Source organism: Argiope bruennichi, chromosome 5, assembly GCF_947563725.1.
Source record: "Argiope bruennichi chromosome 5, qqArgBrue1.1, whole genome shotgun sequence".
Lineage (NCBI taxonomy): Eukaryota > Metazoa > Arthropoda > Arachnida > Araneae > Araneidae > Argiope > Argiope bruennichi.
Genome location: NC_079155.1, coordinates 60,467,832 through 60,573,347, shown reverse-complemented (window position 1 = coordinate 60,573,347; position 105,516 = coordinate 60,467,832). Strand labels below are relative to the sequence as shown.

The 105,516-nt window shown below is 27.4% G+C and overlaps 1 protein-coding gene across 3 annotated transcripts; it reads left to right on the top strand.

Moving 5' to 3' along the window:
- The first annotated feature begins 21,399 nt into the window (after positions 1-21,399).
- LOC129969284 (adhesion G-protein coupled receptor D1-like) lies at positions 21,400-69,328 on the top strand. 3 transcript variants are annotated; one of them, XM_056083782.1, is made up of 13 exons: positions 21,400-21,456; positions 34,980-35,102; positions 36,462-36,638; positions 42,908-43,099; positions 48,832-48,993; positions 50,061-50,110; positions 53,806-53,900; positions 57,732-57,834; positions 62,561-62,717; positions 63,611-63,677; positions 64,354-64,506; positions 66,576-66,744; positions 69,144-69,328. In XM_056083782.1, exons 2-13 carry the CDS (start codon positions 35,012-35,014, stop codon positions 69,201-69,203), a joined length of 1,476 nt encoding a protein of 491 aa, XP_055939757.1. In that variant the 5' UTR covers positions 21,400-21,456; positions 34,980-35,011; the 3' UTR covers positions 69,204-69,328. The 3 variants fall into 3 exon arrangements, with proteins under 3 accessions (XP_055939757.1, XP_055939755.1, XP_055939758.1); XM_056083780.1 differs by lacking the exon at positions 21,400-21,456 and adding an exon at positions 31,861-31,945; XM_056083783.1 differs by lacking the exons at positions 21,400-21,456; positions 34,980-35,102 and adding an exon at positions 31,875-31,945.
- Positions 69,329-105,516: the final 36,188 nt, after the last annotated feature.

The following is a 105,516-nucleotide window of genomic DNA, read 5'->3' as shown; positions in this document are numbered from 1 at the left end:
TATATAACTTCTCACATTTTGAAGAAAAGTAGCCTCAGTAATTTTTTTTTCTTTCAATCTAGAAGAATGACGATCAGCTGATCTGTATTTGAGTGTGGAGGAATTGTAAAAATGATATATAAGTTTCTTTAAACATCTGGGAAAAGGGAGAATGGAGGTGGGCACACTATCATGAATGGCATATTTAGAACTCATAAGTTCTAATATAAAAAAAAATGGCGAAATCGGACCAAAGTTTGGTATTGGGAGACAGACTCATTTGTTTTTCTTTCTATTTTTAACATATGAACAGCTCTGACCACAGTAGAGGAGCTCTTATTTTGTTTAAATATTAATGTCTGAAGAATAATTTAAGATGACTAACAAAATTAGAAAGGGAGGTGGACTGAATAAAAATTTAGGCAATTTTTTTCAATAGTCTATTTACTGACTTAAACAACATCAAATGTAATTCATTGCATCATTTAAAACATTTTTACAACTTTTATGTTGTTATAATTAGAACCCGCCACCTAGTCCTAAATTCTGGCCCGATTTTGCCAATTTTTTGAAGAAGTATATGCCTTTCTGTAGTAATTTGGAAACTGCCTATTGGGACATTATTAATGTGGTTAATTTTTTGCTGCAACAATATAAAAATGGAAGTATTTAAAATAAAATGTTTGCGTCATTTCAGCTTGAATCAAAACTATAGAAAAATCCCTTGATATTAAAGATTATTTTATGCTTTATAACTTATACATAGTATTAAGAAACACAATAGTATTAAGTATCTTTACAAAAAAATTTCCTTTCACTAGAGAAAAGTTGTTGGATAAGAAAAAGAAGATACTTAAATCAAGGAAGTTGCGAAAAAAATGGGATAAGCATTAAATTCTATTTTTTTTTTGAAGTTTTAGATCCATCTCAGAGAAAAGAAACTTAAATCCTGTGGCAGAAGAGACGAGATAAAAACTAACAATGGATTGAGTGGGAGAAATTTTTACCGAAGAAGACAACAAAAGAATGCTGGAAGATTTTAACATAAATCAAGTTATTACAGGCCAAGGAGCTTACAAAACTAGTGCCCAAATAAATTCTTTAGAAAGATGAAACTTTTCATTTTCGAAAATTCTAAAGAACAGCAAATCACTTTGTGTGAATAGCAACTGGTGGATGGAACGAGAAAAGAATTTTTATAAGAATATAGCTAAACTTTAGAGCAGAGTATTCATTAAAAACTATACAAATGAATCAATAATCTAAGCGGCGAATTGTTGAAAATAGAGAAAGACGTAACATTTTATTTTTAAAGCATATGATTTTTTTTATCTTAATAGTTATTCATCAGTTTCAATACATTTGATTAATGAATCAAATATCGCTTTTAAAAATACGTTGTAATGGAATACTCGCTTGATATGTGAACAATTTTTTTACTATGTTAACAAATATTGTGCTAACATTAGATTAGTTAAATGAATTCTTTGATGGTTTTCGATGAATGAAAATCAAGACATTATGGTAAGACAAAAGCGTACACTTTAAACGGTCTAATTTTTTTAAAAACTTTATGTTGGTTTTGATTCTAAAGATACTGTTCTATTGGACAGTACATCATTTAGATTCAGTGTTATTAGGTCATGTTAAATAAACATGACTGGTTGGCTTTTAAGTTAGAAGCCACTTTTCACAATATTAATTTCGTTTGATTTCAATTAAATATGATGTGTACAATTTTATACATACTCAAATTTTAGAGCAGATAATCCTTTAAAAAACATAAAAATACATCATATAAGCAGCAGTTTTAGGCACGAAATTACATTAAATATAAAAGTGATATTATTTTAATTGTCTTAAACTTTTTCTATTTATTGTATAAATAAATCTTCCTAATGGAATTGACCTCATGACATCACAGGCCATTCAAAATTTAATTATACGCGTAATCTATTTTTTAAATACTCTTAGTCTTTAGTGAAACTTTAATTTCTTCAATGAATGTCCCTCTGTATTTTATTACAGCGATGAAAGTATTGTTCAAAATTGTTGTAAATTTTTTTTCAAAAAATGCTTTTGAAATTCAGGAAAGAAATTGCTGGAGGGCAAATTTAAAATTGTCAAAAATATATATTTTTTTAAATCTCAAAATGATATAAACATTGTTTATGTGCAATAATATCTTCTAAAATTATTGCAAGGAAAAAAAATTATTTAATATCTAATTTATTAAAATAAAAAAAAGCACTTCTAGGGACACATTCCCAACATCCGGAAGATTATTTGTGACAAATTTGGTTACTTTAATCCAAACTATATATACAAGGACCAAATTAGAAATAAATATTAAGTTAATAATCAAAGAATCAAAAAGAAAGATTAACTGAATCCGGCCCGAAGACTTTTTCAAGGGTCACCCTCAGGCAAGGATTCAAACCAGGGATTTTTTCTGTGAGAAGTCTGACTTTCGTCCAACAAACTGACCCCTCGTGACCCGAAAATCCCAGAAAATTGAGGTTTTAGAGATAAATTAGTATCACAAGATTAAAACAAGTAAAAACACTAGCAAAAAAACAAACCAAATAAGACCACAGCAAATCAAACCACAAAATACATGAAAAAAGAACCAAAAAAGTAATATAAACACAAGGCAAAATACTTACAAAAAGAAAGTACAAATCTGAAGAAAACTACTTGATGTTAAAACGTGCTATTGTAGATGTATTTCGTTGAACTAAACTAAGATTTAATTTTTCCACGTTTACAGCTATATCCGCCTCCCACGTTTCGTCATAATGTATCGTCATCAAACTTGAAGCGCCATCTATTGAATTAGAACTCAAAGCTAACAAACCGGAGGAAGTCAGAAATTAAACAGACCCTCTCTTATCAAAACTTCTAAATTGCAAAAGTTTTTGGGAAATTCGTTAATAGTAAAATTTTTAATGAGATTGTTTGTTGCTAAGATATAAGAGCTTTTATTATTGCAAATTTTTTTAATTCTGTTAAATTGTGAAAATATCAAATTTTTGAAAATTTTAGAGTTTAAATTAGAATGGTAGTTACTAAGTTTAATTATTTTAAAGTTAAATTCATCCCTTTTATCATAAATACCTATCAAAGTTTTTCCATTAACAATTTCTATATTTAAATCTAAATAATTAGCTTTAAGTTGATTTTCGTTTGTTTGAGTTAAAACTAATTCTTTTGGGTAACAATTAATAATATCATTAGGATTATCCACATTTAACAAAATTAAGTCATCAATATATCTCCATCCTATTATTAAGTTAAGTTTAATTATTTCTTTTTCATAATAATGTAGGAAAATATTGGCTAACGCACTTGAAAAAGCTGTTCCCATTGGAATTCCTTTTTCTTGTTTATAAAAATTTATTCCGTTAAAAACATAGTTTTCTTTAATATTAAATTTACATAACTCTAACCAATTAGTTTTTGTAATAATATCTCTATTTAAATATTCTTCAAATATATTAGTACAGACATCTATTAACTTTTCATGAGGTAGATTAGTGTATAAATTTTCAAAATCATAAGTATTAAGCTTATTAATATTGTTATCTTTTAGAAAGTCCAAAATATCTTTGTTACTATTGATAATAAAATTATCTTCCTCTTTAATTTTGTTTAGGACAATTTTTAAGTATTTAAAGAAATGTTTTCCCGTATAGTAATTGTAACTGCCTGTGCTACAAGTTACGAATCTAAAATTTATTGGTTTTTTATGAAATTTTATTGTAGGGAAGAGGTAAGGGTAGTTTAAAGAGCAAGTTTTTATTTTAATTTTTTTTAGCGAAAGCTAGCATCCTTTTATCCAATTCTTTTTTCCCGGTGTTAATTAATTTGTAAGTTGAATTAGAGTTATATTCATTAGTTAGAAGTTTTTTATAATAATATTTACAAATTAAACCGAAATTATTTGCCGATTTATCTATTACTGTAATAACAAACCTCTCTTTTAAATTTTTTATTTCTTTTTTCAAAGCTTTGTTGAAATAAATTATATATATTATTGAAATATATATAATTGAAATATATTATTATATAGATTCAGAAAAATTATATAGGTGTTTTTGCACATTGTTTATTTATGGATTGATAGTTTCTTATTCTTGCATCCAGTTGGAATTAAGCTGCATTTGCGCTTTTCCACTAAATGCATCCTTTAATAATAAAATTCTCCCTTTTTGGATTTGATTCGAAATTTCCGGATTGTTGAGGCAAGGAGAGTTTTTTTTTTTTTTCTTTCAGGTACCATTAAAATAAATTATGCAAAGGTCAATAAAAGAATTTCTCATAGCGCATGGCCCGTCGCGCGCTTTACCAAGGGGCACTGTGGATAGCTTTGTGCTTGGAGCATCCATGGACAAAAAGTTACTTGCACAAATGTTTCGTTTAAAAAAATAATGAAAATAATGAAAAAGATAATGAAAATAAAAGTAAAAGATTTAAGAGAGGAAAAGGTAGAGGCGGTAATTATGATATAGTAACTGAGGAATTTCAAAATTTGTGTAATTTGGAACATAATAATGAAAATATTCTTAAAATTAAGAAATATCTATTTGGCTTTAGGAAAAATAAAATTAGATGGTTTATTAATAACAAATTTGAAGATTTAAAGTTTGAAAATTCATTCACTAAATTCATAATTCTAGATCTTATCAAATTCAAACTTAATATAGGAAAAAACGATTTACTATTTAAAACTAAAAGTAATTTAAATAAAGAATACTGTGTAGTGAGATTTTTGGATATTTGCTTCGAAAACCTAAAGTTGCCTAAAGTTATGCACAACAATAAAGAATTTTTTCCTTTAAAGGATAATGCAATAGCTTCAATAGCATTTAGTTATTCAGCAACTTTAAGAAAAAGAATCTGTAACTATAATTACTATAGCAAAAATTTAAATAAGATAGACAAGACAGACTGTAATTGCAATAAAGATTTTTATAAAGATTATATAGATGCTGACAAAGGACATATTATAACAGGGAATTTAAAAATTATAGATTCTAACTCTTTAAGAGATTTAATGGAAAGGGGCACGAAATTTAGATTAAGAGAAAAAGTTAACATTAAAAAAATTTTAATTTCTATCGGACAAGATATGGATATTTTTATTTCCAAATTATCTAGGAAATACCATTGGCCTCCAGAAGGTTTCAGAGAATGGAAAGTAAGGATTTTAGAAGACATTAAAACCAAATTTAATGCAGACAACGTTAGAACTAAAGAACGAGGAATTTATTTCAACAAAGCTTTGAAAAAAGAAATAAAAAATTTAAAAGAGAGGTTTGTTATTACAGTAATAGATAAATCGGCAAATAATTTCGGTTTAATTTGTAAATATTATTATAAAAAACTTCTAACTAATGAATATAACTCTAATTCAACTTACAAATTAATTAACACCGGGAAAAAAGAATTGGATAAAAGGATGCTAGCTTTCGCTAAAAAAAATTAAAATAAAAACTTGCTCTTTAAACTACCCTTACCTCTTCCCTACAATAAAATTTCATAAAAAACCAATAAATTTTAGATTCGTAACTTGTAGCACAGGCAGTTACAATTACTATACGGGAAAACATTTCTTTAAATACTTAAAAATTGTCCTAAACAAAATTAAAGAGGAAGATAATTTTATTATCAATAGTAACAAAGATATTTTGGACTTTCTAAAAGATAACAATATTAATAAGCTTAATACTTATGATTTTGAAAATTTATACACTAATCTACCTCATGAAAAGTTAATAGATGTCTGTACTAATATATTTGAAGAATATTTAAATAGAGATATTATTACAAAAACTAATTGGTTAGAGTTATGTAAATTTAATATTAAAGAAAACTATGTTTTTAACGGAATAAATTTTTATAAACAAGAAAAAGGAATTCCAATGGGAACAGCTTTTTCAAGTGCGTTAGCCAATATTTTCCTACATTATTATGAAAAAGAAATAATTAAACTTAACTTAATAATAGGATGGAGATATATTGATGACTTAATTTTGTTAAATGTGGATAATCCTAATGATATTATTAATTGTTACCCAAAAGAATTAGTTTTAACTCAAACAAACGAAAATCAACTTAAAGCTAATTATTTAGATTTAAATATAGAAATTGTTAATGGAAAAACTTTGATAGGTATTTATGATAAAAGGGATGAATTTAACTTTAAAATAATTAAACTTAGTAACTACCATTCTAATTTAAACTCTAAAGTTTTCAAAAATTTGATATTTTCACAATTTAACAGAATTAAAAAAATTTGCAATAATAAAAGCTCTTATATCTTAGCAACAAACAATCTCATTAAAAATTTAACTATTAACGAATTTCCCAAAAACTTTTGCAATTTAGAAGTTTTGATAAGAGAGGGTCTGTTTAATTTCTGACTTCCTCCGGTTTGTTAGCTTTGAGTTCTAATTCAATAGATGGCGCTTCAAGTTTGATGACGATACATTATGACGAAACGTGGGAGGCGGATATAGCTGTAAACGTGGAAAAATTAAATCTTAGTTTAGTTCAACGAAATACATCTACAATAGCACGTTTTAACATCAAGTAGTTTTCTTCAGATTTGTACTTTCTTTTTGTAAGTATTTTGCCTTGTGTTTATATTACTTTTTTGGTTCTTTTTTCATGTATTTTGTGGTTTGATTTGCTGTGGTCTTATTTGGTTTGTTTTTTTGCTAGTGTTTTTACTTGTTTTAATCTTGTGATACTAATTTATCTCTAAAACCTCAATTTTCTGGGATTTTCGGGTCACGAGGGGTCAGTTTGTTGGACGAAAGTCAGACCTCTCACAGAAAAAATCCCTGGTTTGAATCCTTGCCTGAGGGTGACCCTTGAAAAAGTCTTCGGGCCGGATTCAGTTAATCTTTCTTTTTGATTCTTTGATTATTAACTTAATATTTATTTCTAATTTGGTTAAGTTCATTTGTGTTTTAGTTGTAGCAGCATTAGCGCTCTCTAAATACAATGTATATTTTATTATTATATAGATTCAGAAAAATTATATAGGTGTTTTTGCACATTGTTTATTTATGGATTGATAGTTTCTTATTCTTGCATCCAGTTGGAATTAAGCTGCATTTGCGCTTTTCCACTAAATGCATCCTTTAATAATAAAATTCTCCCTTTTTGGATTTGATTCGAAATTTCCGGATTGTTGAGGCAAGGAGAGTTTTTTTTTTTTTCTTTCAGGTACCATTAAAATAAATTATGCAAAGGTCAATAAAAGAATTTCTCATAGCGCATGGCCCGTCGCGCGCTTTACCAAGGGGCACTGTGGATAGCTTTGTGCTTGGAGCATCCATGGACAAAAAGTTACTTGCACAAATGTTTCGTTTAAAAAAATTTAAAAATACTAAAAAATATCGAATTTGTAATAACAAAAAATGTAAGACTTGTCCACTTGCTAATAAAGAACAAATTAATAACGAAATTTCAAATCTAGAATTGTTCTGTAAAAATAAAAATCTTATTTATTTATTAAATTGCAAAGAATGTAATTTGAATTACATAGGACAAACCAGTACTGAACTAAATAAACGAGTAAATGGCCATAGATCTGCCATTAAAAACTTTAGTAAAAATGAGTCTTTTGATTATGAGCTACTACACTTCCAATGTCATAATTTTGATAACATTAATATTTACATTCTGGAAGATAATATTATTGATTTAAATAAAAGATTAGACTTGGAAAATATTTATATATGTAATTTGAAAACTTTGTTTCCTTATGGACTCAATAGTAAATTAAATGGAGAAGGTTATGGGGATTTGGATAACATTTGTATTTATAACAAACTTAACATCTTTAAAGATTTTCTAGATAATGAAAATAAAAGTAAAAGATTTAAGAGAGGAAAAGGTAGAGGCGGTAATTATGATATAGTAACTGAGGAATTTCAAAATTTGTGTAATTTGGAACATAATAATGAAAATATTCTTAAAATTAAGAAATATCTATTTGGCTTTAGGAAAAATAAAATTAGATGGTTTATTAATAAAAAATTTGAAGATTTAAAGTTTGAAAATTCATTCACTAAATTCATAATTCTAGATCTTATCAAATTCAAACTTAATATAGGAAAAAACGATTTACTATTTAAAACTAAAAGTAATTTAAATAAAGAATACTGTGTAGTGAGATTTTTGGATATTTGCTTCGAAAACCTAAAGTTGCCTAAAGTTATGCACAACAATAAAGAATTTTTTCCTTTAAAGGATAATGCAATAGCTTCAATAGCATTTAGTTATTCAGCAACTTTAAGAAAAAGAATCTGTAACTATAATTACTATAGCAAAAATTTAAATAAGATAGACAAGACAGACTGTAATTGCAATAAAGATTTTTATAAAGATTATATAGATGCTGACAAAGGACATATTATAACAGGGAATTTAAAAATTATAGATTCTAACTCTTTAAGAGATTTAATGGAAAGGGGCACGAAATTTAGATTAAGAGAAAAAGTTAACATTAAAAAAATTTTAATTTCTATCGGACAAGATATGGATATTTTTATTTCCAAATTATCTAGGAAATACCATTGGCCTCCAGAAGGTTTCAGAGAATGGAAAGTAAGGATTTTAGAAGACATTAAAACCAAATTTAATGCAGACAACGTTAGAACTAAAGAACGAGGAATTTATTTCAACAAAGCTTTGAAAAAAGAAATAAAAAATTTAAAAGAGAGGTTTGTTATTACAGTAATAGATAAATCGGCAAATAATTTCGGTTTAATTTGTAAATATTATTATAAAAAACTTCTAACTAATGAATATAACTCTAATTCAACTTACAAATTAATTAACACCGGGAAAAAAGAATTGGATAAAAGGATGCTAGCTTTCGCTAAAAAAAATTAAAATAAAAACTTGCTCTTTAAACTACCCTTACCTCTTCCCTACAATAAAATTTCATAAAAAACCAATAAATTTTAGATTCGTAACTTGTAGCACAGGCAGTTACAATTACTATACGGGAAAACATTTCTTTAAATACTTAAAAATTGTCCTAAACAAAATTAAAGAGGAAGATAATTTTATTATCAATAGTAACAAAGATATTTTGGACTTTCTAAAAGATAACAATATTAATAAGCTTAATACTTATGATTTTGAAAATTTATACACTAATCTACCTCATGAAAAGTTAATAGATGTCTGTACTAATATATTTGAAGAATATTTAAATAGAGATATTATTACAAAAACTAATTGGTTAGAGTTATGTAAATTTAATATTAAAGAAAACTATGTTTTTAACGGAATAAATTTTTATAAACAAGAAAAAGGAATTCCAATGGGAACAGCTTTTTCAAGTGCGTTAGCCAATATTTTCCTACATTATTATGAAAAAGAAATAATTAAACTTAACTTAATAATAGGCTGGAGATATATTGATGACTTAATTTTGTTAAATGTGGATAATCCTAATGATATTATTAATTGTTACCCAAAAGAATTAGTTTTAACTCAAACAAACGAAAATCAACTTAAAGCTAATTATTTAGATTTAAATATAGAAATTGTTAATGGAAAAACTTTGATAGGTATTTATGATAAAAGGGATGAATTTAACTTTAAAATAATTAAACTTAGTAACTACCATTCTAATTTAAACTCTAAAGTTTTCAAAAATTTGATATTTTCACAATTTAACAGAATTAAAAAAATTTGCAATAATAAAAGCTCTTATATCTTAGCAACAAACAATCTCATTAAAAATTTAACTATTAATGAATTTCCCAAAAACTTTTGCAATTTAGAAGTTTTGATAAGAGAGGGTCTGTTTAATTTCTGACTTCCTCCGGTTTGTTAGCTTTGAGTTCTAATTCAATAGATGGCGCTTCAAGTTTGATGACGATACATTATGACGAAACGTGGGAGGCGGATATAGCTGTAAACGTGGAAAAATTAAATCTTAGTTTAGTTCAACGAAATACATCTACAATAGCACGTTTTAACATCAAGTAGTTTTTTTCAGATTTGTACTTTCTTTTTGTAAGTATTTTGCCTTGTGTTTATATTACTTTTTTGGTTCTTTTTTCATGTATTTTGTGGTTTGATTTGCTGTGGTCTTATTTGGTTTGTTTTTTTGCTAGTGTTTTTACTTGTTTTAATCTTGTGATACTAATTTATCTCTAAAACCTCAATTTTCTGGGATTTTCGGGTCACGAGGGGTCAGTTTGTTGGACGAAAGTCAGACCTCTCACAGAAAAAATCCCTGGTTTGAATCCTTGCCTGAGGGTGACCCTTGAAAAAGTCTTCGGGCCGGATTCAGTTAATCTTTCTTTTTGATTCTTTGATTATTAACTTAATATTTATTTCTAATTTGGTTAAGTTCATTTGTGTTTTAGTTGTAGCAGCATTAGCGCTCTCTAAATACAATGTATATTTTATTATTATATAGATTCAGAAAAATTATATAGGTGTTTTTGCACATTGTTTATTTATGGATTGATAGTTTCTTATTCTTGCATCCAGTTGGAATTAAGCTGCATTTGCGCTTTTCCACTAAATGCATCCTTTAATAATAAAATTCTCCCTTTTTGGATTTGATTCGAAATTTCCGGATTGTTGAGGCAAGGAGAGTTTTTTTTTTCTTTCAGGTACCATTAAAATAAATTATGCAAAGGTCAATAAAAGAATTTCTCATAGCGCATGGCCCGTCGCGCGCTTTACCAAGGGGCACTGTGGATAGCTTTGTGCTTGGAGCATCCATGGACAAAAAGTTACTTGCACAAATGTTTCGTTTAAAAAAATTTAAAAATACTAAAAAATATCGAATTTGTAATAACAAAAAATGTAAGACTTGTCCACTTGCTAATAAAGAACAAATTAATAACGAAATTTCAAATCTAGAATTGTTCTGTAAAAATAAAAATCTTATTTATTTATTAAATTGCAAAGAATGTAATTTGAATTACATAGGACAAACCAGTACTGAACTAAATAAACGAGTAAATGGCCATAGATCTGCCATTAAAAACTTTAGTAAAAATGAGTCTTTTGATTATGAGCTACTACACTTCCAATGTCATAATTTTGATAACATTAATATTTACATTCTGGAAGATAATATTATTGATTTAAATAAAAGATTAGACTTGGAAAATATTTATATATGTAATTTGAAAACTTTGTTTCCTTATGGACTCAATAGTAAATTAAATGGAGAAGGTTATGGGGATTTGGATAACATTTGTATTTATAACAAACTTAACATCTTTAAAGATTTTCTAGATAATGAAAATAAAAGTAAAAGATTTAAGAGAGGAAAAGGTAGAGGCGGTAATTATGATATAGTAACTGAGGAATTTCAAAATTTGTGTAATTTGGAACATAATAATGAAAATATTCTTAAAATTAAGAAATATCTATTTGGCTTTAGGAAAAATAAAATTAGATGGTTTATTAATAACAAATTTGAAGATTTAAAGTTTGAAAATTCATTCACTAAATTCATAATTCTAGATCTTATCAAATTCAAACTTAATATAGGAAAAAACGATTTACTATTTAAAACTAAAAGTAATTTAAATAAAGAATACTGTGTAGTGAGATTTTTGGATATTTGCTTCGAAAACCTAAAGTTGCCTAAAGTTATGCACAACAATAAAGAATTTTTTCCTTTAAAGGATAATGCAATAGCTTCAATAGCATTTAGTTATTCAGCAACTTTAAGAAAAAGAATCTGTAACTATAATTACTATAGCAAAAATTTAAATAAGATAGACAAGACAGACTGTAATTGCAATAAAGATTTTTATAAAGATTATATAGATGCTGACAAAGGACATATTATAACAGGGAATTTAAAAATTATAGATTCTAACTCTTTAAGAGATTTAATGGAAAGGGGCACGAAATTTAGATTAAGAGAAAAAGTTAACATTAAAAAAATTTTAATTTCTATCGGACAAGATATGGATATTTTTATTTCCAAATTATCTAGGAAATACCATTGGCCTCCAGAAGGTTTCAGAGAATGGAAAGTAAGGATTTTAGAAGACATTAAAACCAAATTTAATGCAGACAACGTTAGAACTAAAGAACGAGGAATTTATTTCAACAAAGCTTTGAAAAAAGAAATAAAAAATTTAAAAGAGAGGTTTGTTATTACAGTAATAGATAAATCGGCAAATAATTTCGGTTTAATTTGTAAATATTATTATAAAAAACTTCTAACTAATGAATATAACTCTAATTCAACTTACAAATTAATTAACACCGGGAAAAAAGAATTGGATAAAAGGATGCTAGCTTTCGCTAAAAAAAATTAAAATAAAAACTTGCTCTTTAAACTACCCTTACCTCTTCCCTACAATAAAATTTCATAAAAAACCAATAAATTTTAGATTCGTAACTTGTAGCACAGGCAGTTACAATTACTATACGGGAAAACATTTCTTTAAATACTTAAAAATTGTCCTAAACAAAATTAAAGAGGAAGATAATTTTATTATCAATAGTAACAAAGATATTTTGGACTTTCTAAAAGATAACAATATTAATAAGCTTAATACTTATGATTTTGAAAATTTATACACTAATCTACCTCATGAAAAGTTAATAGATGTCTGTACTAATATATTTGAAGAATATTTAAATAGAGATATTATTACAAAAACTAATTGGTTAGAGTTATGTAAATTTAATATTAAAGAAAACTATGTTTTTAACGGAATAAATTTTTATAAACAAGAAAAAGGAATTCCAATGGGAACAGCTTTTTCAAGTGCGTTAGCCAATATTTTCCTACATTATTATGAAAAAGAAATAATTAAACTTAACTTAATAATAGGCTGGAGATATATTGATGACTTAATTTTGTTAAATGTGGATAATCCTAATGATATTATTAATTGTTACCCAAAAGAATTAGTTTTAACTCAAACAAACGAAAATCAACTTAAAGCTAATTATTTAGATTTAAATATAGAAATTGTTAATGGAAAAACTTTGATAGGTATTTATGATAAAAGGGATGAATTTAACTTTAAAATAATTAAACTTAGTAACTACCATTCTAATTTAAACTCTAAAGTTTTCAAAAATTTGATATTTTCACAATTTAACAGAATTAAAAAAATTTGCAATAATAAAAGCTCTTATATCTTAGCAACAAACAATCTCATTAAAAATTTAACTATTAACGAATTTCCCAAAAACTTTTGCAATTTAGAAGTTTTGATAAGAGAGGGTCTGTTTAATTTCTGACTTCCTCCGGTTTGTTAGCTTTGAGTTCTAATTCAATAGATGGCGCTTCAAGTTTGATGACGATACATTATGACGAAACGTGGGAGGCGGATATAGCTGTAAACGTGGAAAAATTAAATCTTAGTTTAGTTCAACGAAATACATCTACAATAGCACGTTTTAACATCAAGTAGTTTTCTTCAGATTTGTACTTTCTTTTTGTAAGTATTTTGCCTTGTGTTTATATTACTTTTTTGGTTCTTTTTTCATGTATTTTGTGGTTTGATTTGCTGTGGTCTTATTTGGTTTGTTTTTTTGCTAGTGTTTTTACTTGTTTTAATCTTGTGATACTAATTTATCTCTAAAACCTCAATTTTCTGGGATTTTCGGGTCACGAGGGGTCAGTTTGTTGGACGAAAGTCAGACCTCTCACAGAAAAAATCCCTGGTTTGAATCCTTGCCTGAGGGTGACCCTTGAAAAAGTCTTCGGGCCGGATTCAGTTAATCTTTCTTTTTGATTCTTTGATTATTAACTTAATATTTATTTCTAATTTGGTTAAGTTCATTTGTGTTTTAGTTGTAGCAGCATTAGCGCTCTCTAAATACACTGTATATTTTATTATTATATAGATTCAGAAAAATTATATAGGTGTTTTTGCACATTGTTTATTTATGGATTGATAGTTTCCTATATATACAAGGGGTGTTCAAATGAAAAGGTACGAAACGATACTGTGAGTATAAATGAAGACTTTATTCAAAGTATACACCATAAGTCTGAGCACAACGATTCCATTGATTAACGAGAATTCCTTGTTCCCATAATTCCTGTAGCCGTGACAAGACCCAGTCCTTCACAGCGCCCTTGAGTTCGCCTTCCGTGTTGAAGCGCGTCCCTTTCAGATGTTTTTTCAGGGGACCAAACACATGAAAATCGCCGGGCGACATGTCCGAGTTGTAGGGAGGTTGGTCGAGCTGCTCTCACTTGAATTGGTCAGTTCCGCGTGTGTGACCCTGGAGACGTGTGGACGCTCTTTATCATGGAGCAGAACCCCACCTTCCTTGAGCAGCCTCTGTCTTTTGTTCTTGATGTACCTGCGTAGTGTTCGGAGTGTCTCCTCAATCGTCGAATTTTTCAATGTGAACGCCACCCTTCTTCACATGCACTGCCACGTCAATTGGACGGCGCTTTTTATAATAGCCTCTACTGTCTCCTGCGTATGCGGGCGCCCGATCTCTAGATGTCTCGCTACGTTCTCCCATAACGGTATAGGCAAATATGTTAAAGGTTGTGTTGTTACGACGTTTCGTACCTTTTCATTTGAACACCCACCCCTTGTGTGTATATATATATATATATATATATATATATATATATATATATATATATATATATATAATATGTGAGGGCGCTGCGGATGTTTAGAACCAGAAAACGAACTGAAGGGAAGAGGGTGGTGAAGAAGGACGGCGGGAGAGACGCGGCCGAGAGAGGAAGGAGAGAGATGGATGTTGGAAAGTTCTATGATGTTAACGTACTAAATTTTGTAATAGTGTTCTTATATGTTATGTTTCGTCCTACGTCAATTAAATGTTATCAAAAAATTTAAATATGGTGTCAGGCCAATTATTTTCGTTTACATTTACTTACTAAAAGGGCAGTCTTTGCCCTATTAATTTTTCTGATGAGAAATAAGAATTAATAAAAAAGCTCGGCAGCGCCGACAATATATATATATATATATATATATATATATATATATATATATATATATATATATATATATATATATATATATATATATATATATATATAGTTAAATTAAGAGATATCATGACACGCACCATTATTATAATTATAGATAATCGGTCGTTCCGAATATTTCAAGCAACAATATGTTTAAAATGATTTATTGTATTTAGATATTCCTTTTTAAGTTTTCAATTAATGCAATTAAAAGAATGCTACTTGTGTGTTAAACAAGTAAACATTAAAACATAAACATAGAAATGGTTTTTTTTCTTTTTGGGGGGTTTCTGGTCTGTTTTTAGATTTGGAAAAATATCGAAGGATGATATTTATCACTGCCTGTTTGCTCTAAAATCTCACCAAATCTTTTAAAATGATGGTTAATTTCTGGATATGAAAAGCTTTTCTTTCTCCACCTAATTAAAACTTCTCAGAACAAAAGATATATTTTTCTTGAAAATGCTCCGTAAAACGTGAACAAACATATTAAAAGAGTTTCTAAATAGGGATGTAAAAATACAAATCAAAACTTGTCACACACTTCGCAGGGTTGTGAGAATGCCTAGTTTTAAAAATGCTTTAGCAACATGTGGGATTATTTTAAAAGCTAGAACACCGTAGAAAGTCAAATCAGATTGGAAGATGTCATGTTCTTTAAACTGCTTATTTCTCAGGTACTTTTAGAATAAAAATGCCAATTACAATCAATAGCTTAAAAGAAGCATTTTATTTATATTTATGTTGCCGATTCAAGAAAGCCTTTTAACTTCATTTACAGAAGTAGAAACAAAAAATAGTGTTATCCTTTGTCATGGAAAAGTCATTAACATAAAAGAACTCTGCACAAAAGGTACAGAATTTTGAAAACTTCTAATTCATATCTTTTAGACAGCAATATGTATAATTAGTTAATTACGACATTTTTCGTAAGTTTAACTTCGAATTTTTTTAAAAAAAATCTTTTATAAAGTAGTGACAAGCGTTATAAGAAAAAATTCATAGAAATTTCATAAAATTGATATTAATTTACGAATTCTATGCATGGAAATTAAATATTTTCTATTTTCATTCCATTTACCAAACTTGTTTGCTTTTCGTATACCTAATCATTTTTTAAATGCTTAAATAAAATATAAAGTTTAAAATAAGATAAGCTAAAAATACTTTTTAGTCGCCTCATCCCCAAACTTTATTAACCAAACAAAGCAGTTACAATTTTTAATTCAATATTTCTTTACAAGTCTTAAAATTTGAAAATTATTGTAATGCAACAATCTGAGATCTAATGAAAAAATAATGTACTATAGAGATATTGCAATGTTATTTGCTACTTACGCTTTAATTGCAATTCAATGAATTCATAAAACTCACTTTAGTAAGCATTTGTGTTTAAATAAAGAAATATTTCAACTAAGTAACGGCATCGAGAGATATCTAAATAGCACAAATTACAGAAATGTAATGCAATTATTTAATTAAGCAATTATGTAATTTATGTAATGCAATTATTACTCTTCTTTGGGTTATTTATTGCATGAACCAAGGTCAAGATACAAATGAAACCTTAATATGATCTCTTTTTTATCAGGTCCAATTAACTTGTATATTTGCTTACCACCACCACCACCACAACAACAACAATAAACAAATGCTTTTTAGCAAATTTATTACTGCATATTAACAGATATGAATATTCAATGGTTTATGCTATGAAAATAATTTTTTTTCACCTAAACCTTTTGGCTTTTTTTTTTGCAGCTCTCTATTAAAAGCATGTTAAATTTCAACAGTGTGAAAATTAAGAGATAAAAAAGCATTCAAACGTGTTTCACAATTTCAATTAGTAAGATAATAGCTCATTGTAATGCAAAGTTGTTTTTCTTTGCAATAAAAGTACTTTCTCTTTCTTAAACAGTACAATTTTTTTAAAGTTACAACTCTAAAGAGAAGCAATATTAGATTGATATCATAAAATAAAACAAAATTCTGTTTTATAAAAACTTTAGCCATGAATTTTACAAAAGTAGTTGATTACAAATTTATACACCTGCACGTAACTTCAATTTCCCAATTAAAGTCAATTTTTTCAGTTTTCAGTTTTTAGTTATTTTTATCTTTTACAATCAAATTCTCTTTCGTTTCGTAAGTTTTTTCTGAAAAACATGGGGAAAAGAAATATCCCTTACTATTTTACGAAATTAAGCAATCAGGTGTAAGAATCATTCCTCATCAGTCCTAAAGAGCTCAGTCCAAATAAATCTCCAACATTTAATAGACATTTCTTTCTTCTATTCTATTAATAGGTATTCTTTCCTTATTTTCTTCATTTTCATTCTTTCTACTTCTCATAGTCAGAGGAATGTTTATTTTGAACCGTGAAGTTCTTTCCTCTTTTTTCCCCTCATTCTTGTTATTGGATTGGAACAAGTAATGTTACTGGATACAATCAGCGAACCGGAATAGGCTTTTTTGGAGAGTTATCGAACTTTAATGCTTGTTATTAATATCCAAGGAAAATATTTCGATATACTTTTCAGAAAATCCAGTATTTGCTAACTATTATCAAAACAAAATAATCATGAAGCTCTCTTAAGTAAATTCTTGATTTTTGACAACAGATTCTTATGCTATTCTTATTCCCTAGCTCAATTTATGTAATAAATATGTTTAATCAGATGAATAGTTTTCGATTTTTATTTATTTATTTACTTTTTACCAGCAATCACTAAAAATCCCTTCAGCTCCAAACGTTCATGGAAAAATGCCCCTTCTAATTTAATGAAATCAAGCAATCAGGCGTAAGAATCATTGCTATGCAAAACAATCTAAAACAACCATTCGTGGTTTGTATGATGAAAAAATACAACAGGCTCACTAACAAATAATGTCGCTTTATTCTAAAAGAGAATATGAATACAGAGCAGCGAAATATAGCAGAAGTGTACAGAAGAACAGTGCTTGCATTAAACAGTCGTACAAAGCAGAAAATCTGTAATAAATAACCATAATAATACAAAGCTCTCAGAGAGAGACTTCGCTCAACTACTCACGTCTCTCGAATTGTCTTCTACTCTCCCTGATTCAATATTGACTGATTCAGCTTAAGATAACGAATGTTCTAGAAAATAATCGAATCGTTGCTCCTAATTGAAGGATCAACAAAATTCCAGGAGTTTCACGTGCTTAGAATTTTGTCGCCGATGTCATCCAATTCGTCACCAAGTTGCCAAATAGTCGCCAAATTTGGCGCTGAGGTCAGTAGTTACTGACTCGGCATTCAAAACAATTCCATCAAAACTATCTGTAAAACGATCTTCCTTACCAGGAGACTCATTGCGCGTGGAAGTAATGTTACAAATTCGTAACATTCATCTTCAGATATATGGAGCACTATCGGCCAAGAAGCCCTTTTCAGGTAAGTATTTAATATTCAATTGCATTCTAAAATTTGTTTACTTAAATCATTTTATCTCAGTCCAAGTACCTTTTCATTTTTTCAAATATTTTCTGGATGCTTCTTTCTTCTATTCTATTAATAGACGTTCTTTGTTTATTTTCTATAATTTCACTCTTCTTGTTTCTTGTATTCCTCATAATCCTTATTTTGAACAGCGAAATTCTTACTCCTCTATATTTTCCCCATTCTCTTAATTGGATTGGAACAAATAATGTTACTGGATACAATCAGAGGATAGAATGAAACGTCTTTGGAGAACCATCAAACTTTAATATATGTTATTAATAACTAAAGGAAAAGCTCTCTTTGAAGATTTTGCGGAAGGTTCACTATTTGCTCACTATTATCAAAAGCAAAACTTTCTTAAACAGATTCTTGATTTTTGACTACTCAGTCTTATGCAATCACGAGTCCAAAGCTGAAGTTGCGATGAAGTCAGAGGAATTGTTGAAAATATTTCTTAAATGAATGGAATTTCTAACATTAGAAAATAAACAAACAAAAAAAATGAAATATTTTTAAATAGATATTTTATTTTAAAGACTTTAAAGTATGCATTAAAAATGTGACTAATTATTAAAATTCTTAAATTATTCTAGTAAGTTGGCTGCGTTCAAAAACTGGAACTGAAACTGTGTGCAGTAAATTTCTAAAAACAGTTAGTTATGCAAACTATTAAATTACCACCTCCTTTAAAAAAAACACACCTTCCTTTAATTTGATTTATTTAATAACTTTGGAGATAGAATTTTGTAATCGATTTTTCATTCTTTCACTAATATGCTAAAATTTTCAAATTTTGGTGACTTCTGTATTTTAATTTCATTATTTTAACATTTTCTGGAAGTAATTGTCATTTAATTCATTAATTTAATCTAGTTTTAAATTCAAATAAATGTCCTTTTCTAGGAGTTAATTTGTCAATAAATGATTACTGGTGTATAATTTTATACAAATGAATTATAAAATAAAAGCTAAAAGTTCCTAATAATTAACATAAGACTTTTACTTTTTATCAAAGTAATAAACACGTATTTTGGGAAATTATTTTTATAAAATTTTTCCACCATCTATTATTTATTAATGTATATCCATTCAAGATATGTATGCATAAAAGGATGATTTCTAATAAAATTTATTTTTTAAAATTGACAAAAAAGTTTCTTTAAAAATTGAATTTTTCTTGATAAAATCTAATTTAATTTTAATCATTCATGCTTCAAGTTTAATAAAAATATTTTTTACTGCTAAAGCTTAAGAGAAAGTCTAGCGATCCGTTTATTTTGGACTAGATGCCTCTGGCGAACAGCTGGTTCGTCGGGAATATTGATTGTATTTAATTTTGCATAAATCACTTAGGTATAAAGTAATGTCCATGATTTCCGTCAAATTAGTAGACATTAAAGCCGGTTAATATCTGTGAAGAATACAATACTGAAGAATAATTTTTGTATAGTTTACATTATAAATAAAAATGTGCAGCTGAAATATTGAGAAATTTAGAAGACAATAGAATATTTACCTTTTTCATAATTCTATGATGTTATGAAACTGTGCCGAATTGGGATGAGCGAGGATAGAACCTGGGACCTTGTGGTTCGTAGCCTAGTAACATGACCACAATACAAAAGCAATTGCTCATGTAGCGTAGCTGGCTTATAAGCTTTCACTACAGACTCTCGCTCCAGTGAGACGAATTATATGGCTGTTGAGTGGTTCTAATGCGCCTGTACCATTTGAGTAGCGCCAAACGTTATGGCGAGCTTGTGTGGGTGAGTGGTTGCTGATGCTGTTGCTTAGTCACGTGAATCTAACGACTTTGGTTTTGCTGTGGGTAGATGGCGCCACAATAACTGTACGAAGGTTGAAGGTTCATCGTCCGAGGTCACCAATGCGATGAGTGAGAATAGAACCTGGGACCTTGTGATTCGCAGTCGAGTAACATGACCACAATACAAAAGCAATTGCTCGTGCATCGTGGCTGTTAACTGGCTTATAAGCTTTCACTATAAAAGTGTCTCCATTAAATAGGTTTATATTCACAATAAGCAGAACAGATAATTAAAATAACAATGGCTTTAAAGTTTGACAATCTGACGGAATCGTGATTATGATATTATATATAAGCGATTTAACTGAAATTAAATATAACCAATATTCATGGCGAATCAACTGTTCACCAAAAGTTGATAATTATTAATATATCTTCAATATATTTTGTCGAAATACAAAAAAATATTAATATATGATATCCTGTTGCACATTGAAATGTTTCTCCATTCATTTTATAGAATGAGTTAAAGTTAAAAGATGAAAAAGGCAATTCATTTGGAAGTACAAATCGGTACTAATTTTTTTAAAGTCGAAAACTGCAATCACATAATTATTTATGTCAGTAACATTTCGTGTATCCAATAACTATGGTTTTGTATATCCAGATGGCTGAATAATCCATTAGCCTTTCGTAATATGTAAATGTTTCTTTTTTTATTCCGGAACATTTAAGAACTTTCTGTTTTGATTTCCATTTAACCATAAGTTATACGTGGATACCGTGGAAACTGAGAGATAAAAAACTTGCGGCAATTTCCGAAATAAGCTGTAACATTTTGTATCTATCTAACAGTTACAGTTGCATTAAAATTTTCCTTCTGCTTAATATAACGTTACTTCTTTTATTACGCTGCCCTAAGAATGAGTTGTTCTGTTTGAGGGGCATATAAAAACACGAAATACAATCCGCCCTTACCGAAATTTCTGCCATCGTTTTTATAGTTCGAATATAAAATAAAACAACCGTCTGTATGCGATATCACTTTCCGCCCAGAATGTATTTAATTTTTGTTTATTTTTGTAACGAATCCATGAAAGTCGTTACCCGAATGTGTCAGAGGAAGTTACAAAAGAAAAGAAAAGAAAAAGAAATCTTTCAGGATTTCGCAAAGTGAAGCAATCAACTGTGAAATTTATTTCTCTTTAGTCTTAAGAGACACAATCGTTAGGGAAATCATTAATAAATGAAACAGTAAGTATCATTATTTTTTTCCTTTTTGATTTATCAAAGCTTTTTTTTATTTTTCACATTCAATGATATATTTATTTTTAGAAAAAGGAATTCTATTTTTAACTTCCTATATTCCAGTATGGAATTATAGTAATAATGTTGCTGGATTAGGAGATCAAATTATTAATCGATATCGAATTTACAGGGTTACATAATTAAATAGAAATGCTCTCTTGGCAGATTTCTTTCAGGTCTAATATTTTGTCTATTAAAGATAAAACCTGAAAAAGCATATTACTTTCTCTTAAAATAATCCCATATTTTGGTTGAGTTTAATATGCTATATGTTCAGTTTTAAAGCAACATGAGAATTATTTCGGGACGAATTTTTGCCGTAATACGATTCTGTAATTCTATATATGCTTAACAGGTTAAATAGCAAATATAGTTGCTACCTGTAAAAATTTGAGTATTTTAAAAATAGAATATTAAAAGTTATTTTTAGTTACAGATAAGTATTATTGCCTTTAAAAAATTTCTATTCCAAGATTTCTTGGAATTTCTGGATTTTTTTAATCGCGTATCTTTTATATTTACCGTTCTAATTGTCGATATGAAAGCTTTAAAAAAGTTCTTTCACATTCAACGACTGACAATATGCAGACTTTATCACTGAGGACTTTTGAGAATATTTTGTTCTTCGATTTCTTACTTGTATATTTGTAATCTATGAAGTCTAAATGAGAACAACTTGAGTTTAATAAAAACTAATGAGAACAACTTAAGTTTAGGCGAAAAGGATTGGCAACAGCGATAATTTTCTTGTTACAACTCTTAATGTTGCCTCCTATATTTTTTCTTTTACAAGAGCCACTTGAAATTTATTTGTCTTAAGAAAAATGAGTCTTATGAATTTATGAAGGACAATTTTCTTGTTACAACTCTTAATGTTGCCTCCTATATTTTTTCTTTTACAAGAGCCACTTGAAATTTATTTGTCTTAAGAAAAATGAGTCTTATGAATTTATGAAGGACAATTTTCTTGTTACAACTCTTAATGTTGCCTCCTATATTTTTTCTTTTACAAGAGCCACTTGAAATTTATTTGTCTTAAGAAAAATGAGTCTTATGAATTTATGAATGACAATTTTCTTGTTACAACTCTTAATGTTGCCTCCTATATTTTTTCTTTTACAAGAGCCACTTGAAATTTATTTGTCTTAAGAAAAATGAGTCTTATGAATTTATGAATGACAATTTTCTTGTTACAACTCTTAATGTTGCCTCCTATATTTTTTCTTTCACAAGAGCCACTTGAAATTTATTTGTCTTAAGAAAAATGAGTCTTATGAATAATCGTCGATATCTCCGAAACTATTACATATTTGTCAAAATTTTTTTCACTCATTTAATTATTCATAAAATTATCATATTTCATAAAATCAAGAAATAAATGCCTAAATAATACAAATTTAATATTTTTTTAATGAATTTTTAAACATGAACGAGGAAAAAATTAATTGTACTTCTTGAAAGTAGTATTGATAGTAGCTTAATAAAAATTTTGCGTGAGAGCTAAACTGCTTTCCTAAATAGATTTCGAAATATTCAAAAAAATTGTAAATCTCCTACAGTTGATTAGCAACCCTCACTTTTTGATGGATCTTATATTAAATTTATTTTTATTTATAGATCTGCTCTTCATGAAGCACGAGATTTTACGGCAATTATAATATCGCAGCTAGTTAAATAGTAAATTTATTTTCAGATCAAACGATTTTAATTTAACACAAACTTGCTTTCTTTTAAAAAATATTTTTTTTTCACTCAGATGATATAAAATTTAATTTCAGAACAGATTGACTGTAGGAATGTTTAATTAATTTTTACTCTTTACGATCAAAAATCATTTTCAAGTAAAAATAGAAATCCAAGAAAACCCGTACCATTTCTTACAATTCAGTAAGTTAAATAACGCTAAAATAAGAAAATTGATTAGCCCCTATTATTTATACATTCAATGGCATAATTCATATAAGGGCAAGTAAAAAAATGTTTATTTCAGATATTGTTTCATCATCATAAATATTACCCTCATGCAAATCTTTAACCAGTTAAACCGAATTTCATCCAGATAATTAGCTTTTAGTTCCGTAGTAATTTCATAATTTAAAATTTTATTATTTTAGTATTAACAGATAAAAGGTTTAAATATTAACATTTGGATATAAAATTGAAGCAATTAAAATATTTTTAACCTCGGTGAAAAAATCGTAATGCTTTTATAATAATAAAATAACCTGGTAAAATTTAATAAATCTCCTATCTGACTAACAATAATTCCAACTGAAAATAAAATTCTCCCTTTTAATAAACATTGACAATTTTATTGGTTTAAAATATCTTTACGGTATTTGCATTTCATCAATCAGCATTTTTTTTTGTAAAACCAGCGGAAATGGTCTCTCCAAAATTTTCTCGCATACTATCTAATAAAGATGTTTAAACTATAGATGTTAAATGTATGTGCTGAATTTTATCCATCTAGATTTCTTCGTTATGCTATTATCACGTTCACTTATATTCGAACAACCAGACAGACAGATTGCTTCTGCTTATCATTTGCTCAAAATTTGTTAGAAATATATAAATTTAGTGTAAAAACCGTATACTAAATTTCATCAATCTGGCTCAGAATATTTTTGAGTTATCTTTGTCAGAGATAGATAGACGAACATTTCCAAAAATGTCTTTTTCGAACTCAGGGGGGTCTAAAATGTGAAGATTCGACCAAATCTCGAGTTCGAAGTTTTTGACATTTACTTTACTTTCTCTATATTACTTATACGAGACAGAAAAAAAATGCGATAAACAACTTATTTCATTCGCTATAAAAATTAAGATGTCTGCTAATTACTTAGGGTGGGATCAGCTTAGAAGGCTAAATGATAAAATGATTTAAAAAATAATAAAAAAGGCTTCAATATATAAAAAAAATACAAAAATTATAATTTGAAAAATTATATTCACATTAAGGATAAATGTGAAACGTATTGTTTATTCTTCAAAAAGCCATGTGAATATGAAGTCTATTAACAAACCGAGATTCACTTAATATATGATTCCCAGAGTGTTGGCTCTTTTTGGGCGGAGTTTCCATTATACACATTTAATTATATCTCAAGAGATATTGCGAATTTCGAAACGAAATTTGACACACATATATAAAAAGGCCCTCTGAAATAGAATTGTTTAAAATTCTCAATTTTTGTAATGGAAAAATTTCGGTATAGTAATTAGTCCACTATGTTAATCAACTCAATTTACCAATTTGTCTATTTTTCCAAATCTATTCCTTTCAGTTCTATCCCTTAATTTCCATAGATAGCAATTTTGTGAAGATGCGATAATAAATAACAAATTTACAGAGGTGTTTCATTTTTTATTGAAGATTTTACTTAAAACATTTACAAAAAATACATCAGAAAATTTAATATACATATTCATTGTATTAATATTCATCTACCCCTAAAGAATACTTTCAGTTATTTTACTTGAAAATCCTTTCTGCTAATTTTTTCGGACCTATTTCTGGAATTTAATCAATGAACTTATTATATGTATTAAATAAAAAATCATGTTTCATGTTTCCTGTATGTTTGTTCCCTTTTCGAATGTCTATCAGCTTTATTTTAGTGATTTCGGGGCAACCACAATGAAAAATTGATATTATAGGGACAAGCAAATAAAAAAAATCTTGGAGCATTCCACAAAGTTTTGTGAGTACGAGAGTAACACATTGTATTTCACGATTTTCTTTACAGTAAAATTCACTGTCAGCTTTAAATATTACATTCTTTTATATCTCTGCTCTAAAAATGCAATGCATTATATCGTTGGCATAAAAAAGGAAGAAATACAATACGTACCCTTAGAAATTCAGCTACGACTTTTATAGCTGGACTATAAAATTAGGCAGTAGTGCATAAAATGACCTTCCCCTAAACCACAATCTGATTTTGTTTTTATTTCTAGTTTCAGGGCTTTGTTTCTATCTTTATTAATTTTTTAGAACAAGCTGGTAAAGTTTACAATCCGAATGTGCTAATACAAATAACGATAGCAAAAATTAAAGATATCTCTTCCTATTTTAAAATCAAGACAGAAATGCTTAAGAATCTTTCTTTATCTGTTCCAGAGCCACAGATATTTGTAACATCGTTATTAAATTAATCTCTAATATTTAATAGATTGCTCTCTTTGCATCCTTTATCCTTTATCATTATCCTTTTATCCTTTTTTCATTTCAACTATCATTTTTGCTGAAATGCTTAATTTAGAAAACTGAATTCTATTTTTATGCCTTTATATTCAAGGAGAAAGGATATTAACATGTTTATGATATTACAGTTCTTTATTTATTTTTATTAAGATTATTAAAAATATTAAATTTCTACATGTACCCAGGACGTTTAGTCTACCTTTTTATTATTAAAAAAAAAAGAGAATTCTCATGCAAAAATTTGTATCAAATCCAAAAAATGTATATTTGGCAAAGGTAAATTTGATGCACATGTTTTGCAAATTACTAACAATTCCACATTGGCCAAAACGTTTGAATTAATTAAAAGTTATTACTAGAAAATTATAGAAGTTATTATAAAGAATTAATTAAAAGTACCAAAGAAATAAGCAGTTTGAAGTTAAATTCTCTTTGAGCATGATTTGATTTGATGCTTTTTCCATTTTGATATGATATGATGCTTTTTCCATTTTTGCAGAAGTATTTGTTTCTGTAATATCTCTAAACGAGAAATTCTCAAGGCACTGAAAGTGTATGACAAGATTTAAAGGATACTTTGAACCACTTTATTTAGGAGCTCTAAATTATCTTCAAATAAATATATTGCTTTAGAAGTTTTTTTGTGAGCAAAATTAAAGTTTTCTGTTTTGAAAATTTTAATTAAACAAAGGGAGAATAATTTTTCATGACACTCTACTAACATTTTAAGTCCAAAAACATATGATATATCTTTAGGGCAGAGTAACTTGAGATAAGTATTAGCTTACACATAAAACACAATCCAATAAATTTATTTTAATTTTTGATTCTGAAATTAATTTGATTTCTTAGATACTCAATAATGGTTCCTTGAGTCATTAAATATTACTTTTTGTTGCATTACATCTTTGAAACTTTCTGAGATTTTATGCAAAGTTAAATTTGATAAATCAGGATCTCGATTTAACATGATTAAGAAAAATTTAGTTAAAATATATAGAGTAAATTGATCAGAATGCTTTATCATTTTTGATTCATTACAAAAAACCAAATAAATAACTTGCAGTTACTTGTTTATTATTTTAGTAACTACAGCAAAAATAGTTTTTTTTATGACATGATGAATGAAATCACATGTTAATGATGAGTTAGGATCTGTGACTGAAAAAGGTAATATTTGGATAATATTTCTTTTAAATAGAATTTTTCTGAATTTTACTCTCTACGAAATTCTTAGATTATTTATGAAAGCATGGAATATTCGAGAAATTTTCCTATGACTTTTTAATCAATTACAATACAGAATTACAATATCTATGATATTTTACGAATGGTTGTTACCGGTTGCGTTAAAGATAAGCAATTCATAGTAAACATATTACAGTTCTATTAATGATTTCAAAAAATATCGATATTTTTATCCTCTTTATTTGCAAAAATAATGGAGAAAGAATTTATGGAATCTTATAATCAAACAGAACAGTTATTTCCAATAAAAAAGTATTGATTTGAATTCCGAATTTAACTTTGAAATTATTCTTTTGAATTGTGAATTATTTTCCAGTGATTAGATTTATTTTATCCATTTCTTGTAATTTTTAATTATTTTTGTAAGCATATAAGCATTTATTTTATATGCATAGCTCAATAATTGGCAATATTAAATAAATAAATTGGAAGATTTCCATTTAAAATATTTACAGAATTAAACAAATAACATCTATAATACTTTGCCTAAAATTCAGTTGAATAACTATTCTGAATAAGAACATCAAATGCGGAACGGTTTTCCTGGTTCAATATCTATACTTATAATAAAGCTCAATGTGTGTGTGTGTGTTGGCGCTCTACAGGCCAGACCATTCAACCTACAGCTACCAAATTTGGCACGTGTATACCTTGGAGGCCGAGAATGTGCACCTGGGGGTTATTTTTTCAAACTTTTAATTAGAATTTTATTTATTTAAAATTTAAGCGAAATTTTGGCATGTTTCTGCTATAACTTCCGAAAATATTACCGCACAAAAAGATTTTTACATGAAGTTAAAGATAAAAAATCTATCTTTTAAATGATACCAATGTTTTAACTTTAAAATTAAATTTTTATTTTTAATGAATTTTTAAATAAATATTTTAACTATATTTTTCAACAATTTTTTTCGTACCAAATAAAAATAAAATTTAAGCTGCACGAGCACGTTTCGCATTCATGGGAAAAAAATTAGCTTTTTTCAAAGTGTTGCCATCACATTGATTAAAGCTCCAACTAAAAATAAATTAAATCTTTTTGGAAATGAAATCTGCAAAAATATAATTTTCGGCACGTGTCTGTAGGAAATGAAACAAATATGAAATATTATTTTTTTCAAAAAATAAATTCAAGAAAAATTATTTTATGATCTTTTACACTTTCTATATTATTAATCCAATAAATCAGTTTTATTTTAAGCCAAGTTTTGTTTAATATGAACAGGATATCCATTCAAATCAGGGCCACACAGCTAATTTGTAAACCTTTAGTAAGACACAGATCTGCTAAAATGGTCTAAATGGAAAATGATTATATTTTATGTAACTTGATTCAATAAATGCTCTAATAAATAACGAACTTTTGATTTTACATAAAGCTTCTGCTATGGAAATCACGAATACAAAGTGTTCTTGAAACACTAATATTTTAAATAAAAAGAGTTAATTTCCAATCAACTAAATCAATCACTTAAACTGACTGATTTATGAAAATTTATATATCGCTATTCAATAAAAAAAAGGATAATTTTAGATTTTTCATCGATCGTTTCAAAGAAAATACGCCAATCAGCGCGCAGGTTTCTCAAGATTAATTGGCCTAATATTATGAAAATGTTGAGTTTTTCTAAATTTTTAACATTCAAAACTTCATAAATAAGTCTTAGTTGATCGTGGAAAATATAAACATTCACTCATTTATTTAAAATTTGGTGTGCCCAGAATATTTCTCAGAATATGATACCTTACTGCATTAAATTTAGACTTCATAATTTTTGAAATATATTTATAGGCCGGAACAAAATATTTTTATTGATTTCATTTCAACCCTTTTGAAAGCAAAACTAAAGACTGAATTTTATGCTGAATCTGATAAATTTTTGTTGAATTATTGTTTGAGATATTACATAAATTATGAAAAATATTTTGTAGTTCACATAAGATTTAAATACCCGCGATTCTGTTTGCAATACTCATATTCAATAATAATAATAATAAAAAAATAACAATAAAAATGATAAATAAAATAAAATGCTTGGTTTCATTAAAAAATATCTTTATACTAATTGCAATTTCAGCATTTCCACTTTAAATTAAAGTTGAAGTTTTATCGGAAATGACAACACATTAGGAAAATATATATAGTAAATTGAACGAAACGATCTAAACAACAGTATAAGTTTGGTATGACTATTAAAATTTGAAGATTAAAAATGTTTTGTTTGAGAATCTATTAAGAGACCAGTTACTTAAAATATTTAATTGAAAATTGTAGCGAGTGGTAATACTGGCGAACCGGCTGGTCGCCAAAGGCGGCTAGTATATATATATATATATATATATATATATATATATATATATATATATATATATATATATATATATATATATATATATATATATATACACTGAGGAATAACTGAAAAGATAAAATAATAATCATAATTTGTGAGCTTGATATTAATGAAAATGCTCTATGATTTGGTTAGTATGAAGCCAATTTTAACATTCTCATATAGAGTATTGGATATGTTAGAATGGAAATATATTATTTTGCAATTTGACCTTTAATTATTTATGGAAGTGCTATTAAGAGAATGAAGAATGATGAAATAAAATAATAAGTAATAATGAATTGATTAAATATTACTGATGTAAATATTATGAATTTAATTTTACAAATATTTTAAATTCGCCTGTATTTTACTAAGAAAAAAAAAGAATGCTGTAAAATAATTTTATTGCTGAAATTTAAGTTGTAATACTTATAGCTTGATGTTTATAAAAAAACAGTTTTATAAAAAAACATTCAAAATAAAGGATATAGGAAAAATTTTAGATAGATAAATTTTTCTCTCACATATGTTGTCAGAGAAAATATTCATGAAAAATGAAGAATGACACTTCATGAAAAATGAAGAATAAATTACCTGTTTCGACAGTACTTTGCTAAAATAAACCATTTTTACTCTTCTGCTAGTTTGACAAGAAAGATAACAAATTCTTTATTATATTTAAGTAAATGGATCATATCTAGAGTGTTAAGCATATATTTTGAAGGAAATTTAAAAGCTGTCACTTCTTTTCTCTTTGAAAATGTTCATTGTTAAAAAACAAAATTAATGCTTTAAAATGGGATAAATGTATCGTTTTGTAATTTACATGTGCCGTGTACTTTTGTATCAATCGCCTTAACAGGTGTCAACTGCTTTTACATAAATCATTTCTACATAAAAATGGTCTTAGTAGTTTTAGTAACCTTTTCAGGCAATCAAATATCAATTGAGAAAATACAAATATATCATAAACTGAAATTCAGAACTTTCGATAGAAAAAAATTGAAATTTTTTATTTCATTTTCGGTTGAAACGTTTTGTTTTAGTTTTTTTTCACTATGGGCATTTTATTTCTTTATAACAAGTATTAAGTGAAAGCTGTCACAGATTTGTACTTTAGAAAACAGTATAATTAAAAAAAAACCCTTTTCTTATGATTAAAACTTAATATGGAAATTAATTCCTTGCTCTGTAAATTTACATAATTCTTGTGAACACTGCATTGATGTCTTGTTGTAACACCAATGCATACTCACCTCGTACCATTCAAATTAATCCAAATGTACTCTCATACAATACTAAAGTATCTTTTCAAACGATTAAAATTTAACGTAGTAATTAAATTTGTTCACTTCAAATTTACATAATTCTAGTAATGCTACATCTTTGTCTTGTTGCAACAAGCCATTTAATCGTAACTTAAATCTGTACTATCCTGCACCATTCAAATTAACATCCTGTCAAAGGTAAACAAAAGTCTATTCATACGACGAAATGATATTTCATTAACTAGAGAAATTTTTTTCATTTTCTTGTATATAAAATATATAAAATAATCTTCAAAAATTTCAGACTTGAGATTTTAATGCATCTTCAAGTTTCAAATCTCCATGAATTTGGAAAACAGATTTTTTGGAGTTATGTCTCTCTTCTGTCTGTTTGTCCGTCCATCCATCTGTCTGTGAATACAACAAGAATAATTTGAGCTGATGGATGAAATTTGGTGAAGTTCTCTATTCTAAATTTGTAGATATCTATAAAATTTTGAACGAAAACCATCTGTCGAAGTTTCTCTATCTGACTGTCCAAATATAAATTAACACAACAATTACAAAACGAAGAATATTTAAGAAAAAAATTGGTACCTAGTTTTTTAACTTCTAAAGTGTAGATAAGTTGCAAATTTAAATTCAAGTCTATAAAGGGTTGACTACCTATCAGTCTGTGTTTGATAAACTTGTAAAAGCGATAACTTAGAAATCCAACAACTTAAATTTGACTGCAATTCTAGTTCTGTGTCAAATTTTGATTTTAATCGGTCGGACAAAAGAAGCCCACTATTCACTTTCGGTTTTCTCTTCTCCATATCTTAACGATTTATAGCCAAATATCGTAATCTATTAGATTCTTTCGTAACTATTATACGTCATTAACATACGATTAATAATACGAAACTGCATTTTTTAGAAAATATCTAAGAACGTTTCGGGGAGATCCTTCTCGCTAGTTTAATTCTAGCTTTAGAGAAAGCGTTTTTTTAAAAAAAGACATTTTAAATCTGCAAACATGCGTGCAAATTTTCTTTTTACGCTGATAACAAAAGAATGCCAAAAAAGATCTTGTTATGATACTTAACTGTAACTTGGCAACAACTGCAAAGGAATTTCGAAAAAACATTGTGCTTCTGAGTTGCTTTCTTTCACGTTTTTTCCTTCCTCACATCATCTGGAGGATTCGAATGTTTATGCGTTTGCGTGTGAAGCACCCTTTTATTCCCATGGAGATGTTTCTATGTATCTCTCGCTCCTGTAAACAGCTTGGGAGAGAGTCGATTATATGCTCACTGAATCACTGAAGAATATGGCGCTCTTTGACTCACTTAGTACAGAAAGGAATGAAACCTGATGTTTGCAGAGAGTAAAAGGTAGGAACACATATTCTGCAATCAATAGATAAGTGGATTAAGTCTTTTTACGATATTCTGCAAATAATACCATTTCACCTCTTAGTCCAATTTTCTAATAAGTTTTTCCATTCGTTGATTTTCAATTACAAAAAAGTAGAGTTTTTGTAAATAAGAAAATGGTTTGGTTAAATTTGGTTAAAATTTTAAAGATGTTTGTAATCACAACAAAGGATTTTCGTTAAAAAAAGTTAATGAGTTTTAAGTTTTAAGAAATATTGCATTAAGAAAGATATATTTAATGAATACTGTCAAAACGTATATTTACCATTATATATTTTTATATATTATTTTTAATTAATGTACTTGAGCATAATTAATTTAAACGTATACTCTAAACTGGAGGATTGCTGTATATATATATATTTTAAATGTGGAAGGCATTTTGATTTTTAGAATTTTTTTATGATTTAGAATTATTTTTAGAAATTTCTGCTATTGTTTACATTTTTTTAATTGCCATACTGTATAATATATAATTAATTCTTCATGTTTGAGATTTTTTTTAATAATTTCTAAAGTTTCTACTTATGAAACGAATAATTGTTTTGTTTATGAATATATCGGAAGGAAAAAGAATATTTTATCTTTTGTAGAGTCCTTATTATTATTATAAACAATAATTATTAAGTAAAATTAATTGTTTTGTTTAACCAGGAAATAAAATAATGAGGGAAATACTGTTATTTTAAAATATAGCAGCTACACTTTTACCCTGAAAGATAATTATTTTAGATTCTTAGAAAATAATAATTTTTTAAATCAAAATCTTTCATCAAATTTCTTGTAAGATAACACTTATCAGAATTAATTCGATCATTTATTTTGCACTGAACGTGTGTTTACTTGTTTTTATTTATTACAACTTTTTATTTACATATTTTGTTATAACTGATTCATTAATAAAAGGGAGTTCTCGTGGGAAAATGCTTATCAAAACTTTTCATAAATTCTTTACAAAAATATCGGAAATATTTTCCTTTCATCTTAATTATATATTTCGACATAAAAGAGTGTGTTTATTTACAAGAAATGATTGGTGATTTTGCTTCTGAGTTATACATTCAAACATTTGTTCTATCGGCACCCAATAAATTTCTTTAAAATCATCAAAAATATTTTTTGGATATATTTTACTCTACTTAAAAATTATGATGTTTTCTATCTATAATTCTTTTTAAAAACAAATGACAGAGCTTTCCAAAAATTCTTTTCAAAGAATTGAATAGATTTTATCTTCCGATTTTTCTTTGTTTCATTTATACGAGTATATTTACTTTAAACGTGCGGTGAAAGCTAGTTTATTTGTGTCATGCAATGTTATATATCCAACTGGCCAACTCCTCTAAATCTGTATAAAATTCTTGGTTTCGTAGAATCATTTACAGTATTATCTACTTGAAATTTTCTCAAATTTTTCTCTAAAATACTTCTTTAAGAAATGAAGATTTTAACCCTTAAATTTTTTTTTTATTTCTGTGTAAAACTATCAATTATTATCGTGCAGTGAAGGTTGTTTTATTTGCGTTATGCAATGTCCGACTGGCATTCAAAACAATTCTTTAGATCAGTTCAAAATTTTCTGTTTCAGAGACGCTTGAAACTATTTTGTAATTAAATAATTTTCTTGTTATAATTTCAAAATTTAATTAAGTAAATTTTATATCAACTTATAAAAGGAAATATTTATATCATATAAATTCGATTTCAATTCAATTTCTCTTAAACGATTTTCACATTTTTAAGAAATATATTCTTATTTTATAGCCTTTATAAATTGTACACGAAGAAATTTATTCAATATCATTATCGTTCAAAGAACATCATGAGTAATTAAATTCAATATTTAAAACATCGTAATGCATGTTTTCAGTTAAATTCAGAAGAGAACACATTTAAAGAAAGAATTAAAATCTTTTTCAGGTTATAATTTCTTGAAATGATTAATTTCGGCATCTTTTCAGTAAGCATTGGAATAAACATTTGAGAGAATTTGAATTCTCAAAATTATATCTGATATGAAAATGGAACAAAATCGGATTAGTATTACATCGGATTAAAATATATTTGTATGAAAAGACACATGTAATAATTTGTATTAGAAATACAGATATGGAACCCAACATCTTGTATCATAACTCTGAAAGTAGGACTATTTGAAAATTTAATTAATAAACGAAGATTATAAATTATTAAAATTGATAAACGGATTGAAAAGTAAACATACAGATTAATTCTTTCATTTTTATTGTTCACATTTATTAATTTTGCTATTAAGTTTATATTATTTTTAAAAGGAGAGAGAAATACTTCTAGAATTAAACAAATACGTTAAAATAACATATGAATTGACGATTTTAATTAATTTTATTGGATAACAAAGTAGCGATCAATTTAATTTATTTTTTAGCTTGAAATCTGAAAATAAAAATTGCAAACGATTCTAAAATAATAAGGAAATAAAAAAGAATCAAATGTCAGAATTACTAGTAAGTTAGATTCTTTTTTTTTTCTCAGGGAATTATTCAATTATTCTTTTCAAAGGGAATTATTTTTGTTCGGAAATTGTATTGCTAACTGTTTTTTTTTTCTGTATGGAATAACTAACGTATTTTTTTTCATTACAAGTATCAACTTCAAAGTTGATATCTCAGTAAACCGGATTATGGTTAAATTTCATTTTAATAAATAATAATTAAACACAGAAAAGGATTAAAAAACTCAGGCATAAATGAATTAATCTTTAAAGTTTGGGAAATTTAATTCTCTTTTCATTTGTTTTGAAATAAATGAATTTATAAAAATAAGCTTAAGTACAGCAAAAAACAACATGAAGATAATAACTCGAAAATATGTATTAAAACAAATAAAAAAATTAAAAGGCAATGATACAGTTTTGCTAAAAGCTCAATTTCTTTTAATAAATTTTTGAAATTGATTTGATTAAGTTACTTCTAATATTGAAAGTCGTATTTACCTCTATTGTATATTATAGGATTTTGTTGAGTGTATGGATTAATTACAATCATGATTACTATTAATATTCAAGTAGTCCTGTTAATGACGTTCTGTGTGATGATGTTAATGATTTCTTACACTAGAACAGAAGGGGATAAAGGTATGTTTCTACTCTAAAAAAAATCTCCTTAAGTATAGTTAAATGATAATGTCTTTATTATGTTTATTTATGAAAGAAATAAAAACCAGTTATTTTACTCATTTTGTATTTTAAAAATTAAAATGACTTTTTTTTTATTATGCATGGATTTTTATACTTGTAATGAAGAGTTTCTCGCAATTTTTTTTATGAACAGTTCTTGTTTTTCTAAATTTAACTAAAGAATTTTCTTTACTTGATTTTATTTGGGATCTAAAAAATAGACTCGATTTTTTAAAAAAATGTTCGATCATCAAAATTGAATTTCTTTTGCAAATTTCTTGCCAAATAGAATAATTTTGTCACTTTTTATTGCACCCAGGAAAGATGTTTTAATCACTGTCGTCCAAAATGGCAGACTCAGATGAGATTTCAGGCGGTTTGGAGAAATATCAAACATTAGTCTTAAGTTTTAATTAAAGTTTTTTTACTTGATTAATAAAAGATTGAACGATTTTGAATATATTAATAATTTTTATTATATGCTATTCATTAACTTTTCTTATGTTTGTCGAAATAGAATATTGCAATTGCTTTTTTCCTCACTTTCAGATGCTTTAGTATTTTGAAATGTTCTGCAATGGTACATTATTGACAAAAAATCAATATTATTTGAACTTAATTATTAGTGAGTCAATTAATTTTAATTCAATTTTGATTCTATACAAGAGGCTGTATATGGTAAGGAAATTTGGCAAAAATGATACTCATAGTAATGGGTTTTGGTACCTATTAAAAAGGCAGAGAGTAGAATGTAACAAAAAAAACGTAAACAAAATTCAAAATGTTCCTGAGTTTAAAAATATATTAAAGAGAAGTAAGTAGAGCAATTAAGAAATATAAAAATTTCACAATTTGTAATTTTGTAAATGATATATAAAGTAAAAAATAATTTTTTTATCATAAAACGAAATCATAAAAACACCACGTTAAATAGTCAAACCCCAATATTACAAGAAATTAAATTTTTAAATATTTTTAAGAATTGAAATATATTAGATATATTAAAACTTATTTGGAGTATTTCTATCCTATTTTTAGGGATTTTAGTATTGGACTCAAAATTTTTGATCAATATTTTTTAATACTTTTAAGAATACTAATGCAATGGATTTTTTTAACCTTTTATTTTCCCATAAACAATGTGTGCAATAAATTATTGCAATCAGAAAAAAAATTACCAATCAGTTACAAATACTTTACAAAAAAGTGCAAACATTTTCGTAATTACAAACTAGTAATTTTTTCAATATGAATAAGTTTTTCCAATTTATAACCTGCAAAATTACAGCAATATACAAATTAAATTATTTCACGCAGTTGATGGTGGATGGACAGAATGGAGCCTCTTGTCAGATTCCGATTGCTCAGAGCCTTGTGGGGGTGGTGAACAGACCCAAGTCCGCACTTGCACAAATCCGAAGCCTCAGAATGGAGGTAAAGATTGTGAAGGTGATGACCACAGAAGTATAAGATGCAATGAAGATTCGTGTGAAGGTAAAGTATTATAGAACATTACTTAAAATATTATTGTTAGAGAAATTGTACTTATAGAAGCCTAGGTATGATAACGGATAAACACATTTTTATTTAAAAAGAAAATATAACACAAAGTCAGTAAAACAAGTCGAAGCGTACAATATGGAGAGAATTATAGAAGTATATAACACTCATACAAACAGCAAACTACTCTTAAACAACAATAATGTTCAAAGTCAAGCTAGGGAGCTCGCTCTGTGATCAATACTCTAAAGAGAGAATTGTCGCTGGTGTAGATTACTTCGCTAATACAGTCTCGCTGCAGGATCTCGAAATTTATCCCTGCAAAAATTCAACTTGAGTATTTTTTATAATTCTTTGAACTTTCCTTTCTTTAACCAGTGTTGCAAAATATAACTGCATTAGTCATGAGCGTATTGTTTGTAGAGGAGGAATAGATGTAATATAAGTTAAATATTAACCTTATGTAACTCAACATGCAATTGCTTATATTTTTTAAGACATTATTATGCTCTTGATCTTTTTTCTATACTGTAGTCGGCAATTTCAAATGGATTATATTACGTTATTATCTTTTAGGGAAAAGTGCAGCGCACTAAAAGATGAAAATTGATCTACCACAAGATAAAAGCTATATTAAAAATCAAAGGTGGAAAATTCTTTCTTGGATGTTACTACTCTTGTTTCCTTGTCTTTGAAAGAGAATAAAATAAAGCTGTGGTGCTAAGGAACAAGTGAAACTATCATCTTTGTGTATTATATCCTAATCGTAAAGGAACACTGTTTCCTTACTTTAAACAATACGTTAAAAAAAAGCTGAAATATGCAAAAAAAAAGTGTTCAAATTTTACTATCCTTTTTTTTGGCTCTGTCAAGTTAAAAAAAAATTAAATTATTGAAAAAAAATTATGCATGAATTTAAGAAGATTATATTATTTTGTGAGTGTCTACATCCGGCTTTACAAGTTTCAATGAATTATGTTTTTTTCCATGATAATTAATTATTTAATCAACTTCACTAGCTCCGTTACTCCATTTACAATTAATTCAACAAATAACAACGAACAAATATTTTGGCTTTCGCCGATTTTATTTTATGAGAAGATGTTTGAAATGATGTGAAATGCTGTATAAAGCTTCAGGCTTCATTTTAATACTTTCTACCAATTATTCAAAACTACTGTTTATTTAGGTAATTTCAACAAGAATATGTTAGAATTCATGAAATATTCATTTAATTATCATATTTTTTAGTACACTCATTTTTGAGTACTTTATAATTATTCTGTTATCAATGTTATCTGGAAAAACTGGTAAATGTGCATTAATAAAAACGGAAATAACTGAACAATATGATGCATGAGAGCAAATAGTTAAGTTTTAGAAATTCACATTAAAATTATAAAATGATTAGTAACTGTATTTAATAGAGGAACATAAAGCTTCTACTTCAATTTCAAAATTCAACTATTCATCTCTTTTTCCTTAACATTTATTCAAAACGAAAACAACAAAGAAACATTTTGTTCTTACTATGTACTTTAATGACGCAATCTGGAGTTTTAGCTTTCATTTGACTCATGGATATCTTGAATTCGCAACATTCTCTGCTAAAACAAATTTTGATCTAGCGAAATTGGTGCTTCTTAAATTTATCACATTCAATTCACCATCAGTTTCTTAAATACTTGTCTTTAACCGGATTTAAATCACTATTAACAATCAACTTTCATTCGTGCACATTTCAGCAAATGTGCAAAAACAGAATGTTCATTTTGATACATTCGATATTATCAATAAAAAAACATATATGCACCGGGAATTCAACCATGTATGATTTAAGATAAACTACTTCCTCCATTTCCCCAGCCTCTATTTTTTGCTGAAAACTATAAAAACGTTGGATTTGTGTTTTATTCTTTTTCTGAATACATTTGTAATCGAAATAAACATGCTCAATCAGATAACTCTGCAAATTGGTAGCTTTTTGTAGTGTTTCAATCAAGTAAGATTCTTTCCAATTTGTTAAGGTTCACCAGTGCAAACTTCACGAGTTCACAATTACTCCATCTCAATAATTACCCTGTGTGACCATTCATCGATTTATGATTTCATAGATGTTTGCGTAGGATCTAGACGAAATCTGAATAAAAGATTATTCTAAAAATGTTTAGGCAACAGATTAAGAATGTATAATTGGATAAAAATGGTATAACTTAAAAATTATGAAGAAACATTTAATCTAACATGAATTTTAAAGTTAATGTAATGCTAATTTGTAAGTCATTATTTAAATAAAATCTGAAACCCATGTATTGTTATTTATAATTTTTAAAAAATGATATACAATTTCCTCCGAACGAATCTTTAAGAATTATAATAATGTATAACATTTAATAAGTAATAATTGCTCAGGCATTGACGATTTAATTATACTAGGTTTTTATGAATGATAAGAGCAGTCTTTTTCTCTTCACTAATTAGTTGACCCTTTATTCTGAGATGAAGCTAAACATAAAAGGTTTAATGCTTTCAAAAGCGGATTAGACTGAAAACCATCCAATGAGAAAAAAAATCAGAAAAAGTTTGCTTCAAAAGTGCATTGTTCTCTCTGATACTAGAGTATAGGATTAAAATCTGTATGTTAAAAAATATCTCTTTGAAAATGCTCTTGAAATACCGTTCATCTTTGGAAATATTTTGTAAAAATAATGGAAAGAAGATTGCATATAGATTTAATCTTTTTAAAAACTAAAGTGTTTATCCTTCTTTTCTTATTTAAATAATGAATATGCAATTGATTGTAGCTTCGAGAAAATTTAATTAATTAAATTAATATATCTGACAGCAAATTAATGAAACAAAAAAATAATTCCTCAATGTTAACAATAAATAAATTTCTCTCTTTCTTGGATTATGTTACGTACACGATTTAATTTAAACAACTCATCTTAACAATGTCTTGAAAAACACAAACGATATTTTAAAGAAATTCTTTCCGAACTATTTTTTTGTGAATATTACTTTCATTAAAATTCTTTTTTTACTACTGTGAGCGTTATTTTCTCACACAAGCAAATTTGTCAACTTCCATATCAATCTTACGAATTAAAAGAATCCGAAGTTCCTGAATTTTGGTAATTAGAGAAGTTTTATTTATAATATTTTGTCAATACTAACTACTGATGCAACAGATTAAAAAATGTTTTTGGCAATCTCAGTTTTTGTGTTATTCTTTGTAAAAGTATATCAAACTCATAGTTCAAAAAGGAAATCTATGCAGCATAGAAAACGTAATAGCAAGTAATAAATAAATTCAAGGACTCAATTTTTAAAATTTTGAATTATTAATAATAATGAAACCATACTATTTGTAAATGATCTAATATTATTCAATAATTTATTGAAGCCGGAATGCCTGCATTTAAGAAATTGGCTACCAGTTTATTTATCCAGATTATTGATTTCTTATGTTGTTAAATGTTTAATACGAAATGAATTTTTAAAAAAATTTGCATTTCTATTGGTATGATTGTAAAACATGAATTAATATGCTTCAAACTATTACCAAAACATATATGCTAATCATATGAAAAATATTATTGCACAAAATCAATTTGTATACCATTTTAAAATTAAAAAATTATCTTTTTAACAATATCAGTTGAATTATCGCGAAACTTTTTCCTGAATTTCGACAATTTTTAAAAATGTTTTATTAAATAATTCTCAAGAGAGTTTTTACAATTGCAATGAAATTCAAATCGTTTCTTTGTTTCATTAAATGTTTAACAGAGTAACTTTCTTCCATTGTTGAAAGAAAAAAAGATTCTTCTTATTATCTATGCAATTTGCATGAGAAATCAGAAAGTGAAACTACTTTCCATAATGGACAATGTGCAAGGAATTCTGAAACATTAATATTTTTAAAATCACTATGGTGTATAGAATTTAACTAAATTAGTGAGGTGCATGTAGACAGCAAACAGAACATGTAAGAGGCTATTAAAATAGAAAAATTTAATATTTGCTATAATTTGAAATAACTTTAAAAACATTTTTTTGATATAATCATAAATATCTATAACTGTTAACTAAATGGAGACTAAAACTAAGAGTAAAATCTTTCTTTTCTTCTATTATAATATAAATAATCTGTTAAAATATTAGTTTGAAGACCAAGATTTGGTGTAATATTCTATTTTGTACAGTAAGAAAATATATTTCTTCATGAGAGCGTGGCGATGTATTAGAAAAAAATTCCAGTACTAAGAAATTCCAGTTCTAAGGCTCCTTAAAGAATGGACTAGTTTCGCTGTTAAAATCAAACCAAAGAAAAAAAAGCAGTCTTATAATGAAATAAAATAAAATAGAATAGAATAAATTATCTGGGGTAATTGAGAATTGATGAAATTGTGATCATAATTTTATTTTGATTTATTAATCGAATGCTTAAGCTGATGTTTCAACGTCATTTATTTTTTTCTCTAACTAATATGGTACACAGATTCACCTATGAAACGTTAAGCTATTATATTGCTTGTACTTACTAACTCTAAATGGCCTTTAATGATCATGAATATTGATTTATAAATGGATTATTTTTAAAGTTTATACGTTTTAAGTTGAAAAATAAAATTTAAAAGGGAATATATGAAGGAAATAAAATAGTTATGCAAAAGCAGAGGATAAAGTATTCAATGCATAATTACATTATATATTTTCTAATGGTGAGTTAGTTGCTCCAAGATTATTAGGGTCATCATAGGATCAAATACGTTATGTACGATAGTAACAAATAAAGTTTTGAAATGGCATCATATCTGGAAAATACATTCAAGGTATATTTTTGAAATACTGATTTAATAAACAAATTTATTTATCATAGTTTGATTGAATCGCCAAATTTTATGTTTTTGAAACACACACACGCACACGCACACACACACACACACACACACACACACACATACACACACACACACACACACACACACACACACACACACACACATACACACTAAAACAATAATAACAAGCATTATCTAAATGTAACAATTTTAATGCATTAATGGTTATGAAAAAAAATTACATAATTTTTTGACTGGAACAAGACTAATTCAAGGGAGAAATGTTTTTCCCTTATAAAAATGCTATAAAAATTGCCACTGCCTTTCAAAAATATATTAGAAAAGGAAAAAATCATCAAATTAAATTTTAATATCAATAAACATGTGGAAATATTGATTGGATGAGTGAAAGTAAATTTTTCATTCGTAAAAAAATGTGAACTCTTAAAGAAATATTGTAAGGAATATTCTTAAAGAAATATTGTATTAAAATACGAATGTTGAATTTTTAAAGGACGAATAATTCATACATTAGAACAATAAAATACTTTAAATCACACTTAGCTTTTCATGGCTGTATAATATATGTGGAAACCTTAATGGCATAGTGTGAACTAATTAATTAAATAAAAAATACCCTGCATAGTTAAAATTTAAATGCTTACATTTTATTATCCTTCACACGTTCTAGAAGAATTCATTAAAGAATTAATTTTGTCTTTGTTTCGTATGAATTTTCATGTAGTCTTTGAATGAAGCATTGATTCCACTAAATCTAATTAAATGAACCCAGGGAATTTTCTATGAATTCAATTTCTTTCTTTCTTCAATGCCTAAAAATTAATTTTAATTGCAGATATGACATCAGAAAGAATTTCTTTCATTTAAAAACTTTAACTATCAAACAACTTATAAATTAAGCGGATTTTTACGAATTGATCTTTAATTACCCTCTACACATTTTAATGTAACTTGATTTTTTTTATGCTGGCAGAAATGGAATTTTAAAATCAATTTCTCATTCACTATTTTTCATGTGTTAGAATTCTGAAAAATCTGTATTCTTGTGATTCATCGATGAAAATAAACTATTTTAATTATTATTTCAAATGAATGATGGATCTTACAATCCAATTTAATTAATTGAATTTTGACCGTACAAACGTGGCTCTACCTGGTGGTGAATTTAAAAACTTTTAGATTCCATAATATTAATATTAATGAATTGTAAATTAAAGATAAAAAAATCAGCAAGATTAAATTCCTTTTCAGTTCGCTTATTAATATGTAAATTGTTTTTTTTTTGAAAAGACATTTCTATTAATCATATGTAAAAAATTTAGTTCTACATTTTGGTGCAATCTAAATAAAGTTAAAAGAGAAAGCTTCAAAATGTATTGCATTTATTTATTACAGACAGAATGAAAAATTCTGAGTGGCAGCCATGGTCTGAGTGCTCCACGACGTGTGGAGAAGGCACTAGAAGCCGAGAGAAGAAGTGTGTGAAAGGGGAAGACGATGGATATAAGTGTGACAAAGTGGAAGACAAATCTTACCAAGTGGAAAAGTGCCACGAATGGTCTCCATTTCAGAGAGATAAATGTCCAAGTAAGTGCTATTCTTTATTTTTTTAACAAAATAAAAAGATTTTATATGCCAAAAAATATAAAATTCTTCAGAAGTTAAAATTTTTATAAATGTAAAGAAAACCTGAGGCTAAAAATATATAAGTGCTTTTTGATTTTTAAAATGGCTACAATCTTTTACAACTCTCACGAGAATTATTTCAATACTCAAGGTTTATTCAAAACGTGTCCGATCATTATTCATAGAAAATGATAATATGATTCAGATATAATGACTTTATTCTGATTTCCTTCAGAATACTTCCGTTGGACTGCTACAGACATACTTCTCATAGCGGTTCTATTATGGGAAACGTGGAATCTCTTTTCAGATTGAAGAGAAAAGGATTCGTCGAAATCTGCACGGTGTTTTCTTTTGATTGATAACTGGTTCTTTTTAATGGCTTGAAAGAGAGCTATATATAAATTCAAATTGGAAACAGGGCGCTATACAAAACAATAGGTTGTGTTTGGCAGAAAATTCAGTACTAACTGTTTTGAATTGGTTAGTGCATTATTGATGGAACTGCCAAATGCCCACAGGTCCACCAGTCTTATCGAGTCCCTGTGGTATCATAGAACATCTTGGAAATACTTGGAGATGGTTGTGTGTGAATCATGCTGCAAAAAAGTCAAGCGAAACGGTCAGTATGAATATGACATCACTATAGACCTATGTTGTTCTGTTTGGATTCGGGGTTATTGGATGATTCCATTGTGGTTCAATTGAATTTCTCAGAATTCATTGCTTTTGATTACTGTGTATAGGAAGATCGCATTACTGATGACAAGTCTTATGCTTATTTTGTGCAATAGCCAAATATTTCATGTGATCAATCTTTAGCAATTTTAGTTTCACTGATTTCCTTGAAGTCTAAATTTTTATTCAAAATAAATTGAATGATGAAATGGGAATATTAGCCTCTTTTGCAAGTTTTCTGATTATGATTCCATAGAATTTCCTCTCTGTTGTTGTTTCTTATGGCACTTGTCATAGGCAAGCCCGCTGACGAAGCCAGCGATTTTAAGCCGAAAGAGAGCCTCTTGATTTTCAGTAGCGCCATCTAGGGCCAAGAGTACGTCTTAGTTACTCATGCGTCACAACCCTTTTCACGGGGTGAACTTCATTCATGCATTTCATCCACTCATCCACAGGAAGATGACACACACACATTCGCTTGCACAAGCCTGTTTTACAAGGGGGTTCTTTCACACACTTCACAGATAGAACACAGGGGAAGTACAACATACCCGAACCAGGACTCGAACCCGGGAAGCCCATATTATAGGGAAGACGCACTAACCCTAAGCCAGGATGCTCTTGAGCCCATTACGGTCCAGACTTGAGCAATGACGATTTCATTTCTAGATGATGATTGCCTGCCAGAATGTTATTCCTTCTTTTCTGATGCCATTTAAAATAATTGTGTTACTCCTGTATCTGCATGTTACCTCCATGCATCATTTACGGAAATATGTTTCAGTTTTCCTTCTGAAATCATCAAACTTTACACAAAATTCAATTCAATAGTGTTGTGTAACTTTTTATATTATTTTTGTAAAAAATAAAATCTGGCAGCTCTCACTTATACTTCTTCACTCACCGAATGTACTTTATTACATTATATCATTGAGAAAAGTAGATTTATAAATGACTCTCTGAGAGGGCGTTATTTATTAACTTTTTCTTTTACAAAAGCACAAATTCCGATTTCATAATTTTATAAAAATAATACAATACAAAATAAAAATTCCGAGAACATTTTATATGAATTAAGATTTGGTGAGATTTCTGTGAGAAGTTTAATTTTTTTAACCACCAGAGCTCTGATTAAAGACTTTTAAGAAATATTCTTATATTTCTTGACCTCTAAAATAGATCCTTTCAAAATAAGTAAATTCCTGAACCATATACTTTTGAATAAATATTTCTTTCTTTTTTATTGATGAATTTTTTTTCTTTTGTGTTGGAAGGAAATGGATTTCAAAATTAAATTTCTGTTGATTACTTGAAGTATATTATGTAAGCATGAATTGATTGTATTACAAAATCCAGTCCCATTAATTTTTATTAGCATCAAAAATGGAAAATTAATCAAAAAAATTAAATAAATCAATCAAAATACACCATTAGATCAGTTATCATTCCTTCTTTAAGATCCACCTGCAAATTTATACCCAAACATATTAGATATTATGGTAAAAAAGTGCTTTTAACCCATCATAAATGAATCGTAACAATGATTCCATTATACAATAAGCCACTGATGTCAAAATTAAGAGATGTTTATATCAATGCAATTCAATTCTTTATTTTGTATTAAATGAATATTCAAAGCTTTTTTACATAAAAAAAGAACAGTTTCATGAAAACATAGACATTAGAGCTCATTCATTATCTAATTAATCATATTTATCTAAGTAACGTCAAAAGATGTGAAATCTTCATGATTAACAAGAATAATTAATGGAAGGCAGAAAAAAAATTCGAGAAGTCGAAAGCTGATATTTCTTTTGCTTAATGGTAAGATTATGAACAAGATAAATTAATTATCACGTATTTGCATTTTATTAACTACAAAGGATTGGCTTCATTAAGCAAGATAATTTGATTTTATATTTATTTATTAATGGTACGATCTGAAAAATGTCGAGGGAGTTTTTTTTAAAAAAACCTTTATCATATTTGAGTTAGTAAAATTTCTTTATCTTTATTATATATTTTTTCATTTGAAAAAGAAGTCGCGTAATTTTTCTTTTGTTAATTCACATAAAGATGCATACCAAATATTTATTATGTAATTTAGGAAAGCAAGTAGCTTTAGTTTTTATAATTTCTATTTTTAATTAACTCCTGTACAAATCTTTGTTCTTTCAAATCTACCATCAACTAATTAAAAATGATAAGTAATTTCAATAAATAATGGACACAAAGTATTATTCTTATGTCGAAGCTATGAGATGGTCTTATCAATACAATTCAATCCTTTATTACATATATAACGAGTATAAAAGAAGAAGAAAGAAATTACAATGTAATAAAAATATTCATATTTAAGAAAACCGATACTATAGTAAGGTTTTACATAAGTCTAATATGTATTTAATAAAATTTGATGGAAATATCTTTAGATTATTAAGGAAAAGTCCAATAAATTCATTGAGATCTAACGACACTTTAATCTGCAAAAAAAAGTAGCAAAACAAGTTGAAACGTGCATAAGAACAGCATTTGCTGCAAACAGGATACACAAGTACCAAATCGCTATTTAGTAACCACAATAGCAGTAAACGCTCAAAAAGAACTCGCTGAAGGTCAGTATAACGAAGAATGACTTTTCACTTCACTACTCTTACTCACAAATGACTGACTCACGCCGTACATCCGCTTTTTATATGTCCCATGAAAGGGTAATGAATGCTTTAGAACAAACCTTGAAGTTAAATAATAATGGAACTACCACCAAGATTCTGGAATATTCGGGATACTTTATTTTGTCACCAGATTTATCGCCAAATTGCCACTTAATTTTTGGTTTGTCGCGATCATTGATTCAGCATACGTTCTGCAACCATTACTATGGGTATAAAAGTATCCTTTTTATCAATGGAATCAAGGAGACTCAATGCGCAGGAAAGGAATATTGCATATTTATAATAAGATTTTATTAATTAACTTATTTAGTTAAATCATATTGGCATCTGTATTTAAGCAATATGACGGCTTGTTTGAATGGATCTCGAGATTTTCAGCCATGTCTAAATGATGGAAATTGCCTGAATAGGCTTTCAGTTTTCTAAATGTCTGTGAGATGTCAGATTTTCTAAATGTCAGAGAGAGATGGTGAATATTTGAAACCAGAATATGTACGCACCAGGTCTATAAACTGCAAAACTTCGTCTAAATCAGATTTTGAATATGAAACCCTCCTATCTCAAAGCTGAGATTCATAAATAGACTATATTGACCACATTTCTCCAATTTAAATTTACCCTTTAGAATTATTTTTGAATTTCATTATTTAATATTTTTTGAGAGACTTATATAATATTTATGCACCTAATACAATTTTATTTTTAAACATATGAATTTATGATTTTCAATAAATTAGTAGTAGACTGACAATCAATTAATAACTATAAAAAATGACAGTTTAGTCGTGCAGAGGGCAAATTATGCGAATAAACAGAAACAAGAATGATCAATTTTATAATCCGAAATTTTATCATTTACTCAAATAATTATGCTGAGCTGTGATTGGAAAAGATGGAGTAATGGGTTAAGAAACCTGGAGCATTCCTCGTGAAATGCATGGGATGCATTCATTTTAATTGTTAATAACCTATGAATTTTACTCATACAATACAGAAAAAGCAAAAAAAGTGAAAAAAAATTTAGCTTTATTGCATTTATGATTCATTTCGAAGCTACACTAAAGTTGTTTTCTTATGAATATCTCATAATTCTGAACAGCAATTAGATGAGGACGATATATTCTCCTCCAAAATTTTGTGCCAAGTCATTGAGTACATGTTTGTTGTTGTTTCTTATGGCACTTGCCACGGAGAAGCCCACTGTTACGAAGACAGCGATTTAAGCCGGAGGGGGAGCGTCTCTAGTTTTTATAGTAACTAGGGCCAAGAGTACGACTTTGCTACTCACGCACCACTCATTTGCTTGCACAACCGCTTTTTACAGGAGGGCACATTCACACATCTCACAGATAGAAAAACGGAAGAATAACCATGCTCAAACCAGATCACGGGGAAGACGTGTTACCCCTATGCCAGGACGCCGGCGAGTACATGTTTGACCCAAACAAATGCAACATTTTCTTATTTACAATGCAAATCTTCAGTGGAATCAGTTTTCAAACCTGGAATCGTCATGTCTTATAAGATTTATAATAAGATTGGTTCTCTCTTATTCCCGACCAACGGGAATAAGAGAGAAGAGTTTAAAAAAGTTTCTTTACACTCTTGAGCAATATAGCAACTCACCTCCATTAGAAGTTCCATTTATAAGTAATTAAAGATTCTTTTGCCATTGTATTTGTTTATCTTAAGATTTATAAAAAGTTGAAAATAAGTGTTTTTATTTCATTCTTATTTTGCGCCTTTATATTTAAATTTCCATCCCTAATGGCTTCTTAAATTTGCCTGTTTGATATGTGCTAAACATGATATTTAATTTTTTTTGTGATATGTGGTTGCGCAAAAATGTTTACTTTTAATGAGAATTATTCAAAAATGTCAAACAAATAAATACCATATTATCTAGTACATAAGACACCAAACATTGCTTGTGTTCCTTATTATGAGTCTCCCTTATCCTTATTATAAACAAAATCCTATTTTTTTAATGTGACCGTAATCAGGTGATTTACGTGACATTCATTTTTTAAAATCTTTTTCTTTGTTATTTTGCGTTTATTATTTTAACCATATTTTTATAAATTTAAAATTGCATTTACTTTTGAATAAGAACTTTTTTCTTGAAGAATTTTAGTAACAACGATTTTTCTTAAAAATAATTAATTTTTATTTATTAGTTTTTATACTCCCAGTATTGCAATTATTTTTAGAAATTAAAATGCGTTATTATCTGAATAAGATGAATTATTTTTAATTTTTTCTCTGCTGTTTACAACTTTTTAAGCCATTATTATGTCGTTGCATTACATTATGAAGCATCACTTATGCTAATAATTTCAGATCCTTGCGACAGAAATTCAGACGAATATAGCAACATCGAAGAGCTGAAGCATTGTCCAGACAGAGCGAAATGTACTGATACGAGCGAAGATATTGGACCTAAGAGAAAATGCAAGTGCGTTATGGGATATCAACTGGATGAAAAGAATTGGAAGTGCAAAGGTGCAGACAGTTTCTAATATTATATGCTACTTATAATTGCTTCAACGATTTTTGAAGTGCAGTAATTAATAAATAAATTTTTTTCGTATTTTTTTGTATTAAAATCATAGTTGAACATTTAGGCCTTACAGCTGAATTTGAGGCCTTATAACTGAAGGTTATCATAATTATTTTTGATGCTTTTTACCAATTCATTTGTTTAAACTGTTTGGTTATTGCAATGAATGAAAGAAAACGCAGTAATTGTAAAAATGACTTTAAATATTAAAATCTTGAAAGGATTGTGAATTAGATAATTTCTAGTTATTCAAAAATATTTTATTAGAAGGATTATTGCAATGTTAGAATATTGCAAAATGAAGTGATTTTACTTCACTGCTATTGGTATTCTGCCGCCCACCCCTTAATTTTCTCTTATAAATGATGGAAACAAAAACAACTAGTTCCAGAATGAGGCCCATTTAGTCATTTACTGGAAAAAGAACATTTACTGCTACATGCCCCCCCCCCACTTACAATTAAAAATCAATCAATCTAAAAAAATCATTCTCCAAAGCATAGTAATTCATATAGAATGTTTCATTCAATGAACATAATTCAAATTTAGATTTTTACAGAGGGTAACTAGAATTCAGAAAATATTTTTCAGTTTCTCCTATTTACATTATTAGATTTACAAACAAATGTTTAAAAGTGCCATAGTGTTCTGAATAGCTATATATCTCATATGCAAATTTGAAAAAGGTGCAAACTAGGAATTTATAATATATATAAGCTTTGTAAAAAGATGTTTATATAGTTTTTTAATTTGGTCAGAAATGTCATTTTTATAACCTTCTAAACTAAAAGTGCATAAATTCTCATATTCTAGCTGTTCCAAAAAGTTGTAATTCCAATATTCAGAAAGGCGAAAGAAGTATAAATTTTCTTCTGTTTAGCTAATGAACTTTAACATAAAAAATGCAATGAAATGCATATGATTTTTTTACAGGCAATTTGTATTTTATGATGTAACGTAAATATTCTTACCAAATTTACAAATAATAATTATCGAATTTCATTTATAGAAAAACCTCCTGAAAAGCCAACTCCACGTCCAATTCCAGTTTTAAGTCCGGTGAGTATGCATGTTGATTTTCTTTTCAATAATTGAGCACATTTTTTAATTCTGTTTTTACTATCTTTCGAAGTAAATTTCTCTTTTGCTAAAATCTAAACATCTCTTACTAATTATTACAAAGCGTGTTCAAATGAAAAGGTACGAAACGTCGTAACAACATAACCTTTAATATATTTGCTTATGCCGTTATGGGAGAATGTAGCGAGACATATAGGGATGCTATTGGAGTCTCCGGTGTAGATCGGAGTATGCGCAGGCACCCGCATGCGCAGGAGAGAGTAGAGGCTCTTATAAAGAGCGTCGTCGGCAGTGCATGTGAAGACAGGATGGAGTTCACATTGCAAAATTCGACAACTGAGGAGACACTACGAACACTACGCAGGTTCATCAAGAACTAAAGACCAGGGCTACTCACGGAGAGTGTGGTTCTGCTCCATGATAACGCACGTCCACACGTTTCCAGGGTCACACACGCGGAACTGGCCAAATTCAAGTGGGAGAAGTTCGACCATCCGTCCTGCGAACCCAAGGACGCTGTGAAGGACTGGGTCCTTTCACGGCCACAGGAATTCTGGGAACAAGGAATCCTTCGACTCGTTAATCAATGGGTTGTGCTCAGGCCTATGGTGTATACTTTGAATAAAGTCTTCATTTATACCCACAGTGTTGTTTCGTAGCTTTCCATTTGAGCACAACTTGTATATATCATCTTACATTAGTTTGAAAATATTTTGTGATTCATCTTCATCCTAATGACTTATGTTTCTTAAACTTAAATGTATATTTAAATGTATGTTTCTTTTACTTAAAAATATCAAATAGAAACCTCAAAAAAAATCCAAGATAGACAATGTGGAGAAATAAGATTCGCCGACATTTCACAGAACAAATTAACTCAAAAGCGAATAGATCAAAAAACATTATGATATGCAGAATTTGATGTTATTAACTTTCTTATTGTAAATATATCTTGTAAGCAATCGCTTTTTTTTTTCTTTTTTCAGCTATTTTTTGTAGAATGTATTGAATGACAAGAACGCGTTTGATACTCAACAAACAGTTTGAACAAAGTTGTATGAAAAGAATAATTTGTATTATTTTTATTAATATTGCGATTAAAAATATGTCATTTTGCCATGTAAATTTAGTAGTTCTGACCATAATTTTGAATTAGAAAAGTTTGCTGCAGCTAACACTATTGAATTGATCGACAGTTATTTAGATTACTACGAAGTAAGATGGAAATTATTGTTGATTTAGAGTCATTACCTATAACGTTTAAGTCAGGATTCAGTATGATTGCTTAGCAATCCTCTTGGGAGTTGACAAATGTTAGAGAGTAAGTGGCAAAGATTTCTAGTTTATAATATTTTTCTTGAATAATCGTAATAAACATTTTAACTTTGGTGCATACTAACAAAATTTGAACCAAGTATTTGTTTAATCTTTTCGACCTGACTTTTTTCGATTAGAATTTTAACACCCGTATAAAAATTACTCTTTTTTTACAGTAAACCATGTAAATGGAAGATTTCTTCACCCAATAGTGAATGAAGTCTATTTTCGAGGATGTATATGTTCATTAGGGCTGAAACGGTTAAGAAAAACTTAATTATAAGCAATTGTTTCATACTTTATTCTTTGTGTTATATGGGAATCATTATGTTACTGGTTTTCCTAGATTGTAACATATTTTCATTAAATAACTGCCACTTGTGTATTGTTGACGGATTCAATTATTTTGAATTTATTGCCAAGAATATTGATATAAAAATGAAATGGAACAAAATACTCTCAGATATATCTTGTACTTCAAGCAAATTGAACTTCTAAATTTAATAATTTCCTAGAACTGTATTTCCCATTAACATTCATTTAACATTTGCAAAGAAAGAAAATATAACAGAATACATTCTACCCTTTTGAGAAATTTTTCGAAGCAATTTCTCATTTGCTGTTTACTTTTCTCTTTCATCTCAATCTTCTTTGATGAAAAACTTTTAGTTGCTCCTCAACAACATCAGTGTTATTAATTAGACAATACTCTATAAGGAATTCCTTTTTGAAAGCTTCATTTATCTTAACTGGTGTTTAAAGATTAAATAGGAATAAAAAGTAATTTCTCAAGAGAATTTCAAAACGCATCTTTTGAAAAGTTTCAAACTAAAGGTTGCAACTATTTCAAAGGCAAGATTAATAACATTTCCAATATTTGTATCAGTTCTAGAATTTATAGTCGGTATAAAGAGATGAAAAGTAGGAATTGACGTAGAATATAAAAATAAAAAAATAAGAAATGATGAAAGGAATTATTAAATGATGCATTTGTATTTTTCATTTTGATGCGACCTTACAATTTCAAATATTAATACTTGACCTTTAAGAATTCCATACATTGTATATAAAGCTAATTTTTATATTCATTTCAATATTTAGTATCAGTAATGGAAAATAATTCGTATTAAGATATTTTAACAAGAAAATTCTTCCTTTTTTAATTAATTTAATTTATCTTGAATTCCAAACTATTAGAGATATTTTTAATACATTAAATTTGAATATTTCAAAGACTAAAGGAATTTTTTTGTGCAGAAATTTTGTATATGGCGTTTTAAAGAAGGGTGTCCCAATATTTACGGAAGATTTGAATTCTGCGATATTTCTGTTTTATCATTTGTGTGATAAAGTATTACCTATGAAAAATGTGGTATGTTGCAATTTGTAGTTTAGTGTTATTTAAGATAGAGCGCTAGATGATAAAACAACATGCTTTCATAATTGAGCAATATTTAAAAAATAAAAAAGCTGCTAAAATTGGTAACTACAATTCGTCATTTTCTTACAACATATGGTCAATTCTACATGCCATACAGTTCGAGAAAAAAAAATATTGCATGAGTCATTTCCTGTTAGTGAAATTTCTCATTCTGCTGATCAGAATTGGCCATATTAATCATGCAATTCAATGCTACTGAACTTTTTTGCCTTTTTTCCAATTGACCATTTTGCATGAATGTGATTGATTCTGTTTTCTTTCTTCAAAGGCTTTAATAAGATAGTTGTCATAAATTTTAAAATTACAGACCCCCCCCCCCCAAAAAAAAAAGTAAAAAGTCCAATGACATTAAATTGCATGTTCTGGGTAATCACTTCTGATCACCAAAAGTGGAAAGATATTTTTCAATTACCAGGAGATAACTCACAGACTGAATACATATGTAGCACTGACCCTATTTTGTTCAAAATTTGAGAATTGTAGCAACCAAACTTTTATTATTTTTAAAATATTGAAACAATAAATATGTGTTGTTTTCCGTTGTACAGCGTTTCATTTTTAATAAACCTGAACTGTCACACTGTCTTTTTACGTTAGCAAAATTGACAAATTATAAAACTGAAAGTAATAATTTTATCTTTTACTTTCAATTAAGATTCGTAAGATCGTACATTCTTTTAACTTATTCAGTTCTCTGATACAATTTTCAATTGTGAAACTTTATACTTATGCGATTTTATACGATTAAATCGTTCCAGGAAGTATTTCATAATTGAGGCCGCGCAGCTTAACACATAATTAGGAAATTGTAAAAATTCTCTTTTCGCTTTGTATTCATTTATATCCAAATGGAACTTTTCGAAATGACAATTAAATCGTTCAAGTATTAAAGGAATTAATGGATATTGAATTTTAGGTAGAAAAAGTAGTAGCAGTAGTTGTGACCAAGACAGCCAGTACAGTTCTTCTCGTTATGGTGGGCATCACATTGACCCTTTTTATAATAATGAGGTGAGTTCTTTCAAATCTGTAGCAGAGACATATCCAATGGAAAAATATTGGGATTTTTATTTGAAATCGAATATTTTTATCGTGGAATAGAATAAGAAGTTCGTTCATTAATTTGTATTTCAGTGAAGCAATTGGAAAGTTTAATGATGGAATAAAGATGTTAAATTAAGGTTGTTTTTTTTACTTTTTTTTTTCTCGCTTTTCAAATTGAATAGAAAATACTGAATTAAGCCAATAGTTTCTTAGATTCTTCTAAACTTAACCGTATTTTATCAAACTTCTTTTCTATCAACTATCTTTTTTTTTCATCCAAAAATGTCGTTTTTTACACCTTTCAAATTCTGACCGACTGTCACTGAATTAATGGAATTTTATTCTATACAACTATTGATGTCTTTGAAAATGTATGAAGTCTTCATTATTTCAAAAATCTTATTATTCAGAAGGATTTTATCATTTTTCAGAAAATGTTTATATTTATAGATTTACAAACAGTTTTTCGTTGTCTATTTTTTGATAGATTTTGTTTGAAGAAATTCTCAAAATGGGAGAAATAAGAAAACTTTCTTATTAATGGGAAAGCTTTATTTTCTCTGTATATGAAATTAAAATTAATCCAAATAATAAGATTTTCATGGCAATGAAGAGTTGTTACATTTTATTGCAGATAATTTGATTTGTTCTTTTTCTAATATAAGTCTTCAGAATATTACAACTTGAATTAAGTATAAAACAACCCTTTTATTTTTAATTTCTTCGCTATAATTACAATATAAAGGGTGTCCCAAAATTTACGCAAGATTTGAATTTGCCACCATCCGTGCTGCAAAGTGTTGGTAAACCTATTAAAAATCATTCGAAGCTGATAATTTAGGGTTAGTAAAAACGGAGTGTTACACAACGTGTTTTCTTTATTGAACAGTATTTCAAAAATAATGAAAGGAGGTCACAGTTCACAAATTTAAGAATTGCCCCCGTAGATCGTGTGATTTCACACGATTGGATTTCTATTTATGGGGTTATTTGAATTCAGAGGTTTATGCCAATAAGCCCACAAGTATGCGTGCATTGAATTAGGAAACTCAATTCTGCATGAACGTAATTCAACCACATTTATGCAAAATGGAAATTTCGACAAAAGAGTATTTATGTACCAGCAAAGAAGTGGAGGCCATTTTTTCCCTTTGTGTTATTCCATAAAATACCCTAATCTGTGTACTTTATGATTCAATAAAAATATAATTTTTATTTAATTCAAATTTTGCGTTAAAAATTTTTCTATCGTGTAAAGTCCCATTTTTACTAACCCTAAACTATCAGCTGTCAAATAGATTTTTAATAGGGTTGCCAACATTTTAATGCACGAATGGGGGCAAATTGAAATCTTGCGTTAATTTTGGAACACCCTTTATCTATCCCGAACTCTATGCAATAAGTATGAACAAAAAGGAGTTACTTAATTAAGATGAAATTTTAAATTAAAATACTCTCCCGCTCTTTATTTAAACTGAGTAATACTAAATATTAATATCGAAACATACTTTAAATTTTTACTATAAAATATGTGAATTAGTTCAGTATTACAAGAATACATTTGTCCTTCGTAAAATTATGATCTGTAATCCCTAACAATGCATGTGTGGATGTATTCAATGCCTTCTATTGTAATAAAGATAATATACGAAAGAAAGAAATAACTTCCATTAATTTATTATAAGAAGTAAAATTATTTATAAGAATAATTTATTGCATATTTTCATCATATCCAAAAAATGTCAAAATTATACTTAAAATTCCTTTAAGACTTGATAATTTTGAATTATAATACTAGATGGGTAATACAAAACATTCAAGCTGCATAAATTACTTTTACTAATGAGATACATCTTCCTAGACTCATGTTTATTTAAATTAATAATAAAAAGATTTATTTATACATAGTATTTATATTAATTTCGATATACTTTAATTTTTGTAATATTAAGAAAAATATTAAGGCTTCTAATTCTTATAAAATATATTTTTACATATGAAACATTATTAAAAAATGATAACTGAAAGTTTTTGGGTCTGAATAATAAAACAGTAGAAGCCTTTTTTCAGAATTCAAAGGAAAGATAAATATATGGAAATATTCTATTTGGGCTTTTTTAATGCTAATAAGCTTGCACTTAAAAAATGAACTAGTTATAAGCAAATTACTCTAGAGAAGCGTTTGTCTATTTTTGTTGTTTACTAGATGTATTAAAATAACAGAGAGTTTACCTTAATTTAATTTATTCATTTATGAATGCAGTATGTTGCTGTTTAGAGATAAAAAGAGTCTTCTCTACAAAAAAAAAAAAAAAAAAAAAAACCGTTTCATTAAAAAAAGTTTACTTCATATATATAAAAACATTTTTTAAATCATGTTAATGCATTAGATTTCTTTTTAAGATTATCTATTTCTTTTAGATGAAGAGTTTTTTTTTATGCAAGCTACCTCAAGTAAAATAATTAATCTTCATTAAATATATTGTATACGGTATTTTGAAAGCATAGTTTAGATTTAGCTTTTAGAGAAAACAATGCTTCTTTTTTGAAGGGATTTCAATTTTTTTTATACCAGATAAAAAATAGCTGATGCTCTTTTAAAAAATTATATTAAAGCTTGCTTTTGATATTTGCATTTTATTGCTTTAGAAAGAATGTTAAATATACAGCTGATCTTTTAATGATTTGATGTTTTTATCTGACGTTGTGGTATGCAAAATTTGATTTTCGACGATTTTGTGCTTGCGTAAAATTTTGAAAATGCATTCCATTTATTTTGTAGAAATAATTAAAACACAACTATTTGAGTCAGTGAAAAATATAATACAAGAATAGTTGTTACAAAAAGTTGTATTTCTTAAAGGAGCTATTTAGAATCTTTCACAAAAAAGTCTTTTGATAAAATATGTATGAAAAATTCTAATTTCAACCGGAATCTCCTGAATCAAGAATTGATTAAAAAAACGTAGAATGGCGTAATTAATGAAATCAATTAAGTAGCTCCTTATATAGGAATTTTTCTATGTTTATATGGGAGTATCTCAGTTAGTTTCAAAATAACTGGAATAGGTTGTCTGCCAGCACAACTTTCAGGAAAAATTGGTCCTCATTTGTGTTCCGGTCCCAGAACCAATTACAGAGTATAAGTAGTTGTTACAGTGCATATGCTTTGACTTATTATTTATATTAATTGTTTTAGAACACTAGTAGAAGATAACTCATAACCGCCAATTTTCGACGCATATCCCCAGTGATATCATACCATGATTTTACCCATTAATTTATTTCAAAAATTCAAAAATTCTTTCTAGAACAAAATAAACACATCTTTTAACCGAAAGTAAAAAATGAAATTTACTTTCGGTTAAAAGATTTGTTAAAATTTTAAATCAAACTGGCATAATTAAAACAAGATACCGTAAAAATTTTCTTGATTACTTTTTTTTGTGGAAATAGAAAAAAAAGGCTGATGTTTTTTCCACCACACTGAAACTATCCCTATTTTATAATATTGCTTTACTCAAATTTTAGTGAAAAATTTTTTTTTGATGTAAATATTTAACTTAACCATACTACATTATTCATATTTCTTATGCATTACTAACTACATAAGAAAATGATATTACATTATTTAAACAATTTTTTTTAATATAATGACGCTTTTTGTATTATCCCTTTTTGCATGATAAAATATTAATTAAAAAATTTAGTAACTGTATTATACAAAGGATAAATATTTCATATTAATTATATTAATTAAATATTTATATAAGAATTAAAGAAGAAATATTTTTATAGGATATTTACAGTAGACAGAGTTATTCAAATGAATATGGAAATTGCTTTGATGGTCGCACATTTATTTCTGTTGTTTCCATATGAAATATCTTCAGACAATCCAGTGAGTATCTCTTTGATCATTCTATAATTTGTATTTTTATACTTAAGGACTTATTCTCGATCCAGTTCTTTTGATATAGACACATTTATCTTTTCAACAATTTTTTAAAAAAGAATTTAAATACCAAAAGAATTCGGTTAAAATTGAAACACAGATTCTACGTATGCATCAAAACAGGTATATCACTGTAGAAATCTAGCAAAAGACATAGGATTACCCTATTTATATGTTTAGCTGTTACAAATAACAGTTTTTCATGAAATATATATATTTATATTATAATACCTTATTTTATAATAGATGTATAATTATAAAATAAAACTGGATATGCCAAAATAGGTATGAGTCAATACAGTTTAACATGTCAAATACTGTTACATAAACTAACTGTACTAACTAGCTGTTTTACTAACTGTTCTTCTGAAGAGTTAGTAAAAAAGCAGTGGAAATTTCGCTTTTTTTTAATTTATCGATTTTAGCTATTTTTATTACTTTTAAATCTCAAACCATGTTAAGAAAGCTTCTAAGTAGATTATTTTCTATATGAATGATAAAATACTGAGAAAAAGTGGGTATAAGTTTATAATTTCAATTATTTACATTGGTATAAACTTTTGAAGTGAAAGATTAATTGCAGTAAAATGAACAGTATTGTTATTGCATATTAATCGAGCTACTTTCTTGAATCCTTAATAAATGTCCCATTGTCCTTCAAAAGTGGAATTTGAATAAGGCCGAGAACCCCACGATTTTTTAGATTTTTTTTTCATTTTCACTCATGGAATGTTTCGAATGTATAGTAAAGAAAAAAGAGTACTTGTGTATTATTAACTGAATAAACATTTGTGAAAAATCTTTAAGATATGAGAATTTTGTCAATTTTTTTGGTGATTAATTGCTGTAATGTGGTTTATATAAATGTACAATCGCAGAAGGAAAGGAGCATTCCAGCTTTATTTTGGAATCGTTCAACATATGATCATAAAAAAAGAAATCATTAAAAAAACATCAACATATTCTTAAAAAATGTTTAGTTAAAAATTTCATAAGGGGCTGTCTACTGAAATAAGAACAAACTTCAAGATTTCCTATACCACTACTCGTTTTTCTCATCCAATTTCGAAACTACATCAAAAATTTTCACCAGAAGCCAAATTTCATTAGCCTAGGTCTACTCATCGTGAAATTGTGAGGTAACAAAATGTTGATTTTCTAATGTTAAAATAAAATTTTCGACTTTTATTCATATTTATGAAAAATTCCGCAGATATTGATTTGAACTATTTTAGTTATGAAAATACAAGGTATTTTTCAGATTTTGCACACAATTATAAAATTCTAATATACAAAAATATTAATATTTTATAAAAAATCCCATATGCTTTTGACTGAAACTCATTTTTAAGTTATTAGTTTTTAAAAAAAGATTTGATATATAAAAAGAAAATAAGAGATTAAAAGTGATTTTTGTATAAAATATTTACTGTTATTTTTTATTTGACCTCAATTATTCTCAATTATGTGAACAATCGTGAGTTGTCAAATAATTTAGTTTAAGCTCATTAAAGTACTGTTTTTATATCCTCTTGAAAAGAACAAATTTTTGAGACCGAATTCAAAAATTAAATATATATCCACTATCAAATTTTTAAGTACAATGATGTTTTTTTTGGATAAATTACTTTTAGATGCATAATTATGATTTGTAATTCCCTTTTATTATTCTTTTTACTGGTTGATAAATGCCAAATTAATTACATTTATTTTTGTTGTATTTGAATACAAATTTTCGATTACTAAATTGCATACTTCTTAAAGGCGTCTTTTTGAATAATTATTTTCGTAATTATATAAATTATAATTATTTTTACAATTACATATAATTATTCCTATAATTAATCTGCTTTCAAGTTTCTCAGAATTTATGAGAAACAGCAAAATAAATGAGAAATGATAGCATTAAAAACTAACCGGAAATTAAAGATGTATAGAACAAATGAAAGAATATTTTGAATGCTGCTCTGTAATTTGCGTTCCACGTCTATAGAATGTCTTTGCGTTCTACATCTTGAAGAATAGAAGAAACATAATGAATATTGTGAAAAAATTATTAATTGTGAGTCTATGTCTTTGGGTCATGAAAGTAAGCTATTGAATAATTATAAACTTTTAATCATTTTTTATTTTGGATAATGCTTTTATGCTTATTTTTGTTCATTAATATATGAACAGAAATAAGCATAAAAAATAGACATGAAAATTATAACACCAAGAAAAGATCTGAAAAGCAATCTGAGATATACATGCTGCCTTATGGAATCTATATTAACCGAAACAATTAACATCCAGCGGTGATTCAATTCCTTTCTAGCACTCCAACTCGAACTAACGCTTGATTACTTTATTATTTTTCACCAGATGGCGCAGTTTTTAAAACAGTTCAATAATTTTAATAATTATTGTGATAAGGGTATTTTGCACATTGCTTATCAAAGAACACAAATACAAATGCTGAATAATTTGGGAAATTATCCGATATTATTTAAAAAAAATTAGTAACAGATTTTTTTATTTAATCCGATTCTGCATAATTCAATTTTTTGTTTTTGACAAAATAAGTTCTGCAATGAATGATTTACTAAACAGATTCAAAATAAATGCAAAAAAAAAATAATTATGAAAAATTATTTTGTCATTAGGTTTTTTGTTAAAATTAACGACAGAAAAACATAAATATATTTTAATAAATTTTATTTAAAAAAATTACCTTCTGAAATTGATGCAAACGATAATCAATCTTATTGATAAATTATTGTATTAATTAAAACTAGTTAAATAAAGTAAAAAATTACAATGATGCATGGAATTGGGTAAAGTAAAGCAATATTTAAATTGAATGAGAACTTTAAAGTTACGATGCTTTATTGAGATGGACAGTTTGTGTTTATTCTACTTATTCATATTTATACAACTAAGATGAATTTTACAAATATGCTTATTACATTAATTTTTCTGTAAAAACATGAATTATTTTAATAAAATAAAATCAAGCAAACTGAAATTCCTTTTATCCAAAACTTAACAAATATTTAGATTATTAGATGTTAATAGATATGTGCATAAAACTTAACAGATATTTAGATTTTTTTTATTGATTGAATAAATTTTCTCTATTCCTCTTTAAAAAATGATTTTTTTAAAATTTTCCTGTTAAAAATATTGAAATAAAATTAAAAAAATTATATTGTGACTTTTGTATGCATGTAGCATTATTAACAGCAAAAAAAAAAAAAATATTCCCATGGGATTTTTTAGTATTTTGTGTTTTATTTCTAGAAATCCCACTGAAGTATTATTTTCCTATGTAAAAAAACATTATTTATGTTTTCATCTTTCTTCAGTAAACAACCAATTATTATATTCTTAAAAATATCGGAATCAATGTAATATAATATTGTTTAACGACTTAACGACTATTTTGCTTGTTATCGCTCATATTTTATTGACAACAACGTAATTTAATTTAGAAATAAATTGAATAGAAGTAAAAAAAAAAAAAAGAAAACAATCCTTCTATATAGAAAGAAATTTCTATATGAAATATCGGAATTGCCAGAAATCCATTAAATCATTTAATATGAAGTATTGTTGAAAGAATATATAAATTCTACATCATTTTATTGCTTAAATATTGACATTATATAATTTTTAATAGCAATACTTTTTAATATAAAAAGTTTGAATTAATTTATTTTTTATGATGGCATTATATATTTGAAGGGCTGACATCAGTCTTTATTCAGATCCAGTTCACACTGTCCAATACATCATAATTTATAAAGCTATTTCTTTAAAAGTAAAATCTTAATGTTACAAAAAAAACTTTGATCTTGCTGATAATATTTAAGCTTTTAATACATAGTTTGTCTTTTAATTTACATTTTTAAAACTTATTTGATGACCATTAGTCAAATATGCATGATAAGTTAAAGTATCATATTAAAGTTAATATGAAATATTAACTTTAATTCTCATGAAAAAGTTAAAAGTATCATATTAAAAGCAAATTATCTGCCCCTTCTTATCATTGGTTAAACTCGACATAGCGACTGATTTCTTCTAAAATATTTAATATTCACCCTCCCATTATATACAGATAATGCATATAATTAATTCATTTTTCTTGGCCGTAATTATAAGACAGCACTAACCAAATTTTTGCTATATTAAAATGTTTTCGCATCGCTGCATTATTTATTTAATAAAAATTTTTAAAAATAATTCTTACTTGCAATTAAAATTGAGTTCTAAAAGCATAAAATATAAAATTTTAATTATATTATAAGTATTCAAATCCAGTTTAATGTCTATTCATATTCATTACTTTAAACAAGAAAAATTTTTCTGCCATTAAAAGTTTTGGTTATTCATAAAAAAAAAGATTTCAGTTTTTTTTTTATTTTGTTTCGACTCACTGCACCTTATGTTTCATGATTTTCAAGAAACTTAATTAAGAAACTCAACTTCGTAAATTTAATTAAATTAGCAATTTTTTTAAAGGAAACTTTCTACTTTTATTTTGAACTTAACCGTTGAAGCAAAATAATTTAGGGAGGCCAAGTTTGGTCATTTGTGAGCTTGAAATATTCTTTTTTTAAAATTTATAATATCCCAGAGCGCCCAAGAAGAAAAAAATGAAAGTTTAAAACTAATTTTAATTTTATAGGATTTGTGTCAACTGATATCCATTTCGCTTCACTTCTTCTTCACGGTATGTTTTATGTTTCTCTTCTTGGAGACTTTGCATGTGTACAGCATGGTGGCGTTTGTAGTTCCGAGGAATGGATTGTTGAACAGATTTCAAAATATGCTTGTCGGATGGGGTAAGTACTGTTTGTAGTATATTCCTTGCAAATGGAAATTTAAATGTTAGGAAAATAAATGTTTATACAGGGTGTTTTAAAATTCGTGATAGCTATGTTAGAAGATGATAGAATGAAACTTTAAGAACGCAAATCAGCATACAGTATTTACTCAGAACCCAATCTTTGGAGCTCTAGAAGGCCCTTCTCAGTAAGAAGAAGTTTTTAGCGATTGAGTTAATTTTTAGATAAATAGAATCTATATGTATATAGATTGTAGGACGCTTCAAAACTCGTGATAATTATATTTTGGGGATGGCAGAACAAGACAAGCACAAATCAACTTTCTGTATATACTCAACTCATATTGTGAAGCTCTAGAAGACTTTTTCCAGTAAAGAGATAATCAGTGATTGAATTTTTTAATTTTTTAATTTTTAGATAAATAGAACATGTATACAGGATGTTTCAAAACGAAATTGTTTATGTTTCTATTAATAAATCATACATTTTTCAATTTCTTTTAATGAGTTTTAGATAATTCATATTTCCCACCTGTGTGAATATTAAGATTTTTTCATTAAAAATGTGCTTTTTAACTATTAATGTTTTTTAAATTTGCAAATTTTCTTCTCCCTTTTATTATTTTTGCGTGAAAATAATATATGAAATATTACATTATAACAATTTATTGCATAATAATAATGCCTATTTTCGTAATATATGAAAAATTTAACAATAAATAAAAAAAAATCAACATTTCTAATTGCACTTTTTTTTTGACAAATGAAAATGATATGCCTCTTTTGGCTATTTTTCTCTGATAATGCTTCTTAGAATTTGAAATTAATTGACCATTCATATATATTAATATGAAATCACAGAATAATTATGTTGTTATCCCTTTTGCTTAGGGGTATCTATTTTGATTTTGATTGTAACAGTCTGTTTCTTCTTGGAGGATTATGCAGCTTCCTATCAGTAAGTGAAATATTTTTGTTTCCAGATTTTGGTGTGCTGAATCAACAAGTGCTGAAATCACGGTTTCATGACTATATGCTTCACGCAAAAGTATTTATTTTCCTAAAAAAAGAAACAAGACAAAATTGAATATATTTTATAAGTGAAATGTTCTATATATTTCTAATTCCATTATTATAGCATTAATAAAAATATATAAAAAATAAAATAATGTTACAAAAACAAAGAAAATTAAGAAATGTTAATAAAGAAATTTCAAAATGTTCCTTATTTTTGAAAATAACCAAATGCATTATAAAATAAGAAATAGTTATTCCATTTATTTGCTTTTCCAATTTCACACAAAAAAATGACTTTTATATAAAAACACCGTTATTACTCTTGTTTATATAATAATAATAATAATATATATAATAATAATAATTTATATAATATTATAATATAAAACTCTAGTTTATGTCCAATTTCGCAAAAAACTCAGACAATGAAAAATAATAATGAATAATGTCCATTAATAATAATGTCTGATTTCACAAAAAGTTAATATGATCTCTATGTAAATATATCGACACTTGTTTTAGAGTTTCAAATATTTGTTATAATTACATATAAAATTTATAGTTAAAATATTTCATATCTTTTCATTTTAAATATATTTATATTATTATCTTTAAAGTTGCTGGGCTCAGATGGACAAACCAATTGTATATTTACTCGTGGGTCCAGTAATATGTATCTGCGTTTTGGATTTCATAATGCTGGAAGCTGCTGGAAACGCTAATTACAAGCCTTTGAAAATAATTGATCACCGCCAACTCTTAAGCTGCAAGTGAGTGTCGAATTTTTTCATTTAATACGATTTAAAGTGTGAGATTTTTTTCCAATTTCATAATGATAAAAATTCCAATTTTTAGAGAAATTTTAATTTAAAAACATTAAAAAAACTTACATATTTTTAAAGTGAATAGAGTAAAATTTTATAAGCTATTTAAAGTTGCAAGTACTTCAAAACTGTGTCTAAGTACCTTTGAATTTTGGTTGTGATGATGCAGTTTAGTAATTTTACTATGCTAATGTGATATTCCAATTTTGTTCAATTCATTTTTTGTTTTTCATTAAAAATTAATTGAGTATAAGGACTTTGTTTTCAAAGTTTTTTCTTTCTTTTTTTCGCTGTGGTGGGAAGCAAGATAAATACTTCTCTTTTAGGTTTGTTTAATCTTCCCATTTAATGAAATTTTGTCTCGGCTCTAGCAATTACAATATATTAAATTAAGCATTGCTTAAACCCGCAATGACCATTATGGAAACTCCGTGATGGCATTTTGGAATTTTTGATGCAATATCAACAAATAATGTAATTGATACAAATTATTAATTAAATATTTTATTTTTCTTCAAATAGGAGCACATCTATCTGTGTTTATATGCATTTTTGCAGAATTTTACAGAATTTGAAACTTTGTTTTGCATGTCTACGTATTTTTTTTCTTCAGGAATTTTGTTGAATTACTGAGTTACGATTTTTGGAGCCCCCCTTCACAAAAAAAATCCCTGATTTGAAACCTTGTCCAATAGTGATTCTTGATGAAGTCTTTATTCTGAATTCATTGAAATCTTAATATATTCATTGTCAAACATTAGTTTTCCAAGTTTCACAAATCTGCTATTTCTTCCGAATATTAACATTAGTGGTTTAAATGCAGCAGAAGTTTGAACTCTCTGAACACAAATGCTTTTGAAATAGATTTTTTTATAGATAAATATTTCAATAATACTACATTTTTACATTAACGTTATTTTGAATTGATCATTGCACATAATTACGCATCATCAACTTTTAAAATTTGAAGGATAAAATGTAATGCATGCAACGCATGTAATGCATTTGGTATGAAAGCTTTCATTGTGGGAATTTTATTAAGAAGAGATGGTATTTCATAATTTTCCTTCAAAAAACGCTATGAAGTTTGGGAACTTTTATTTTCCTGCAAGAACGCTGAATGCTGATATTTTATTTTGCATTTAAATTAGTTCAAGGTAATAAAATATTGAATTAAGTATATTTAAGATAAACTGATTATTCTCTAACCCTTAAACTATATGCTACCGATTATTATGGCTCTTCGAACCCTAGGGCACTTTGGAAATTTCAATGCAATAATTTACAGTTTACAACTGCTGGAGTAATATATTAATTTAGAAATGTAAACTAGAACAAAAATTATTTTATTAGCACAATTAAGACCTATTGGCCGTTTTTAAATTTAAATACAAAATATTAGCATTATTGTAGAGTTATTTCATGAAAATACTCTTTGTTTAATAAATCAAAAATTAAAAAAAATGTTTAGAAGCGCATACTGATCATATGTAAAGAATTAGAAAGGAATATTTACAAATTCTTTTCGCTGCCTAACGTTTTTTTAATAGAGCTTTCGCTATTTCAGTAACTGTTTTGATTCTGCCTGATTTAATGGTGTATACACTGAATCTATCAAAAACTTTTTAATGCTTTATCTTTTATAGAATATGCTGATAGAACTTATAAAAGTTATGTACCTTTTGTTTCACATTCACAGACTAGCAATTTGATTTAAAAAGGAAATGGAGTATAATTAAAAATAATTAAGACTTATTGCTTAGTAATGCTTCACATTTAATGCTGACATTGGATCAAAACGAGTACACAAATCAAAGGAATGCATCAATTTGCATAAAAAATAGGTAATCTTCCTATAGGAATCTACCTAAAATTCTCTACTGAAAAAGAAAATTAATTTAATTTTGCTGTAAAAGGAAATCAATTAAATCAAAAAATTCAAGAATATATAAAAGCACACGTACATACGTGAATATACAAATTAAAAAATACATGATTTGTTTTTCTTGTTCCAGGATTCATCAGAGGTCAAATCTGATTCTGATGCCTTTGATTTTATCATCTTATATTGTCGGAATGCTGTCTGATCACAACCAGGATCTAGCTCTTTATAGCGTCTTTTCTATTCTGAATACAATAATAGGAGTGCTCATTTTCTTTTTCCATACACTCGGCAACGACGAGGTAATACTTTTCATATCTCGCATGTAAAAACTTTAACATGGTAATATTTAAAAGTTAGCGTACTATCTGGAAGCTGCAATATGTACAAGGATCATCCAGGAAGTAAGTTTCTTTCGACTAATTCAAAACAAACAAAATATAATTACGTGGAAATATCTATTTCAAAAGATACACCGATATTTCATCTGTTTCTCAACACAATAAATATTGGAATTTTAACACTCTGTACCATAATACCTTGTTTGTAGTCGTCATAGATATTTGCCACCTGAGATTAGAACTAGTGTATCACAGTTGTCTACAAGTCTCTGGTTGTGGGTAAGTGACGACCGAACAGAAGTGCAAGAAGAGGTGGATGTTGCTGTCAATAAGATCAGGATTATTAGGTGGGCAATGGAACAGTCCTCATCTACCAGCGAAATTTCTGTAATAAATTTTTTTTTATGGAATTCAAAACTTATTGTCATGGATAAAAAAATTGCCATGGATTAACGAAATATTACTACTGAGCATCCTACATCTCTTATTCTGAATTAACGTTCAATTTCAACCGGCGCTATCTTCTGTGCGTTTAAAAACTTTTTTCGGAAATCTTGCCTTACGGTTAATATGAGAAAAAAAAAAGGGAACCCTTGTCTTTGATTACTGCAATAGCATTAATGTGAGCGATCAGGAAGTCACACACTTATAGTCTATTCAGTATGACTTTTGCATTGCTTGTCCTTGGCACCAATGCTTGGCCATGTGGGAAACTTACTTTCTAGATAACCTTCGTATGATGCAATCCTCTGTCTGTTTTTAAACCATTATAAAACAATAAACTCTACGTTAGTTTTGAGAAATTTTAGTCAAAAAAATGAAAATATTATTAAAATGAAGTAAAAATAAAATGAATGATAATATATTAAACTTTATACTTTAATCACTATTACTCTTTATATTTAATCACTACTTTATACTCTAATCACTTTATTCATTAAGGCAGTTATAATGTATAATCATTTTAAGGTTATCAAATTTAAATAAATATATTATGCATTTTAAAAATGCTTAACCTCTTTATAAGAGAACTATTGGAATAAGATGTTTTTAATTATATTTTTATTTTGCCATATTTCACAACTATATTATTGAAATAGTGGCATTTCGTTTCGGTTTGCTCGTCATCGGAAAAAATTTCTTTTTATAAGGATAAAATTAGAAATAATAGCATTACTAATTTTGAAAATATTTAAAAGAGTTGATATTCCTAAAAGAGAAGAAAAAATATATTTATAATTTTAATAAATAATCTCTATTGCTGTCACTTACATCTTATTAAAGTTCAGCGTAACAGAAAAATGACGTTTAGAGGTACAAAATGAAATAAAAGTAAACTAATAGTTATAAAAAATAACAGCTCTTATTAACTAAGACAGCTCAACAGAGCACAGTAAAATATTAAAAAGTGATGATAAAAATAATCTTAAAATATAATAAATGGAAAAAAATAAATGAATGTCTGATGGCAAAATTTTGTATCCTTTATTAAATATTGAAAAAAAAGTATAATTACCTTTAAATTATTTAATAGAAAATTAGAACATTTCTTTCTTATAATTTTCCTTTATTTGAAAAGAACATTCCCTTTGTTGACGTATCATAATTCAAATAATCTTTTCAGTTCAATGTGAATTGATAGATGTAACCCTTATTTGGAGAAGAAAGGTTATTTGAGCTAGAAGGGAATTTCAAATATTGTGCATTGAAACGTGTTTAGATTTAGTAAACGTAGCATAAGAATCGGAAAAGATATTTTTGGATTCGACGAATAATAAAATCTCCAGAAGTTTCAAGACGTTGTAATATCATAGTTTATACTCCAAAGAAAAGGAAATGAAAAAACTGTAATGGCAGTTTGAGAACAAAATTCAATTAAATTTTCATTTAGGATTAATCATTGATTTTTTAAAATCATTTCTAGATGAGGTTCGGTTTTTCTTTTTTGAAACTAATATTTTATATCATATGCTTTCCATATTGTTGAATATGCTATATAAAACCCTTTAATCTATTATATTATATAATATTAAATCGTTTGCTAGTATTTAGGATAATTTTGATTTCTTAGAGAATAAAATCTTTTTGATATGTTTTTTTTTTAAATTTAAGAATGACAAATGAACAAAATATCATTAAATTCAATAAAATTTTCTATGTTTAGAAATGAAAAGTTAGTTTCGATCGAATTATTTAGAATCAAATTTTAAAAAATATTTATTTTGTTAACAAAAGTCAATCTTAATTTAGAATTTCTAGGTAAAATAACTTTTTTTGGGATTTGGTTTTAATTTGTGTGATACATTACCATTGATTTTAAATTATAATCATAATCACTCTTATTCCTTTATTTATTCCAGGTCCGACAAAAAGTACGAGAATTTCTGAAGTGCTGCTTTAAACAGGAAAAGGAAAGATAAAATCAATATTACTGATGTTTTTTACAACAGATATTATAAATGAAAACGAATACTACTATATGAACATTTTGCAAGTGCGCATCTGTTATGTTTGAAATAAAATAATTGTGATGATAAAGTGGATTCCTTTTTAATAATTTAAATTTTTTAAACACAAATATATATTAAAAAAGACTAGCGAAATCTGTTACGCAAGGTGAAGTAAAAATATCCCCACCCTATTAGTTTGTGTCATTATCGGATGGGCAAATTCCAATTTATTTTTTGTCATCAAGCAATTCAGTCATTTCGTGACCATTAGGCTATTATATTAATTTTATTAGAAGTGATAAAATCCACCAGTAAGTCTCATGCATACATTATAGAAAATACATTAAAAGTCAAATCTTAAAATAAATATTATATGCTTTCGATTGTGAACATAAAAAGAAAATAATCTATTATATGTAAGCCATTACTGTACTTTTAAGTCAAATTTGAAGTGTTGAATTAAACACTGTTGTCAAATTATTCAATAAAGCAGCTTTTAACATTCGTATGATGATTCTTTATACAGGGTGTCCCATAAATATTGGGGCAAACTTTAAGAGGAGGTAGGGGACATCAAAAGGATTCAGATTTGCATAGGAACCCGTGGTCTGAAACGCATTCATTCGGTGCTAGGTGGCGTTTAAGGCAGCAGACCTGCAAACCCTCAGTCATTTGAGTTGCGATCGCCCGCAGAGAAGAATGGAATGCTTTACGAACACGAAGCAGGCAGATATGTACCTGATTTATGGATTGGCAGAATGGAATGCAAGAGCGGCTGAAAGGTTGTAACGAGAAAGGTATACCCACAGAGAGAGGCACCGGACCGCCGGATGTGCAGTAATTTGCATCACAATTTGTGCGAATATGGGTCGTTAGGAGGTAATAGACATAGTGAGGGCAGGCCACGAGGGACTTTAACTCCCATGATGGAAGAAAATGTGTTGGGTACCGTTAGAAAGAATCTGAGTGCCAGCGTACGAGCCGTTGCTACTCCCGTTGGAGGATCTCGGAAGAGTGTTCATCGTGTTTTGCAACGTGAAGGCTTACACCCCTGCCATCTGCAAAGCGTACAGTTACTGCTCCCCACTCCCCACAGATTAACCACCTCGTGGACGTTTTGCACTGTGGTATCTCGATCAAGTTGCCAAGATGCGAATTTCCCATCCTACGTTTTAATGACGAATGAAGCGTACTTAACGTGAGATGTGATGGCATTGTGGCCCCATTAGAGCAGATGTGTTCGTGAACATTTGAATCAGGTGTTTGGTCACCGATGGATTGGTCGTGGTGGACCGGTTGACTGGTCACCACGCTCTCTTGAATTAAACAGCATCGATTTATTTCTTTAGGGTGCACTGAAAAGTGCTGTGTACACAACACCTGTGGATTCAGAAATGGATCTGGTTGCAAGAATCGTCTGTGCTGCTGGGAATATCCAACGAATTCCGGATGTATTTGAGAGAGTTCGTCAGTCTATGGTCCGACGGTGTAACGCATGCATCGCTAACAATGGTGGAAACTTTGAACACCTTCTGTGACATTTTCAAATATCATGTACCACAGCACATGTAATGTCTTTGACCAATAAACATTTCAGATGATCTCAATCTTGTGTCTCTTAATTTCTTGTACCTGTCATACTACTTTCTCATGATGTTTCGGACCAGGGGTTGTTATGCAAATCTGAATCCTTGTGATGTACCCTGCCTCCCCTTAAAGTTTGTCCCAATATTTATGGGGCACCCTGTATATGTTTAATTATTGCCATTCGACCGTAAGTAATAAGAGCGATTTCTGCCTCACACACTTTATTATTTTATAAACATATATCTTTAAATTATTAATTTTTTTGGCATTCCTATAAAAATTAGGATTTCATAATTAATTTTTATTAACAAAATAAAAATTAATCAAGAGACCACGTATTTCCCATTTTACTCATATTCTAGATTATCAAGTTTAATTTAATTTTAAATAATCGATCATTCTGTATATTTCAGCAACAATATATTTAAAAGGATTCATTTATTTAAATATTCACTTTTAAGTTTTCAACTAAGGCAATTTAAAAAATAAAATAAAATTACTTATGTGTCAAATATAAAAATTCGATTTTTGCAGTTTTGGAAGATTTTTGGTCTGCTTTTAGATTTGGTAAAATATCAAAGGATAATATTTGTCAGAGTTTGTTTTCTCTAAAACCTCACCTTATGTTCCTCTTCTTTTAAAATAATACTTAACTTCCGGATACGAAAAGATTTTCTTTCACCATCTCATTAAAATTCTCAGAGCAGAAGATATATATATTTTTAAAAGCTCCGAAAATCTCGAACAAACACTTTAAAACTATTTCTAAGAATATTCAGAGTTTCTAAATAAAGTTATAAAAATACACATCAAAAGTTGTCACACATTTCACAGGGTTGTGAGATTAACTAGTTTTAAAAATGCTTCAGCAACATGTGGCATTATATTAAAAGGCAGAAAAACACCGCAGAAAGACAAATCAGTTTGTGAGATGTCATGTTCTTTAAACTGTTTATTTCTCAGGTACTTTTATGAATCAAAATGTCAATTAAAGTCAACAGCTAAAAAAAAGCAGCATTTTGTTTATATTTCTGTTGCCGACTCAAGAAAGCGCTTTAACTTCATTTACAGAAGTAGAAACAAAAAAAAATAATGCTGTCATTTGTCACGGAAAAGTCATTAACATAAAAGAACTCTGCAGAATAGGTACAGAATTTTGAAAACTTCTAATTCATATATTTTAGACAGCAATATGTATAGCTAATTAATTATGACATTTTTCGTAAGTTTAACTTAAATTTAAAAAAAAAATCATTAATAAAATAGTGACAAGCGTTATATGTACAAGAAAAAAAATCACAGAAATTTTTCAAACTGCTAAATAATTTAAGAATCTAATGCATGAAAATTTAATGCTTTCCGTTTTCAATACATGTCGTTTTATTGCCTAACTGCTTCTTTTGCTTGTATTTTTATGTTATATATATATTTATAAAAATACTAATGCATTCATATCTAATTAATGCATACATTCATATACGTTTTCATTCCTGTTATTTAATTCTTAATTTTTAAACACTTTTTTACATTTATTATTTTTTTAGCTATTTGAAGATTTTTTTTAATATTTTATAAAAAATATAGTAATATTTAGAGGAATATTAATTTTGCAGTAGATGCTTCAACATGAGAGAAAGTATATTTTATGTGTAATTAAAAATGTCAAGGATACAAGCAATTATTTCAATGTTTTCTGCTTCAGCATTAAAATGAGTTAATTTTTTTACACGTTATTGTTATTTTTTTTAAAACCAATACAGAACTTTCTTAACTTTTAATTTTTCATTTATTGTATAAATCCGAATATTCCTAAACTTTGAAGACTTCGTAAATGAATATATATCATTCTTGGTATTATCGAACCATGTACATATAAAATATTAATTGTAGTCGTGGGATTAAGCAAATTATTGTATGCAGTAAAAGAATAAGGTAAATCAACTTTTTGCAAAATTAAAGATGATGATTAAAATATCGATGTAGTTCGAATGTGTTCAGCAATATTTAAGTTTATATCCTAATTAAATCGTTACTTTAATAATATAACCAGCGGAAGTGGTGTCCCCGAACCTTCCTCTCATACCCTCTAAGCATTATTTTATGGGAAGCTGAATGCAGTTTTGAAGACAGTGAAAAGACTTTCCATTTCGTGACGTCGTTTTATTTCATTTTGGAGAAGCAGGCATATGTACAAGTGATGAGCACACAGAACGACACAGAAAGGAATGAGGAAAAGGCTCTTGGACATTTTATCCCTGGTCTTATATAACCAGATAAATTAATAGGGAAAATATTTCTTCATAGTGCTAATATATAATGAGATTTCGAGAGGGATTTCCGCTACGCGCGAACAAGGCAGGGGAAACACAGGGAGGTTTTAAAAAAGAATTTGCCTCATCAGCGGTATTTGTCCCTTCACGCGGAGTGTGGGAAAGTTAGGCTTTTAGCCGATTCAGCAATTTTACAAAGCTACTCTTGAATTAATTAAGTAGAGACAGTGGAATTGGATGTAGAAATAAAAGAGTATTTTAGAATTTAAGTTACTGTGGACAAAATTAAGATAAAATCTTGGAAATTAATTAAATTGAAATTAAGAGTTTAAAATATCATTAGACACACACACACACACACACACACACACACACACACACACACACACACACACACACACACACACACACACACACACACACACACACACACATCGGTCGACAAATTCTTGTTTTTCTTGAATACCTTTAAAACTCCCCAGTTCTCACACTACAAGCTTATATCAAATTATAGAATATAAAATTCCTTACATTTTCAAACTTTTATTTTCCTTCAAATTTTAATATTTTTGCAAATATAGGTTCTAAACTACTTTTTCGTTTACAGTAATTTATGACCCCCTAGATCATCAAATCCACATGTTACCAACATGAAAAAAAACTTTAAGGATGTACTTTGACTTAAAACAATTCATAGTGGAAACATCATTTGTTATTTTTTTATTAATTTTTTACAGTTTCCAAGTTTTCCGATTCCCTCTAGTTTTGCGATTTTCACCTACTAAATGTCGTTTGGGATCCCATGTTGTATGGTGATTCTTTATCCTCTTGATGCTTACTATCCCCATTATGAATTCGCCGGTCGAATTTGGCAACACCATGTATATATATATATATATATATATATATATATATATATATATATATATATATATATATATATATATATATATATATATATATATATATATATATATATATATATATATATATATATGTACTTCTATAAATTGTATAAAAAATTAACACATGATCTAGTTAATATTAAAAATTTTAAACCACACAATTCATTAAAGCAATTCAAAACATATTTTCGAGAAATAAGAGAAATAATAAAGTAACAAGATTCTTTAAAATATTTTTTTAATCAAGAACAGTAAGCCTCTTCCACATATGTTTCTAAAGTAAGATATTGACTTAAGAATTAATTTATCCCAAATCAGTTTTCAATTAGTAGCAACAAAATATTGAGCATTCTAGAGATTCTCAAAGACGAAAATTTTTATGTAATTGTTAAAAACATAAATTTACAATATAACTATTTAATTTATAATATAATTTTTTAGAACAAATGATTCTATTCACCGACTTCATCCAGTAGTTTTATTCTGGCCTTTTTTATCAAGAATATAGCAGAAAAGAAAAATAGAAATACGTCTTCGAAATGAAAGATTTTAGTGAATACGACTGCTAAAAAGAATGAAAAGGGGGAAAAAATAAAAAAAATAAAAGAAATAAAGATGGGACTTTTAGAGATTTATTTAATAATGGTTTCCTCAATGCTTGCGGCCTTTTCAACTGAAGCAGAATGATTTTTACGGTTGATTACAGTACTTTTTTAGACTGAAAAAGGACGACTTTAAAAAAAAATCTTTTTGCTTTGGTAACTCATTTGGGCTTTCAAATTACAATTTTTCTGATTGATTGTGAAATACTAATAAGTAAAAAAAAATCTGAATCTGCAAATAAAATAAAATTTCATTGCGGGCCTTCGGGAAATTATTTTATTTTACATGAAGGTTAATTTTATAGAAGACCAGTAAAAATCGAATTTCAAAGAAGACTAATTACATATCCTATTATTTTGTATCTCCGATGCAGTGCTTTTTGCTTTCCATGCAGAAATATAATCTAAATTAACATTTAAACCTGAGAGGGTATTCTAATGTAAAAGCAGTCTTGAAATGAAATATGTCATATATTGAAATGATTGAATGTTAATTTTACTCCAGTCGATAATACGGACATCAACTAATATTATAAATTTCGGAAAATATTTCAAAGTCTAAATGTTAACGAAAATTTTATTTAATTAAAAGCTCAATAATGTTATAGTCTTTTTCAGATATGCCTTTCAAAAATATTACCACACAAAAGTAATTTTAATATGAACTAAAAATCACTGTGTAATAAAAGTAAGAGAAATCAACTTTATAATATAATATCAGGATAATTTCTAAACAATTTTTTTCTAATTGTAATATTTTTTTAATGTTTAATTTGATACAAAATTTATTTAAAGTATTTTGTTTTTAACGTGGAATTCAAACTAATTTCAAATTCCATGAAATCATTCAGTCTATGGCATTGATAAAATTAAAATAAATTGCTTTATTTTAGACATCAATCTTGGTGTAAAATTTTTTATTTTCTGTTTAATTTTATAGCGCATAAATTTTTAAATTTAAATGTGTAATAATTTGTAATCGATTGATACAATAAAATTCCTTATAATTTTTAAATCAAATTTTTAAATGAGATTTTAAATAAATGCGTTTCATTTTAATTTTTAACAGCCAGTGAAAATCTCTATTCTTCGCAAACAAGATTTATATATGCTGTTATAAAATTATAATTAAATATTAAAAAATAAAAAAAATCTATAATCTGCCGATTAGTCAATATGTATTTTCAAAGGAATTTTTCTTGCTTCTGAATTTCATCATTAGCTGCATCCTATATTTAAGAAATAGACACAATAACATTTCAACTAACATGCATTTTTTACACAACTTTAGCTTATAAAATGAGAAAAAAGTATTAAAATAAAGAATTTATCTAAGAATGCATTGCTTTTCCTTTCTGCTGCTGTTTCTAATAATAGTTAGCAAATACCATTCTCTCAAGGAATTCTATGAAGCAATGCTTTTCGTTTAGTTGCTAATAACAAAATTTAAGTCCAATAATTCCCCAGAACCAACTTATTCGTTGCCCTGATTGTACCCAGTAGCATTACTTGTACTGTTCCAGTAACAAAGTAGGGTTAAAAAAATAATTTCGCTTTCCAAATAAAGATTTCTTTGGAAAAAGAGAGTAGAACGGATGAAAATAGGAAAAATAAGAAGGAAATATCTATTAAATGTTAGAGATTTATTTAATAAAGGTTTCCTAAATGTTAGAATCTCTGAGAACTGAAGAGGAATGATTTTTACGCTTGATTGCTTGATTTCCCAAAACTGGAAGGGCTTTCTTTTCTTTCCTCCATGACATTCAGGATGCATTAGAACAGTGATTTTTACTGATTGGATGCAGGAGAGAAAAAAAAAAAAGTAAATAAAAATGAGAAAAACTGCTTGAAATAAATAAATAAAATCAGAATCTGATTGATTGGAAAATTCATCTCAAATGTTGCTATGTAATAGCTGTTTTATGAAAGTAGTGGCTGAAAATTCTTTCCTTAGAGACAGAATGAATTATTTGTCAGATTATGCCATTATTTTAATGCTTCTTGTAGTATTTAATATAAAGGCTCACATATTTTTGTGGTTATTTCATTTACATATTTTTTAAAAAATATTTATAAATCAATTTGAAATCAATCAATATGAAAACTAACCTGTTTTTATTGTTAGTAAAAGGTGTCCCAAAATTAACACCAAATTTGAATTTGTCATCATTCGTGCAATTAAGTGTTGGCATTCCTATTAAAAAGACCATTTGTCATCTAATAGTTTAGGGTTGGTAAAAATGGAGAGTTACACGATAGAACAAAGTATTTTATTTTTTGAACAATATTTCAAAAATAATGAAAGCTGAAAGCCTGGCGGCCACAGTTCGAAAGTTTGAGAATTGATCCCCTAGATTATGCGATTTTACACCAGTGGATTTCTTTTTATGGGGCTATTTGAAGTCAAAGGTCTGTACCACCAAACCCACAAGCACGCGTGCATTGAAGGAGGAAATTCAACTCTGCATCAATGAAATTCAGCCACATTTGTGCAAAATGGTCATGAAAAATTTCGACGAAAAACTACGTATGTGCCAGCAAAGCCGTGGAGGCCATTTGCCCTGTGTTATTCTATACATAACCCAGTCCTGCCTACTTTACTATTAAATAAAAATATAATAACTTTAAAGAAAAGAAATTGTGTTTTTTATTTAATTCAAATCTTGGTCTATGGTATAACGTTACATTTTTATTAACCCTAAACTGTCAGCTGTCAGATGGTTTTTTTAACAGTGTTGACAACACTTTACTTCACGAATGATTGCAAATTCAAATCTTGCGTTAATTTTGAGACACTCTTTATTAAAATAATTTCGAACAAAGAATTTTTCCAAATACTTTAAAAATTAGTATTATTACTTATAATTTAATTTTTTAGCATTAAAAAGTTTAAAATTTAATGGATATTTGAACATTTTGAAATGAATATAAAATTTATCTTATAATTTTAGTTTTGTTGTTCTAAAAACCATTTTGTTTTGTTTTGCTCGATTGTTGTAATTTTTCAAACTGAGGTGACTTTATAATCTATTAGTTCTCCAAAGGAATTCATGTTTGCATAATTTAGCTTAACTTGGTATATCAAAAATATCCTTATTGTTAACTTTAGAATAAATTAAAAAAAATTACATTCGGAAAGGGTTTTCAAAGAAAAGCTTGGAAACAAAATAAGAATATATTAAATGCAATTATTACCATTAAATGTAAGAAACACTTAATATCACAAACAAATATTCAAATCAATATGTTTACACGGAATGGATTTGCAAATGCGATATCACATTGTACTGGCGGGTATTTTATTTTTATTTTTTTGATTCAGCAATCAATAATAACAGAACTAATGAAAAAGTATCGTGTAAATTAACCAATTTAATAATCCTATATGTCTTATTATATTCTCGAATGATTACATGTTATGGTAAAAGAAGGATATAATGTGATATTTACGTTAAATTTTGCTAAACTAAAGTATAAAAATATTTTTATAACATTTTCATTAAATACTTCTTACATTAATTTTTGAAATTTTGATATCAATTTCTGTTCTTAATTTCCGAATATATCGAAAATATTTATTTTAGAACAAACTTTGGAATCTTCTCATTCTATAATAGCTTAATTTATAATAAAATCCTCTAACACTCTTTTGTTGCTCACTTTCGTAAAAATTATTCTCCCTCTAAGTCCATTGTAAATTTCAACGCCTCTCCTCTGTCAAAAGATGATTTTAAAAATTTTCTTATTTCTTAGCCGGATTTTAAACTTCGAAAAGAAGAATTTATTATTTTTTTCAGCCATTCTCTTGGCTTAAGTGTTTGCTGTATCACATTTTAATTCGGGAAAAGACTTTTCTCAAGAGCAGTAGAATTTTTCGAAATAATAGCTTACGAAAAATTCTACTGCTCTAAGAAAGGTGCTTAACAATATTGTATTCCTTTTTATGTTTTGAGACATGACTTGGGCTTTTCAAGTTGGTCTTTTGTATGGTAGCAAATTTTTTTTGCAGTTTCGTTTTACGCTGAGAGACTTCACCGACAACAGATTTTTAATATTTTTGTACTTTTTATTACTACCCGGTAATCCATTTAAAATATTTTGTTTGTTTCTTTTGCATTTTGTTTAAAAATCAATGCTCTCAGGTGATTGGATAAAAGAAAGGAATTAAAAATATAAATGGAATTATTTTCTTAAAATCGATGTAGCTTTATTTCCTCGTTTACAAAGAATAAAGAGAAGACACTATGGCCATCAAAATATTCGAAAGCCAGATTTTAACGTTTCTGCACGCTTTAGACCACACTGAGTCCATAAAACACAGTTTTCGAATTATGTTTATCCGTATGAACACGATAATATACAAACGCATTGTGATAGGTAAAAGAAATTTGATATACGAATTGAATTTGATCACCCCAAATCGGTAGATTTCTATCAAATTTCGTACATTTAGAGGAAGTGTGTCTCTCCGGTTGTCCGAATATAAATTAGCATGATAACTACAAAATGATGAGAGCAAGATGGGTTAAATTTGGGCAGAAACTAAATGTTGTTTTGAGTAGTTGTTTAATTTAACCTTTTATTCAATTTAAGCTGATGTTGTTAATGTTAGTTACATTTTATCAATTTTATCTGCACATCCTTATGAAGGAGCGTTAAATAACATTGCTTTGTAACAGTTAAATAATTTTTTTCTGGATCATTTAATATCATTAAAAGATTAGAAATTTCATTTTCCAAAACCTATTAAATCCATGCTTTTTTAATAGTGCACATTTTAAATAACCCATCATCTCTATTCACATTTAGTTTTGAATTCATGTGCAAACTTTATGAATGTCATAAAAAAAAGGCTTCTATAAAAGGAGCAAGTCTTTTAGATAGATTTCGTACCTTTTTATTAAAAAAATTATTGATAAAAAAGAATTTTGAAAGATTTTTTAAATAATCAAGATTAGTGACTCCGCTATTATAGATTTGTTGAAAAAAAAGGGTAAAAATTAGCCAATTTTAAGACTTTGTGAAAATTAAAAATTATCTGCTCATTTATTGTTTTCTGTGTTAATTAAGTTATGTTTATAATTCATTTTTCCTAAAAGAATTAGATTTATTTTTATTAAACCATTTCTTTAAGTAAAATTCTTACACAGATAAGAAAGTTGAATCAATTCAAGATCTTAAGCCAAATTTTGCTGGCTCTGATAGTGGCCAGTGACAAAAACCATAATTTCTTTCCTCCATTCTATTAAACTAAGTCAGATATCGCAGAATTTGTGTTGCCGGAACTTTGCCCTTTTTTTTAGTGTCCCTCGAATAGTTAAAGAAATGGCTTTTGTGTTCCCATTTTCTTCAATCAGTGTCGGAATGGTGTCTTCCAGTTCAAAAAACGCTAAATTACTTTAAAAAAGGAGGATAGGTTTTTAATTTTATTAAATGGAAAGTTCCACGCCATATTTACTATCCATCATTTCGATTTCTATTCTGCAATTCTCAATTTTCTTTGAAAATCACCTCAAATGAATTTATTAATTCCATGATCTATTCTCTATTTGCTTAAGAAGAGAAGATAATACAAAATATAATATAAAACTAATAGAGATTGTGATATTTTTCAGGGATAATTCTCAAAAATTTTATTTCACAAAACTAAATTTTGTATTATTTGGAAGTTAAAAAAATCTTTCTAATGATGCTCATTTAATTATCTTACATCCCTCATCTAAATTCCGAAATTAAAAAAAAATGACTCAGTTTCCAACGATAGATTTTATTCATGAAATTCAAACCGATTCCATTATTTTATCAAATAATTAATTTTTTTTTACATTTTCTTACATTGTTAAAAGTTAGAGAATAAAATTCTGTTTGCTTATCTACGCAATTTATACAGAATTAGAATGTGAATTTACATACAAAAGACTACATGCCTTACCTAGATACTCAAATTTTTAATGATACTATAGTATCATGGACCTAGACCCTTTAAAAGGATTCAAGCACATAATAAACAAAACAGATATAAAAGCTTTTAGTGTCACAGTTCGTTAATTAAAAATACTTTTTTGTGAGAATAACAATGAAGAAGTTATGGAGAATAGATTTAATTGCAAATAACATGACCAATATTTCTGCCGAACTAGCTAGTTGTCATAAGTGGATGATTAACAATATAAAAAGCTTTTAATTTTAACCATAAAACACATAGCTAACTAATATTTTACCTATTTACTGTAAAACATCTAAATTCACACAATAAATTAAGTATAATTTATATAATGTATTAATATACTTTTTAGAGGTTTAAAAATTGAGTTCAAACTTGCCTGAAAATATTACAATAATCTAGAACTTAAAAAAAAACTGTTAAAAGTTAATTAATGAAAAGAACAAAAATGTGTTCTTTGATGGTTTGTTTATATGGTATATTTTTTGATACATGGATAAGTATAAAAATAATAATAATTCTAAATAAAGCAAATTTATTCGAAAAATTCAAAATTTTTTTCAAAAATTTATCATATGATACGTATTAAATATAAAATCTAGCTTTCGGATAGTTGTTGCTTTAAAATAGAAATTTTATTCAAAAATTTTTTCTTGCTTTTAATCAGAATGTTATTATTAGTTCCTAAAAATATATGAAGCGATTCATTCAGGTTTTATTAACTACATTTTATGTGAGATAATTTTCCAGGTAGGAATGATTGTATTAGATGACTTACTGATCTCTGATCACTTGCAGTAATATTACTATTGCCATTTCAGCAGTACATTTAAAAATCGATTTTAACAATAAGAAAGTCAATAAGGATAAGTAAGGATCAAAATATTAAATAAAAATTAAAACTTTATTCAATAATGTTATTTTGAATATTTTTATTCCTTAAGATTGTTAAGGAATGATTCGTAAGCGTTACTGCTTGAAGCATAGAACTGGTGGAATATATTTTTGCTATTTAACTTTTAGTGAAGCCTTCTGAGAGTGAATTTTACCGATTGACTATAAAAGGACAAAAAATAAATAAAAATAATGCCAAATTCTGACTACTATAAGGTAGAAATTTATCTCACATACTGCTGTCTAATTTTATGGTGGAACTATAAAAGTTGAGGCTAAAATTTTCTTGAGGACAGATTATATTTAGTGCTATTTTATGCCCCAAATACAGTGCTTGCCTACTTTAGTACTGAGAATAAAAGAAGCAACATTTAAGGCTGAGATTGAATTTTAATGTAATGGAAGTCATAAAATGCAGTGTGTTACCAATTTCCGTGCCCATTTCGGTAGAGTGCCAAAAGTTTCTCTTTATCTCTTTTTTTTCCCACAGTGTCGATATTTGGTTAGCTGAAAACCTCTACAGAAAACATCATATCCTTTAGAATAGGTAGAAATATCTTTATAATACAAGGAAGATATGATTTATTAATTCAGTTATTAGCAATGTAAAATATATTAATTATATGTTTATTTTTTAATATCGATATTGCATGAATTTTTTTTATCATTTTACATTATATTCGGACACTACATACACAAATGAATAACTGTTGTTCATTATCTTATTTTATTATTTATTTTCCTATATTGATATTAAATTGTGGATTAATTATTTTTTTATGCTATATTATTATTTTGTTATGCCAATATTATATGCGTATATGTGTAATAGCTTATCATTACTATATTTAATTTTTACTTTGTAGTCTTCATATTGCATACTTAAATAAATAATTGTTTTTTATTATCACATTTTATTTTTATATCGTAATACCGATATTTTATTACTGATGAATCAATGTTTTGGAATTTTAATATAAATTTTAGGATTAAAATTTTTAGGTTTCTTTTTTCAAATTTTTTTTGGAATTTTAATAATTTTTTTTTAGTTTTTTCGAATTTTAATAACATAAAAATAAATTTTTACTTGCAACATCATCCAGAAACTTCATTGCACAAAATCGATTTTTATATAATTATATTAAAAAAAATTCTTTATGGAAAATAATTTAATGATTAATGATGATGATATAAAAATTTTTCATAAACTCTGGCAATTTTAAAAAAATATTTTTTCTTTAATTTATAATAATAAATTTCATTGTTGCTCTAAAATTCAAACCGTTTAATTATTTAAAATCAAATATTTAATAAAAATGATATTCTTTCATTGCTATAAGCACGATAAAGAAAATTTTTGCTTAATACTTTTGTACTTTGTGAGGAATATGAAGGTGAAGTTACTCCACCATGAAAATTAAAAATAAATAAATGAACTTGACTTATATTTTTGATACAACTACGATATCATGAGACATGACTACATTGGAATGATTTATATAGAGAATGAATAGAAAAGGTGAAAGGATATAAAAACAACAATGAGTTGACGTCTGTTACAATTTAATACCTAAAAGCTTATCTTAAAGTTAAAAAAATCAACAATGTTGATAGGCATGACTGGGATGCCGAATATCTGAGTTCAAGTCATGCCTATCGGACCATGACGACAATAAGTAAACAATACCTAGAAAATTAATTTTAAACATTGAATCTTGATTATGCAGTCCTTAAATGGAAATGTTATATATGTATTTTAAAACATTAATGAATATATATTTTCATTATTTCTCCTTTCTTTATATGATTCAAAGATACGTAAATGGTGTATAACGTTATGGCGGTCAAAAATATTACTATTTTTAAGAATAAATCAAGTAATGATATATGCATAATGAAATTTTAAAATTTTAAAATTAAAGCTGAATATATGCCATAGTATACTCAAGGATGGTATGATGACATTTACTAATGCCATTCATGATTCCTTTCTTATTGTAAGAATGCAAAGGAAATTTAAAGAATTTGGGAGATTAATTAAGTTTCAATTTTAGAATAGCGATGGAAAAAATAATTTTGGTGCATTTGTTTTAGATCAATTGAATATAGTATCATGAATCCATACGCCAACAAATATATAGCAACAATGACTATTTTTCTCTGAATGGCACAAGGTTTCGGTTAACAGATGTCAAAGTTCACAAGTACTTTAATAATGACGATTAGATCATTTTGATTGCGAAGTCTAAAATTAGATTGATTATATTAATATTCTGTTTTGAAGTGATACAAAATCTCTTTTAGACTGGACATTGTAATTTTTGCCCAAGACGTTCCATAATGCATACCATGTATACATCGAATCATCTATGGAATCGGATATCAAATTTGAAATTATCTGACCCCAAACTTGAGAGAGACCTCACTACAAGACAGTTTCAGCCCATCAAAGTATTAAGATGATAGCATAAGAGAATAATAAGATAAAACCTAAACCAAACCCACTCCCTTCAATCACTTTAATAAAGTCTTAACCAAATATCTAATGATAAATATAATTAGTCATTTATTTTATTTCATGTGCATGTTATAGTTTAAGCTAATATGTATTTATAACCGAATCGAAATTTAATATTTATTTATTATATTAATAAATTGATTTCAAAAATCGTGGAAATATAACATTTGTCACCCAATTCCAAGCTCAAAAATTGCGCTAGATGTCTCGTACCTTTTAAAATGTTAACTCAGCTTCAAGTGGAGAAAAGTTCTCCTTTCCTTGCCTAATTAAAATTCTCAAGGCAAGAAAAGCTATTTTTTTTTGCGGGAGAACAGCTCTATAATTCTTGAAGCAACATATTAAAATTATTTCAAAGAGCATTTCAACTTTCCAAATAAGGCGGTAAAAATACGCATCAAAAGCTGTCACATACTTTACAGAGCTTTACGGAATCCCAGCTTTCAAAATATTTTATCAACATCTGACATTGTATTAGTACGAAAAAAGGTAACTTGCAGAGCGGAATCAAATTGTGAGATGTCATATTCCTCCAACCTTATTTCTCAGGAACGTTTTAAGAAGGAAAATGTCAATTAAAGTCAACAGTCGAAAAGAAACGTTTTGTTTGAGTTTCTGTTTCCGTCTTGAGCGCTAGCGCGGAAGTGTTTTAATTTAACTTCCAGGAACAAACACAAAATATGTCTGTCACCTGGAATGGAGAAGTCATTAGCATAAAGAAAGTTTCAAGATAAAGTACATATTTTTGGAAGCTGCAAATTCATAGTTCATTAAATAGTATGTTGGCATTCGCTTAGAAAAACATTTTAATTAATTATGTAGTTTTCTCATCAACGTAAAATTATTTCAGTTGGGCTTTTAACTGTTAAATTAATCATGCACTATTATTTTATTTTATTTATTTCATAGGCGATATATGTATGGTTTATTATGCAAATGATTATCAATTTAACAATCTTTCTGCTTTGTGCAGTTTAATTTTCTTTCGTACAATTCCTTGGACTAGAATTATTTATTTATTTTTATTTTAAGGGAGCAGTGGATTTAAAAGAAAATATGAAATTTTACTTTTATTGTTTCCTTACCAAATATATGTTTATATTAAACTAAAACAGCTTTGTAAAAAGCATTGTCCAATAAAATGCAGACTTGAAGAGCCTAGAAAAAAATATTGCATTTTGATAGTTTTTCACAAAATGATATTCTAAATAGATTAAAATATCTTTAAAATGTTCCAGGTGCCTTAATTTATGAGGGAAAAAAATAATAACTATAAAGATTACGTTTAGACATAAAAAGGAAACAGGGCATGCATTTTTTTGTAAATATTTAAAAGTTAATTTTTGTTCAGAAAAGTATAAAATTCTGTGCATATGCATAAAAATATTTCTAAAAAATTAACATTTAAATCTAATTACAAAATCATACACAGTTTTCTTCCAAATCAATTTGTATAAGGTAATAAGGAAAAAAATTTAGTCGCCTGGTATATTTTGAAAAAATTATAAAACATTAAATTTTTGAAAAATAATATATTTCATTGAAAGATTTTTTTGTAAGACGTTTGATGTATTTATATTTCAATGCGTGTGCATAAAAAATTTCCTAATCCTAAGTGAATAATTCGCAAAAGTGCTTAATAGAATCCATCATCCCCTTAATTAATATTATAAGGATTCAAAATAAATTTGAAAATAATTGTTGAGGAACTCCTGTTGTCCGAAATACAATTTTACGATTTTCCAGTAATCTTAATATATGACTTTTAAGTGGATGAGTAAATTATATAAAACATACCCACTGCTTTTGATTCTCTAATGGAAATCATTCGGTGATAACGACGATCAACAGTGTTCTTCCAACAAACTTGATAACAGATAACGATGCTTCAATTTGCAAGAAAATTCTAAATAAGGTTAGAAAAACGCAAACGAAACGTTAGCAACCACAATACTTTGGGAAATCTAAATCTCACTAGCATATGGCAATTTGCTAATTATACAGTAGCACAGAGCAACAGCCATCAGCATAAACTGACTGCAGAATTAGCTTTGCGTTCAGCACTCTAAAGGACGAATTCACTCGACTGACTTACTTTATTTCTTTCATTTATTTAATGTCCGTGAAAGGATACAAAATTTTCTAGAACATGTGGTTCTCGAGTCTTAATAAGAGATATCACCAAAATTCTATTATTACTTAAACCTACATCTGTGCCGCCAAATTGGCGCCTAATTTTTCGCAAAGGTCAGACATTGTTGACCTGACATTTATTCAATGTTCATTAAAAATATCTGTAAATCTCTCTTCCTTACAATGAAACTAAGTGCGCAGAGAAAAATGTTAAAAATTCATAAAAATGTTCCAAGTAAAATTGAGTACATACATTTTGGACACCCGATATGTATTTTTAATGGTTATGTTTGTTTGTAATGGACCTTCCTTGATGAATTCGTGTTTCTTTTCACATACTACTATTACTATTACTACTATACTATTTACTTTTCATATACAGACTATTTACAGCTTTCTTTATCATATTTTTGTTGCATTATTTTCATAGAAAATTAAGTTTTTCTGTGTCTAACTCTACTTTTATTTAATTTTTGAGTTTACCCAATAATCTAAATTTCGAATCCAAATCCGAATCGGCCTTATTTAATTTGGATAATAAGAATTCTATTATATTAACTAGAATTCCATTGTAGATAGGCCTCCTGAACGATGAATCTGACCTCGACATTCTCTTTTCGGTATGCCATAAGGCTTGGGAAATAGAGGTACGTGCTTAATGATTGTCGTGGCCATCGGATTGCATTTCAAAGATGTAAGGTCTCACTCAGCTTCGTAGTTTGAAAATAATATGATAATACAAGTTCACTATATTCACCAATTAAAGATAATCAAAGCATCTTAAAATAATTATATGTATGAAAGATAATATATCTTTTTATATTTTTCAAATAAAAGTGGTTCTTAATATAGACAAGTGAACAAATATTGAATTCTATCAAAAATTCAGTTGTAAAGTTTTATTTGACAAATTGCGGTAAACCCACCGTAGCCATTCAAAAATAAATTGAAATAATAGTAAAGTTATTGACATTCAAAATTAATCGATTAATTATAAAGCAGTATTTTCTAATCAATATACAAGATTTTTTTAAGGCTTTAATTTATTTTCACTTACGCAGCTGTTACATTTTAGAATCATCTAACAAGGACCTTGAAAATTTTTTCTTTTGTGCAGTTCATCGTATATGTAGACTTAATGTATTTAATATATTTAAAATCTTAATAATATTTAAAATAATTTTTAATTTGCCAGATCACAGGTTATCTCTATAAGACATTCGATAATACTGACAACCTAATTAAATAATTTTTTTCTTTCTGCAAGTGTGGCGATTAAGCTTGAAAAGAGAACTTCTATATCAGATATTGTACTCATCATCTGATCATTGTTCAGAATTACGAAGTCCTCCGAAAGTAAGTCTAGAAATTTTACAATACTTGATGTTGGTATTACCATAATAGCATTCATAGAGTAATGTGTCATATTTCGATACTTTCTTGATATATAAGTCATTCTTTTCAACTGCTTAATCCTCTGCTTGCTATTTTTCAAGTAGCACATGTTACAGTTCGACAGTTCAGTGATTGAATAGAGTTTAATTAAATTGGTGGAAACAAAAATATTTTAAGTTGTTCTATACAGTTGATGGAGGCAAAAATACCAACCTTCACGAGACTACTACAGCTCCAACTAACTTACTTACAGAACATCGTAAAAATTCAAACTGCCATACAGCAGATTGACTTCATCAAGCTTAATAGTTAACATTTCAGTCAAAACACCGATGATTGAATGCCATATTATTCATAAAGTAAGCGCAACAAGCACAATATAAGCAAAAGCAGCTGATTGAGTGACGATTGCAGAAAGGCTTTTATGTATTCTCAGAAACTGAATTTCACTAAAAGATAGGCATTTTGCGACGTCTAGTCTCTAAATATACCCAAAAATGATACTATGTCTTTGACCTTAGAGTCAGTAACTTTACCAAGAAAAAAAATATTTTATAAAATTCAAAACAATATGGAATTACATTTTTTATATATAAATCCACTGAATTTCTTAAATGTTGTATTCTGTGATGCCAACATCATAAACAACGACAGTTTTCCATTAGAACAGAAATAATGAAAGTTTCAAGCTATGCTTGTAGAAATTTCAGATTGAATTTTTAAAAATCACTTACAAAATTAGGCAACATCAGGACTTCTGAACCACTCTCAGGCATATTTCTTTTTATTTCCATTTCCAATTTTTTTCCTTCGTCTGATTTTTTTTTTAAAAAAAATCTCTTACAACCAATAGGAGAAAGCCATTATCCCAACGCCTCAATGAAAGTGACGAGTGCAGAAAGGTGGAAAAATTAAGTCTCAGTTTTGCTAAGTCGAGCAACCAGGCGGAAGAATGATTCTTTGCTCCCAGGAGACAACAGAATACCGAAAACCTTTATTAAATAAATCTCTAGCGTTATTAGATTTTTCTTTTAATTGTATTTTCCAGCTTTTTTTCCATTCCATCTGCCGTATTTGCTAAAATCTTTACTTTGGAGAAATCAAATTTTTTACTCCTTTCTTTTGTGATTGAAATAGGACTACTACTGTTTTATAAATTCGGCGAACATAATTTTTTCTCTTGGGGAATTATGGAAAAATTTGTATAAACAATTAAATCGAAAATTTATTCATTCTTTGATAAAATCGAATTTGCTACTAATACTATAGATTAAAAAAAATCTTTGAAAAAAAATCTATTTTTTAATCAATTATGGAGCAAAAGTTGGTTATTGTACTCTTTTTATTAAATAAACTAATAACATCCTTTCCTGAAACTTTTTTGTTTATATATTCTATATCTGTAAAAGGAATTTTACTGTATCATGTATAAACCCTTTAAAAGACTATTTTTTTATAGTCATGGTATATTAAAATATTTTTAGGATTGTGATTGGCTTAAGAAAAGTGACTCATTTGGCTTATTAGATAAATTTCTTTCGATTAATTAATTAATTTGGTTTGATTAATAATTAAGTAACAAATCAAGACAACATTTTGTGTGAGGTAAGGAAATAAAGCATCTAAGTTTCCGTCTGATTGAAAAATTTGTCAGAACTTTCGCAAAACTACATAATTCCATACAAAGATTGATGAATTTAGTGGGAAGCATACTTCCCATGGCCATAGAAAGAGTTAAATAAAATTATTTAGGCAAATGTTTAATGCAGTTTTATTTTCTCTTATTCTAAGAACCGAAAGTTTCGTCGTGTTGTGATTTATGGCACTTTACAAGTTTGCTGACAGTTTTCTGTCGGCGATTTAAGTCGAGTGAGCGTCCCTTGTTTTTTCAGTAGCGCAAACTAGGGCCAAGAGTGCGATTTAGCTACTTCATGCGTCACATGCGCTTATACACCCCCGTTTTACGGGGGGGGGGGTACATTCACACACCTGACAGACAGAACACAGAAGAAGAACAACCACGCCCATAGCGGGACATGAACCGGGGACGCCCAGAGCACAGGGAAGACGCGCTACCCCTATGCCAGGACGCCGGCTGAAAATTTTGCAATCATTCATTGTAAAACAATGCAGAATATATCTCAAGATATTATTTTGATTATTATTGATTGAAATTTTTCTTTTCTGAAAAGGTTAAGAACATAAAATGCGGTCAGCATTAGTTTTCCACACTGAATTGCATTTAATTTTAATATTGAAAGCAAATACATTTATCCCAGACACTAGCATGAAAATATTGGAAAATCTGTATCTAAATCTATCCCTACTAATGATGAAAAGAATGCGCTCGTGTGTGTCATTGTCGTTTTAAAGGTCAGACCGATTATCTTAAAGCTTCCTAAAGATTATCCTAAATTTGGCATAGGTATATTTTGGATAATAAAACTGTGCACTTCGGAATGGTTTTTATGAATTCTTAATTATAATTTTAATTAAATTTTTTTCACTATTAGCTCAAAAATATTATTTCTGAAAACTGATTTGTGCATTATTTAAAATAAAAAAAAAGATGTATAAAATTGCCGTACAATTTTCAGAAATTTTGAGAAATTTTAAATTTTTTCCCCAAATTTCAGAAATTAACTCGTTTGTATTAATAAAATTCAAATAATTTTTATTGCTTCATCATATATTTAATCATGTGATTTTCTTACATTGTTGGAAGTTACTTCAGCGCTTACTTCTCACGTAAGCATAAAAGCAGAGTTCGATAATGTTATGTTGTTTTAATGTTATTTCCAATGGATTATTTTACTCTGAAAGTTCTGATATTACTATATTCGAAAACTCTTACGTAGCTAATTCACTAGTTCTTTCTCACCTAAAGTGATATGCTGCTATACAGAATAATTCTAAGTGAAAATTTTCAGCAATATTATAATAAGCTATATTGCTATCTACTGAATGACGTTTCTTTTAATCATCTAACATATTTCCGTTTTCCTCTGAAGAAAAAAAAACATCATATCATGGTTCGAACATTTACAAAGTCCATCGCTTATTTTGAAATTTGATGTAAAATCTCCCAAAAACAGAATAAGATGCTTATTCTTTTTTATAGTCTCCGTAGTTTAAGTATTTAACCTTTTATTTAAATGAATAATCTGGTTTAAATAATGAAGTACCTTTCCGATTCTTTTTTCATGCCATTAAAATATCATTTAAGGCTCTGAATCTTTTACATCCCGATTGTACTTGAATGTAACATTTAAGTAAATTTGATATCTTCGCAATATGACTATTTTTTTTTCTGACAGTTTTCGAAAGAACACGAAGAATATACTTCCGACAGCAAGCAGCAAGTATTATTTAAATGTTAAAATTAAAAATATTCAATTATTAATTGCATTGTTTTAATTAATAAAAAGGTTTTTTAGTAAATCTGGGATTGTTTTTCACCGCAACTTATCTAAAAATGCAAAAATAAAATTTAAAAAAATAATGGTAAAATAATTCGGTAAATAAAGGGTTAAAGATGCTTTTTTGCATTATAAAGATTTTTTTTTTATATCTTCATAATTTATGAAAGGGAAGATCTACTTTCCCCTGATCCAAGTCAAGAGTAATTTGTTACATTGTTATTCAAAGACAAGCCATTATCCAAGCCATTAACATTAAATTCCATGAACTCATTGTTCTTTTCCAAAAAAAATCTATTTTGCTCAGTTGCAAGTGTACAAAATATATAGTCGTATGTTTATGTACAAAATATATAGTCGTATATTTGTGTACAAAATATAAGTTATATACAGTAATCTAATCTTTAAGCATGTTTTTTTATAAATAGATCTTTCAGCGTATCTGAGATGTACCGTGATGAAAAGAAAAGAAAATTATTATCCAAAATACAGAATGTGAAAAGTTAGCCGAAAAACTTAAATTACAGGAAGTAATGAAAAGAACATTTTTAACAGGTTGGATTATTTTATAAATAATTGATTAAATGATAGATTTCTGGTTATTATATAGTTATATCCTCTTGATTTGAGATTTTTACAAGATTATTTAATGCAGAAATGTATAAATAGTTCAAATGCTAAAGAAATTGTTAATTAAGAGTGAAATTCAAATATTTATAATAATAATCTAGAATTATATTTATTTTATAAATAGTTTTTTCATAAAAATACTGTCATTTTTATTTTTGGCTTGAAAATTTACATTTTAAATACGTTTTACATTACGTTTTAATACATTTTAAACTAATCACTTCACCTTCAAATGCTATCCCTTAATCGTTTCTTTTTATTTTAGAAATCATTTCGTTGTGTGCTAGTCTCTCTGCTACAATTATTGGTGTTTAGAAGAATATGTTTTAAAACAAAACAAGACAATTAAATTTATGGAAAAAATATATAAAGATAATATCATCCTTAATATTATACTATTTAAAGCATTAAAGATTGCATTAAATTTATTTTATAGAGTAAATTTCTTAATTTAGTACCTTAAGACGTGAAAATGTCTCAGTGAACTGTTTTTAAGAGCAATTTTTAAGAAATTAATGTCGAAGTAATAATATTTTTAAGAATTTATTTAAGACATATTAAAACAAAGAATTTAAAAACAAAGTCTTGGAGGAAACAACCTTTTTCCTTTCCATGAATGAGTTATAACCAATATGCAACAGGTGCGAATGTCGTAAACAGAAGCTTAAATAAGATGATGAAAAAGGGAATTTAATTACCTCGTAACAAGGAAATTGTTTGATGGATTTAATCTATATCATAATCAAAAGATCAAAAAGGTAACCTCTTTAGAAATACAAGCTAACGGGAAAAATGCTTTTCAAATTTTTTACATAGTCAAGATCAATATATACGATATTAGAAAATTAAAAAAACAAACAAACATAAAATTATCCAAGTAAAAGGCTTCTGGAAATTTAATTGAAAAATTCTCTGTACACTTTCTTAAATTTTATGTTGATTAAGTGTAGTATATGTTTTTAAAGAGCATTAGGTTTATCTTTATTGTATTACTTCTTTAATTAAAAGATTCATTATCGAGATAAGAAAGTTAAGTCAACTGAGGGTCCTTGAACCAAGATTTGCATACATTGAGAACGGCTATTGACTTGACTGCTATTATTTCGCTATTCGATCAATTGAAACTAAAATCGAACGACGCCAGTTTATGCGCTGGAAGTTCGATTTATTTTTATTTCGCATTTTTCACGGAATTAAAGAAATGTTTTTTTGTTGATTCTTTCTGTTCAATTAGGTATCAGAATAAAGTCTCCCAGATAATCTCTTAATCGCTTTACTAATGCTGAATGGTTTTTAATTGGGTTTTAAGTGTATGTACGAGAAAAGGCATTTAATCTTTATAATGGAAGAGATCAATTAATTAGAGATGCTCAGTTTTTGTTGAAATGAAATTCAAATGAACTCCTCAATACCATTATGAGTTCTTTACAATTTAAAACAAACTCACAATGTGAATTATAATACCTTTAATTACTTGAAGAAAGTCTTATTCAGCCTTTAGTGAATATTTAATATTAAATTATTTTTTAATAAAGAATCAATTTTTATTATTATTAATTATAAATTTACTAAGTATTTGACAAACTTTTCGGTAGGTGAGTCTATGCTCATTAAGAAAAAAATTCGATTTGCTTAAAATGTGTGAAAAATAGTGACTTCAAATTTGCATGATTTGAAAATACAAAACAACTTACTGGGATTTTTCAAAATAAATAAATCATTAAATATTCAATAATATAATAAAAAATATAATGCCATTAGTTTTTTTTCTTGTTTCGAATATTGTTGGATGGATACATGAATATCTAGAGAATCTAAGTAAGGGATATTTTTTTAATAAATTTGTTGGATCATAAATCTCATAAATCTTTTTAACAAAGACGAACTTTTCTTTTAATTTTTCAGGAACAAACAATTTATACACTAATGGAACACAACATAAATAGAACAATTCAACCCCGATTAAAGAAGGGATTAATAATTTCACATTCCAAAAAAATGATTTATATAAATTGAATGATCTGAAGAATATAAGTAGAAGAAAATAGAAATTATGAATAAATTCAAAATACAGATAAATACTATTCAAAAAGGCAGGGTAATAATAGTTTTTACCCCCCGCAAAAAAGATTTCTATGAATAGAATGAGCTGAAAAAGTAAAAGTAAGAAAAAATATTTATATCCAATAAATAATTAGCGATTTATTTAGAGAGATACGTTCGGGGAATGCTTAAGATAATATTTATTAATTACCATTTGCTTACACAATTTTGCTAATTTTTTTTTGTTTGGCAATAATGACTTCCCAAGAAATATTTTTCTTTTTAAAAAAGATATGTCTTAACTTCTTTTTTCTGTTGTTTTAAGTATTAATATAAAAATTTTGGATTCTATATCGAATTCATAACGTGAATTTTTTTCATTTAGTTTTTGATAGCAAAAATATAAGCCTGGTAATTCTCCGGAGAACAAATTATTCTAAATAATTATTGCATCCAATAACATCACTTTTATCTTTTAATTCGATAGTCTAAAGTAAAATTTTCAGGAAATACGAGAGACAGATATCAGCGAATACAAAGGAAAATTCTAATAAAAAATTTGTTTAATAATGTTTGCCAGTAGACTTGTATCACTTAATGCCAAAAATTGCTGAATCGTTCTTCTGATTATGAAGAAAGATTATCTGCTGAATATTTCTTCTTCTTTAAAATTTGAAATAACCTTTACTCTATTGTAATGAATGAACATTAGGATCATATATGTATGCTAACTGTGTTTGAAAACACTGTATAGAATACCAAGATATAAAAAGAACAACATTTGATGAATTGGGATAGTTTATCAATAAATAAATTTATTTGAATAAATTAGCTTAATTTTAAGAAATAATATTATATTGTCAATTTGTAACTCCAACCACTTCTTAGCCTATCTGCTTGATAAAAGTTCACTTATTAATCCTCTCGCAGACAGAGAAGATAGCAACATCTAATGACAAAGCAAAAAATATATTTTTTCACTAGCCTTTAGTGCAGCAATTTTTATCTCTAGAATTCTGAAAGGTACAAGAAATAATGTCTGAAAATATAAATAAATATCCAGTCTAGTCTATATTCCGACATTAATATTTCATTTTAGAGTCGCGTTGTAAGGAGTTTTGACTGATATTTTTATGAGGAGAACTGATATTTATGCCAACAATGCTGTGCTCTTCACTTTTAGAACGTGTCATAGAGTAAAATAAGAATTATTGCAGAGAATGAGTTTTAATTTAAAAGAAATCGTAACATGCTATTTCTTAATGACTTACTCAGTTTGTTTCGAAGAATTTCGCAAGGCTTTTTTTTGTGTTTCATTTCATACATTTTAAAAGACTAACACATATTTAAACCTGATATTGACTTGAAACCTGAACATAAAAAGGTGCGCTCATGGATTTTAGAAAAAAAACTATTAAAATAATTGCTAAACACTGACAAATCAGGAATTATTTACCGAATTAATTATGCGAAGCTCAATTTATTGTATAAATTCTTCATAATCAGAGAATAATCATGCAATTAATATTTTGAATTTTAATAAAAATTTGTTCTTAAAAATGAATTTAAATTTGCTTCTCCAATTTCATTGTAATAAGGATGAGAAATTTATGAAAACTATTTTCATTTTACTATAAACCTAATAGTCTGATTTCTGGCGCATAAAATGGTTTTCATGACACTTTTTTTATTTAGTTAGAAATTTAAGAAAATATTAGATATGGTATTTGTTTTTAATTGGCATCTAGAACCTTAAAAGTACCTTTGATATAAATGCCTTAAAAAGTATGGATATTTTAGTATTTTCTTTGACTCTGGCACATTTTTCTATCTTTTAATGCAACAGATGTTATTGAAATGCTCTGAAAATTAAAAATGCACGAATTTATGCAGAGTATATGACAACTTTTGATGCGCATTTTTGCCATTTAATTTAGAATCTTGGAGCTACCTTTGAAATTATTTTAATATGATTTTTATAGAATTAGTGAACTGTTCTGTTAAAAAAGAGTATTTTGTGCAGTGAGAACTTTAATTAGCGAAAACTGTAGCTTTATCTGTAGCTAAACAATAAAATAATATTTTAAAAGCTGGGTAACATCTATTTTGTCATAGGAAGTGGTATTCTGTGATATATGCCAACCCTTAATTGTTTTTACATTCAAAAATAACTCTACCTAGCTAATTTTGGGCTTTATTAGAAAATTATATAACAAAATTAAACTGTTATGAATTGATATACAAGATCACTGCTAAATTTTCATTAATATTTACATTTAAAAAAAAATATAAGTCACTCTCTCTCTTTCTCTAATACTTTATATATATATATATCAGAAATAAATAAAAATATAAGCATTATGAAAATTCCAATTAAAACCATTTCTAAAATAAAAAAAAAACTAAAATTATTTCTGAATCAAACTAAAAAGCACAATTGTATTTAGAGAGCATTAATGCTGCTACTACTAAAACACAGATAAACATAATTTATAAAAAGGAATAAAAATATAATGAAAAGTTAAAAAAAAAACGAAAAGTAAAAAAAAAAAAAGAATTCGGTCTGAAATCCCTTGTTTTGAATCCCAGCCTAAGAAAGTCTTCAAGTCTTCAGGACGGATTTATATATATATATATATATATATATATATATATATATATATATATATATATATATATATATATATATATATATATATATATATATATATATATATATATATATATATATATATATATATATATATATATATATATATATATATATATATATATATGTTACCTTTAAAGTATATAATGCAGTTATTTAAAGTGTTTAAAGTATATAATGCAGTTATTTAAAGTATTACCGTTAAAGTGTGTAATATATTATTAATTTAACTAGTTATTCTATAAATTAACTAATGAGAGACAGTTAAAGTGTAAAATAAACAATTTATCTAAAATGAAATTAAACTAATGATAGACAATTAAAATGAAAAAGAAGCAATTTATCTAATTTATGCAGCGTATAAATGGTATTTATGGAAACGTAACAAAAAATCATTTGTTAAAACAAGGTTTACTAAAATGACACTTGGAATTACAAAGAACATTATTTCTAAAACAAAAACATTTTTATTTCTAAAACAAACAAACAAAAATATAAATGCAGTAGGGGTGGAAGGTAAATGTATTTGTAGTGCGAGATATATGATATAGATTATTTTACACTTTAACGGGCTGCAGATAGTTATTCTATGAAATAACTAGTTAAGCCATGAAATACAAGAGAGTTTTACACTTTAACGGACACGATCAGTTATTTCATGGAATAACTAGGTATTCTGTAAAATAACGGATTTCATACTTTAACGGAAACACACACACACACACACACACACACACACACACACACACACACACACACACACACACACACACACACACACACACACACACACACACACATATATATTCACAATTTACAGAAATCCTTGAGTTAATTGAATTAAAAAAAAAAAACTAATTGTTTCGTAATGTAAGCTCTATACAGAAAAAGTTGTAATAAATAAATCATTCTAAAAGGGGACATTTAAATGTTGAAGAACAGATGAGATAACCTAGTGTTATCATTCTATGTTATACTGTTATTTTTAAATAATTTAGCTCTGTATATATCTGTATACTCATTTTCATATTAAGATGATAAAACAAAAACTATTTTTAAATGGGATGACTTGTAAAACAATTGAAAATATAATTTGGAATAATTAAACACCGACAAGTTTTACGTTACTATTCTGCTTATAATTATTAATATATTTTTCAGTATGATGCTATATTTAATGAAACGAAAGTATAAAAATAACCTAAAGATTAATATACCAATTTAGAAATGAGCATTTAAAACTTGGAAAAAGTATTATTTACAATCTTAAAAATATCTTATTTTAAGCAGAGCATTTTTCTACCTTAAAAATTAGTTATTGAAAATTCTGAGAAAAAGCCATTCTGGGAATTCAACGAAGTACCTGCAATATTGTGTCAAGAACACATATTAACTACAGAATTCGATCTTGGAACTGTGATTTTTAAAATAAAATTCATGTATTTAAAATAAAACAAACCTATTTAGGAAAAACAGTATTTTATTTACTAAGCTGAAGATTTAATTTTCAGAGAAATCTAGTAGGAAAGGATTTTTTTTATTAATAACAATATAAAATTCCGAGAATTCTCTAGATACAACTCTTTCGGTCTGCTGAATGTATCAAGTAATATTACTAGTACCATTTCAATCACGAGAGTAGAAAAGAAGAAATAAATCTGTGAATTCCGAGATTTCAGTCAATGCGAGTGATTGTACAAGAAAAAAAAAGAATTCAGATATTTCTATCAAAACTTAAATATTTATTTAATAGCGGTTTCCTGAATGGTTGTGGCACTTGAGTCCAAAGGGGAATGATTCTTACGCCTGATTACATTACTTCATAAGTCTGGACAAGATGCCTTTTTTTGTCCTTGTGCTCTGGTAACTTTTCCACAAGTATTCAAGAAGAACATTTTAGAAATAAGTTACAAAAATAAACTATAGAAAATAATAATAAATTTTAATTGATATTCGGTGCAAAATAATTTCAGACGTGGTTCTCTAATCTTATATCCAAGCTGTAAAAATTGAGACTGAAATTTCTTTGAAAACGAGTAAACTTTTTGCTTTCTTATTTTTCCAATTCAGAACTACTTGACTTTGGAACAGAGTTGTAAAAATAAGCGGAGTTCAAAAGAAAAAAAATTATAGCATGAAAAAAACTTATGAAATGCACTGCATTACAGAATTTATGTTGAGATTTCCTATTAATAACAAGATTCTTTTATCTAATTTCTGCCTAGCAATGATTAAATATCATTAAGTTTTTTTGAGTCTCAAGGTATAATTTCTTCTGTGCCAACAAGTATATTAGAAGACTTACAAACGTAAGCCAGTACTCAGTTGATAGTGGAAGAAATTTGAAATATAAAAGACTCTAGCATCAATACAAAAGATGAAAGAAACAAGAAAATACACAAATGCAAAAAAAAAAAAATGCTCACATATTAACGAAAACATACATTAAATAAGATTATACAATGGAGAAGCATGATCACATAAAAATAAAATATTCAAATTACAAATACATGAGGAATAACAATATATATGCAAACACACAAAAATATAGTCTTTAAAATAAAATAATAACTCATGAATAATTTGAAAAATCATTTTTAAGCAGAGAAATATTATAAACAGATTTTGAAATGGAAATCGAATCAACTGAATCGGCGTAATCCATAATCTTCATAGATGGAAAAAAAATTGGAGTAAAATGATTTAAAATAATGTTATTTCGAAATTTGCCAGATAAACATTGGTAAAAAATATTATTTAAGTCCTTCATAGCTGCATTGGGAAGAGTAATATTCAATGAAAAAATTACTTTATTAAAAGTCATTATTATTCACAATTTTCGATTTCGTCTTCTCCTTCTATACATAATGAGAAAAATTATTATAGATGAGTTTATTTAAATTTGAATATTTCATTGCTTTAAAGCTACAAGAGAGATATTTTGGTATTCTCATTTTATTCTCAAGAAACTCTATTACGGATGAGTTCAGTTTTATTCAATTAGTTTCCCCGTTTTGAAGCCGTAAGTGAGCTGTTTCATCTCCAACATTCTGAACAATGAAAATATTACTGTATGGACAGACAAAGAGATATTATTAATTTCCATTGTTTACTATGAAATATAAATTTTGTGACAAGTGCTCAAGTTCTTTTTTTAATCTAAAAGATATTAGTAAATTTTAAAACAGAATAACACTCCACGAATAATTCAAAACAGCAATCTTAAGAATCTTAAGTACCACTATATATATATATATATATATATATATATATATATATATATATATTCTGACACATCTCGTGGACTAGGCGTGTACACCTTAGATTTCAGATAACCCCAGAACCAGAAATCCATAGGAGTGAGTCGGGGGGATCGCGGTGGCCACGAAACTGCAAAGTTACTAGAGATGACTCTATCACCAAAGTGTTGTTGCAACACTGGTCAAACACATTGGGAGACGTGTGGAGGAGCCCCATCTTGCATCCATACAATGTCCCTAATGACATTTCGTTGCTGCAATTCAGGAATAACGGAATTCTGCAACTTTGTCAGAATTGCCAGAAGCCATAACACGTGAAGTTATGCAGATTCCTCCTTTCATGTTACGTTCGGCATTGTTGTCCACAATCTCCCGAATGTAATGCGTTATCGCCTGCGAAGGTGAACACGTTGAAAACCTGTAATTATAACTTTCCTTTCCAATAATTTTTTTTTCTCTTTCCTCTCTGTGTTGTCATTAGTTCTTTATAATGCTCTTCTTTGCAAATGCTTTAAGGCGGCAATTTTTGTCACACGCTAATCGTTCCAACTCCATTTGTGGTTTTTCAATACGCTGATCAATTTGAGCAAGGAAAAAGTGGGTGTTGCCATTCGAAAATTTCAAAATTCTCTCACTGTAACCGTAACCGTAACCGTGAGCTCTGCGTTGTTTAGAATCATCACAATCTCCAGCGCATACCTTCAAACAACCTTGTCTGAAATTTTGGTTCGATTGGTTGAGCGGATAGGCCGCTAGGGCTTCATATATAGGGGAATTTTTTTTTGGACCACCCTGTATATATATACCATTAGAAATTGATCCGCAATGGATTGGATGACAATCATAATTTAAAGTATTAAAAGATTTTAAAGATTTTGCTGAAAAAATGTGAATATAAATTATGTATAAGAGATTAAAGTGAAACTAAACGAAACCAATATTTTTGGAGAACAAAGTTTTTACGGTATTAACTGATTAGTGAATAAAATTGGCAAATGGCGTGTATTGAAATACATATATCAGTTTTAAAGATAGAAAATTAAAATAAACTTTTTTGATTTAAAAACTGTGAAAAGAAATCGCTTGTAAAAGTAATATTTCATCTAAGACATAAGCAGGTGTTTCTTAGATTTTAAGATATTAGTGTCAAGATGTAAGATGTTTTTCCTTCCTTGCCTATTTAAAATTCCCATGTTACAAAATATTTTTTGGTACATGAACAGCGTCATAATTCTAGTAATGACGTTTCGAACTTCTAAATTAAGCGGTGAAAATTCGCTTTAAAGACTTTTAGGGATGTACAAGGACATGAAAATTTTGAACTTTTAAAATATGTCAGCAACACCTGGTTTTGTATTAAAAGGATGAAAAAAAAAACACTCCAGTGAGCCAGATAAAATATCAAAATATCACATTCTTTAAGACACTTATTCTTCACTTACTTATAACAAGAAAAATAATTACTTAAAATGAAACATTTTGCTGAAATTTTTAAGGCGAAAAGGTTTATTCAATCACAGAAAAAAAAATGCAAATTTTGTCAGTTACTTAATATGGAATAAATAGATAAAATGCAGACTTCCAGAAACTAAAATTTAAATCTTATTATTTATATGGATATTTATTATACTTAAAAAATTGTAGTTTTTCACCAAATTGGCGTTACAATCAAACCTATTTTTTGTGTGATAATTTTTTAGGTTATGCATTATATATATTTTTTATGTTATGCGTAATATGTTATAATGCCAATGCGGTATAAGAATACCAGCAATGGCATTATAACATATTATCATTTGCAATGTTAGGACCGTTTTAATGTTTTCTATCAGTTCTAATACAAAATATATACATATTGAGTCAACTAATTCGAATATTCCAAAATAAAATAAACAGTATATTCCCAAAATAAATCATTTTTAACATCTTTAAGTAATGAAAACAATCAATTTTCAACCATTTCATCAAAAGAAGATACATGTTATGGATTACAAGTAATATTGAATTATGTGCATTTTAGAAATTTCTCCATGTTTAAATTGAAAAATTAAATTTCGAAAAATGTTTCCAAACACAATTTAATTACTTAATTTATTTCGAAAGCCCTTTCTTATTATTTCGCAAATCTTTGACTGATTTTCTAAGTGTTAATGTTATTTTTTCATGCTCGTGCTGAAATCACCATACAACAATTATGAATGCCCTTAATTCATTTCAAAGAAAAGCCGTCTCCATTACTGGTTTTTAAGATATCTTTTTTTAAGGTTTTGATTCGGTTCTTTATTTGAAAAAAGAGGCAGCATCAAAGAAATTCAGACAATGAGAAAAATGAAAAAAGGAATACTCCAAATTTTTTTGAAATAACCAAGATGATGATGAATTAGAAAACTCAACATTAAGATAAAATTAGCCAGTTTCAAGACTAGAAATTTCAGTGATAGACCTTGGATATTTCACTCTTTTTTATTCTTATCAAGAGAAGTTTATATATTCTTTTTATCTTAAGAACATTAGGCTTATCTTTACTGAGTCACATCTCTAATTAAAAATCTCATTACTAGGACAAGAAAGTTAACTCATCTCGTGGTTCTCGAGCCAAAGATTTGCATACGCTGTTTGTGGTTAAGGACAGGCTATGATTATACTTTTTACCCAGTCAAAATAAACTTGAATGACGCGAGTTTGCGTCACTGGAACATTGTTTCGTTTTGAGCATTTCTCCTGTAATTAAAGAAATGGCTTATCCAAATTCATTTTGCCCATTGGAAGATAGAGGAATTCTCCCAGTTTGAGGATATGAAATTACTTTAAACAAGATGGAAAAAGGTTCTGTAATTATATCTTAATCTTATATATTGAGTGTATTTTACACTTATGAATAATTAAGAGTTCGTATAATTTTTCCTATTCCATTTTTATTGATGGAATTAGTTTGAACAAATTTTTTGTGCTCTCGTCAATGATTTTATTGTTATCATTAGATTGAAATATAACTATTAATTCAATACGAATTTTCCTTTTAACATAATAGAAATGGAGATATGTATTACCATAGATTGTTTTTCATTTGGATATAAGTGTGATTAAAAAAATAAACCATCTTTAACCGTTTTATTGATTTTGATGGGTTTTTTAAACCATTCCCATACTACACGTTTTTCATTTCGAATGTGAAAAATATTGTTGATAAATATGAATAAATAAAGAAATAAATAAATAAAATAAAGCACGAAATGTGACATTTTTCTCTTTAATTTCATTCACCAAGTAATAGAGTGCCAAGAGAAATTTGAGAGAAAATTTTTCTTAAAGGAAGAAAAATAAAACAATTTTGCTTCCAACGTACAAAAACATTAAAATAAAAATTTCTAACTTCTTACAGATTGTACTGAAAATTTATTTTACTTTTTTAAAATTCATGATCACGAATTTCCCAGACGAGGACGAGAAACTTAAATTTAAAAAATATTAAATTAAAATCAATAAAAAGTATTTAGTTTGAAAGTTTGGAGGGGAAAAGAAACATTAAATTTGCACTCCTTAAGGTTTTCTAGAAAGCAATGTTCAAAGCAGCAAAGTTCCCTTCCATCTTTATAAACAACAACAATAACAAAAACATATCAAGTAATTTATAATGATAGGATTTATGTTTCTGACATATCATGAAACATTAGCAACAAATATTATAGATTTTCTAAAATTATTCATCTGTCTGAGCTTATCAGCCCTTTTTACACGATTCCTTTTTGCTGCTGTGCTTATTTCCATTCATGACGTATGGGTTTTCATCAGAAAATGAGCTTTTATAAAAGTTAAAGTTTTTTAGTAATAAACATTAAATGCTAAAGGATGCAATAAAATCTCTCATTTTTTAAATGGAATCGACTTTCTTGAAGTTACAATCAAGTAATGAACTTGTCCTCGGTTACATCTAATAAAATTGCAAAATGTTTTATTTTACACCATGCTGCACGTCACGCTCCTTTGCTGAGAATAAGTAATCAGCGAATTTCAAAGTGAAATAATCATTAAAATCGTACATCACGCCTACATTAATTGATCTTAATAATCTAATTTTTTGTTGCTAAATATAATTTATTACCATTATTTTCATATTATGGTATCTATAATTGTTTTCTCTATTTCATCTTTATTTTTTTCATCATTATGTTTCTTATAGAGGAGAATAGCATCTATAAACAATGAGAGTAGTAGCTCTAATAAAATACTAACAGAGCGCTTCAAAAATAGGATTAGAAACTTCCGGCATGATTGTTGTTTCTTATCGCCCTGGTGGGTACAGAAATATGGTTGGATTAACTAGCCTCTACAGATGACAGGATGATGTTAATTTTTATATAAAATAATACGCAAGATTCATTACTTTGATCCACGTATTTTTGATAAAAATATTTTCTATTTTAAAATTAACTAAAATATGTATAATTAAAAACTTTTATGGGAAAAAGATAAATCCAAGTTATTTATGTATAAATAATAATAATGCATCTTAAATTAGTTTTCACATAGAACTGTCAGCGATGTTAGACATATCGAATTCAAATTTCATTTAAATTTATTTAAAGTTTTTAAATAAAATATTTTTAGATTGTAAAGTTAAAATATTTCCAACAATACAAAAATTTCAGGCAGGTTTAAAAATGGCTACAAAATCGATTACAACCAATAATTAACTTGACGACAACTACTTTTCACTTTTCTGAAATATATGGTTCATGTTTACGTGCTTTTTATTAATGCTTTAGTTATTATTTCAGTTAATATATTTATATTGTTTGGTCTTACCCAATTTTTTCATTTGTAATATGAATATATTGAGTTTTGCCATATTCTCATTTAATTGTGAAATAGGATGAATTGGATAATAAGTGAAGATGTCATCGAAAGTGTCACTCAATTGAGCCTTTTTGTCATTTTTATTGAAACATAGTTGTTAAAAAATGGCGAAGAATTCAAAATGTCGGAGCAAAACAAAATAAAAATGGCCGCAGGAATCAATTTCATTAGAAAAATAAAGGCATTTTGCTTTTAAAATAACAGTTTTCAACACAATTCTGATTTAAAGATTAAATAAATATGAAATATACTAAATTTTTTGTCGTAAACATCTGAAATTGACGATAAGGAGATAATTAACGGATTGCTTTATTATGCCACATTAAATGATTAACAATCCCACTTTCTCAAATGAAATTGCTGTTGAATTCCTACTCCTGGCCATTGAATCGAAGTTTGATATTAGTTTGGTATGGTTTAATCAGAAGAAATCAGATATAAAATTATTTATTTCGGTGCGTGAAACTGAAGTAATCAAATTATACCAGAGGAGATTCCGTCTTTCTGCCTACAGGCGGGATTTGAAATAATTACTGCAATGTTCCCAATATATTTGGCAGAATGTCAACTTACACTATAAATTTTACAATAGTAAAAGACTAATCTTTATTCGCCAATAGGATTTAAAGGGTAATAAAGATGGTTTACCCAATTGGATTATTGGGATTCTCAGAGTCCCAATAAGGGATTGACAAAAACTTTGGATTTGGTTATTGGCAATGAACTTTGAAATGAAATGAACTTGATTTTTTGAATGCAAGAGGTTGATTCGATTTAAAGGAAATGATCTTCGACAAAGAAATGACTACACCATCTCTTTTCACTGAGCACGATGACTGTGTGGTTACGAATGCCTCGACATAGTTTTCCCCTGGTTTCTTGCAAAACGAAACTTTGTACCTAGATGATTCAAGAGCCTGTACAGATGGCTGGGTTTATCCCTGATGTTAGTAGAGCAGTAGACCTCTCTCACATGCTGAGTACGACTTCGCAGTTAATAGGCTATTGGGAAGAATATCCCTACTATCTTTGACAGGAGACCGCCGTTTCATAGATAAGTAGGGATTATAGGGATATGGGCAGGAGATCTCTCGCAAGAAATAATAAATCTAAAAACCATAGCAACTAAGAAATGGAAGCTATGGACTTCAAGAAATTGCTTTCTCAGAAGAATGA

Excerpts from the sequence above, each read along its gene's own strand:
- LOC129969284 (XM_056083782.1), top strand. The coding sequence starts at position 35,012 with ATGATTACTATTAATATTCAAGTAGTCCTGTTAATGACGTTCTGTGTG. Across the intron at positions 48,994-50,060 it reads AAAGAATTGGAAGTGCAAAG|AAAAACCTCCTGAAAAGCCA; the intron begins GTGCAGACAGTT and ends TTTCATTTATAG. Across the intron at positions 64,507-66,575 it reads CGCCAACTCTTAAGCTGCAA|GATTCATCAGAGGTCAAATC; the intron begins GTGAGTGTCGAA and ends TTCTTGTTCCAG.